This window comes from Chiloscyllium plagiosum, unplaced genomic scaffold (genome assembly GCF_037043375.1).
Source record: "Chiloscyllium plagiosum isolate Xiang-an unplaced genomic scaffold, Cpla_swu_hap1 HiC_scaffold_49, whole genome shotgun sequence".
Classification (NCBI taxonomy): Eukaryota; Metazoa; Chordata; class Chondrichthyes; order Orectolobiformes; family Hemiscylliidae; genus Chiloscyllium; species Chiloscyllium plagiosum.
Window position 1 is genome coordinate 1,010,570 of NW_028270187.1, and position 141,955 is coordinate 1,152,524.

At 44.1% G+C, this 141,955-nt stretch overlaps 17 protein-coding genes across 24 annotated transcripts in view; 7 read left to right on the forward strand and 10 right to left on the reverse strand.

Annotated features, from left to right (window-relative positions):
* Positions 1-3,287: 3,287 nt before the first annotated feature.
* LOC148135345 (histone H2B 7-like) lies at positions 3,288-5,116 on the forward strand. Its single transcript, XM_087984891.1, has one exon. The coding sequence runs from the start codon at positions 3,489-3,491 to the stop codon at positions 3,867-3,869; it is 381 nt and encodes a 126-aa protein (XP_087841017.1). The 5' UTR covers positions 3,288-3,488; the 3' UTR covers positions 3,870-5,116.
* Positions 5,117-10,681: 5,565 nt separating this feature from the next.
* Positions 10,682-12,075, forward strand: LOC148135346 (histone H2A-like). The gene has a single exon (XM_087984773.1). The coding sequence runs from the start codon at positions 11,458-11,460 to the stop codon at positions 11,941-11,943; it is 486 nt and encodes a 161-aa protein (XP_087840899.1). The 5' UTR covers positions 10,682-11,457; the 3' UTR covers positions 11,944-12,075.
* A 23-nt stretch (positions 12,076-12,098) lies between these two features.
* Positions 12,099-37,658, reverse strand: LOC148135347 (histone H4). Of its 4 annotated transcripts, XM_087984777.1 has the most exons (3): positions 37,544-37,658; positions 27,462-27,543; positions 14,212-14,787 (listed from the first exon to the last, which is right to left on the reverse strand). In XM_087984777.1, the coding sequence occupies exon 3, from the start codon at positions 14,704-14,706 to the stop codon at positions 14,395-14,397; it is 312 nt and encodes a 103-aa protein (XP_087840903.1). In that variant the 5' UTR covers positions 14,707-14,787; positions 27,462-27,543; positions 37,544-37,658; the 3' UTR covers positions 14,212-14,394. The 4 variants fall into 4 exon arrangements, 1 of the variants encoding a protein (XP_087840903.1); XR_015755182.1 differs by lacking the exons at positions 27,462-27,543; positions 37,544-37,658 and adding an exon at positions 12,099-12,513 and having other exon boundaries at positions 14,267-14,727; XR_015755180.1 differs by lacking the exons at positions 27,462-27,543; positions 37,544-37,658 and adding an exon at positions 12,099-12,557 and having other exon boundaries at positions 14,267-14,727.
* On the reverse strand, positions 12,564-14,039 carry LOC148135348 (histone H3). The gene has a single exon (XM_087984774.1). It carries the CDS (start codon positions 13,483-13,485, stop codon positions 13,075-13,077), a length of 411 nt encoding a protein of 136 aa, XP_087840900.1. The 5' UTR covers positions 13,486-14,039; the 3' UTR covers positions 12,564-13,074.
* Positions 21,378-36,160, reverse strand: LOC148135349 (uncharacterized). Of its 2 annotated transcripts, XR_015755179.1 has the most exons (3): positions 35,251-36,160; positions 27,462-27,543; positions 21,378-21,403 (listed from the first exon to the last, which is right to left on the reverse strand). XR_015755179.1 is itself a non-coding variant. In XM_087984772.1 (1 exon), exon 1 carries the CDS (start codon positions 36,110-36,112, stop codon positions 35,450-35,452), a length of 663 nt encoding a protein of 220 aa, XP_087840898.1. In that variant the 5' UTR covers positions 36,113-36,160; the 3' UTR covers positions 33,083-35,449. The 2 variants fall into 2 exon arrangements, 1 of the variants encoding a protein (XP_087840898.1); XM_087984772.1 differs by lacking the exons at positions 21,378-21,403; positions 27,462-27,543 and having other exon boundaries at positions 33,083-36,160.
* Positions 37,659-40,038: 2,380 nt separating the features above from the next.
* On the forward strand, positions 40,039-48,754 carry LOC148135350 (histone H2B 7-like). Of its 2 annotated transcripts, none has more exons than XM_087984775.1 (3): positions 40,039-40,380; positions 40,507-40,614; positions 47,273-48,754. In XM_087984775.1, exon 3 carries the CDS (start codon positions 47,484-47,486, stop codon positions 47,862-47,864), a length of 381 nt encoding a protein of 126 aa, XP_087840901.1. In that variant the 5' UTR covers positions 40,039-40,380; positions 40,507-40,614; positions 47,273-47,483; the 3' UTR covers positions 47,865-48,754. The 2 variants fall into 2 exon arrangements, with proteins under 2 accessions (XP_087840901.1, XP_087840902.1); XM_087984776.1 differs by having other exon boundaries at positions 47,308-48,754.
* Positions 48,755-53,796: 5,042 nt separating this feature from the next.
* On the forward strand, positions 53,797-54,360 carry LOC148135351 (histone H2A-like). The gene has a single exon (XM_087984939.1). It carries the CDS (start codon positions 53,875-53,877, stop codon positions 54,358-54,360), a length of 486 nt encoding a protein of 161 aa, XP_087841065.1. The 5' UTR covers positions 53,797-53,874.
* A 295-nt stretch (positions 54,361-54,655) lies between these two features.
* Positions 54,656-55,889, reverse strand: LOC148135352 (histone H3). Its single transcript, XM_087984940.1, has one exon. It carries the CDS (start codon positions 55,887-55,889, stop codon positions 55,479-55,481), a length of 411 nt encoding a protein of 136 aa, XP_087841066.1. The 3' UTR covers positions 54,656-55,478.
* Positions 55,890-56,790: 901 nt separating this feature from the next.
* LOC148135353 (histone H4) lies at positions 56,791-72,331 on the reverse strand. The gene is made up of 3 exons (XM_087984941.1): positions 71,796-72,331; positions 65,657-65,738; positions 56,791-57,190 (listed from the first exon to the last, which is right to left on the reverse strand). Exon 3 carries the CDS (start codon positions 57,107-57,109, stop codon positions 56,798-56,800), a length of 312 nt encoding a protein of 103 aa, XP_087841067.1. The 5' UTR covers positions 57,110-57,190; positions 65,657-65,738; positions 71,796-72,331; the 3' UTR covers positions 56,791-56,797.
* A 6,790-nt stretch (positions 72,332-79,121) lies between these two features.
* Positions 79,122-81,365, reverse strand: LOC148135354 (uncharacterized). The gene has a single exon (XM_087984938.1). The coding sequence runs from the start codon at positions 81,314-81,316 to the stop codon at positions 80,654-80,656; it is 663 nt and encodes a 220-aa protein (XP_087841064.1). The 5' UTR covers positions 81,317-81,365; the 3' UTR covers positions 79,122-80,653.
* Positions 81,366-93,052: 11,687 nt separating this feature from the next.
* Positions 93,053-94,802, forward strand: LOC148135355 (histone H2B 7-like). Its single transcript, XM_087984898.1, has one exon. It carries the CDS (start codon positions 93,053-93,055, stop codon positions 93,431-93,433), a length of 381 nt encoding a protein of 126 aa, XP_087841024.1. The 3' UTR covers positions 93,434-94,802.
* Positions 94,803-99,853: 5,051 nt separating this feature from the next.
* LOC148135356 (histone H2A-like) lies at positions 99,854-100,505 on the forward strand. The gene has a single exon (XM_087984782.1). It carries the CDS (start codon positions 99,978-99,980, stop codon positions 100,461-100,463), a length of 486 nt encoding a protein of 161 aa, XP_087840908.1. The 5' UTR covers positions 99,854-99,977; the 3' UTR covers positions 100,464-100,505.
* Positions 100,506-100,755: 250 nt separating this feature from the next.
* Positions 100,756-117,548, reverse strand: LOC148135357 (histone H4). Of its 3 annotated transcripts, none has more exons than XM_087984788.1 (4): positions 117,385-117,548; positions 111,245-111,326; positions 102,787-103,307; positions 100,756-101,033 (listed from the first exon to the last, which is right to left on the reverse strand). In XM_087984788.1, exon 3 carries the CDS (start codon positions 103,224-103,226, stop codon positions 102,915-102,917), a length of 312 nt encoding a protein of 103 aa, XP_087840914.1. In that variant the 5' UTR covers positions 103,227-103,307; positions 111,245-111,326; positions 117,385-117,548; the 3' UTR covers positions 100,756-101,033; positions 102,787-102,914. The 3 variants fall into 3 exon arrangements, with proteins under 3 accessions (XP_087840914.1, XP_087840913.1, XP_087840911.1); XM_087984787.1 differs by having other exon boundaries at positions 100,756-101,077; positions 117,385-117,547; XM_087984785.1 differs by having other exon boundaries at positions 100,756-101,077; positions 102,753-103,307; positions 117,385-117,545.
* LOC148135358 (histone H3) lies at positions 101,074-102,018 on the reverse strand. The gene has a single exon (XM_087984784.1). The coding sequence runs from the start codon at positions 102,003-102,005 to the stop codon at positions 101,595-101,597; it is 411 nt and encodes a 136-aa protein (XP_087840910.1). The 5' UTR covers positions 102,006-102,018; the 3' UTR covers positions 101,074-101,594.
* Positions 117,549-122,183: 4,635 nt separating the features above from the next.
* LOC148135359 (histone H2A-like) lies at positions 122,184-123,532 on the reverse strand. The gene has a single exon (XM_087984783.1). The coding sequence runs from the start codon at positions 122,998-123,000 to the stop codon at positions 122,515-122,517; it is 486 nt and encodes a 161-aa protein (XP_087840909.1). The 5' UTR covers positions 123,001-123,532; the 3' UTR covers positions 122,184-122,514.
* Positions 123,533-128,489: 4,957 nt separating this feature from the next.
* Positions 128,490-129,842, reverse strand: LOC148135360 (histone H2B 7-like). The gene has a single exon (XM_087984912.1). It carries the CDS (start codon positions 129,809-129,811, stop codon positions 129,431-129,433), a length of 381 nt encoding a protein of 126 aa, XP_087841038.1. The 5' UTR covers positions 129,812-129,842; the 3' UTR covers positions 128,490-129,430.
* Positions 129,843-141,553: 11,711 nt separating this feature from the next.
* LOC148135361 (uncharacterized) overlaps positions 141,554-141,955 on the forward strand; it is a 2,060-nt gene continuing 1,658 nt past the window's right edge. The window contains exon 1 of the mRNA XM_087984909.1: positions 141,554-141,955. This exon is cut by the window's right edge and continues 1,658 nt beyond it. Within this exon, the coding sequence (XP_087841035.1) occupies positions 141,595-141,955 (361 nt within the window). The 5' untranslated portion in view covers positions 141,554-141,594.

Consider the following 141,955-nt stretch of genomic DNA (forward strand, 5'->3'; position numbering starts at 1 on the left):
CAGCTCTGATCTCCAGCATCTGCAGACCTCACTTTCTCCCTATTCATATTGCAGTAACTGACAGGGATCCTCCCTATGAAATATTACAAAAAAGGAAGAAAACTGAATGTCATTTTTTGAAATTATCAACATAAGGTTTCCACTACATCCTGAGATATACTTGATGATGTTCCAGAGATTTAGTCACCTTTATGTTTTTTTTAAACACCTCGAGGACCTTCTTTTCTGTCATGCATACTGTTTTCAAGACATCAATATTTTTTCCCACGAGTTCCCTACCCTCCACCATTACAGAATGATAACTAAGTTCATATATACAAATAGGAGAAATACACACATTCACAAACCCAAAACTGACAAGTTCAGATTAATAACTACACTCTCAGATTTACAGAGCAGAAACTGACGGGCACAGCACGATGCCTGCTTTGATGTATTCACAGAGTAGAGTCTGATAGGTACATATGCATGACACAACTCACGCATTCACCTTGCGGAAACTGACAGGTATAGATTAATCACAACACAAAGCAGAAACTACACAGGTAAAATTTGATAACTACGTTCGCATAGGAGAAACCGACCGGTACAGATCCACTCTCACATATTGATATAGCAAACAGAGATTAATTGGCACAGATTAATAACTGCAGTCATGCATTAGTTGGGAAAACACACACATATTTGCATTGTGAAAACTGACATGTCCATGTTGATAACTATATTTGGATGCTCACAGCAAAGACAGATTGATAACTGCACTATATTCACAAAGCAGAGTCTGACAGGAAGAAATTAATAATTTTATTTTGATTTGGACATGGCTGAAACTGACAGCTTTATAAATTGATAACCTCATTCACATATTCACAAGAGAGATACTGACAAGGAATGATTGATAAATACACTCATATATTCACCAAGCAGAAACTGACTGGTAAGTGACTGATAGCAATACTCAATCTCATAGCTGAAACTGCCAGATAGTGCACACATCAACCAATATCATTCACATAGCAAACACTCACATGGACAGATGTATTACTTTCTCAGATATACAGAAGAGACAATGACAGGGACAGATTGGTAATTACACTCCTCTTGTCAATAACAGAAAATCACAGGAACAAATCAATAATAACACTCCCACTTTCACGTAACATAATCTCACAGATACAGTTTGTTAGCTACACTCAATTTCACAGCAGAATCTGAGAGGTGCAGGTTGGTAACTGCCTCACATATTGACTTGGTAGAAACTGGTAGAGGTGGATTCAAACATGCTCACAAATTCACATTGAAGAAACTGACTGGTATATGCAGAGAAGATCTTCTGGCAAGTACAATTTGATAAAGACACTCAACTTTTAATAGAATCTCACATGTATCTGACAGGTACAGAGTGATAAATGTATTTACACATTCTCAAAGCCAAACACTGACAGTTACGGATTGATAACAACACCCTCTCTCATGTAGCAAAAACTGGCAGGGAAATTTGATAACCATACACTCACTTATTCACTTTGCAGAGACTGACAGGAATATTTGTTTTTGATATTCTCATATTTACTCAGCAGAATTGGTCGAGAATAGACTGACAATTACACACATACATATTCAGCAAGAAAAACTGACAGGTATCGATTGGTAACTCCATTTATAGATTCACACAAAGTCTGACGGGGCAGATCAAATGGAAAGAAGGGCTTTCTTGAAGAAGGGCTTATGCCCGAAACGCCGATTCTCCTGTTTCCTGGATGCTGCGCTTTTCCAGCAACACATTTTCAGCTCTGATCTCCAGCATCTGCAGACCTCACTTTCTCCTCAAAGATAAAACCTAAACTCAGATAAACTCATAGATACATAAACTTTGACAAGTACAGATTCATAAGTTCGCTTTTACATTGGAAAGACTGTCAGGAATAGATTGATAAATGCACCTACATGCACAGGGCACAAACTGATCGGTACAGATTGATATCTACATACCTGTATGCACACAGCAGAAAGTGACATGGACAGAGTGATAACTACATTCACATATTTGTTTTGCAACAACTGACAGAGACACATTAATTGACCATCACTTGTTCACATGACCAACCTGACAGGCATAGACTGAAAATGACAGTCTCGTTCACACAGCAGAATCTGATGGGGAGAGATTGATAACAGCACTCTCACATTCACATTGGCTGCAACTGACAGGTACAAATTGATGATAAATGCATTATCAAACCAGAAACAGATTGGTACAGACTATGACTGACACTCTTAGATTAACTGATCAGAAACTGACTGGGACAGGCTGGTAAATAAACTCACACATTTATATTATAGAGACTGACAGGTACATATTACCAGCTGTATCTGAACACATTTCACCATTTATAGCCCATTGACACTTGCACTATTTTGAAGATGGATAGACTGAATTCCCATCCAAAATATACACTCAGGAACTGAAACAAATCTGGAGAAAGGGAGGATTGCAGGTGCTGGAGATCAGAGTTGAGAGTGTACTGATGGAAAAGCACAGCAGGCCAGGCAGCATCCGAGCAGCAGGAGAATTGACATTTTGGGCATAATCCCTTCATCAGGGCTTCCGGATGAAGGGCTTCTGCCTGAAACATCGATTCTCCTGTTCCTCGGAGGCTACCTGGCCTGCTGCGCTTTTCCAGCACTATGTTCTTGACACTGAAAGTAATCATTTGTTTTATTGATTTTCTCTTTTTGTAAAGCGTGTTTATTGGACATTACTCTATTAAAATTCATGTGGTCAGCAGAAAATAAAAGGCACAGGTCACAATAAAAGTTCCCTTTTATTTATGGAGGTAATCAAAGTAAAACTGACAGTGTTACACACACTGGCAGCTATTCTGAGGCATGTATGAATAGTTTGGGCCTATTCTCATTGGAGAATTGAAGACGGATGGGGAACCTTAAGGGGAAAAGAAAACTGAAGGGGGTTGACCGATTAGATGCTGGTAGAATGTCCTTAATCTACAGAGAGTGTAGAGCAAGAAACACAAACAAGATGCAATTGTCAAGTAGTTCCATCATTTCCAGGAGAGAAACACACTCCCTGTCAGATTGCACTGCATTTTGTCACTTGACGACAGAAGTGATGCCAATTTTAAAATGGATGAGAAAGAAAAGAGAGCCATCATTAAAAGATGCAGGATAAATCGGTATTAGGGTCTCACAATTTAGAGTGAGCTCGGAGGTTGATCCCTGCTCAAGATTTCGGTTTGTGTTCCCCATGTCATTGCAGATCCTGATGGATCCACAGTTTCGGATTCTCTGCAGGTCAGCATCGTGTCCCACATGAACCAATGAGAGCAAGGTGAATATTTCCTGTAAGACAGCCAATCAGGAAGCAGGCCTTCCCCATCCCTCATTAGCATGATTGAGGTGGTCAGTGTATAAAAGGCGAGCTCGGAGCCCCCTTTCCCCTTACACTGTGTGTGAAAGTGAGCGGCAGTATGGGGGATGAGAAGAAAGCACAGCCAGTCCCCAAAAAGGGCGCTAAGAAAATGGTCAAGAAGTCGGCAGCGAAGGGCCTCAAGAAGAGGAGGCGGTCGAGGAAGGAAACTTACTCCATCTACATCTACAAAGTGATGAAGCAGGTTCACCCCGACACCGGCATCTCCTCCAAGGCCATGAGCATCATGAACTCGTTCGTCAAAGATATTTTCGAGCGCATCGCGGGGGAAGCTTCCCGCCTGGCCCAGTACAACAAGCGCAGCACCATCAGCTCCCGGGAGATCCAGACCGCCGTGCGGCTGCTGCTGCCCGGGGAGCTGGCTAAGCACGCCGTGTCGGAGGGTACAAAGGCGGTGACCAAGTACACCAGCTCCAAGTGAAGGACACCATTGTACTGACAACAAAAACCCAACGGCTCTTTTAAGGGCCACCTTACACCTTCCGTGAAACAGCTGGACTAGTATAGTTCTGGGTATGTCCGGTTAATGTCTCCACGGTATTTGGGGTTTATGGATATTGTGTCAATGAATGAGTGCCCGCCGACCCTATGCGCGCCTTATTCTCGGATATATTCCTGTATATCCTGTAATCCCTGCCCGGGAGGGAGATCATGTTAAATGCCACAGTCATTTCTCAGCTGCTTCCGCGTTACTCGGATCAGTTCAGGAGCAAAAGCTCCCTGTGGGATATGAACCCCGAGTTTCACTCCCGGCAAACAAAACCACCCGCCGGCAAGCAAGGAAAATGTTTCCCCCTCCGTCCCATTTTACTTGGGTTTTATTTCCAAATCTCCATGCGAGTATTGTCCGGATGCAGAATGCTCGAACTGCTGCCGGTGAGAGCCTTTCAAAATGATCTGCAATAACCCCAGAACAGCAGCAAGACTGGCATCGGAAATGTGGAGCTTTTACTGATCTCTGATCGAGTCCAATAGGGAGGGCAACTTTCACATATTCTCGAAAGGCGGTGTTCGCTGTTAACGCGCCCACGCCGGAGAACGTTATCTGATGTTTGAGCAATATAACCGGGTGCTCTTGAAATGTGAAAGAAATGATTAGTTGCACATTGCAGTGTTTGGCGCCTTTTTTGTTTCCGCTGAGCTTCAAGTTCAGAAAATCCCATTCAAGATCAGAAATGGGCAGATTGAAGTGGGCTAGGGAATGAGGTAAAGGGAGACTATGTAAAGTATACATTTTTAAAGTAGGATTAACTCGAGTATTCGTGCATTCTTCTGTGTTAAAGTCTCACCTTTTCATGACATATTGGCGGGCTTTTCAAATTGGAAAGAAAGCGGTTGATGATGTGGGGCCGGTAGCTTCCGCCTTCCTCACCCTGCCCTCTCCGGATTGGGGAATGGAGCAGCTACCTGTTTGGGAATTGAAACAACGTTGAGGGGATGTTGAAGAGGTTTGAAGAAGAATGTGTGACCTTTAGGGGAAAAGAGAACTTTCTGAAGGGAGTTGGGCAGTAGATGCTGGGAAAATGTCACTGATTAACATTTTATTTTCAAATCTCCATGCGAGTATTGCCCGGATGCAAAATGCTGTAAATGTTACTGTCTGCTGTCAGTGACAAACTTTCAAAATGTAAGGGACACCGTTTAGAATATGAGGCGAAGAAAGAAATGTGGAACTTGCTGATCTTGTTATTATTTCACAGTGAGCCGTTGGTGATGGTTTATGAGCTGAGGTGAAGACATGATAACCATATGTCTTTGTTTTATTAGATAAGGGAGTCTCTGGGTATGGGCAGCAAGCAGGAACATGTGATCATTTCTTCTGACAGAATACACAGAGGCAGATGAAAATACCACAAATGTCTGACTTTTGTGATGGTTTTCCGCTGTGAGATCTCCAACATGACAGAAACCTGAATAAAATAATAACTGTCTGTTAAAAAAGACATATGGTTATCGAGCCTTTACCTAAGCTGATCAACCAGCACTAACGGCTGGCTGTGAAATATAACAAGATCAACAAGTTTCACATTGTTTTCTTCGACAGAAAGCTTCATATTCTAAACTCTGTCCCTTACTCTGGATACATTGTTAATGATTTGGAGATGCTGCTGTTGGGTTGGGGTGTACAAAGTTAAAAATCACACAACACCAGGTAATAGTCCAACAGGTTTAATTGGAAGCACGGGCTTTCGGAGCGATGCTCCTTCATCAGGTGGTTGTGGAATAAACAATTGTAAGACACAGAATTTATAGCAAAAGTTTACAGTGTGATGTAACTGAAATTATACATTGAAAAATACCTTGATTGTTTGTTAAGTCTCTCATCAGTTAGAATGACCATGACAGTTTCACTTCTTTCCGATGTAAATCACAAAACTTTATTTAAAAGTTACATTCTCAGGGTAACTGGTGTCAGGCCAGATAAGATGTTGAAGGTGTTCACCCCCTGTGTTCTGTTGTTGGTGTTGGAATATTTGGACTGATTCTAATCTAAAAAATGAGTTAACAAAGTCTTACATGAATTCATGCAGTTTTTGAGCAAAGTTCAAATTCGCCTCATAATCACAATGCACATATGGGTTTGTGTGTGTGTGTGGCGGGGGGGAAGGTGGTGGGGTGTGTTGTGAGTGTCTGTGAGACAGAGTGTGAGTGGAAAGGTGTCCAAGTCTGTGTGAGGGTGCATGTGTGAGTTTGGGAGTGTGTGTCTGTGTGTGTAAAGGAGTGTGTGTGTTGGAGTGTCCCTGTGTGTATCGTGCAATGGTGGTCACCTGTAGTGTGACATGAACCCAAGGTCCCAGTTGAGGTCCTTCCTGTGGGTACCGAACTTTTACAAAAGGTTTTGGGATTTACATATTAAAGAAGTGAAACTGTCATGGTTATTCTAACAGAAGAGAGACTTAACAAACAATCAAGCTATTTTTCAATGTATAATTTCAGTAACATCACACGAAACTTTTGCTATAAATTCTGTGTCTTGGAATTGTGTTCTCTACAACCACCTGATGAAGAAGCAGTGCTCCAAAAGCTAGTGCTTCCAATTAAACCTGTTGGCCTCTAACCTGGTGTTATGTCATTTTGAACTTTATACTGTTAATCAGTGACATTATTCTTTTCGCCTCAAGGTCATACATTCTTCTTAAAACCTCTTCAACATCTCGTAAATACTCTACAATGCATGACAGAACTAGGAGGCATCATTCTCCATACACTTTAACTGTAACTTCCTGATATCTGTGTACTCACAGATCACATACTGACATATTTAATAACAAGTCTTCATGACTTTAAAAAAATTAACCATGTCTTTCATCAGAAACTTAGATGTTGAGACATTTCCTTGCTCACATGTCAGTGATTTGACAGAAACTCAGTAAAAACAAGACTGAAAACAACAAACTGGCAGTTACAGAATGAAATTCAAAGCAATAAATTGTAAGAATATAATACGACTGTCTATTGACGAGAAACTGACATAAACAGTGTAACAACAGCAGTGACATTGCAGAAGTTGGCATTTGGGAGAGATCGGACAAGCTCGGGCTTTTTTCTTTTAGATGGTAGGAAACTGTGGGAAACCTTGTTGAGGAGTATAAGATCAGGTGAGGCACGGATAGGGTGAATGCACTCAGCCATTTTCCCAGGGTTGGGGAATCGAGGACTAGAGGGCATCATTTTATGGTAAGTGGGGAGAGAATAAAAGGAAACCTGAGAGGCAACATTTTACACAGACAGTAGTACACATATGGAATGAGCTGCCAGCGGAAGTGATTGTATTGGGTACATTAATAACAGTGAAAAGGCATTTGGACACATATGTGGATAGGAAATGTTGGGAAGGTTATGGGCCAAGTGCAGGGAAATGGGGTTAGTGTGGATGGACATTTTGGTCAGTGTGGACCAGTTTGGTCCAAAGGGCCTGTCTCCATACTGCAGGACTCCATGTCTGTATAACGGCTGCACTCTATAATATTGATAGTGACTGCTCTTCCCTAGAAAGCAGAAAAGAAACCTTATTTTCTTTTTATTTCTACAGATAACAAAAGACCTCAGTCAACTGACTGTGTGTGTTCCTGCCAATTGTTGCAGTTTTCTCTCTCAGTCCAAAGACGTACAAATTTGGTAAATTGGCAATTGTCCATTGTGTTCAGGCATTAATAGGTGAGGTGCGTAAGTCATGGGAAAATGCAGGGTTACAGGGATAGAGCAATGGGATCAGTCTGGGTGAGATGGTCTTCAGAGGGTCGGTGTGGATTTGTTGGTTAAAATGGCTGTTCCACAATGTAAGGATTTTATGATATAGGAAGAGTTTGGAGGAATATTGAACAAAGAAAATTTCCAGCCCAGGAACAGGCCCATCGGCCCTCCAAGCCTGAGCTGATCCAAATGTACTGTCTAAACCTGTTGGTCAATTCCTAAGTGTCTATATCCCTCTGCTCCCCACCTAGTCCTGCATCTGTCCAGACACATCTTAAGTGAATCTACCGTGGCTGCCTCTACCACCTCTGCTGGCAACACGTTCCAAACGACTGTCTATTGACGAGAAACTGACATAAACAGTGTAACAACAGCAGTGACATTGCAGAAGTTGGCATTTGGGAGAGATTGGACAAGCTGGGGCTTTTTTCTTTTAGATGGTAGGAAACTGTGGGAAACCTTGTCGAGGAGTATAAGATCAGTTGAGGCACGGATAGGGTGAATGAAATCAGTCATTTTCCCAGGGTTGGGGAATCGAGGACGAGAGGGCATCATTTTATGGTAAGTGGGGAGAGAATAAAAGGAAACCTGAGGGGCAACATTTTACACAGACAGTAGTACACATATGGAATGAGCTGCCTGCGGAAGTGATTGTATTGGGTACATGAATAACAGTGAAAAGGCATTTGGACACATATGTGGATAGGAAATGTATGGGAAGGATATGGGCCAAGTGCAGGGAAATGGGGTTAGTGTGGATGGACATTTTGGTCAGTGTGGACCAGTTTGGTCCAAAGGGCCTGTCTCCATACTGCAGGACTCCATGTCTGTATAACGGCTGCACTCTATAATATTGATAGTGACTGCTCTTCCCTAGAAAGCAGAAAAGAAACATTATTTTCTTTTTATTTCTACAGAAAAACAAAAGACCTCCGTCAACTGACTGTGTGTGTTCCTGCCAATTGTTGCAGTTTTCTCTCTCAGTCCAAAGACGTACAAATTTGGTAAATTGGCAATTGTCCATTGTATTCAGGCATTAATAGGTGAGGTGCGTAAGTCATGGGAAAATGCAGGGTTACAGGGATAGAGCAATGGGATCAGTCTGGGTGAAATGGTCTTCAGAGGGTCGGTGTGGATTTGTTCATTAAAATGGCTGTTCCACAATGTGAGGATTTTATGAGATAGGAAGAGTTTGGAGGGATATTGAACAAAGAACAAAGAAAATTTCCAGCCCAGGAACAGGCCCATCGGCCCTCCAAGCCTGAGCTGATCCAAATGTACTGTCTAAACCTGTTAGGTCAATTCCTAAGTGTCTGTATCCCTCTGCTCCCCACCTACTCATGCATCTGTCCAGACACATCTTAAATGAATCTACCGTGCCTGCCTCTACCAGCTCTGCTGGCAACACGTTCCAAATGACCACCACCCTCTGTGTGAAGTACTTGCTACGTGTATTCCCCATAAACATTCCACCTCTCGCTTTGAAAGCATGACCTGTCGTTATTGAATTCTTCACCCGAGGAAAAAGCTTGTCTCTATCCACCCTGTCTCCACCCTTCATGGTTTTGTAAACCTTAATCAGGTCCCCCCTCAATCTCCTTTTTTCTAGCGAAAATAAAGCAAACTACTCCACCTCTCTTCATAGCTCGCACCTTCCATACCAGGCAACATCCTCGTATACCTTCTCTGCACCCTCTCCAAAGCGTCCACATCCTTTTGGTAATGTGGAGTGCAGAACTGTACACAGTATTTTAAATGCGGCCAAACCAATGTCTTGTACAATTTTAACATTACTTGCCAGCTCTTACACTCAATACCCCATCCGATAAAGGCAAGCATAGTAAATGCCTTCTTGACCACTCTATCCACCTGTGCAGAAACCTTTGGGGTACAATGGACCTGCACTCCCAGATCTCTCTGCCCATCAACATTTCCCAAGACTCTTCCATTCATTGTGTCATTCGCTCCAGAATTAGACTTGCCTAAATGCATCACCTCACATTTGTCTGGATTGAAAGCCATCTGCTACTCTTCCACCAACATCTCCAATCTATGTATATCCTCCTGTATTCTCTGACAGTCCCTTATGCTTTCTCCCATTCCACCAATCTTTGTGTCAACTGCAAACTTGCTGATCATACCAACAGTGCCCTCTTCGAGATCATTTATGTATATTACAAACAACAGTGGCCCCAATACTGACCCCTGTGGAACACCAAGTGTTGGCAGGTGGGACGAGATTGGGTTGGGATATCTGGTCGGCATGGATAGGTTGGACCGAAGGGTCTGTTTCCATGCTGTACATGTCTGTGACTCCATGTCAATGTATAAGGTATGCCTCTTACAATGTGCTGCAGTTATAAATACAAACACAATGTCAACTCGCAGAAGTTGATATTCACAGTTTACGGGTTTGAAAGGTAGGAGGTCTGAGACTGTCGAATATAATATCCGATTAAGTGCACAATTGTAGATATGACCTGAAACAAATCCTCTACAGTAAAACAAGAAGTTACACTACAGAAGGTTTGAGTTACTGTCCAGTAACATACTGACAGACAAGTGAAAACTGAAATAAAGTGAACATAAATGCTGGACATCCCAGGAACAGATGGGCACAAAATGCAGGAATATTTCCAAATCGTGTAAAGTTTGACCACTTCCATCAGTGTTTGATGGAGACAGAATAAACCCCGTCTTGAAGTAACAGTAATTGACTATTACACAGAGGACCAGAGCCTCAATGGACAGATGTTGAGTTAATGCCAAATAAGGCCTCGACAGTTACAAAGTGACATGTCTATAACATGCCAACAGATGTTGGTTAACAGACGTTCACATAAAACCGAGAAATGCTATAAATCCCTACATGGAACTGCAATACTCGTAAATGAAATTGCAAATTATTGAGGCGGGGTGTTGGGTGGATGGGGAGAGGCCTTCATAGACAACCTCTTCCCTGTCGGTAGAAAGACAGCAGATTAAACTCCAGAGACATTTCTCATTTATTTGTTCAAGTTACTAAAACGCCGAGGTGGATTGTTCACATTTAATTTCACTCCTTGCAAACAAAACATAAGCGTCCATATTTTTCAGTCCCACGGACAGATGCCTTTTAACATCTGCATTTTATTTTCATTTCCAATGCGCGGGTTGAATGGAATTTTTCAGAATTGCAATAAAAAGCATTCTTTCAGCTGTCAGTGAGAGGCTTTCAAAGTGAACCGAGATAACACCAAAACAGGTGCCGGACTGAAATGGGAATTGTGGTGCTTGGGCTGAATCTAATCTCCAGCAAGAAGGGAGGAAGACTTTCAAACATAATCTAAAAACGGTGTTTACAGTTGGTACGCTGAGCCGGAAGAACGTTGTGTGCTGTTTTATCAGCATGTCGTGGGTGCTATTGAAATGTGAAGTGAAAAGACAAGTTGCAGACTGCAGTGTTTCACCGGTTTAAGTTTCAGCTTCAAAAACCCATTGTCAAGATCAGAAAAGGATAGATGTGGGTGGGCAAATGAGGGAGACAGAGACCGTGTAAAGTCTACATTGGTATTCTTAAAGGAAATTAACATATAGGATTAGGAATTATTCTTTGTGAAACTTCCTCAATGTTTTGTCCCTGATTTTTCAATCTAAAACATTTTCCTATCTTTAAATTGGCGGGTTTTTCAAATTGGAAAGAAAGCGGTTGATGATGTGGTACCGGCAGGTTCCGCCCTCCACCCCGAGCCCTCTCCGGTTTGGCGAATGAAGCAGAAATCTGATTGGGAATTGAAACCACATTAGGAGATGGTGAACAATGTGACCAATCAGCAATGGCCGCCCCACAATCCCCACCGAAGGTAGAAGAGGCCGCAATGTGGGCGGATTGCAGCATTCTCTGTGTCAGTGCTTGTGAGATTGTGGCAATGTCTGGAAGAGGAAAGGGCAGTGGGGGCAAAGCTCGCAACAAGGCGAGGTCTCGGTCATCCCGGGCTGGCCTGCAGTTCCCGGTGGGCCGTGTTCACAGACACCTGAGAAAGGGCAACTATGCTGAGCGGGTGGGTGCCGGAGCGCCAGTCTATCTGGCTGCGGTGCTGGAGTATCTGGCGGCTGAAGTCCTCGAGTTGGCCGGTAACGCGGCCCGGGACAACAAGAAGACCCGCATCATCCCCAGGCACCTGCAGCTGGCCGTGCGCAACGACGAGGAGCTCAACAAGCTGCTGGGAGGGGTGACCATCGCTCAGGGCGGGGTGCTGCCTAATATCCAGGCCGTGCTGCTGCCCAAGAAATCCGCCGCTGCTGGGCCCGCTAAAAAGTGAAGGCACCATTCTTCAATCTGACAACCCAAAGGCTCTTTTAAGAGCCACCCACAGTATCTGGGAGAGAGAGTAGACCCTGACAGCGAGCCGATTAATTTTGCATTTTAATGCGAAGAGCCCGGCATTTGGTCATTGATCATGAATCACGCTTATAATCGCGAAAAGAATTTATTTTTATTTCAATACGGAGAGGCCCGTACAGTGAACCTGGTATCGGTTAATTTCTGTCTCGTTGTTGTTGGAGACTGTATTGTCACTGTGGGAGCAGGGAGACTTTATCATCAAATGCAGTTGTGACAGTTTCTGCAAATACATTATTTCTCAGCGCACGGTCATTGCCTGAGTGGTCTCAATCTTTACTTCTATGTCCAATGTGTTTAGAATGGCGCCATGAATATTCCCGAGCGGGTTTGACATTCCCACTGGTGTCACATTCCCTTGAACAGCGTGAGGAAGAGCTGAGTTGCCCCAGTGGAATATGTAGTCAGTCGATGCAGCATACAGGAAGGAGCGGGGCTGACCCTCCGCGCTTTCTCCGCTGCCAGGTCCATATACAGGCTTTTCCCCTGCCTCCAGAGAGAGAGCAGATTAAACACCAGCGAGTGAGTTCTCAGCTGTCAAGGAGGGAAGGCGGTAAAGTGAGATTGTGTGAACTATATCAACTATAACAAATCAACGCGTCCGTATCCATGCATCCCCCGATGGAAAACTCCTGCTCTCCTCGCCATGTTGGCGGGCTTTACAAGTTTGAAAATAAGCGGTTGGTCTCTTGGCGCCAAATGTTTCCCTCCCCTCGCCAGCCACCAACCTTGTTAACACCAAAGGAGACAATGAGGAGAGGGGGACTTTCCGGGAACTTCTAAAATGACACTCCATAATATAATACCATAATAAATCCTGCCCCACTGAAGATCTGATGAGTTGTAAATTCACGGCCGCTGCCAGTGAGTTTTGCCTCTTACCAACGCCCCCCACACGCACTAATCTGCCCCTATATTCTACCTGTCGGTCCAATAACGATAACAATGACCCCCGTGAATCCCCGCTCTCTCTGGATGGTTTGGTGGCTCTGAAAAGAGCCGTTGTGTCTCTCTGTTTGGGGGTGAATGGACAGGGCCGGCCAGGCTCCGTTTAGGCGCGCTCCCCGCGGATCCGGCGGGCCAGCTGGATGTCTTTGGGCATGATGGTGACCCGCTTGGCGTGGATGGCGCACAGGTTGGTGTCCTCAAACAGTCCCACCAGGTAAGCCTCGCTGGCCTCCTGCAGGGCCATCACCGCCGAGCTCTGGAAGCGCAGGTCGGTCTTGAAGTCCTGAGCGATCTCTCGCACCAGGCGCTGGAAGGGCAGTTTGCGGATCAGCAGCTCGGTGGATTTCTGGTAGCGGCGGATTTCCCGCAGAGCCACCGTGCCGGGCCTGTAGCGATGAGGTTTCTTCACTCCGCCCGTGGCCGGAGCGCTCTTGCGGGCCGCTTTGGTCGCCAGCTGCTTGCGGGGAGCTTTCCCTCCGGTGGATTTGCGCGCTGTCTGCTTGGTTCTGGCCATTCTCTCCAACTCTCTGGAATACACACACACAGGCTGCTGCTGGCAATGCTGAGGCTGCTGCAGTGCTGCCTTTTGAAGGGAATGGAGAGCCCGCCCTAGAGCTGCGATTGGATATAGACCCGTCCCTCAGCTCACTGACAAACCGCTCCGGAAGGGGCAGGAAAAGAAGCATTGGAGGCTGATTGATTCACTTGGACAATTTCAAAAAGCCCGCCGGCCGATTTCACCCTCACAAAGCCGGAGATGAAATTCAACATGAAGAAACAAAACACCATGGGGCTCCAATTAAGATAAACGTTGATACTTTATAGCAGTATTTTACACTCCAGTTAGCAGTGAGGGCGGACAGGGGGCGGGATCACTGCCTGATCTGTCTGGAACAGGCAGGAGGAAAACGCGGGCTGTATAACAGCCCGGACAAACTGAATGGGAAACGGTTGTTAATGAAGCTGTGCAACCCCGCCGCTTTAAACAAAGAGACTGAAACATGGCCCACTGTCCTTCGGCAAAGTTACCCAATCTCAGCCTTCATAAGTACATCTTTTTAAAATCAATTGCAGTGAACCTGAATATAATTGACATTGTAGCCTTCCAAATAAACCTGTCCGTATAACGTGGTGTTGTGTCAATGTTAAGAACTTACATTGAAACAGGCCGATGGAAAGATCAAAGCTCAAAAGTACTATCCCAACAAAGCATGAAATACAAATATTGCAATATATAACATTAGTGTTTGGGCAGGATTACCAATCGCGATGTGGTGTATTAAACGTGCAATAACCTGGTACAGAACAGCATCCCCTCCCTCTGTGCCCTCTCCGTCCTCAGGTCTCCGCTCTCAATGGGAAGATTTGGGGGGGCGGCTCTGAAAAGAGCCTTTGGGTTCGCTGGAAAAGGGGGGCTTTCTGCTCAGCCGCCGAATCCATAGAGAGTGCGGCCCTGGCGTTTCAGAGCGTACACCACATCCATGGCAGTGACCGTCTTGCGCTTGGCGTGCTCAGTGTAGGTGACCGCATCCCTGATCACATTCTCCAGGAAAACCTTCAGCACCCCGCGGGTCTCCTCGTAGATCAAGCCCGAGATGCGCTTGACCCCGCCACGGCGAGCCAGGCGCCGGATGGCTGGTTTGGTGATGCCCTGGATGTTATCACGGAGCACTTTCCGGTGCCGCTTCGCTCCGCCTTTTCCCAGGCCTTTGCCTCCTTTGCCTCTTCCAGACATCACGCTTCTTCACTCCAATCGCTGCTGAATGAGAGCCGAGCTGCCTCCCCTTCCTTTTTTATACAGCCCGGCCCGACCTGACTGAGAAAGAGTTGACAGAGAGTGAGAGGCGGGTCCGGAGAGGAAACGGAGTGACAGACAGAGATCAGGCAGCTCCGCCTCCAGCTAACTGCAGCCCCAACTGTATCTGGAACTAAAGCTTTTCTCCACAATGGCAGGGAACACAATGCTGGGCAGAAAACATACAGACTACAGCTTCATGTTCAAAGATAATAAAAACCAGAGCTTTTCGGAGGAGTTGGGTTACAATTAAACGCCCATGTCGCGGCCTTTCTTTAACAAAGTTAAAAATCACACACCAGCTTCTCGTCTAATACGTTTCTTTGGAAGAAAATGCTTTCAGAGAGCCGTTCCTGCCGCAGGTATCCAGGGGGGCAGGATCATAGGACATAGAATTTATCGTAAAAGATCAAAGTGTCATACAACTGATGCGATATATTGAACAAACCCAGATTACTGTTAAATCTTTAATCACTTCGAGTGGGGATATAGGTGCGATTCATTAATATGGAAATCCCAGAACTTCTTTCAAGTCACATTCCCGACATAATCTAAGGATTAATTAAGAAAATCTCAGACAATGCATTTAAAGGTGTGAGGTTAGAGTCTGGCTGGATGCTAACCTTGAGTCAGAATGGTTGTATTTCCAAAGTAGGTGTTGATAAAACGTCACGTGAACTGGCTGTCGACAAATTGTGCAGTTTGAACAAAATAGGATATATCTCCAAATTCACCCCACAGCCTTATGTGTGTCTGCATGTGTGGGAGAGACAGAGTGAGAGAGACCCTTAATATATGTGTGTGTGTGTGAGAGAGAGAGAGTGACAGTGAGAGAGAGAGAGAGACAGAGAGTGTGTGTTCTTGATCGAGTGCATGACTGTGATGGAGGATATACCTGTGAGTGCAAGGATGGGTGTGAGTGTGTGTCTGAGACAGAGCGTGTGCATGAGATAAGGTCTCTGCGAGCGTGTGTGTGTGTGTGTATGTGTGTGTGCTTGCGCTTGTATGTGAGTGAGAGAGTGTATAGTGTGCTGGGGCCACCTTAACAACAATCCAGGTATGTTCAATACTTCGCAGCAGTGTATGACACAATGATCGTTTGCCCTAAATTCTGTGTCCTAATATCCTGCCCCACGAGCTACCTGGCGAAAGAGCAGTGCTGCAAATGCTTGTATTTCCATATAAACCTGTTGGACAAGACCTGACATTGTGTGATTTTTAATTTTAATTTATTGTAGAGTGTGTGACAGGGACTGGGTGTAAATCACAGCAAGAAAGTGTCTATCGAGTTTTGCTAATCAATTAATATCTAAAATATGTCTGCACTCAGCATAGGCTGGGACAGGGACCATTTGATTTGGGCTCAGCTCTTTCCTGAGAGATGTGGGTGGCTCTGAGAAGAGCCTTTGGGTTCACACGTTTACGTGTTACACCAACTTTGCTTTTTCTGCTTTCTTTGTGACTTTCAATTTGGGCAAAGTCTTGGGTTTATTGAGAATGGCCAGTGACTTCAATTTGAGATTGCCTCCCGAGGCTGCTTTCACACCTGGGTCACTGGCACTGTGAGGCAACAGGGCAACCCAAAGAGCCACCATGCCACTGACTGGAAGAATGGTGTGAAACATGAAAGGGTTCATAAAAGATTTACAAGGATGTTGTCAGGATGGGAGGATTGGTGGTATAGGGAGAGACTGAATAGGTAGGGGCTATATTCCCTAAAACTTTGGAGACTGAGGGGTGGCCTCTTAGAGGGTTATAAAATAATGAAGGTTACTGATGAGGTAAATAGTAGGTGTCACTCCGCTAGGATGGGGCAGTTTCAAGCCTATTGGGCATATTTTAAGGGGACAGTTGAGAGTGTGGTGCTGGAAAAGCACAGCAGGTCTGGCAGCATCTGAGGAGCAGGCAAATCGACATTTCGGGCAAAAACCCTTCATCAGGAATTCGGGCTTTTGTCTCTTCGAGTTTCCTGCTCCTCAGATGCTGCCTGACCTGCTGTGCTTTTCCAGCACCGCACTCTCGACTCGAAACTCCAGCATCTGCAGTCCTCACTTTCACCATATTTTAAGGTGAGGAGAGAGAGATTCATAAAAAGACATGAGGGGCAATTTTCTTTGCACAAATGGTGGTTCGTATGTGCAATTAACTTCCTGTGGTAGTGGTGGATACAGGCACAGTTACAACATTTATAAGACAGTCAGATAAGTACATGAATAGGAAAGGTTTGGAGGGATATGCACCAGCAGTAGGCAGGTGGGACTAGTTTAGTTTGTGATTCTGGTCAGCATGGACTGGTGGACTGAAGGGTCTATTCCTGTGCTCGATGTCTTTATGGCTCCATTATGAATTGAAGTCATTTTGAACGTATCATTTTTCATTACCTGCCATGTCATTCCATGGCTGTTCACATTGTAACAGATTTCTCAGTACAGTGTGTGCATTTGGGACTCGTTTTACATCAGTCAGTTCGTGTGCACACGGTCACCATGCTTGTTTTGTCAGACTTTGGCACAGAATGTGTGTTTGGATTTCACATTATTTAACTGTTGTGTGTATGAATCGGAAAACTATTCATCAAAGGAGAATAATTCTGTCCTGATTAGTTATAAGTAACTTAATGTGTTTAATCTTCTACTTTTGGCAACTTGTCGTGTCTGTGAATGCAGTTTCCTTCTATCTCTGTATTTTTAACACTGACCTTATGTATGGTTGTTGAGATGATGTAAAAGTAAAATCTATTTGTTTACCTTGATTAGAACTACAAAAATGCCCTTTTCAAATGCAGATTTGATGGTGTCCACGAGTGTCTATTTCCAATCAGTTTCAGTCTCTCCCTCTTCAAAAATGGTGTAAATGTCAATAGGCTGTGAAGGATAAAACCTATTGGACCTGAGCTGGTGTGATTGAGAACAGAGAGAGAAAAATGTAATTCCTTGGTGGCATTTGACTCTTGATTTGAACATCTCTCTGGGAATTGACTCCAATGTGGGTCTAAAACTGAGAGAACTGCAGATGCTTTAAATCAGAAACAAAACCAGAAAGTGCTGGAAAAGCTCAGCAGGTCTGCCAGTATCTGCGGAGAGAAATCAGAGTTAACATTGTGAGCCAAGGTCTCAGAACCAAAACATTAACACTGATTTCTTTCCACAGATCCTTCCAGACCTGCTGAACTTTCCCAACAATTTCTGTTTTGGTAACATTCCTGCTGTTTGGCAGAAGCAGCTGCTCACACTTGGTTTTGTACTGAGGAAATATTACATTGCCTTGATCCTTTAATTATTTTCCTGTAAGAAGACAGAAGAGATATCTCCTCAGCGTTAGGCACGATTGCCAGTATCAAATTGAACTATGTAACATTCAGTTAGTAATCATTAGGATGTTATTCTTTAAAACTAATGATTCAAACTGAAACATGTATGTGTTTCCATTCTTGGATTGAGCTACTATGTTTTAAGGGTTCTATACCAATTCACTGAGATCCAGAAACTAACCAATACCTGTACAGCTCCATGAACAGGACCACCTGATGAAACTGTGGATATGTGCATCTAGTTACCAATCTGCTTATGTTAGTTTCTGTTATGAATACTGCATTTGAGAGAAGTTATCAATTTTACCTGTTAGTTTCTGTGAGGAATGTTAAAGTCTAGCCTATTTCCATGATATACTGTAATTTGAGGGGATAGGGTCTGGTGCATAACAGTGCATTTAGATATTGATCCGTACCTGTCAGATTCTGCTTTTGAATATGAGCGTACTTATGAAACTGTACAATTTAAACTATCTGAATATGTGAGTGTAGTTATGAATCTGTCCCTGGAAGACTTGTAAATATACTTTCATGTGCACAAAGCAGAGTGTGACAGGGACAGATTAATAACAATATTCAAATGTTCATATAACATAAACTGACAGGGACAGATTGATAAACAACATCACATATCCACATAATAGAAACTGACAGGGACTGGCTGATAAATACATTTACGTACTTAGACAGCAATCAGGCTCTGATTGTTTCATTGATGGGAATATGTGCATTTCGTTATCAATCTGTATCTGTCCCTTTCTGCCATGGGAATGTGTGAGTACAGTTATCATTCTCTCCCTGTCTGTTTCTGCTCTGTTGCCGATGTCAATGTGAGTGTAGTTATCAATCTATACCTGGTAGACTCTGCTGTGTGAATATGTAAATATAGTTATCAACATGTACCTGTCAGTTTCTGCTGGCAAAATGTGTGAATGTGGTTATCAATCTTTCCCTGTCACGCTCTCTAATGTAAATATGAGTGTATTTAACAGTCTTTTCCTGTTAATTTCTGTGTTGTGAATATGTGAATGTCGTTATCAATTGTAGCTGTCAGTTTCTGCTGCGTGAAGATGCAAATGTAGTTGTTAATCTCAAACTGTCACTTTGTACTTTGTTAATATGAGAGTCTAATTATCCATCTTCCTCTGAAATATTACTTCTTTGTGTGCATGTGGGAGTGTATTTACCAATCGGTCAAACCTTTTGACAAGGTCCCACAGAAGAGACTGATTGAGAGAGTTAAATCACATGGAATTCTGGGAAACTGGAATGCACTCCCTGGGAAGGTTGTGGAGGCCAGAAACCTTAGAACTTTAAAAAGATACTTGGATGAGCACATCAAGGATATGGGATACGTGCAGCAAATTGGGATTAGCGTACCCTCGATGGTAGTTATCATCAATGCAGACTGATATGCCGAATGGCCTTTTCTGTACTCCCTCCCTTTTCTTGACCTCTCCATTTCCATCTCCAGATGGACAATTACTATAAACCCACAGACTCTCACAATGACTGGATGACACGCCCTCCCACTCAGTATTCTGCAAAAACCCCATCCCATTCTCCCAATTCTTCCACCACCACCACATCTGCTCGGATAAGGAGTCATTCCACTCCCAAGAAGCCCAGATGTTCACCTATTTCAAACAACGTGCTTCTAAAATCACCCCTCAGCCGCTGATGCTCCAGGGAAAAAAGCCCCAGCCTATTCACTATCTCCTTATATCTCAAGCCCTCTCACCCTGGCAACATCTCTGTCAATCATTTTTGCACCCTCTCAAGATTAACAATATTCTTCTGAAAGCAGGGTGACCAGAATTTTACACAGTATTCTACAAGTGCCCTAACCTATGTCCTGTGCAGCCCAAACATGACGTCCCAACTCCAATACTCAGACCAAAGAAGGCAAACATGGCAAGCCCCTTTTTCACACACTTGTTCACCTGTGACTCCACTTCCAAGGAACAACACACATGCAATCCTCGGTCTCTTTGTTTGGCAACTCTCCTCAGGACCCTACCATTAACTGTACAAGTCCTGCCCTGTTTTGAGTAATAAGAATGTTTGTGTAATTATTGTTTTCTCTTTGTCAGTGTCTGCAATGTTAATATATAAGAGCAACTATCAATCTCCATCCGACAGTTGCTATCATGATGATATGGGAGTTCAGTAATTGATGTATAAAACGTCAGCTTCTGATGTGTGACTATGGGAGTCAAGTTCTTCATCTGTACTAGTCACTTTCTACTTTTGGGTATCAAAGTGGTTTAATTCTCTGGCAGCCAGTAATATTCCCTGTGACTCTGTTTCATTCTGTGATAGCAGTTATCAGCGTATCGAGAGTGGAGTCTTAATCTCTGCTGCATTTTGTGATTTATGAGTTTTCTCTCAAGCTTTGGGGAAGGGGTCAGCAGATGGTATCTAGTTCACAATCCCAACAATTACTGGAAACTGTTTTGCAGAACAGTTAAAGAATACAATGTACGAGCACAGATTGAATGGGAGGAATGGCCTTCATCTGTGTTGTACCAATTCGGAGTTTCTGATTCTGGTGTGAAAAGGAAAACACATCCCTCTGTATAGAATATCAGTACAAAACTACCATGTAGAAATGGACAGACCGGCTAATTAAAATACCAGGGCTTGTTGCTCAGTGTGGGATGTTTCCCTTTTCAGGGGTTCGGTACTATCACTGAGACACTTTGTTTCATTTTGTAATCAGGCATTGATAGTGTTTTTTGTGTGAGAGAGTTTTATTCTGCAACTGCCTGTCCATGCTACACGATAGTTTTTATTGTTGAACATGATTTAATGGTTGTGTCTTTGAATGGGACAACTATTTCTCAAAGATTATTTTTGTCTTGCTCAGTTACTGTTAATATCAAAACTTTCCTTTTGGATCTACTCAATAGCTACTGCATATATAGTTACTCCAGCTATGTAACAGCATGATCTATTTGTTCATCGTGATTGTTACTTTGAAAATTCCCTAACTGTGGATTTAATGCAGTTCCTGACTGCCTGTTTCCAGTGAGGATTCAGTATATCCCTTTTCAAATCTGAATGACAATGCGCTTTGAATGATGACATTTATTGCATCTGCGCTGGTCCATAGTGAGAATAGATTGTGTTTTACTCATGGATTGAATGTATATCTCTGGAAAGTGAGCTTTTTGTGAGTCTGACTCAATCCGTTCTGTAATTGCGGAAAGGACATTCCCCCAGCTCAGACAGTGGTAACATACCTGCTGCTTGGAAGGAGCAGCTGCTCACACTTGGCTTTATACCAAGGTAATATTACATTGTCTTGGGCCATTGAATATTTGCCTGGAGGAAGACACAAGATTTATCTCCTTTATATCAACATTAGCTAAGTTTGGTAATATCAAACTGATCAATGCAATATTTTGTTAATAGTTATTATGATCTTTATAAAGCCAGCAATTGGAACAGAGCAGGCTTTGGTTCCACTTTTGCCCTCAGCTGCTCCTGCTCTCTTTTTGTGAAATTATAGAACAATTTATTCAGATACAAAAATTAACCAAGACCTGTACAGCTCTATGATTGGGATGCTTACACAGTTCAAAACCAAGATCCCAATACACTAACTATTGAAGAACAACAGGCACTATTTCAAATAGTATACTTGAGACTTTTGATCCAATGACAGTCATATTTATTCTTTACAGAATTGTGACATTCATATATATTATTTTTATTTCCACAGTTGAAAGTTCATTGCCAACAAACAATGCGAAACAGAAACCAAACAATTTATTCCAATCAGTATTCAGAGGATTGCAAACTACAACAATGATATATAGTTCACAGTCCCAACAATTAGTGGAAACTAGTAATAGAAGAGATAAAGAATAGAATGTCCAACTGTAGACACAATGACCTAATTGGACTGCTTCTGTGCTCTACACAATCTGTGCTCCTGATTCTAATGATAAAGGAAATTACATCCTGTTATATAGACTATCCATATAAAAATATCATGGAGAAATGGACAGACCAACTTATTTACAAGGCTGGTCCGATACATAGTGTGGCATAGTTCCCTTCCTAAGGTTCTATGTTATCACTGAGACATTTACTTTCATTTTGGACTCGGATAATGTTGTTTTCTTTTGCATTACTCAGTCTCTCAATCAGAATATGAGTATGGATAAAGTCAGCTTTTGTCAGCTAACATTGAACATGGGATTCATTCAGTCTCTCATTATGAGTTATCAATGTGCTTCTTATTCATGGTTATTGTATTTTATATTGATGCAGTGTCATTCCAAAGTGGAATTGTCATCTTTCAGAACTGCAGAAGCTCTTTATTGTTCACACTTTTGCTATTCAGAATGTATCAGATATTATCCAATGTCATTTGTGTCAGCTCCTGACAGTGAAAGTGGATGTGTTTATATCACTGTTAATCTCTGGCACTGTACGTCTCAGTTGAATAAGTTCCACAACATTGGAGTCTTAGGGGACAATGTAGTTTATAACTGTCAGTTTATTTTGGGCATGCCGATCTCTAGACTGAATGTATGTTTTAAATTTATTATTCCTATGTTAGTCCCAGAAAAACTATATGAGAGTCTTCACGCTGTATTCAAAAATCTCTCATTATCTGTCTGAATACGGGATACTTTGTGTCTTTTCCTTTTGGTCAATTTGACATCAAATTTTATATTCTGTAGTTTTGTATGAGATCTGCACTGCTTTTCAGTTTGGGGTTCAATGCAAAAATATATATTTTAAAATACAAATTTGGGCTGAAGTGTAATTCCTCCAATCTGTAAAATGGAATTGATGCATGAGTTACATCTCCATATCTAAAACAGGATGAGATATTTGGAGGGGTAATTATACATAGCTCAAGTTACTTCTTAGGCAACTTCACTGGAACTTACTGCGTATCATGTGATAGGTTCAGTCTTTTCTAATACAGCACACAATTGGGTTAAACTTTATGGCCAAAGTGAAACACTCTATTTAAGTCATATAGGGAGTGAATGTTGATAGTCATAGTGTTAAGGGATTAGATAGAGAAGAATTTGTTAAGTGTGTACACAAGAACTTTCAGTTCAGTATGTAGATATATCTACTAGAGAAGGTGCAAAACTTGATCTACTCTTGGGAAATGAGACAGGGCAGGTGACCGAGTTGTCAGTTGGGGAGCACTTTGGAGCTAGCGACCATAATTCTATTAGTTTTAAAATAGTGTTGGAAAAGAATAGACCGGATCTAAAAGTTGAAGTTCTAAATTGGAGGAAGGCCAATTTTGATGGTATCGGGGAAGAACTTTCAAAAGCTGATTGGGGTCAGATGTTCGCCGGTAAAGGGATTGCTGGAAAGTGGGAGGTCTTCAGAAATCAGATAACGAGAATGTAGAGACAGTATATTCCTGTTATGGGGAAAGGAAAGGCTGGTGGGTGGAAGGAATGCTGGATGACTAGAGAATTTGAGGGTTTGGTTAAGAAAAAGAAGGAAACATATGTCAGGTATAGACAGAAGAGATCGAGAGAATCCTTAGAAGAGTATAAATGCAGTAGGAGTATACTCCAGAGGGAAATCAGGAGGGTAAAAAGGGGACATGAGGTACCTTTGGTAAATAGGGTTGAGGAGAATCCAAAAGGTTTTTATAAATACATTAAGGACAAAAGGGTAACTAGGGAGAGAATAGGGTACCTCAAAGATCAGCAAGGCCACCTACGTATGGTGCCGCAGGAGATGGGGGAGATACTAAACTTGTACTTTGCATCAGTGTTTACTGTGGAGAAGGAGATGGAAGATATAGAATGTGGGGAAATAGATATTACACAGGAGGAGGTGCTGGATGTCTTGAAATGCATAAAAGTGGATAAAATAGCAAGACCTGTACAGGTGTACCCTAGAACTATGTGAGAAGCTCGGCAAGTGATTGCTGGGCCTATTGCTGAGATATTTGTATCATTGATAGTCACAGGTGAGGTGTCAGAAGACTGGAGGTTGGCTCATGTGACACCATTATTTAAGAAAGGTGGTAAAGAAAAGCCAGGGAACTGTAGACCGGTGAGCCTGACATTGGTGGTTGGCATGTTGTTGGAAGGAATCCTGAGGGACAGAATTTATTTGGAAAGGCAAGGGCTGATTAGGGATAGTCAGCATGGCTTTGTGCATGGGAAATCATGTCTCATGAACTCGATTGAGTTTCTTGAAGAAATAACACAGAGGACTGATGAGGGCAGAGAGGTGGATGTGATCCATGTGGCGTTCAACAAGGTTACCCATGGGAGACTGGTTAGCAAGATTAGAGCTCATGGGATATGGGGAGCACTAGCTATTTGGATACAGAACTGGCTCAACGGTAGAAGACAGATGGTGGTGGTGGTGGTGGGTTGCTTTTCAGACTGGAGGCCTCTGACTACTGGTGTGCCACCAGGATCAGTGCTGGGTCCACTACGTTTCATCATGTATATAAATGATTTGGGTGTAAACATAGGAGATATAGTTAATAAGTTTGCAGATGACACCAAAACTGGACGTACAGTGGAGAGCGAAGAAGGTTACCTCAGATTACAATGGGATCTTGACCAGATGGGCCAATGGGCTCAGGAGTGGCAGATAGCGTTTAATTTAGATAAATGTGAAGTGCTGTGTTTTGGAAAAGCAAATCAGAGAGGACTAATACTCCTCGTGGAAAGGTGCTAGGGAGTGTTCCTGAACAAGGAAACCTTGGAGTGCAGGTTCATTGTTCCTTGAAAGTAGAGCGGCAGATAGATAGCAGAGTGAAGAAGGCATTTGATATGCTTTCGATTATTGGTCAGAGTATTGAGTATAGGAGTTGGGAGGTCATGTTGCAGCTGTGCAGGACATTGATGAGGTCACTTTCGGAATATTGCATGCAATTCTGGTCTCCTTCCTATCAGAAGGATGTTGTGAAACTTGAAAGTGTTCAGAAAAGATTTACAAAGATGTTGCCAGGGTTGGAGGTTTTGAACAAGAGGGAGAAACTGAATAAGCTGGGGCTGTTTTCCCTGGAGCATTGGAGACTGAGAGTTGACCGTATAGAGGCTTATAACACCATGAGGGGCATGGATAGGATAAATAGACAAACTCTTTTACCTGGGGTGGGCGAGTCCAGAAGTAGAGGGCATAAGTTTCGGGTGACAGGGGAAAGATATTAAAGGAACAACTTTTTCAAGCAGAGTCTGGTGCATATATGGAATGAGCTGTCAGAGGAAGCTTGTACAATTGCAGTATTTAAAAGGCATCTGGATGTGTATATGAACAGGAAGGGTTTAGAGGGATGTGGGCCAAGTGCTGGGAAATGGGACTAGATTAGGTTAGGATATGAGGTCAGCATGGAGGAAAAGGTCTGTTTGCGTGCTGTACATCTTTATGACTCTATATGTGACAGACGTTCAACAGAACAAAAAAGCTACATGGTTTGGTGAAGAAACTGGAACCTAAAATTGAGAGTTGGAGTCTAGGGCTGCTGTCTCCAGTATAAAAGCCCTGGTTATACAGGCAGAGATTGTTTTGAAAGGAACAGTTATTGTGAGATAAGAAGGACATAGATTCAAGTTTAATGCAATTTCAATCTTCCTGCATTGTGTTACTGAGCAGTTTAAACGATTCTTGAAAAGTGGGGAACCAGTTCCCAAAGTGGGAGAGAAGAGAGTTCTCAGTGCACGTATTCTTTAGTGAATGGGAAACAGCCTATGTTCTTTAGTTGTAGTGCCTACAGGATTCATGGATATGTGAACATGCAACACATCACAACAGACAAGAGTCTGTGTTGTTCATTGTAATCAAGGAGAGAAAAGCAATGGGCCTTTGTGTCTCCTATTGTGCAAAGTCTAACTGGGAATAGTAACAACAAGGGCTGGTCTTCACGATGCTATCAATTATTGCATAGTGACCTATTTTTCTGAATACTGCTGAATTGATGATCAGTATTCACTGAATTCATTTGCAATGAAGTGAACAATTCCACTGCTTGCATCTGACTGACCACAATATTCCTTATACAGGAATGAAAATTCATCAATTCCATTTTATTTGCTGATGCAGACAGGATAGTACCCTGCCTCTGTGGTGTGATAGTGTAAACCATTAGCAATATTGTTGTGCTGTTATATGGTCGGGAGGAGGAAAGCAAAAGGACTTTTATTTTTTGTCATGCAATGCAGAATATTTAAATGGTCAAGTTCAATTTATTCATCAATCAACACTGTCCAAACCTTCACAGAAAAGCTTGCCACACCTACCCATTATGGATATTTGGTTTCTTACTGCTCTGCTATGAATGGTGATTATCTGATTCCATTGATTCATCGAGAAATCTGTACCCAGATTCCTTGTTTTTTGGTAATGTATCCTAGGGAGGGTCAACAGGAATGTCAGGCTTGTAGATCTCTGTGTAGAAAAATAAAACAGACTTTAAAAGATGTACAAAAGTATAAAGAAAAAGATTTTGCTGGAATGGAAAAAGAAAAGAAAAATAACACCTGCAAGGTGAAGCAATACAGAATGACACTGTGATAAAGATGGGGCTGGCAGATTCTCTGCTGCCATGATATATTTATGGAAATGGAATGCTGATTGAAAGGGTTGCCAGCTTGGCCAATTGTTATGCTGTTATGGATTGGTTTTGCTGTTCAGTGCAGACTTAATCATTTGAAGGGCTTTCTTCTGTGTTGGAGATCTCTTGCCTCGAGATCTGAGAGTAGAAATCAGTTTGAATGGAACATTTTCTGACACTTGCAATGTTTATGGATCTTTATCACCGTTCGATATCATCGTGTGTGTGTTAGGATGTATTTGCGACTCATTGTAAATCATTCAGGATTTTATGCTTGCGGCGGGAGTGGTGAGGTGTTAGTAGTGTGTGTGTACATGCAGTAAGCCTTCTGTCCATGTCAGGAAAGAACATTTGGAATGTACATTATACAATTGTAATGTCTTTGTATGGGACAACTATTGATCAAAAGATTAATTTGGCCTCATCAGTGACTAATAATGTCAAAGTTTCCCCATATGTTTGCACTCAATCTCTACTTCATACATAGTTATTGTAACTGTGTAACAATGATCTAATCTACACTAATAAACCTTTATACCACATTTGGATTTAACGTGGTTCCTGAGTGCAGATTTTGGATTAACAGACAGTCTATCCATATTCAGATTAAAACCCATCCAATAAAGATGGGTTTTAAATGGTAAAAATTATTGGAACTGGCTATAGTGTGCATTGAGAGAGAAGAAAATGTATTTCAACAGATGTGTTTGACTCTTGGATTGAATGTATACATCTGAAAATTGAGCTCAATGTGTGTCTGATTCAATCCACTCTGTGTCTGTGGAAAGGATGTTCTCTACTCTGACAGCAGTAATATACCTGGTGTCTGGTAGAAGCAGTTGGTCACACTTGGCTTTGTACTGAGTATATATTAGATTGTCTTGGTCCAGCGAGTATGTTTCTGGAGGGAAACAGAAGATATGTTACATCTAATTCAAACTGATCAATGCTAAATTCAAGTAATATTAATTATGATTGTTTTTAAAGAAAGACCACATTGTGAACAAAGCATGGCTTGGTTCTGTTATTGCTCTGAGTTACTGCTAGTCTCTTTTTTTGTCAAAATTATTAAACAATTTCCTGAGACACCAAAACGAACTAATAGCTGTGCAGCTCCATGAATGGAATGCTTAGACAGTTCAATATGCAGCTCCCACTACACTAACTTGAAGGGAAGGATAACAGGCGTGATTTCAAATGCTGTACTTGAGACTTTTGATCTGGTGACTGCTACATTTATCCCTTAGAGGGTTGTCACAGTCAAAGTCGATTTGCTTTCTACTATTCACTGCCCAATATCAACAAACAGCGTGAAAGAGAAATCAAACAATGAATTGCCATCAGTGTTCAGAGGATTGCAAACCACAGGAATGTCCCACAGCAGCTCCTTCCCGCTCTGTCTCCCCCAGCAGCCCCCCCCCCCACACACACACACACAGCCCGAGAAAGGCCTCCCCCTTCCCCCCCAGCCCGCTCACTCCAAGTTCCGGGCCCAGTTCCTGCTCCGCTCGGCATCTCCCAACCAGCTCCCGGTTCTCCCCTCCCTCCCTTCCCCCCCGAATCAATCCGGGGGTGGGAGCCCCCTGTGTGTCCCAGGCTCCCATCCCGATGTGCTGCTGGAAGGAGCCCCTGCTGTTCCCTCCCTTCCCTGGGCTCGGAGCTCTCCATTGCGGTCTGTTTCAAACAAACCGCTTCCACTCACTGAGTAAATGCTCCTCAATGGCCGCGCGGGGGCAGGGCCTCACGCATGCGCACATCTGGACAGGAACCAAATTCAAAACCACACACCACCAGGTTCCAGTCCAACCGGTATTTGTGGGTGGACTAGCTTTCGGTGCACTGCTCCTTCGTCAGGAGACTAGTGGGGCAGGATACTGAATTTATAGCAAAAGACCAATGTATCATGCAACTGATACGACATATTGAACAAATCCATTCACTTTGGAAGGAGAAACAGGAATACAGAACAATGGGATAATGGTAAGATTCTTGGCAGCGTGGAAGAGCAGAGAGATCTCAGTGTCCTTTTGCACAGAGCCCTGAAAGTTGCCACCCAGTACTTCCCAGGAGCTGAAAAACTACGCCATGTTCTTCGTGACCTGCAACACATTGTCAATGAGGATGAGCACCTCGCCAAGACAGTCCCCACACCTCCATTGCTTGCTTTTATACAACCGCCAAACCTCAAACAGATCATTGTTGGTAGCAAGCTGCCCGGCTTTCAGGACATCTCCATACAACCCTTTCACAGTAGGCGCTGCAAGATGTGTCAGAGTATGGACATGGATACCACCTTTACACTTGGGGACACCTCCCACCATGTACATGGCAGGTACTCATGTGACTCAGCCAACATTGTCTCTCTTAGATGTTGCAGGCAAGGTTGCTCTGAGGCATGGTACATTGGGGAAACTGTGCAAAGGCTACAGCAATGGATGAATGGGCAGCTCACAAAAATCAACAGACAGGAGTGTTCCCTCCTTAAGGGGGAGGGGGAGCAACCCGAAATCGTGGTTCACATTGGCACCAATGACATAGGTAGGAGGAGGGCTGAGGATGTTAGACAGGCTTTCAGGGAGCTAGGTTGGAAGCTCAGAGTTAGAACGAACAGAGTTGTTGTCTTTGGTTTGTTACCCGTGCCACGTGATAGAGAGTCGAAGAATAGGGAGAGAGAACAGTTAAATGCGTGGCTACAGGGATGGTGCAGAGGGAGTGATTCCGGTATTTGGATAACTGGGGTTCTTTCTGGGGAAGGTGGCACCTCTATAAACAGGATGGTCTGCATCTGAACCTGAGGAGCACCAGTATCCTTGGTGGGAGGTTTGCTAGTGCTCTTGGGGGGGGGGGGGGGTTAAACTAACTTTGCAGGGGCATGGGAACCCAGACTGTAGCTTTAGGGTGCAGGACCTGGAATGTAGGGAGGTTAGGAACATGGCATCAATTTCAAAGGAGGGTGCCTGTAAACAGGAAAGTGGCTTGAAGTGTGTATACTTCAATGCAAGAAGTATATGAAATAAGGTAGGTGAACTTGCAGCGTGGGTTGGAACCTGGGACTTCGATGTTGTGGCTATTACGGAGACATGGGTAGAACAGGGACAGGATTGGCTGTTTCAGGTCCCAGGGTTTAAATGTTTTAGTAGGGTCAGAGGTGGGGGTAAAAGAGGGGGAGGTGTGGCATTGCTTGTCAAAGATAGTATTACAGGAAAGGACGATGGATGAAGACTCGCCATCTGAGGTAGTTTGGGCTGAGGTTAGGAATAGGAAAGGTGAGCTCACCCTGTTAGGAGTCTTTTACAGGCCTCCTAATAGTCCTAGAATTGTAGAAGAAAGGATTGCGAGGATGATTCAAGAGAAGAGTGAAAGTAATGGGGTGGTTGTTATGGGGGACTTTAACTTTCCTGATATTGATTGGGAAAGCTATAGCTCAAGTTCGTTAGATGGGTCAGTGTTTGCCCAATGTGTGTAGGAGGGTTTCCTGACACAACATGTAGATAGGCCAACAAGAGGTGAGGCCATACTGGATTTGGTTCTGGGTAACGAACCAGGCCAGGTGTTAGAATTAGTGGTAGGTGAGTACTTTGGGGACAGTGACCACAATTCGGTGACTTTTACTGTAGTGATGGAGAGGGATAAGTGTACACTGCAGGGCAAGAGTTATAGCTGGGGGCAGGGAAATTATGATGCGGTAAGCATGACTTAGGATGTGTGGCTTGGAAAAGTAAGCTTCAAGGCATGGGCACAATTGATATGTGGAGCTTGTTCAAGGAGCAACTGTTCACTGTCCTTGATAAGTATGTACCTGTCAGGCAGGGAGGAAAGGGTCGTGTGAGGGAGTCGTGGTTTAATAAGGAATTGGAATCCCTTGTTAAATGGAAGAGGGCGGCCTATGTAAAGATGAGGCATGAAGGTTCAATTGGGGCGATTGAGAGTTCTAAGGTAGCCAGGAAAGACCTGAAGAGAGAGCAACGAGCAGCAAGGAGGGGACATGAAAGGTCCTTAGTTGGTAGGATTAGGGAAAACCCTAAGGCTTTCTATAGGTATGTCAGGAATAAAAGAATGACTAGGGTAGGAATAGGTCCAGTCAAGGATAGTAGTGAGAAGTTGTGTGTGGATGCTGAAGAGATTGGGGAGACACTGAATGAATACTTTTTGTCAGTAGTCACTCAGGAACAGGACATTGTTGTCAATGTGAATACTGAGTCACAATTAAATAGAATGGATGGCTTTGAGGTATGTAGAGAAGAGGTGTTGGAAATTCTGGAAAGGGTGAAAATAGATAAGTCCCCTGGGCCTGATGGCATTTATCCTAGGATTCTCTGGGAAGCAAGGGAAGAGATTGCAGAGCCATTGGCCTTGATTTTTATGTCCTCGTTGTCTACAGGAGTAGTGCCAGAAGATTGGAGGCTAGCAAATGTGGTTCCCTTGTTCAAGAAGGGGAGTAGGGATAACCCTAGTTACTATAGGCCGGTGAGTCTCACTTCTGTTGTGGGCAAAGTCTTAGAGAGAATTGTCAGGGATAGAATTTATGAACATCTGGATAGGAATAATGTGATCAAGGATAGTCAGCATGGTTTTGTGAAGGGCAGGTCGTGCCTCACAAACCTTATTGAATTCTTTGAGAAGGTGACTAAGAAGGTGGACGAGGGGAAAGCGGTAGATGTGGTGTATATGGATTTTGGTAAGGTGTTTGATAAGGTTCCCCATGGTAGACTACTGCAAAAAATACGGAGGTATGGCATTGAGGGTGAGTTGGAGGTTTGGATTAGGGGTTGGCTGGCTGGAAGAAAACAGAGGGTAGTAGTTGATGGCAAAGGTGCATCTTGGAGTGCCGTCACTCGCGGTGTTCCGCAAGGATCTGTTTTGGGACCATTGCTGTTTGTCATTTTTATAAATGACCTGGAGGAGGGGTTAGAAGGTTAGGTGAGCAAGTTTGCGGATGATATGAAAGTCGGAGGAGTTGTAGACAGTGAGGAAGGATGTGGCAGGTTACAGCGGGATATAGATAAGCTGCAGAGCTGGGCAGAAAGGTGGCAAATGGAGTTCAATGTAGCTAAGTGTGAGGTGATTCACTTTGGTAAGAGTAACAAAAAGATGGGGTACTGGGCTAATGGTCGGATACTTGGTAGTGTGGATGGGCAGAGGGATCTTGGTGTCCATGTACACAGATCTTTGAAAGTTGCCACCCAGGTAAATAGTGCGGTGAAGAAGGCATATGGCGTACTGGCTTTTATTGATAGAGGAATTGAGTTCCGGAGCCCTGAGGAAATGTTGCAGTTGTATAAGACTCTGTTGCGGCCGCATCTGGAGTATTGTGTGCAGTTTTGGTCACCATACTATAGGAAGGATGTGGAGGCACTGGAACGGGTGCAGAGGAGCTTTACCAGGATGTTGCCTGGTATGGTAGGAAGATCGTATGAGGATAGGCTGAGGCACTTGGGGTTGTTTTCATTGGAAAAAGAAGGTTTAGGGGTGACTGATAGAGGTGTACAAGATGATTAGGGGTTTAGATAGGGTTGACAGTGAGAATCTTTTTCCAGGTATGGAGTCAGCTATTACGAGGAGGCATAGCTTTAAATTAAGGCGGGGTAGGTATAGGACAGATGTTAGGGGTAGGTTCTTTACTCAGCGAGTCGTGAGTTCATGGAATGCCCTGCCAGTAGCAGTGGTGGACTCTCCCTCATTATGGGTATTTAAGCGGGCATTGGATAGGCATATGGAGGATAGTAGGCTAGTGTAGGTTAGGTGGGCTTGGATCGGCGCAACATCGAGGGCCGAAGGGCCTGTACTGTGCTGTATTCTTCTATGTTCTATGTTCTAAGTTGGGGAATACTTCAGTGGTCCAGGACATTCGACCTCGGACCTTTGGGTGACCATACTCCAAGGTGCACTTTGGGACAGGCAGCAGCAAAAAGTGGCCAAGCAGAGGCTGATAGCTATGTTCCATACCCATAGGGAGGGCCCAACGGGGACTTTGGGTTCATGTCACTCTACAGGTGATCACCATTGCAATACACACACACACACACACACACAGGCACTCCGAAACACACACGGACACACGTATACACAAACAATCCCACACACCCTTACAGACACACGCACTCACACATGCATCCTCTCACAGACTTAGACCAACTCTACACTCATGCACACACATATACATTCTCTCACACAGACGCTCACAACCCCCAACCCCAGACACACACACTCCCACATACACACACACTCCCACACTCACACATGCACCCCTTCACAGACTTAGATACTCGACATTCACATATATACTCTCTCTCACACTCACAACCCCCATCCCAGACAGACAGAAAGACACACACACACAAAGACCCACATGCACACATATACATATATGGTTGTCGGTGAAATTCTACTTGCAGAGTTACATTGTACTTTGCTCAAAAACTGCATGAATTCATGTAAAACTCTGTTATCTCACTTTTTAATTAGAATCAGTCTAAACATGATGGCACAGACAGAGAATACTAGGGGCTAACACCTTCAACCTATTGTCTGGCTAACACCAATTGTTACAGTTAATCTGAGAATGTAACTTTTAAAAAACAGTTTTGTGATTTACACATGAAAGAAGTGAAACTATCATGGTATTTGAACAGATGAAAGACTCAACAAACAATCAAGGTATTTTTCAATGTATAATTTCAGTTACAACACACTGTAAACATTTGCTATAAATTCTGTGTCTTATAATTGTGTCCTCCACAGCCACCTGATGAAGGAGTGATGCTCCGAAAGCTAGTGTTTCCAATTAAGCCTGTTGGACTATTACCTGGTGTTGTGTGATTTTTAACTTTGGCCACCCAGGTCAGTACAAGTAAGAATGGTACGGTGTGTTAGCTTTTATTGGTCAAGGGATTCAATTTTGAAGCCATGAGGTCATGTTGCAGCTATCCAAAACTCTGGTGCGGCCGCATATGGTGTATTATAGGAGGACGTGGAAACATTGCAAAGTTGCAGAGGAGATTTACCATGAGGTTGCCTGGTATGGAGGAAAGATGGGAGTGGTGCTGGATAAGCACAGCAGGTTAGGCAGCATCTGAGGAGCAGGAAAATTGACATTTCAGGCAAAAGCCCTTCATCAGGAATGAGGCATGAGATAAATGGGTGGGACTAGGAAGAAGGTCGCTGAGAGGACAAGAGGTGGATGGAGGTGGGGATGAAGGTGGGAGGTCAGAGAGGAGGGCGGAGTGGATAGTTGGTTAGGAGGATTGGCAGGTAGGACAGGTCATGAGGAGAGTGCTGAGCTGGTAGGTTGGAACTGAGGTAAGATGGGGGGAGGGAAAATGAGGAAACCGGTGAAGTCCACATTGATGCCCTGGGTTTGGAGTGTTCTGAGGTGGAAGATGAGGTGTACTTGCTCCAGGTGTTGGGTGGTGAGGGAATGGCGGTGGGGGAGGCCGAGGACCTGGATGTACTCAGCAGAATGTGAGGGGGAGTGGAAATGTTCAGTCACGGGGCGGTGGGGTAGATTGGTGCGGGTGTCCTGGAGATGTTCCCTAAAGCTCTCTGTGAGAAGGCATCCAATCTCCCCAGAGATGACTTCATAGAATCAGAGAAGATTATCAGCGGATTAGATAAGGTGGACAGAGGGAGCCTTTTTCCCTTGGATGGTGATGTCGAGCAGGATGGACACATAGCTTAAAATTGAGGGGTGACAGATATAGGACAGATGTCAGAGGTAGGTTCGAGAGCAGTGTGGGTGTGGAACGTTCTGCCTGCAACAGTAGTAGACTCGCCAACCTTAAATGGCATTTAAATAGTCATTGGATAAACATATGGATGATAATGGGACATCACAGAACACACACAAACACACAGGCTGCTGTTATCAAAACTGAGGCTGCTGTGGTGAGGCCTGTTTCAGGGAATGGAGAGCCCCGCCCCCCGGGAGCTGGGATTGGATACAGCCCCATCCGTCATCCCACAGAGGAACACCTCCGGAAGGTACAGAAAAGGCAGGAAAAGATTATTGGCGGCTGATTGGTTCACTTGGAATGACGGTCTGTCAATTTCAAAAAGCCCGCCGATTTCACCCTCACAAATCCTGAAATGAAATTAAACATTAAGAAGCAAAACACTATCCGTCTGCAACTAAGATAAAAGCTTATTCTTTACAGCAGTATTTAAGACCCTGCGGAAAGCAGCGGGATCACTGCCTGACCTGTGTGGAACAGGCAGGAGGAAAGCGAGGGGTTTCTCACAGCCCAGCCAAACAACCGCCGTGAGTCAATCTAAACAACCCCGCCGGTTTAAACAGCTTCCAAACTAATACAGTGTACACCGAGAAAGTTACAGAATCGCCCTGTATCGGTCCATCTTTGTTTCACCCAGATTGGAATGGGCCCGAACACAATGTGGAATTACTGCCTGCTCTGTCTGTAAGAGACAGACCGAAAGAACACGCCATGATAATATCCGCCCCGCCCCAGAATCAAAACTGAACAAAGCATAATTCCTGGAAGGCTCAATGAAATACAAATCCTGCAATATGTCACATTGGTGTCCGGGCAGAAATACAAGTCGCGATGTGAAATAACCAGATGGAGATCAATAAACCCTCCCCATGTGATACCTTCCCCATTCTCAGGTCTGTGCTCTCACAAACCGTGGCGAGAGTGTGTGTTTGAGTAATTCAGTCGGATTAACATCTTGGGTATGTCTGCACTCGGCACAGGGACCATTTGATCCGGGCTCAGCTCTTTCCCTGAGAGATATGGGTGGCTCTGAGAAGAGCCTTTGGGTTCAGATGGTTACATGTTCCACCGACTGGTTCACTTCTTTGCTGCTTTCTTGGGCACTTTGCCCTTGGTCTTGGCTTTAACCGATTTGCTGAGGGGTTTGGGAGGCTTGGGGCTCTTGGCCTTTATCACCTTCTTCACGGGAGGCTTTTTCTTCGGCGCTGCTTTGCTCACTCGCTTTTTCTTTGGCGGGGCTGCCTTCCCGATACCTGCTTTCTTAGCTGTTGCTTTCTTAGCTGTTGGTCCCTTGCCTGTTGCTTTCTTGGCTGGGGATTTTTTCGCTGTTGCCTTCTTGCCTGGTGTTTTCTTCACGGCCGCTTTCTTGCCGCTTGCTGCTGTTCTCACCTTCTTTGCCGCTTCTGCCTTGCCTGAAGTCTGAGTGAGTTTGAAGGAGCCGGAGGCGCCCTTGCCCTTGACCTGAGTCAGGGAGCCTTTCACCAGGAACCTCCTGATACACATCTTGATCTGGGAGTTGCGCTTGTTCACATCGACCCCGCTTCTCTCCAACGCTTTCTTTATACTGAAAAGAGACATTCCGTTACGATCCTTGCACTCCCGGACAATCCCCAGAATCTGCTCGCCCAACTTGGGACCGGCTGCTTTTTTCCTGGGAGACGCCGCCTTTTTCTTTGGAGCCTTGGCTTTGGTGGGAGCGGAGGCTGGAGGAGCCGTTTCGGCGGCTGCACTGTCGCTCATGTCGAGAACTCTGTGCTGAATCTCTCTCTCTCTCTCTGGGTCAGTCTGAACTGGGTCAGCAATGAAGCTGCTGGGGGGGGGCGGCACTGAGCAACTTCAAGGCAGCGAGCGGACGGTGCAGAGACAACCTGCCGTCAGCTCCTTGCGCCTGCTGCCTCTCTGTGTTTCTCTAACTGTCTAAACTCTCCGATTCCTCTGAAATTCCGTATCTCCAGAGAGCCAGGCTCGATCGCTCCTCACCCTCAAACTGAAAGGTTTGCGACTGAAAAGGTTTCACTCGAATAGACGGCTCCGCTGTCGAGTTAAACGCATTTTGCTGCTGAACAGATCGAGCTCTCTGAGCTGAGCGCTGACATTGTCGGTACTTTTAGACTGAAATCTTGAAATCAACAAATATATTCCCTTGAATTCCACCTTTGGAGTCTAGTGGGGCAGTCGGGGGATAACTGGAATTGAAAATGTTTTTGATTTGCACAAGAGAGACTCAGAAATATCATAATATTCGCGGACACACAAACACAGTTACGTTCGACGAACAGACACGCCCTTTTCCTCCAGTCTCTCTGAGACAATATTCACATCCATACAGTCACAGGCCAGTAATATCACCAAGTGGAAGTGTGGAAGGATAGAATTTCTCCTCTCAGCCTTTCTCCGGTGTCCCGGGAGTTAGTTGTAGTTTTGTTTTGTCCCCAGTGATTGTTAAACTCTCATCAGCTCTCCTGGTTACACCCTGAGATATTTCCAGGCGGTTTGTCAAGCTGAGAACATGGAAGAGTAATCACAGGAACAGGCCCTTCAAATCCATGCTGACTCCATCAGAACCTGACTATTGTTTTCTCAAATTCTCAGCCTTCAGTCCTATCCATTGCCTCAACCCAATTTCCCAAATAATGCTGATTTGGTTCATTATCTCAATCTCACTAAACTCTGTGTTCCCCAAAATTCCCGCTGTGTTAATTATATCCCCTTTTGTGAACACAGAACAAGAGAAGATATTCAGTTGGAAAACCATTTTTGGTCCCCATTGTGGACTCCCCCCATTTTAATTCTAAGTGAACTACGTTTGTCTTCACCAACCCGTGTATTTTCCTTTCTCTCTTTACATCCCTATCATAACTTTCACTTTTTAATGGTTTCTACAACCTTACTCTTTTACTCCTTTGCTCTTCAGTAATCAATGCCTTTTTATCATTCTTTGTTGAATGTTAAGCTGTTCCCAGGCCTCACGTCTGTCGGGGTTATTTCCTTCACAATTTGGAGGCCTTTTCTTTGAATCAAAACTACCTCAAATGGCCCTTGTAATCTATAGGTTTGTAATTTGTAAACACCTTCAAACTCATGACGACTTCTGTCTAAAAAAGGATAAGGGAGGCTGATGGAGGGGAACACCACCTTCATATCAGACAAGTTCACCTCCAAGGCACTCACCATCCTGACTTGGAAATGTATTCCTTCTCCTTTACTGTCACTGGATCAAGAGCCTGGCACTCCCGGCTAGGTGGGGGTCTATCGTTACGGGACTCCCTTCCCCACCAAGTTTCTGCCTGTGGCATGCTACACGCCTCCTCCACCACCAAACCCTCACCAGCCAATGCCTGGAGGAAGAAGGCCTCATCTTCACCTTGATAGCCTCCAAACACGCGGGATTAAAGTGGATTTCAAAATTTTCCTCATTTCCCCTCACCCCCATCTCATTCCAGGTCCAACCTTCCAACTAGGCACCGCCCTTTTGATCTGTCCTACCTGTCCATCCTCTTTCCCACCTACCCATTCCACCCTCCTCACCTTCACCCCAACTTCATCTACCTATCACATTCTCGGGTACCTTCCCCCCCCAACCCCACCTGCCTCCCAATTATCTCTCCCCCTCCTCGGACCACCCCCTCATTCCTGATGAAGAGCTTCTGCTCAAAACATTGATTCTCTTGCTCCTTAGATGCTGCCTGAATGGCTGTGTTTGACAGTTCCACACTCTCTGACACTAAAGTCAGTCAGCTGCTATAAACTGGCATTTGCATCCAGTCGCAGACTTGATATTACACACCTCTAGTCCAGGTAGGGCTTTAGCCCGGCCTCCTGACCCGAGATTCAGAAACTACAACTGCGACACCAGACACCCTGCAACATTGGTGCTGGGTCCACTGCTTTTCATTATTTCTATAAATCATTTGGATGTGAACACAGAAGATATAGATAGTTAGTTTGCAGATGACATCAAAATTGGAGTTGTCGTGGACAACGAAGAAGGTTAACTCAGAGTACAACGGGATCTTGTCCAGATGGGCCAATGGGCTGAGGACTGGCAGATGGAGTTGAATTTAGATAAATGTGAAATGCTACATTTGGAATGGCGTATCAGGACAGGACCTATACACGTAATGGCATGGTCCTTGGGAGCGTTGCTGAGCAAAGAGACCTTGGAGTGCAGGTTCATAGTTTCTTGAAAGTCGAGTTGCAGGTAGATAGAACAGTAAATGAGGCATTTCGTACGCTTTGCTTTGTTGGTAAAGGCTTTGATTTGGAGAAGTTGGGAATTCATGCAGTGGCTGTAAGGGACATTGGTTAGGTCACTTTGGGAATAGTGTGTGCATTTCCGGTCTCCCTCCTGTCACAGGATGTTGTGAAACTTGAAAGGGTTCAGAAAAGACTTGCAAGGATGTTGCCATGGTTAGAGGAGTGGAGCTACAGGGAGAGGCTGGGATTGTTTTCCCTGGAATGTTGGAGGACCGTATCGAGCTTTTATAAAATTATGAGGGCATGGATATAATAAACAGACAATGTCTTTTTCCCTGGGGTGGGGGAGTCCAGAACCAGAGTACAAAGATTTATGGTGAGAGGGGTAAAGTTTAAAAGGGACCTAAGCGGTAGTCTTTTTTACGCAGAGGGTGGTTGCATGTAAGGAATGAGCTGCCAGAGGATGTGGTGGAGGCTGGTACGTTTACAACAGTGAAAAGGTATCAGGATGGCTGTATGAATAGGAAGGGTTTATAGGGTAATGGGGAAAGTGCTGGCAAATGGGACTGCATGAGGTGATGATAACTGCTCGGCACGGCCGAGTTGGACCGAAGGGTCTGTTTCCGTGCTGTACATCTCTCTGACTCTTTTAGCTGCATTTGTGAATATCTCCCATTTATTCTAACTCTCTGCATGACACTTTCGACAAAGCGTTAATACTCATGGGAAGAAGTTCGGCAGGAATTTAATACGCAGACATGATGTTATCGAATGGTAGCCCACATTAGATGGGTCGAATGGCCGTCAGCTTGTCCACTCCCTGATCGGATTGCAATGAAGCCGCGAGGAGGTGGGAGGGGGGAGGAGTTATGAACGTGACCGGGGAAGGAGCTCCATTGGAGCCTCATAAAGGGACAATGTCCCACCTTGAAACGTTCTCTGCCCTTTCCCCCACAGCCACAGGAACTGGGAGAAAAGGGAATTGGGGAAATGACCAATTGATGTTTGTTTCTGGGATCCAGGGGCGGGGGAGAGCGGCGCATGCGTGAGGCTGTCACTGGTCCCAAAGCCGATTGTTCCTGCGGAGAGGAGCGCATGCGTGAGGCCCTGCCCCCGCGCGGCCATTGAGGAGCATTTACTCAGTGAGTGGAAGCGGTTTGTTTGAAACAGACCGCAATGGAGAGCTCCGAGCCCAGGGAAGGGAGGGAACAGCAGGGGCTCCTTCCAGCAGCACATCGGGATGGGAGCCTGGGACACACAGGGGGCTCCCACCCCCGGATTGATTCGGGGGGAGGGAGGGGAGAACCGGGAGCTGGTTGGGAGATGCCGAGCGGAGCAGGAACTGGGCCCGGAACTTGGAGTGAGCGGGCTGGGGGGGAAGGGGGAGGCCTTTCTCGGGCTGTGTGTGGGTGGGGGGCTGCTGGGGGAGACAGAGCGGGAAGGAGCTGCTGTGGGACATTCCTGTGGTTTGCAATCCTCTGAACACTGATGGCAATTCATTGTTTGGCTCCTGTTTCAGGCTGTCTGTTGATATTGGGCAGTGAATAATGGATGCACAGACTATAATTGTGTGACAATCCCAGAAAGGACACGTACTAGACTCAACAGATTCAAAGTTTCGAGTGAAACATTAGAAATAGCGCCTCTACTTCCCTTCAAGTAGTGTATTGGCAACTTGATATTGATGTATGTCACCATTGCAGCTGCATCAGGAATTCCCAGTCATGGAGGTGTACTGATGTTAGTTTCTGGATCTCACCCAATCGTTAACAAATGGAAATAAAAGAAAAGGAGATGAGGGGCAGCTCAAGGTGAAAGTGGAATCAAAATCTGGTTCTGTTCGAATTGCTGAGTTTCAAAAATCCCTAATGATTATTAACTGAATGCCACACTGATCAGTTTGATCTTGCCTAACATGTCTTAATGTTGGTTTACAGCTGAAAAATCTTCTGTCTCTCTCCAAGCAAATATTCCAAGGACCAAGGCAACCTAATATTTCCTCAGTACAAAGCTAAGTGTGATCAGCTGCTTCCAACAAACACCAGGTATGTTACTGCTGTCAGAGTGGAGAATTTCCTTTCCACAGTCTCAGGTCAGATTGAAACAGACTTAGATTGAGTTCAGTTTCCAGAGACTTATCCAAACAAATAGTCAGACACAACCGTGGAAAGACAAGTTTCTTTTTTCTCTCCATTCTCCATAGATGTCTTCCCACTTCCAATTAATATCATTCATAATGCATTAACATTCACACCATGTTTGAAGTGTTAGACTCCTTGTCTAAAGTACATAATTGGGGAGTAAATGAAGATTGTATTTAATAAGGGCATTTTAAATTTCACAAACCAGAAAGATAATGACATCACACTGTTACATCATTTCAACAACCAAATATGACAATTAGTGAATCATTACTGAGCACACACACATACACAAAGGAACTGACTGATTCAGATTGAGTCCCAGAGACACTCAACATATCAAAACACAGGGTACAAAGACTAATAACAATGTACATCCATGTACATTGCAGGAAACAGACGTGAATGCATACAAAATGTTTTACAAAAACAAGCACCTAATCCCATTCAGCCAGCATTCCATTTCAATGTGTGTCATGGCAGCAGAGGAGCTGCCAACCCCTCCTTTATCTCAACAGAATTCTAACCTTGTTCAGCTTGCAGGCAGAGAAACCATGTTTTCCCTCTACCCAGCAATAAGTTCATTTTTAAAAAAAACTTTGTGTAACTTTGTTCCCAAATTCACTTCAACCTTGTACAAAGAGTCCCACTTGTCCCACCCAATGAAATATTACAAAAAAGGAAGAAAATAGAATGTCATTTCCTCAAATTAACCATAGAATCAAATAATCACCTTTTATTCTGATGAAGAAAGATCAATTAGCCAAATCTTGTAATTTGTAAATTCTCTTTACACAGAACATTGAATATTACAGCCCATTACAGGCCATTCACCCTTGATGTTGCACTGACCTGTGAAACCCCTTAGCGTTCATTAGCAGAGGGATTGAATTCAAGAGTCGTGAAGTGATGTTGCAACTGTACAGGACTTTGGTTAGGCCACATTTGGAGTACTGTGTGCAGTTCTGGTCGCCTCACTTTAGGAACGATGTGGACGCTTTGGAGAAGGGGCAGAGAAGATTTACCAGAATGTTGCCTGGAATGGAGAATAGGTCATACGAGGATAGGTTGAGAGTGCTAGGGCTTTTCTCGTTGGAATGGCGAAGGATGAGGGGTGACTTGATAGAGGTTTATAAGATGATCAGACGAATAGATGGAGTAGACACTCAGAAACTTTTTCCCCGGGTGCAACAGAGTGTTACAAGGGGACATAAATTTAAGGTGAAGGGTGGAAGGTTTCGGGGAGATGTCAGGGGTGGGTTCTTTACCCAGAGTGGTGGGGGCATGGAATGTGCTGCCTGTGGGAGTGGTAGAGTCAGAATCTTTGGTGACCTTTAAGCGGCAATTGGATTGGTACATGGATGGGTGCTTAAGCTAGGACAAATGTTCGGCACAACATCGTGGGCCGAAGGGCCTGTTCTGTGCTGTATTGTTCTATGTTCTATAACCCAACCTGACGCCCATCTAACCTACACTATTCCATTATCATCCATATATTTATCCAATGACCATTTAAATGCCTTCACAGTTGGCAAGTCGACTACTGTTGCAGGGAGGTCATTCCAGTCATTCCATGCTCTTACTACTCTCTGAGTAAAGAACCTACCTCTGACATCTGTCCTACATCTATCACCCCTCAATTTAAAGCTAATTTAATTCACATTCACACATATCCCCTCGTGTGAGCCATCACCATCCGAGGAAAATGGTTCTCACTGTCCACCCTAACAAATCCTCTGATCATGTTGTCTATCTCTCTTAAGTCACCTCTTAACGTTCTTCTCTCTAATGAGAAGAGCTTCATGTCCCTCAGCCTTTCCTCATAGGGCTTTGCCTTCATATGAAGGCAACGTCCTGGTGAATCTTCTCGGTGCACTTTGCAATGTTTCCACATCCTTCGTACAATGTGGTTACCACAAATGTAGGCGATACTCCAAGTGTGGCCACACCAGAGTTTTGTACAGCTGCTAAATTTACCTGGATGGTTTAAATATTCCCCACTGTATGACAGAAAGCACAAGTCATTTTGCTATTGACATTCCCACCAAAAGAGCATCATAAGAGTACTGCTAATGACTTGCACCGTCACACTACTGAACAGAATTTCCTTTCCACAGTTTCAGACCTGATTGAATCAGACTTAGATTGAGCTTAGTTTCCAGAGACTTATCCAAACAAACAGTCAGACACAACCGTGGAAAGACTAGTTTCTTTTTTCTCTCCATTCCCCATAGATTCAGAATAGAACAATGAAATGAACTAGCCAGTTCTTTTTCCTGTAGAAGGAAAGCTTTGGTCAGTCAGCTGCAATACAGTTTATTTGTTTGTTGCCCTTTCCCTCACACATTAACAACAGAATGTAACACCTATCCATTTCTCAGCATTATTCACAAAAGTATGTAACTATTCTCTGAGAAAAGCTGATGGCATCCTGAAGAACAGCCCCTGATATCATTCCTCCCAGTTAGACTGTGCACTGAAAGAGTGAGAAATCTCTTCACTTTTCCATGACACAATCCATTACACAAAACAAATGAACTGAGCAGAACTGACAGGCATAGATTGATAACTAAATTCACAGATTCACAAAGCAGAAGCTGGCATGTGCAGATTGATGACTATACTTATAAATTTACAGGGCAGAAGCGTACAAAAGAAGATCGATAACTGTAGTTCCTTGCTCACATTGCAGAAACATGTATATATAGATTGTTGAGTACAGTTTCTAACACATAGTACAAACTGAAAAGGAGAAAGTGGTAACTATATTTACATACTTACATAACAGAACTGGCAGGGATAAATTACTAAGCACATTCACATACTTACAACACAGAAGCGAATAGAGAAAGATTGATAAATGCATTCACACATTCACATAGTGGATACTGACAGTTACAGATTAATAACTGTAACTGTACATTCAGATACACAGAGCTGAAACTGACAGGAACAGATTGGTAAATATACTCAGACTTTCACATGGTAGTTACTGACAGAGAAAGTTTGATAACAAATCTATCATGTCGACACAGCAGAACCTGACAGGAACAGATTAATAACCATAATACTCCTAGTGTCACATTGCATCAATAACTCATCTCACACTTTCACCGAGCATCGATAACTATACTCAGATTGACAAGCAAAAACTGACAGGTATAGAATGACAACTATCCTCTCACATTTGCTGTTAGAAACTGAAGATAACTATGCTCATATTCACATGGCAGAAACAGTTACAGCTTGAGAACTACAGTCACCCATTCACATTGCAGTAACTGACAGGGACAGATTGATGATGACACCCACACATTGATATGACAGAAACCGACACAGGTACAGATCGATAACTAAAATCACATATGGATGTAGCACAAACTGACAGGTAGAGACTGATAATGGCAGTGTAATTCATATTGCAGACACTATGATTGATAACTACACCCACATATTCACATAGAAACTGACAAGTACAGATTTGATATCCACAGTCACACATTCATATTGCAGTAACTGACAGGGATCCTCCCTATGAAATATTACAAAAAAGAAAGAAAACTGAATGTCATTTTTTGATTTTATCAATATAAGTTTTCCACTACATCCCGAGATATACTTGATGATGTTCCAGAGATTTAGTCACCTTTATGTTTTTTTAAATACCTCAAGGACCTTCTTTTCTGTCATGTATACTGTTTTCAAAACATCAATAATTATTTCCCCAAGTTCCCTACCCTCCACCATTACAGAATGATAACTAAGTTCATATATACAAATAGGAGAAATACACACATGCACAAACCCAAAACTGACAAGTTCAGATTAATAACTACACTCTCAGATTTACAGAGCAGAAACTGACGGGCACAGCACGATACCTGCTTTGATGTATTCACAGAGTAGAGTCTGATAGGTACATATGCATGACACAGCTCATGCATTCACCTTGCGGAAACTGACAGGTATAGATTAATCACTACACAAAGCAGAAACTAAACAGGAAAAATTTGATAACTACGTTCGCATAGGAGAAACCGACCGGTACAGATCCACTCTCACATATTGATATAGCAAACAGAGATTAATTGGCACAGATTAATAACTGCAGTCATGCATTAGTTGGGAAAACACACACATATTTGCATTGTGAAAGCTGACATGTCCATGTTGATAACTATATTTGGATGCTCACAGCAAAGACAGATTGATAATTGCACTATATTCACAAAGCAGAGTCTGACAGGAAGAAATTAATAAGTTTATTTCGATTTGGACATAGCTGAAACTGAAAGCTTTATAAATTGATAACCTCATTCACATATTCACAAGAGAGATACTGACAAGGAATGATTGATAAATACACTCATATATTCACCAAGCAGAAACTGACTGGTAAGTGACTGATAGCAATACTCATTCTCATAGCTGAAACTGCCAGATAGTGCACATATCAACCAATATCATTCACATAGCAAACACTCACATGGACGGATGTATTACTTTCTCAGATATACAGAAGAGACACTGACAGGGACAGATTGGTAATGACACTCCTCTTGTCAATAACAGAAAATCACAGGAACAAATCAATAATAACACTCCCACTTTCACGTAACATAATCTCACAGATACAGTTTGTTAGCTACACTCAATTTCACAGCAGAATCTGAGAGGTGCAGGTTGGTAACTGCCTCACATATTGACTTGGTAGAAACTGGTAGAGGTGGATTCAAACATGCTCACAAATTCACATTGAAGAAACTGACTGGTATGGACATGGACATCCAGTCCCTGTACACCTCCATCCCGATTCCTGAAGAAGGGCCTGTGCCCGAAACGTCGAATCAATTTGATAAAGACACTCAACGTTTAGGAGAGTCTCACATGTACCTGACAGGTACAGAGTGATAAATGTATTTACACATTCTCAAAGCCAAACACTGACAGTTCCAGATTGATAACAACACCCTCTCTCACGTAGCAGAAACTGGCATGGAAATTTGAAAACCATACACTATCGATAACAATATCGATTGGAAACTCCATTTATAGATTCACACAAAGTCTGACGGGGCAGATCAGACCTCAATTCAGGTAAACTCATAGGTACGTAAACTTTGACAGGTACAGATTCAGAGAGCAAAAATTAATAGTGAAAGATTGATAAGTTCACTTTTACATTGGAATGACTGTCAGGAATAGATTGATAAATGCACCTACATGCACAGAGCACCAACTGATAGGTACAGATTGATAACTACATACCTGTGTGCACACAGCAGAAAGTGACATGGACAATAACTACATTCACATATTTGTATTGCAACAACTGACAGGGACACATTAATTGACCATCACTTGTTCATATGACCAACCTGACAGGCATAGACTGAAAATGACAGTCTCGTTCACACAGCAGAATCTGATGGGCAGAGATTGATAACGGCACTCTCACATTCACATTGGCTGCAACTGACAGGTACAAATTGATAAATGCATTGACGCATTAACATACCAGAAACTGATCAGTACAGACTATTACTGACACTCTTAGATTGACAGATCAGAAACTGACTGGGACAGGCTGGTAAATAAACTCACACATTTACATTGCAGAGACTGACGGGTACATATTACCAGCTGTATCTGAACACATTTCACCATTTGTAGCCCATTGACATGCGCACTATTTTGAAGATGGATAGACTGAATTCCCATCCAAAATATACACTCAGGAACTGAAACAAATCTGGAGAAAGTGAGGATTGCAGGTGCTGGAGATCAGAGTTGAGAGTGTACTGCTGGAAAAGCACAGCAGGCCAGGCAGCGTCCGAGGAGCAGGAGAATTGACATTTTGGGCATAATCCCTTCATCAGGAAGGGACGGGCTTCCGGATGAAGGGCTTCTGCCCGAAACATCGATTCTCCTGTTCCTCGGAGGCTGCCTGGCCTGCTGCGTTTTTCCAGCACTACGTTCTTGACACTGAAAGAAATCATTTGTTTTATTGAATTTCTCTTTTTGTGAAGCATGTTTATTGGACATTACTATATTATAATTCATGTGGTCATCAGAAAATAAAAGGCACAGGTCACAATAAAAGTTCCCTTTTATTTATGGAGGTAATCAAAGTAAAACTGACAGTGTTACACACACTGGCAGCTATTCTGAGGCATGTATGAATAGTTTGGGCCTATTCTCATTGGAGAATTGAAGAAGGATGGGGAACCTTAAGGGGAAAAGAAAACTGAAGGGGGTTGACCGATTAGATGCTCGTAGAATGTCCAGAGAGTGTCTACAAAGAGTGTAGAGCAAGAAACACAAACAAGCTGCAATTGTCAAGTAGTTCCATCATTTCCAGGAGAGAAACACACTCCCTGTCAGATTGCACTGCATTTTGTCACTTGACATCAGAAGTGATGCCAATTTTCAAATGGATGAGAAAAGAGAGCCATCATTAAAAGCTGCAGGATAAATCGGTATTAGGGCCTCACAATTTAGAGTGAGCTCGGAGGTTGAGCCCTGCTCAAGATTTCGGTTTGTGTTCCCCATGTCATTGCAGATCCTGATGGATCCACATTTTCGGATTCTCTGCAGGTCAGCATCGTGTCCCACATGAACCAATGAGAGCGAGGTGAATATTTCCTGTAAGGCAGCCAATCAGGAAGCAGGCCTTCCCCATCCCTCATTAGCATGATTGAGGTGGTCAGTGTATAAAAGGCGAGCTCGGAGCCCCCTTTCCCCTTACACTGTGTGTGAAAGTGAGCGGCAGTATGGGGGATGAGAAGAAAGCACAGCCAGTCCCCAAAAAGGGCGCTAAGAAAATGGTCAAGAAGTCGGCAGCGAAGGGCCTCAAGAAGAGGAGGCGGTCGAGGAAGGAAACTTACTCCATCTACATCTACAAAGTGATGAAGCAGGTTCACCCCGACACCGGCATCTCCTCCAAGGCCATGAGCATCATGAACTCGTTCGTCAAAGATATTTTCGAGCGCATCGCGGGGGAAGCTTCCCGCCTGGCCCAGTACAACAAGCGCAGCACCATCAGCTCCCGGGAGATCCAGACCGCCGTGCGGCTGCTGCTGCCCGGGGAGCTGGCCAAGCACGCCGTGTCGGAGGGTACAAAGGCGGTGACCAAGTACACCAGCTCCAAGTGAAGGACACCATTGTACTGACAACAAAAACCCAACGGCTCTTTTAAGGGCCACCTTACACCTTCCGTGAAACAGCTGGACTAGTATAGTTCTGGGTATGTCCGGTTAATGTCTCCACGGTATTTGGGGTTTATGGATATTGTGTCAATGAATGAGTGCCCGCCGACCCTATGCGCGCCTTATTCTCGGATATATTCCTGTATATCCTGTAATCCCTGCCCGGGAGGGAGATCATGTTAAATGCCACAGTCATTTCTCAGCTGCTTCCGCGTTACTCGGATCAGTTCAGGAGCAAAAGCTCCCTGTGGGGTATGAACCCCGAGTTTCACTCCCGGCAAACAAAACCACCCGCCGGCAAGCAAGGAAAATGTTTCCCCCTCCGTCCCATTTTACTTGGGTTTTATTTCCAAATCTCCATGCGAGTATTGTCCGGATGCAGAATGCTCGAACTGCTGCCGGTGAGAGCCTTTCAAAATGATCTGCAATAACCCCAGAACAGCAGCAAGACTGGCATCGGAAATGTGGAGCTTTTACTGATCTCTGATCGAGTCCAATAGGGAGGGCAACTTTCACATATTCTCGAAAGGCGGTGTTCGCTGTTAACGCGCCCACGCCGGAGAACGTTATCTGATGTTTGAGCAATATAACCGGGTGCTCTTGAAATGTGAAAGAAATGATTAGTTGCACATTGCAGTGTTTGGCGCCTTTTTTGTTTCCGCTGAGCTTCAAGTTCAGAAAATCCCATTCAAGATCAGAAATGGGCAGATGGAAGTGGGCTAGGGAATGAGGTAAAGGGAGACTATGTAAAGTATACATTTTTAAAGTAGGATTAACTCGAGTATTCGTGCATTCTTCTGTGTTAAAGTCTCACCTTTTCATGACATATTGGCGGGCTTTTCAAATTGGAAAGAAAGCGGTTGATGATGAGGGGCCGGTAGCTTCCGCCTTCCTCACCCTGCCCTCTCCGGATTGGGGAATGGAGCAGCTACCTGTTTGGGAATTGAAACAACGTTTAGGGGATGTTGAAGAGGTTTGAAGAAGAATGTGTGACCTTTAGGGGAAAAGAGAACTTTCTGAAGGGAGTTGGGCAGTAGATGCTGGGAAAATGTCACTGATTAACATTTTATTTTCAAATCTCCATGCGAGTATTGCCCGGATGCAAAATGCTGTAAATGTTACTGTCTGCTGTCAGTGACAAACTTTCAAAATGTAAGGGACACCGTTTAGAATATGAGGCGAAGAAAGAAATGTGGAACTTGCTGATCTTGTTATTATTTCACAGTGAGCCGTTGGTGATGGTTTATGAGCTGAGATGAAGACTTGATAACCATATGTCTTTGTTTTATTAGATAAGGGAGTCTCTGGGTATGGGCAGCAAGCAGGAACATGTGATTCCAACCATACCTGGAGCAATTTGTGATCATTTCTTATGACAGAATACACAGAGGCAGATGAAAATACCACAAATGTCTGACTTTTGTGATGGTTTTCTGCTCGGAGATCTTCAACATGACAGAAACCTGAATAAAATAATAACTGTCTGTTAAAAAAGACATATGGTTATCGAGCCTTTACCTAAGCTGATCAACCAGCACTAACGGCTGGCTGTGAAATATAACAAGATCAACAAGTTTCACATTGTTTTCTTCGACAGAAAGCTTCATATTCTAAACTCTGTCCCTTACTCTGGATACATTGTTAATGATTTGGATATGCTGCTGTTGGGTTGGGGTGTACACAGTTAAAAAATCACACAACACCAGGTAATAGTCCAACAGGTTTAATTGGAAGCACGAGCTTTCGGAGCGATGCTCCTTCATCAGGTGGTTGTGGAATAAACAATTGTAAGACACAGAATTTATAGCAAAAGTTTACAGTGTGATGTAACTGAAATTATACATTGAAAAATACCTTGATTGTTTGTTAAGTCTCTCATCTGTTAGAATGACCATGACAGTTTAACTTCTTTCAGATGTAAATCACAAAACTTTATTTAAAAGTTACATTCTCAGGGTAACTGGTGTCAGGCCAGATCAGATGTTGAAGGTGTTCACCCCCTGTGTTCTGTTGTTGGTGTTGGAATGTTTGGACTGATTCTAATCTAAAAAATGAGTTAACAAAGTCTTACATGAATTCATGCAGTTTTTGAGCAAAGTTCAAATTCGCCTCACAATCACAATGCACATATGGGTTTGTGTGTGGGTGTGGGGGGGGGGGGGGGGCGTGGGGAGGTGGTGGTGTGTGTTGTGAGTGTCTGTGAGACAGAGAGCGAGTGGAAAGGTGTCCAAGTCTGTGTGAGGGTGCATGTGTGAGTTTGGGAGTGTGTGTCTGTGTGTGTAAAGGAGTGTGTGTGTTGGAGTGTCCCTGTGTGTATAGTGCAATGGTGGTCACCTGTAGTGTGACATGGACCCAAGGTCCCAGTTGAGGTCCTTCCTGTGGGTACTGAACTTTTACAAAAGGTTTTGGGATTTACATCGGAAAGAAGTGAAACTGTCATGGTCATTGTAACAGAAGAGAGACTTAACAAACAATCAAGGTATTTTTCAATGTATAATTTCAGTTACATCACACGAAACTTTTGCTATAAATTCTGTGTCTTGGAATTGTGTTCTCCACAACCACCTGATGAAGAAGCAGTGCTCCAAAAGCTAGTGCTTCCAATTAAACCTGTTGGACTCTAACCTGGTGTTGTGTGATTTTGAAATTTATACTGTTAATCAGTGACATTATTCTTTTCGCCTCAAGGTCATACATTCTTCTTAAAACCTCTTCAACATCTCGTAAATACTCTACAATGCATGACAGAACTAGGAGGCATCATTCTCCATACACTTTAACTGTAACTTCCTGATATCTGTGTACTCACAGATCACATACTGACATATTTAATAACAAGTCTTCATGACTTTAAAAAAATTAACCATGTCTTTCATCAGAAACTTAGATGTTGAGACATTTCCTTGCTCACATGTCAGTGATTTGACAGAAACTCAGTAAAAACAAGACTGAAAACAACAAACTGGCAGTTCCAGAATGAAATTCAAAGCAATAAATTGTTAGAATATAATACGACTGTCTATTGACGAGAAACTGACATAAACAGTGTAACAACAGCCGTGACATTGCAGAAGTTGGCATTTGGGAGAGATCGGACAAGCTCGGGCTATTTTCTTTTAGATGGTAGGAAACTGTGGGAAACCTTGTCAAGGAGTATAAGATCAGGTGAGGCACGGATAGGGTGAATGCACTCAGCCATTTTCCCAGGGTTGGGGAATCGAGGACTAGAGGGCATCATTTTATGGTAAGTGGGGAGAGAATAAAAGGAAACTTGAGGGGCAACATTTTACACAGACAGTAGTACACATATGAATGAGCTGCCAGCAGAAGTGATTGTATTGGGTACATGAATAACAGTGAAAAGGCATTTGGACACATATGTGGATAGGAAATGTTGAGAAGGATATGGGCAAGTGCAGGGAAATGGGGTTAGTGTGGATGGACATTTTGGTCAGTGTGGACTAATTTGGTCCAAAGGGCCTGTCTCCGTACTGCAGGACTCCATGTCTGTATAACGGCTGCACTCTATAATATTGATAGTGACTGATCTTCCCTAGAAAGCAGAAAAGAAACATTATTTTATTTTTATTTCCTCAGATAAACAAAAGACCTCAGTCAACTGACTGTGTGTGTTCCTGCCAATTGTTGCAGTTTTCTCTCTCAGTCCAAAGATGTACAAGTTCAGTGCATTGGCAATTGTCCATTGTGTTCAGGCATTAATAGGTGAGGTGCGTAAGTCATGGGAAAATGCAGGGTTACAAGGATAGAGCAATGGGATCAGTCTGGGTGAGATGGTCTTCAGAGGGTCGGTGTGGATTTGTTCGTTAAAATGGCTGTTCCACAATGTGAGGATTTTATGATATTGGAAGAGTTTGGAGGGATATTGAACAAAGAAAATTTCCAGCCCAGGAACAGGCCCATCGGCCCTCCAAGCCTGAGCTGATCCAAATGTACTGTCTAAACCTGTTAGGTCAATTCCTAAGTGTCTGTATCCCTCTGCTCCCCACCTACTCATGCATCTGTCCAGACACATCTTAAATGAATCTACCGTGCCTGCCTCTACCAGCTCTGCTGGCAACACGTTCCAAATGACCACCACCCTCTGTGTGAAGTACTTGCCACATGTATTCCCCATAAACCATCTGCCACTTTTCCGCCAAACTCTCCAATCTATGTATATCCTCCTGTATTCTCTGACAGTCCCTTATGCTTTCTCCCACTCCACCAATCTTTGTGTCATCTGCAAACTTGCTGATCATACCAACAGTGCCCTCTTCTAGATCATTTATGTATATTACAAACAACAGTGGCCCCAATACTGACCCCTGTGGAACACCAGGTGCTGGCAGATGGGACTAGATTGGGTTGGGATATCTGGTCGGCACGGACAGGTTGGACCGAAGGGTCTGTTTCCATGCTGTACATGTCTGTGACTCTATGTCAATGTATAAGGTATGCCTCTTACAATGTGCTGCAGTTATAAATACAAACACAATGTCAACTCGCAGAAGTTGATATTCACAGTTTAGGGGTTTGGAGGGTAGGAGGTCTGAGACTGTCGAATATAATATCTGATCAAGTGCACAATTGTAGATATGACCTGAAACATATCCTTACATCAATGACTGACCCCTGTACAGTAAAACAAGAAGTTACACTACAGAAGGTTTGAGTTACTGTCCAGTAACATACTGACAGACATGTGAAAACTGAAATAGAGTGAACAAAAATGCTGGACATCCCAGGAACAGATGGGCACAAAATGCAGGAATATTTCCAAATCGTGTAAAAGTTTGACCACTTCCATCAGTGTTTGATGGAGACAGAATAAACCCCATCTTGAAGTAACAGTAATTGACTATTACACAGAGGACCAGAGCCTCAATGGACAGATGTTGAGTTAATGCCAAATAAGGCCTCGACAGTTACAAAGTGACATGTATATAACATGCCAACAGATGTTGGTTAACAGACGTTCACATAAAACTGAGAAGTGCTATAAATCCCTACATGGAACTGCAATACTCGTAAATGAAATTGCAAATTCTTGAGGCGGGGTGTTGGGTGGATGGGGAGAGGCCTTCATAGACAACCTCTCCCTTGTCTGTAGAAAGACAGCAGATTAAACCCCAGAGTCATTTCTCATTTATTTGTTCAAGTTACTAAAACGCCGAGGTGGATTGTTCACATTTAATTTCACTCCTTGCAAACAAAACATAAGCGTCCATATTTTTCAGTCCCACGGACAGATGCCTTTTAACATCTGCATTTTATTTTCATTTCCAATGCGCGGGTTGAATGGAATTTTTCAGAATTGCAATAAAAAGCATTCTTTCAGCTGTCAGTGAGAGGCTTTCAAAGTGAACCGAGATAACACCAAAACAGGTGCCGGACTGAAATGGGAATTGTGGTGCTTGGGCTGAATCTAATCTCCAGCAAGAAGGGAGGAAGACTTTCAAACATAATCTAAAAACGGTGTTTACAGTTGGTACGCTGAGCCGGAAGAACGTTGTGTGCTGTTTTATCAGCATGTCGTGGGTGCTATTGAAATGTGAAGTGAAAAGACAAGTTGCAGACTGCAGTGTTTCACCGGTTTAAGTTTCAGCTTCAAAAACCCATTGTCAAGATCAGAAAAGGATAGATGTGGGTGGGCAAATGAGGGAGACAGAGACCGTGTAAAGTCTACATTGGTATTCTTAAAGGAAATTAACATATAGGATTAGGAATTATTCTTTGTGAAACTTCCTCAATGTTTTGTCCCTGATTTCTCAATCTAAAACATTTTCCTATCTTTAAATTGGCGGGATTTTCAAATTGGAAAGAAAGCGGTTGATGATGTGATACCGGCAGGTTCCGCCCTCCACCCCGAGCCCTCTCCGGTTTGGCGAATGAAGCAGAAATCTGATTGGGAATTGAAACCACATTAGGAGATGGTGAACAATGTGACCAATCAGCAATGGCCGCCCCACAATCCCCACCGAAGGTAGAAGAGGCCGCAATGTGGGCGGATTGCAGCATTCTCTGTGTCAGTGCTTGTGAGATTGTGGCAATGTCTGGAAGAGGAAAGGGCAGTGGGGGCAAAGCTCGCAACAAGGCGAGGTCTCGGTCATCCCGGGCTGGCCTGCAGTTCCCGGTGGGCCGTGTTCACAGACACCTGAGAAAGGGCAACTATGCTGAGCGGGTGGGTGCCGGAGCGCCGGTCTATCTGGCTGCGGTGCTGGAGTATCTGGCGGCTGAAGTCCTCGAGTTGGCCGGTAACGCGGCCCGGGACAACAAGAAGACCCGCATCATCCCCAGGCACCTGCAGCTGGCCGTGCGCAACGACGAGGAGCTCAACAAGCTGCTGGGAGGGGTGACCATCGCTCAGGGCGGGGTGCTGCCTAATATCCAGGCCGTGCTGCTGCCCAAGAAATCCGCCGCTGCTGGGCCCGCTAAAAAGTGAAGGCACCATTCTTCAATCTGACAACCCAAAGGCTCTTTTAAGAGCCACCCACAGTATCTGGGAGAGAGAGTAGACCCTGACAGCGAGCCGATTAATTTTGCCTTTTAATGTGAAGAGCCCGGGATTTGGTCATTGATCATGAATCACGCTTATAATCGCGAAAAGAATTTATTTTTATTTCAATACGGAGAGGCCCGTACATTGAACCTGGTATCGGTTAATTTCTGTCTCGTTGTTGTTGGAGACTGTATTGTCACTGTGGGAGCAGAGAGACTTTATCATCAAATGCAGTTGTGACAGTTTCTGCAAATACATTATTTCTCAGCGCACAATGCCTGAGTGGTCTCAATCTTTACTTCTCTGTCCAATGTGTTTAGAATGGCGCCATGAATATTCCCGAGCGGGTTTGACATTCCCACTGGTGTCACATTCCCATGAACAGCGTGAGGAAGAGCTGAGTTGCCCCAGTGGAATATGTAGTCAGTCGATGCAGCATACAGGAAGGAGCGGGGCTGACCCTCCGCGCTTTCTCCGCTGCCAGGTCCATATACAGGCTTTTCCCCTGCCTCCAGAGAGAGAGCAGATTAAACACCAGCGAGTGAGTTCTCAGCTGTCAAGGAGGGAAGGCGGTAAAGTGAGATTGTGTGAACTATATCAACTAGTAACAAATCAACTCGTCCGTATCCATGCATCCCCCGATGGAAAACTCCTGCTCTCCTCGCCATGTTGGCGGGCTTTACAAGTTTGAAAATAAGCGGTTGGTCTCTTAGCGCCAAATGTTTCCCTCCCCTCGCCAGCCACCAACCTTGTTAACACCAAAGGAGACAATGAGGAGAGGGGGATTTTCTAAAATGACATTCCATAATAGAATACCATAATAAACCCTGCCCCACTGAAGATCTGATGAGTTGTAAATTCACGGCCGCTGCCAGTGAGTTTTGCCTCTTACCAACGCCCCCCACACGCACTAATCTGCCCCTATATTCTACCTGTCGGTCCAATAACGATAACAATGACCCCCGTGAATCCCCGCTCTCTCTGGATGGTTTGGTGGCTCTGAAAAGAGCCGTTGTGTCTCTCTGTTTGGGGGTGAATGGACAGGGCCGGCCAGGCTCCGTTTAGGCGCGCTCCCCGCGGATCCGGCGGGCCAGCTGGATGTCTTTGGGCATGATGGTGACCCGCTTGGCGTGGATGGCGCACAGGTTGGTGTCCTCAAACAGTCCCACCAGGTAAGCCTCGCTGGCCTCCTGCAGGGCCATCACCGCCGAGCTCTGGAAGCGCAGGTCGGTCTTGAAGTCCTGAGCGATCTCTCGCACCAGGCGCTGGAAGGGCAGTTTGCGGATCAGCAGCTCGGTGGATTTCTGGTAGCGGCGGATTTCCCGCAGAGCCACCGTGCCGGGCCTGTAGCGATGAGGTTTCTTCACTCCGCCCGTGGCCGGAGCGCTCTTGCGGGCCGCTTTGGTCGCCAGCTGCTTGCGGGGAGCTTTCCCTCCGGTGGATTTGCGCGCTGTCTGCTTGGTTCTGGCCATTCTCTCCAACTCTCTGGAATACACACACACAGGCTGCTGCTGGCAATGCTGAGGCTGCTGCAGTGCTGCCTTTTGAAGGGAATGGAGAGCCCGCCCTAGAGCTGCGATTGGATATAGACCCGTCCCTCAGCTCACTGACAAACCGCTCCGGAAGGGGCAGGAAAAGAAGCATTGGAGGCTGATTGATTCACTTGGACAATTTCAAAAAGCCCGCCGGCCGATTTCACCCTCACAAAGCCGGAGATGAAATTCAACATGAAGAAGCAAAACACCATGGGGCTCCAATTAAGATAAACGTTGATACTTTATAGCAGTATTTTACACTCCAGTTAGCAGTGAGGGCGGACAGGGGGCGGGATCACTGCCTGATCTGTCTGGAACAGGCAGGAGGAAAACGCGGGCTGTATAACAGCCCGGACAAACTGAATGGGAAACGGTTGTTAATGAAGCTGTGTAACCCCGCCGCTTTAAACAAAGAGACTGAAACATGGCCCACTGTCCTTCGGCAAAGTTACCCAATCTCAGCCTTCATAAGTACATCTTTTTAAAATCAATTGCAGTGAACCTGAATACAATTGACATTGTAGCCTTCCAAATAAACCTGTCCGTATAACGTGGTGTTGTGTCAATGTTAACAACTTACATTGAAACAGGCCGATGGAAAGATCAAAGCTCAAAAGTACTATCCCCACAAAGCATGAAATACAAATACTGCAATATATAACATTAGTGTTTGGGCAGGATTACCAATCGCGATGTGGTGTATTAAACGTGCAATAACCTGGTACAGAACAGCATCCCCTCCCTCTGTGCCCTCTCCGTCCTCAGGTCTCCGCTCTCAATGGGAAGATTTTTGGGGCGGCTCTGAAAAGAGCCTTTGGGTTCGCTGGAAAAGGGGGGCTTTCTGCTCAGCCGCCGAATCCATAGAGAGTGCGGCCCTGGCGTTTCAGAGCGTACACCACATCCATGGCAGTGACCGTCTTGCGCTTGGCGTGCTCAGTGTAGGTGACCGCATCCCTGATCACATTCTCCAGGAAAACCTTCAGCACCCCGCGGGTCTCCTCGTAGATCAAGCCCGAGATGCGCTTGACCCCGCCACGGCGAGCCAGGCGCCGGATGGCTGGTTTGGTGATGCCCTGGATGTTATCACGGAGCACTTTCCGGTGCCGCTTCGCTCCGCCTTTTCCCAGGCCTTTGCCTCCTTTGCCTCTTCCAGACATCACGCTTCTTCACTCCAATCGCTGCTGAATGAGAGCCGAGCTGCCTCCCCTACCTTTTTTATACAGCCCGGCCCGACCTGACTGAGAAAGAGTTGACAGAGAGTGAGAGGCGGGTCCGGAGAGGAAACGGAGTGACAGACAGAGATCAGGCAGCTCCGCCTCCAGCTAACTGCAGCCCCAACTGTATCTGGAACTAAAGCTTTTCTCCACAATGGCAGGGAACACAATGCTCGGCAGAAAACATACAGACTACAGCTTCATGTTCAAAGATAATAAAAACCAGAGCTTTTCGGAGGAGCTGGGTTACAATTAAACGCCCATGTCGCGGCCTTTCTTGAACAAAGTTAAAAATCACACACCAGCTTCTCGTCTAATACGTTTCTTTGGAAGAAAATGCTTTCAGAGAGCCGTTCCTGCCGCAGGTATCCAGGGGGGCAGGATCATAGGACATAGAATTTATCGTAAAATATCAAAGTGTCATACAACTGATGCGATATATTGAACAAACCCAGATTACTGTTAAATCTTTAATCACTTCGAGTGGGGATATAGGTGCGATTCATTAATATGGAAATCCCAGAACTTCTTTCAAGTCACATTCCCGACATAATCTAAGGATTTATTAAGAAAATCTCAGACAATGCATTTAAAGGTGTGAGGTTAGAGTCTGGCTGGATGCTAACCTTGAGTCAGAATGGTTGTATTTCCAAAGTAGGTGTTGATAAAACGTCACGTGAACTGGCTGTCGACAAATTGTGCAGTTTGAACAAAATAGGATATATCTCCAAATTCACCCCACAGCCTTATGTGTGTCTGCATGTGTGGGAGAGACAGAGTGAGAGAGACCCTTAATATATGTGTGTGTGTGTGAGAGAGAGAGTGAGAGTGACAGTGTGAGAGAGAGAGTGAGAGAGAGACAGAGAGAGTGTGTGTGTGTGTTCTTGATAGAGTGTATGACTGTGATGGAGGATATACCTGTGGGTGCAAGTATGGGTGTGAGTGTGTGTCTGAGACAGAGCGTGTGCATGAGATAAGGTCTCTGCGAGCGTGTGTGTGTGTGCGTGCGTGTAATTTTTAATTTTGATTTCAGCTACCACGATAGATGGTAGCTGACCACACTTCAGGGTGAGCAGGTGCCTGGTCAGACTTGCTGAGTGAACGAACAGAGACTGCCTCAGCTATCATCCTGGAGGATTGGTTACAGGGTCAGTGCTTCATGTCCAATCCTGTTCACCATATCACTCACAATAACCAATACAATACCAGAGTGATTTGGGAGTGCTTTTATGGGTGGATGTCAAATCTGATCAGTGTCAGGCACCATTTGCTCATCTGCTGGTGTATGAGTATGACAGCAGAATACACACACAACACACAGCAACATCCCTTTGTAGTGAAACACAGTCATTAGCGATGTTCATTACCTGGGTTAGACTGAGTTTGAGTCTCAGAACATCATACAACAGGAACAAGAGACAGTCAACCAGCCCAATGAGTCATTGAGTACAATCATGGCTGATCAGGAAGTTCAAAATCTCTTATCCACAATATCCCAGAACTTCTCCAGTCATTGACAATCAAACGGTAATTGATCTCTACTTTAGCAATACTCAAAGACTGGCCTTCTACAAACTCCAGGAAACAGATTTCCAAAGATTCACCATTTTCTGTGTAAAGAAAACTTCTGTTTCATTCCTGAACTGACTCTCTGTTTCTTTTCAATTACAGCCTCCAGGTTCTAGACGCTCACTGCAGACATCTTGCAGGGCAGATGACTTGCCTGGACTGAATACATATTATGTACATAAGTGATTTGGAGGAAGGAATAGGTGGTGTGATTAGCAAGTTTTGCAGATGACACTAAGATTGGTGGAGTAGCAGATAGTGAAGAGGACTGTCAGAGAATACAGCAGAATAGAGATAGATTGGAGGGGAAAATGACAAATGGAGTTCAATCCAATCAAATGTGAGGTGATGTAATGTGGAAGAGCAAAACAACACTGTATGGTAAGTGGAAAAGCCCTGGGGGAAATCGATGTACGGACGTCTGGGTATTCAGGTCCATTGTATCCTGAAAGTGGCAATGCAGTTTGATAGAGTGGTCAAGAAGGCATACAGCATGCTTTCCTTCATCAGATGGGATATTGAGTACAATAGTTGACAGGTCATGGTACAGTTGATTAGATTCCCTACAGTGTGAAAACAGGCCCTTCGGCACAACATGTCCACACTGACCCTCCGAAGAGTAACCCACCCATTTCCCTCTGACTAATGCACCTAACATTTTGGGGCAATTTAGCATGGCCAATCCACCCTAACCTGCACATCTTTGGACTGTGGGACAAAACTCACACAGACATGGGGAGAATGTGCAAACTCCACACAGACAGTCGCCCGAGGCTGGACACTGGTGCTGTGAGGCAGCAGTGTTAACCACTGAGTCACCGTGCCACCCAAAAGTTGTACCTGACTTTAGTTTAGTCACATTTGGAATATGCGAACAGTTCTAGTCACCACATTACCAAAGGGATGTGGATGCTTTGGAGATAGTGCAGGGGAGGTTCACCAGGATGCTGCCTGTTATGCAGGGCATGAGCTTGAAGAGGGGTTGAGGAGAATGGGATTATTTTCATTAGAAAGACACAGGTTGGGGGGACCTGATTGAGGGCTACAAAATCATGAGAGGTTTTGAAAGGGGGGATAGCAAGTAGCTTCTTCCCCACAGTGGGGGATTCAATTACTAGGGGTCATGAGAAACAATGCAATACAAATCATCCCTTAATGGTCAAATCAGTTGCAAACCATTGTTTTGTACCTATAGGGGAGGAGTGAAATTCCAACTGAAATGTTCTAATTGATTTCTGGATGAAAATGTAAGTCATCCTTGAGTGGCAAAGAAATGGCCACCTAAACCTCCCACATTCCACCGATAAGACAAAGACACACAACCCTCACGCAGGGGGCGTTCAGTATCTTGCAGGTCAGCAGAGCAAATTCACTCTATAATATCTCAGAGTTATGGTAAGGTCTTGGGGTGTGTTGCTGACCAAACAGACCTTGGAGTGTAGTTTCATAGGTCCTTGAAAGTGTGGTCCCAGGGAGACAGAATAGTGAATACGACATTTGATATGCTTGCCTTTCTTGGTCAGTACATCGAGTATAGGAGTTGGGAGGTCATGTTGCAGCTGTACAGGACATTGGTCATGCCACTTTTGGAACATTGTGTGCAATTCTGATCTCCCTCCTATTCAAATAATCATAGAATCCCTACAGTGTACAAACAGGCCATTTGACCCAACTAGTCCACACTGACCCTCTGAAGAGTATCCTCACCAGACCTATTCCCCGAGTTATGACTCTACACTTCCTATGATTGAGGCCACAAACCTACACATCCTTGAACACGAGGGGCAATTTAGCTTGGCCCATTCACCTAACCTGCATATCTGGAGCGCCTGGAGGAAACCCACGCACACACAGGGAGCATGTGCAAGCTCCACACAGACGGTCCCCCCGAGGCTGCTTTCAAACCTGGGTCACTGGCGCTGTGAGGCAACAGTGCAACCCAAAGAGCCACCATGCCACTGACTGGAAGAATGGTGTGAAACATGAGAGGGTTCATAAAAGATTTACAAGGATGTTGTCAGGATGGGAGGATTGGAGGTATAGGGAGAGGCTGAATAGGCAGGGGCTATATTCCCTAGAACTTTGGAGACGGAGGGGTGACCTCTTAGAGGTTTATAAAATAATGAAGGTTACTGATGAGGTAAATAGTAGGTGTCACTCCGCTAGGATGGGGCATTTTCAAGCCTATTGGGCATATTTTAAGGGGACAGTTGAGAGTGTGGTGCTGGAAAAGCACAGCAGGTCTGGCATTATCTGAGGAGCAGGCAAATCGACATTTCGGGCAAAAGCCCTTCATCGGGAATTCAGGCTTTTGTCTCTTCGAGTTTCCTGCTCCTCAGATGCTGCCTGACCTGCTGTGCTTTTCCAGCACCGCACTCTCGACTCGAAACTCCAGCATCTGCAGTCCTCACTTTCACCATATTTTAAGGTGAGGAGAGAGAGATTTATAAAAAGACATGAGGGGCAATTTTCTTTGCACAGATGGTGGTTCGTATGTGCAATTAACTTCCTGTGGTAGTGGTGGATACAGGCACAGTTACAACATTTATAAGACAGTCAGATAAGTACATGAATAGGAAAGGTTTGGAGGGATATGCACCAGCAGTAGGCAGGTGGGACTAGTTTAGTTTGTGATTCTGGTCAGCATGGACTGGTGGACTGAAGGGTCTATTCCTGTGCTCGATGTCTTTATGGCTCCATTATGAATTGAAGTCATTTTGAACGTATCATTTTTCATTACCTGCCATGTCATTCCATGGCTGTTCACATTGTAACAGATGTCTCAGTACAGTGTGTGTATTTGGGACTCGTTTTACATCAGTCAGTTCGTGTGCACACGGTCAGCATGCTTGTTTTGGCAGACTTTGGCACAGAATGTGTGGTTGGATTTCACATTATTTAACTGTTGTGTGTATGAATCGGAAAACTATTCATCAAAGGAGAATAATTCTGTCCTGATTAGTTATAAGTAACTTAATGTGTTTAATCTTCTACTTTTGGCAACTTGTCGTGTCTGTGAATGCAGTTTCCTTCTATCTCTGTATTTTTAACACTGACCTTATGTATGGTTGTTGAGATGATGTAAAAGTAAAATCTATTTGTTTACCTTGATTAGAACTACAAAAATGCCCTTTTCAAATGCAGATTTGATGGTGTCCACGAGTGTCTATTTCCAATCAGTTTCAGTCTCTCCCTCTTCAAAAATGGTGTAAATGTCAATAGGCTGTGAAGGATAAAACCTATTGGACCTGGGCTGGTGTGATTGAGAACAGAGAGAGAAAAATGTAATTCCTTGGTGGCATTTGACTCTTGATTTGAACATCTCTCTGGGAATTGACTCCAATGTGGGTCTAAAACTGAGAGAACTGCAGATGCTTTAAATCAGAAACAAAACCAGAAAGTGCTGGAAAAGCTCAGCAGGTCTGTCAGTATCTGCGGAGAGAAATCAGAGTTAACATTGTGAGCCATGGTCGCAGAACCAAAACATTAACACTGATTTCTTTCCACAGATCCTTCCAGACCTGCTGAACTTTCCCAACAATTTCTGTTTTGGTAACATTCCTGCTGTTTGGCAGAAGCAGCTGCTCACACTTGGTTTTGTACTGAGGAAATATTACATTGCCTTGATCCTTTAATTATTTTCCTGTAAGAAGACAGAAGAGATATCTCCTCAGCGTTAGGCACGATTGCCAGTATCAAATTGAACTATGTAACATTCAGTTAGTAATCATTAGGATGTTATTCTTTAAAACTAATGATTCAAACTGAAACATGTATGTGTTTCCATTCTTGGACTGAGCTACTATGTTTTAAGGGTTCTATACCAATTCACTGAGATCCAGAAACTAACCAATACCTGTACAGCTCCATGAACAGGACCACCTGATGAAACTGTGGATATGTGCATCTAGTTCCCAATCTGCTTATGTTAGTTTCTGTTATGAATACTGCATTTGAGAGAAGTTATCAATTTTACCTGTTAGTTTCTGTGAGGAATGTTAAAGTCTAGCCTATTTCCATGATATACTGTAATTTGAGGGGATAGGGTCTGGTGCATAACAGTGCATTTAGATATTGATCCGTACCTGTCAGATTCTGCTTTTAAATATGAGCGTACTTATGAAACTGTACAATTTAAACTATCTGAATATGTGAGTGTAGTTATGAATCTGTCCCTGGAAGACTTGTAAATATACTTTCATGTGCACAAAGCAGAGTGTGACAGGGACAGATTAATAACTATATTCAAATGTTCATATAACATAAACTGACAGGGACAGATTGATAAACAACATCACATATCCACATAATAGAAACTGCCAGGGACTGGCTGATAAATACATTTACGTACTTAGACAGCAATCAGGCTCTGATTGTTTCATTGATGGGAATATGTGCATTTTGTTATCAATCTGTATCTGTCCCTTTCTGCCATGGGAATGTGTGAGTACAGTTATCATTCTCTCCCTGTCTGTTTCTGCTCTGTTGCCGATGTCAATGTGAGTGTAGTTATCAATCTATACCTGGCAGACTCTGCTGTGTGAATATGTAAATATAGTTATCAACATGTACCTGTCAGTTTCTGCTGGCAAAATGTGTGAATGTGGTTATCAATCTTTCCCTGTCACGCTCTCTAATGTAAATATGAGTGTATTTAACAGTCTTTTCCTGTTAATTTCTGTGTTGTGAATATGTGAATGTCGTTATCAATTGTAGCTGTCAGTTTCTGCTGCGTGAAGATGCAAATGTAGTTGTTAATCTCAAACTGTCACTTTGTACTTTGTTAATATGAGAGTCTAATTATCCATCTTCCTCTGAAATATTACTTCTTTGTGTGCATGTGGGAGTGTATTTACCAATCGGTCAAACCTTTTGACAAGGTCCCACAGAAGAGACTGATTGAGAGAGTTAAATCACATGGAATTCTGGGAAACTGGAATGCACTCCCTGGGAAGGTTGTGGAGGCCAGAAACCTTAGAACTTTAAAAAGATACTTGGATGAGCACATCAAGGATATGGGATACGTGCAGCAAATTGGGATTAGCGTGCCCTCGATGGTAGTTATCATCAATGCAGACTGATATGCCGAATGGCCTTTTCTGTACTCCCTCCCTTTTCTTGACCTCTCTATTTCCATCTCCAGATGGACATTTACTATAAACCCACAGACTCTCACAATGACTGGATGACACGCCCTCCCACTCAGTATTCTGCAAAAACCCTATCCCATTCTCCCAATTCTTCCACCACCACCACATCTGCTCGGATAAGGAGTCATTCCACTCCCAAGAAGCCCAGATGTTCACCTATTTCAAACAACGTGCTTCTAAAATCACCCCTCAGCCGCTGATGCTCCAGGGAAAAAGGCCCCAGTCTATTCACTATCTCCTTATATCTCAAGCCCTCTCACCCTGGCAACATCTCTGTCAATCATTTTTGCACCCTCTCAAGATTAACAATATTCTTCTGAAAGCAGGGTGACCAGAATTTTACACAGTATTCTACAAGTGCCCTAACCTATGTCCTGTGCAGCCCAAACATGACGTTCCAACTCCAATACTCAATGTGCAGACCAAAGAAGGCAAACATGGCAAGCCCCTTTTTCACATACTTGTTCACCTGTGACTCCACTTCCAAGGAACAACACACATGCAATCCTCGGTCTCTTTGTTTGGCAACTCTCCTCAGGACCCTACCATTAACTGTACAAGTCCTGCCCTGTTTTGAGTAATAAGAATGTTTGTGTAATTATTGTTTTCTCTTTGTCAGTGTCTGCAATGTTAATATATAAGAGCAACTATCAATCTCCATCTGACAGTTGCTATCATGATGATATGGGAGTTCAGTAATTGATGTATAAAACGTCAGCTTCTGATGTGTGACTATGGGAGTCAAGTTCTCCATCTATACTAGTCACTTTCTACTTTTGGGTATCAAAGTGGTTTAATTCTCTGGCAGCCAGTAATATTCCCTGTGACTCTGTTTCATTCTGTGATTGCAGTTATCAGCGTATCGAGAGTGGAGTCTTAATCTCTGCTGCATTTTGTGATTTATGAGTTTTCTCTCAAGCTTTGGGGAAGGGGTCAGCAGATGGTATCTAGTTCACAATCCCAACAATTACTGGAAACTGTTTTGCAGAACAGTTAAAGAATACAATGTACGAGCACAGATTGAATGGGAGGAATGGCCTTCATCTATGTTGTACCAATTCGGAGATTCTGAATCTGGTGTGAAAAGGAAAACACATCCCTCTGTATAGAATATCAGTACAAAACTACCATGTAGAAATGGACAGACCGGCTAATTAAAATACCAGGGCTTGTTGCTCAGTGTGGGATGTTTCCCTTTTCAGGGGTTCGGTACTATCACTGAGACACTTTGTTTCATTTTGTAATCAGGCATTGATAGTGTTTTTTTGTGTGAGAGAGTTTTATTCTGCAACTGCCTGTCCATGCTACACGATAGTTTTTATTGTTGAACATGATTTAATGGTTGTGTCTTTGAATGGGACAACTATTTCTCAAAGATTATTTTTGTCTTGCTCAGTTACTGTTAATATCAAAACTTTCCTTTTGGATCTACTCAATAACTACTGCATATATAGTTACTCCAGCTATGTAACAGCATGATCTATTTGTTCATCGTGATTGTTACTTTGAAAATTCCCTAACTGTGGATTTAATGCAGTTCCTGACTGCCTGTTTCCAGTGAGGATTCAGTATATCCCTTTTCAAATCTGAATGACAATGCGCTTTGAATGATGACATTTATTGCATCTGCGCTGGTCCATAGTGAGAATAGATTGTGTTTTACTCATGGATTGAATGTATATCTCTGGAAAGTGAGCTTTTTGTGAGTCTGACTCAATCCGTTCTGTAATTGCGGAAAGGACATTCCCCAGCTCAGACAGTGGTAACATACCTGCTGTTTGGAAGGAGCAGCTGCTCACACTTGGCTTTATACCAAGGTAATATTACATTGGCTTGGGCCATAGAATATTTGCCTGGAGGAAGACACAAGATTTATCTCCTTTATATCAACATTAGCTAAGTTTGATAATATCAAACTGATCAATGCAATATTTAGTTAATAGTTATTATGAACTTTATAAAGCCAGCAATTGGAACAGAGCAGGCTTTGGTTCCACTTTTGCCCTCAGCTGCTCCTGCTCTCTTTTTGTGAAATTATAGAACAATTTATTCAGATACAAAACTTAACCAAGACCTGTACAGCTCTATGATTGGGATGCTTACACAGTTCAAAACCAAGATCCCAATACACTAACTATTGAAGAACAACAGGCACTATTTCAAATAGTATACTTGAGACTTTTGATCCAATGACAGTCATATTTATTCTTTACAGAATTGTGACATTCATATATATTATTTTTATTTCCACAGTTGAAAGTTCATTGCCAACAAACAATGCGAAACAGAAACCAAACAATTTATTCCAATCAGTATTCAGAGGATTGCAAACTACAACAATGATAGATAGTTCACAGTCCCAACAATTAGTGGAAACTAGTAATAGAAGAGATAAAGAATAGAATGTCCAACTGTAGACACAATGACCTAATTGGACTGCTTCTGTGCTCTACACAATCTGTGCTCCTGATTCTAATGATAAAGGAAATTACATCCTGTTATATAGACTATCCATATAAAAATATCATGGAGAAATGGACAGACCAACTTATTTACAAGGCTGGTCCGATACATAGTGTGGCATAGTTCCCTTCCTAAGGTTCTATGTTATCACTGAGACATTTACTTTCATTTTGGACTCGGATATTGTTGTTTTCTTTTGCATTACTCAGTCTCTCAATCAGAATATGAGTATGGATAAAGTCAGCTTTTGTCAGCTAACATTGAACATGGGATTCATTCAGTCTCTCATTATGAGTTATCAATGTGCTTCTTATTCATGGTTATTGTATTTTATATTGATGTAGTGTCATTTCAAAGTGGAATTGTCATTTTTCAGAACTGCAGAAGCTCTTTATTGTTCAAACCTTTGCTATTCAGAATGTATCAGATATTATCCAATGTCATTTGTGTCAGCTCCTGACAGTGAAAGTGGATGTGTTTATATCACTGTTAATCTCTGGCACTGTACGTCTCAGTTGAATAAGTTCCACAACATTGGAGTCTTAGGGGACAATGTAGTTTATAACTGTCAGTTTATTTTGGGCATGCCGATCTCTAGACTGAATGTATGTTTTAAATTTATTATTCCTATGTTAGTCCCAGAAAAACTATATGAGAGTCTTCACGCTGTATTCAAAAATCTCTCATTATCTGTCTGAATACGGGATACTTTGTGTCTTTTCCTTTTGGTCAATTTCACATCAATTTTATATTCTGTAGTTTTGTATGAGATCTGCACTGCTTTTCAGCTTGGGGTTCAATGCAAAACTATATATTTTAAAATACAAATTTGGGCTGAAGTGTAATTCCTCCAATCTGTAAAATGGAATTGATGCATGAGTTACATCTCCATATCTAAAACAGGATGAGATATTTGATGGGGTAATTATACATAGCTCAAGTTACTTCTTAGGCAACTTCACTGGAATTTACTGCGTATCATGTGATAGGTTCAGTCTTTTCTAATACAGCACACAATTGGGTTAAACTTTATGGCCAAAGTGAAACACTCTATTTAAGTCATATAGGGAGTGAATGTTGATAGTCATAGTGTTAAGGGATTAGATGGAGAAGAATTTGTTAAGTGTGTACACAAGAACTTTCAGTTCAGTATGTAGATATATCTACTAGAGAAGGTGCAAAACTTGATCTACTCTTGGGAAATGAGACAGGGCAGGTGACCGAGTTGTCAGTTGGGGAGCACTTTGGAGCTAGCGACCATAATTCTATTAGTTTTAAAATAGTGTTGGAAAAGAATAGACCGGATCTAAAAGTTGAAGTTCTAAATTGGAGGAAGGCCAATTTTGATGGTATCGGGGAAGAACTTTCAAAAGCTGATTGGGGTCAGATGTTCGCCGGTAAAGGGATTGCTGGAAAGTGGGAGGTCTTCAGAAATCAGATAACGAGAATGTAGAGACAGTATATTCCTGTTATGGGGAAAGGAAAGGCTGGTGGGTGGAAGGAATGCTGGATGACTAGAGAATTTGAGGGTTTGGTTAAGAAAAAGAAGGAAACATATGTCAGGTATAGACAGAAGAGATCGAGAGAATCCTTAGAAGAGTATAAATGCAGGAGAAGTATACTCAAGAGGGAAATCAGGAGGGCAAAAAGGGGACATGAGGTACCTTTGGTAAATAGGGTTGAGGAGAATCCAAAAGGTTTTTATAAATACATTAAGGACAAAAGGGTAACTAGGGAGAGAATAGGGTACCTCAAAGATCAGCAAGGCCACCTACGTATGGTGCCGCAGGAGATGGGGGAGATACTAAACTTGTACTTTGCATCAGTGTTTACTGTGGAGAAGGAGATGGAAGATATAGAATGTGGGGAAATAGATATTACACAGGAGGAGGTGCTGGATGTCTTGAAATGCATAAAAGTGGATAAAATAGCAAGACCTGTACAGGTGTACCCTAGAACTATGTGAGAAGCTCGGCAAGTGATTGCTGGGCCCATTGCTGAGATATTTGTATCATCGATAGTCACAGGTGAGGTGTCAGAAGACTGGAGGTTGGCTCATGTGACACCATTATTTAAGAAAGGTGGTAAAGAAAAGCCAGGGAACTGTAGACCGGTGAGCCTGACATTGGTGGTTGGCATGTTGTTGGAAGGAATCCTGAGGGACAGAATTTATTTGGAAAGGCAAGGGCTGATTAGGGATAGTCAGCATGGCTTTGTGCATGGGAAATCATGTCTCATGAACTCGATTGAGTTTCTTGAAGAAATAACACAGAGGACTGATGAGGGCAGAGAGGTGGATGTGATCCATGTGGCGTTCAACAAGGTTACCCATGGGAGACTGGTTAGCAAGATTAGAGCTCATGGGATATGGGGAGCACTAGCTATTTGGATACAGAACTGGCTCAACGGTAGAAGACAGATGGTGGTGGTGGTGGTGGGTTGCTTTTCAGACTGGAGGCCTCTGACTACAGGTGTGCCACAAGGATCAATGCTGGGTCCACTACGTTTCATCATGTATATAAATGATTTGGGTGTAAACATAGGAGATATAGTTAGTAAGTTTGCAGATGACACCAAAACTGGACGTACAGTGGAGAGCGAAGAAGGTTACCTCAGATTACAATGGGATCTTGACCAGATGGGCCAATGGGCTCAGGAGTGGCAGATAGCGTTTAATTTAGATAAATGTGAAGTGCTGTGTTTTGGAAAAGCAAATCAGAGAGGACTAATACTCCTCGTGGAAAGGTGCTAGGGAGTGTTCCTGAACAAGGAAACCTTGGAGTGCAGGTTCATTGTTCCTTGAAAGTAGAGCGGCAGATAGATAGCAGAGTGAAGAAGGCATTTGATATGCTTTCGATTATTGGTCAGAGTATTGAGTATAGGAGTTGGGAGGTCATGTTGCAGCTGTGCAGGACATTGGTTAGGTCACTTTCGGAATATTGCATGCAATTCTGGTCTCCTTCCTATCAGAAGGATGTTGTGAAACTTGACAGTGTTCAGAAAAGATTTACAAAGATGTTGCCAGGGTTGGAGGTTTTGAACAAGAGGGAGAAACTGAATAAGCTGGGGCTGTTTTCCCTGGAGCATTGGAGACTGAGAGTTGACCGTATAGAGGCTTATAACACCATGAGGGGCATGGATAGGATAAATAGACAAACTCTTTTACCTGGGGTGGGCGAGTCCAGAAGTAGAGGGCAGAGGTTTCGGGTGACAGGGGAAAGATATTAAAGGAACAACTTTTTCAAGCAGAGTCTGGTGCATATATGGAATGAGCTGTCAGAGGAAGCTTGTACAATTGCAGTGTTTAAAAGGCATCTGGATGTGTATATGAACAGGAAGGGTTTAGAGGGATGTGGGCCAAGTGCTGGGAAATGGGACTAGATTAGGTTAGGATATGAGGTCAGCATGGAGGAAAAGGTCTGTTTGCGTGCTGTACATCTTTATGACTCAATATGTGACAGACGTTCAACAGAACAAAAAAGCTACATGGTTTAGTGAAGAAACTGGAACCTAAAATTGAGAGTTGGAGTCTAGGGCTGCTGTCTCCAGTATAAAAGCCCTGGTTATACAGGCAGAGATTGTTTTGAAAGGAACAGTTATTGTGAGATAAGAAGGACATAGATTCAAGTTTGATGCAATTTCAATCTTCCTGCATTGTGTTACTGAGCAGTTTAAACGATTCTTGAAAAGTGGGGAACCAGTTACCAAAGTGGGAGAGAAGAGAGTTCTCAGTGCACGTATTCTTTAGTGAATGGGAAACAGCCTATGTTCTTTAGTTGTAGTGCCTACAGGATTCATGGATATGTGAACATGCAACACATCACAACAGACAAGAGTCTGTGTTGTTTATCGTAATCAAGGAGAGAAAAGCAATGGGCCTTTGTGTCTCCTATTGTGCAAAGTCTAACTGGGAATAATAACAACAAGGGCTGGTCTTCACGATGCTATCAGTTATTGCATAGTGACCTATTTTTCTGAATACTGCTGAATTGATGATCAGTATTCACTGAATTCATTTGCAATGAAGTGAACAATTCCACTGCTTGCATCTGACTGACCACAATATTCCTTATACAGGAATGAAAATTCATCAATTCCATTTTATTTGCTGATGCAGACAGGATAGTACCCTGCCTCTGTGGTGTGATAGTGTAAACCATTAGCAATATTGTTGTGTTGTTATATGGTCGGGAGGAGGAAAGCAAAAGGACTTTTATTTTTTGTCATGCAATGCAGAATATTTAAATGGTCAAGTTCAATTTATTCATCAAACAACACTGTCCAAACCTTCACAGAAAAGCTTGCCACACCTACCCATTATGGATATTTGGTTTCTTACTGCTCTGCTATGAATGGTGATTATCTGATCCCATTGATTCATCGAGAAATCTGTACCCAGATTCCTTGTTGTTTGGTAATGTATCCTAGGGAGGGTCAACAGGAATGTCAGGCTTGTAGATCTCCGTGTAGAAAAATAAAACAAACTTTAAAAGATGTACAAAAGTATAAAGAAAAAGATTTTGCTGGAATCGAAAAAGAAAAGAAAAATAACACCTGCAAGGTGAAGCAATACAGAATGACACTGTGATAAAGATGGGGCTGGCAGATTCTCTGCTGCCATGATATATTTATGGAAATGGAATGCTGATTGAAAGGGTTGCCAGCTTGGCCAATTGTTATGCTGTTATGGATTGGTTTTGCTGTTCAGTGCAGACTTAATCATTTGAAGGGCTTTCTTCTGTGTTGGAGATCTCTTGCCTCGAGATCTGAGAGTAGAAATCAGTTTGAATGTAACATTTTCTGACACTTGCAATGTTTATGGATCTTCATCACCGTTCGATATCATCGTGTGTGTGTTAGGATGTATTTGAGACTCATTGTAAATCATTCAGGATTTTATGCTTGCGGCGGGAGTGGTGAGGTGTTAGTAGTGTGTGTGTACATGCAGTAAGCCTTCTGTCCATGTCAGGAAATAACATTTGGAATGTACATTATACAATTGTAATGTCTTTGTATGGGACACCGATTGATCAAAAGATTAATTTGGCCTCATCAGTGACTAATAATGTCAAAGTTTCCCCATATGTTTGCACTCAATCTCTACTTCATACATAGTTATTGTAACTGTGTAACAATGATCTAATCTACACTAATAAACCTTTATACCACATTTGGATTTAACGTGGTTCCTGAGTACAGATTTTGGATTTACAGACAGTCTATCCATATTCAGATTAAAACCCATCCAATAAAGATCGGTTTTAAATGGTAAAAATTATTGTAACTGGCTATAGTGTGCATTGAGAGAGAAGAAAATGTATTTCAACAGATGTGTTTGACTCTTGGATTGAATGTATACATCTGAAAATTGAGCTCAATGTGTGTCTGATTCAATCCACTCTGTGTCTGTGGAAAGGATGTTCTCTACTCTGACAGCAGTAGTATACCTGGTGTCTGGTAGAAGCAGTTGGTCACACTTGGCTTTGTACTGAGTATATATTACATTGTCTTGGTCCAGCGAATATGTTTCTGGAGGGAAACAGAAGATATGTTACATCTAATTCAAACTGATCAATGCGAAATTCAAGTAAGATTAATTATGATTTTTTTTAAAGAAAGACCACATTGTGAACAAAGCATGGCTTGGTTCTGTTATTGCTCTGAGTTACTCCTAGTCTCTTTTTTTGTCAAAATTATTAAACAATTTCCTGAGACACCAAAACGAACTAATAGCTGTGCAGCTCCATGAATGGAATGCTTAGACAGTTCAATATGCAGCTCCCACTACACTAACTTGAAGGGAAGGATAAAAGGCGTGATTTCAAATGCTGTACTTGAGACTTTTGATCTGGTGACTGCTACATTTATCCCTTAGAGGGTTGTCACAGTCAAAGTCGATTTGCTTTCTACTATTCACTGCCCAATATCAACAAACAGCGTGAAAGAGAAATCAAACAATGAATTGCCATCAGTGTTCAGAGGATTGCAAACCACAGGAATGTCCCACAGCAGCTCCTTCCCGCTCTGTCTCCCCCAGCAGCCCCCCCCCCCCCCCCACACACACAGCCCGAGAAAGGCCTCCCCCTTCCCCCCCAGCCCGCTCACTCCAAGTTCCGGGCCCAGTTCCTGCTCCGCTCGGCATCTCCCAACCAGCTCCCGGTTCTCCCCTCCCTCCCTCCCCCCGAATCAATCCGGGGGTGGGAGCCCCCTGTGTGTCCCAGGCTCCCATCCCGATGTGCTGCTGGAAGGAGCCCCTGCTGTTCCCTCCCTTCCCTGGGCTCGGAGCTCTCCATTGCGGTCTGTTTCAAACAAACCGCTTCCACTCACTGAGTAAATGCTCCTCAATGGCCGCGCGGGGGCAGGGCCTCACGCATGCGCACATCTGGACAGGAACCAAATTCAAAACCACACACCACCAGGTTCCAGTCCAACCGGTATTTGTGGGTGGACTAGCTTTCGGTGCACTGCTCCTTCGTCAGGAGACTAGTGGGGCAGGATACTGAATTTATAGCAAAAGACCAATGTATCATGCAACTGATACGACATATTGAACAAATCCATTCACTTTGGAAGGAGAAACAGGAATACAGAATAATGGGATAATGGTAAGATTCTTGGCAGCGTGGAAGAGCAGAGAGATCTCAGTGTCCTTTTGCACAGAGCCCTGAAAGTTGCCACCCAGTACTTCCCAGGAGCTGAAAGACTACGCCATGTTCTTCGTGACCTGCAATACATTGTCAATGGGGATGAGCACCTCGCCAAGACAGTCCCCACACCTCCATTGCTTGCTTTTAAACAACCGCCAAACCTCAAACAGATCATTGTTGGTAGCAAGCTGCCCGGCTTTCAGGACATCTCCATACAACCCTGTCACAGTAGGCGCTGCAAGATGTGTCAGAGTATGGACATGGATACAACCATTACTCTTGGGGACACATCCCACCATGTACATGGCAGGTACTCATGTGACTCAGCCAACATTGTCTCTCTTAGATGTTGCAGGCAAGGTTGCTCTGAGGCATGGTACATTGGAGAAACTGTGCAAAGGCTACGGCAATGGGTGAATGGGCAGCTCACAAAAATCAACAGACAGGAGTGTTCCCTCCTTAAGGGGGAGGGGGAGTCGTGGTTCACATTGGCACCAATGACATAAGTAGGAGGAGGGCTCAGGATGTTAGGTAGGCTTTCAGGGAGCTAGGTTGGAAGCTCAGAGTTAGAACGAACAGAGTTGTTGTCTTTGGTTTGTTACCCGTGCCACGTGATAGAGAGTCGAGGAATAGGGAGAGAGAACAGTTAAATGCGTGGCTACAGGGATGGTGGAGGAGGGAGTGATTCCAGTATTTGGATAACTGGGGTTCTTTCTGGGGAAGGTGGGACCTCTATAAACAGGATGGTCTGCACCTGAACCTGAGGGGCACCAGTATCCTTGGTGGGAGGTTTGCTAGTGCTCTTGGGGGGCGGGGGTTTAAACTAACTCTGCAGGGGCATGGGAACCCAGACTGTAGCTTTAGGGTGCAGGACCTGGAGTGTAGGGAGGTTAGGAACATGGCATCAATTTCAAAGGAGGGTGCCTGTAAACAGGAAAGTGGCTTGAAGTGTGTATACTTCAATGCAAGAAGTATATGAAATAAGGTAGGTGAACTTGCAGCGTGGGTTGGTACCTGGGACTTCGATATTGTGGCTATTACGGAGACATGGGTAGAACAGGGACAGGATTGGCTGTTTCAGGTCCCAGGGTTTAAATGTTTTAGTAGGGTCAGAGGTGGGGGTAAAAGAGGGGGAGGTGTGACATTGCTTGTCAAAGATAGTATTACAGGAAAGGACATTGGATGAAGACTCGCCATCTGAGGTAGTTTGGGCTGAGGTTAGGAATAGGAAAGGTGAGCTCACCCTGTTAGGTGTCTTTTACAGGCCTCCTAATAGTCCTAGAATCGTAGAAGAAAGGATTGCGAGGATGATTCAAGAGAAGAGTGAAAGTAATAGGGTGGTTGTTATGGGGGACTTTAACTTTCCTGATATTGATTGGGAAAGCTATAGCTCAAGTTCGTTAGATGGGTCAGTGTTTGCCCAATGTGTGTAGGAGGGTTTCCTGACACAACATGTAGATAGGCCAACAAGAGGTGAGGCCATACTGGATTTGGTTCTGGGTAACGAACCAGGCCAGGTGTTAGAATTAGAGGTAGGTGAGCACTTTGGGGACAGTGACCACAATTTGGTGACTTTTACTCCAGTGATGGAGAGGGGTAAGTGTGCACTACAGAGCAAGAGTTATTGCTGGGGGCAGGGAAATTATGATGCGGTAAGCATGACTTAGGATGTGTGGCTTGGAAAAGTAAGCTTCAAGGCATGGGCACAATTGATATGTGGAGCTTGTTCAAAGAGCAACTGTTCACTGTCCTTGATAAGTATGTACCTGTCAGGCAGGGAGGAAAGGGTCGTTGTGAGGGAGCCGTGGTTTAATAAGGAATTGGAATCCCTTGTTAAATGGAAGAGGGCGGCCTATGTAAAGATGAGGCGTGAAGGTTCAATTGGGGCGATTGAGAGTTATAAGGTAGCCAGGAAAGACCTGAAGAGAGAGCTAAGAGCAGCAAGGAGGGGACATGAAAGGTCTTTAGTTGGTAGGATTAGGGAAAACCCTAAGGCTTTCTATAGGTATGTCAGGAATAAAAGAATGACTAGGGTAGGAATAGGTCCAGTCAAGGATAGTAGTGGGAAGTTGCATGTGGAGGCTGAAGAGATTGGGGAGACACTGAATGAATACTTTTTGTCAGTATTCACTCAGGAACAGGACATTGTTGTCGATGTGAATACTGAGTCACAATTAAATAGAATGGATGGCTTTGAGGTATGTAGAGAAGAGGTGTTGGAAATTCTGGAAAGGGTGAAAATAGATAAGTCCCCTGGGCCTGATGGCATTTATCCTAGGATTCTCTGGGAAGCAAGGGAGGAGATTGCAGAGCCATTGGCCTTGATTTTTATGTCCTCGTTGTCTACAGGAGTAGTGCCAGAAGATTGGAGGCGAGCAAATGTGGTTCCCTTGTTCAAGAAGGGGAGTAGCGATAACCCGAGTTACTATAGGCCGGTGAGTCTCACTTCTGTTGTGGGCAAAGTCTTAGAGAGAATTGTCAGGGATAGGATTTATGAACATCTGAAAAGGAATAATGTGATCAAGGATAGTCAGCATGGTTTTGTGAAGGGCAGGTCATGCCTCACAAACCTTATTGAATTCTTTGAGAAGGTGACTAAGAAGGTGGACGAGGGGAAAGCGGTAGATGTGGTGTATATGGATTTTAGTAAGGCATTTGATAAGGTTCCCCATGGTAGACTACTGCAAAAAATACGGAGGTATGGCATTGAGGGTGAGTTGGAAGTTTGGATTAGGGGTTGGCTGGCTGGAAGAAGACAGAGGGTAGCAGTTGATGGCAAAGGTTCATCTTGGAGTGCCGTCACTAGCGGTGTTCCGCAAGGATCTGTTTTGGGACCATTGCTGTTTGTCATTTTTATAAATGACCTGGAAGAGGGGTTAGAAGGTTGGGTGAGCAAGTTTGCGGATGATATGAAAGTCGGAGGAGTTGTAGACAGTGAGGAAGGATGTGGCAGGTTACCGCGGGATATAGATAAGCTGCAGAGCTGGGCAGAAAGGTGGCAAATGGAGTTCAATGTAGCTAAGTGTGAGGTGATTCACTTTGGTAAGAGTAACAAAAAGATGGAGTACTGGGCTAATGGTCGGATACTTGGTAGTGTGGATGAGCAGAGGGATCTTGGTGTCCATGTACACAGATCTTTGAAAGTTGCCACCCAGGTAAATAGTGTGGTGAAGAAGTCATATGGCGTACTGGCTTTTATTGGAAGAGGAATTGAGTTCCGGAGCCCTGAGGAAATGTTGCAGTTGTATAAGACTCTGGTGCGGCCGCATCTGGAGTATTGTGTGCAGTTTTGGTCGCCATACTATCGGAAGGATGTGGAGGCACTGGAAGGGGTGCAGAGGAGCTTTACCAGGATGTTGCCTGGTATGGTAGGAAGATCGTATGAGGATAGGCTGAGGCACTTGGGGTTGTTTTCATTGGAGAAAAGAAGGTTTAGGGGTGACTTGATAGAGGTGTACAAGATGATTAGGGGTTTAGATAGGGTTGACAGTGAGAATCTTTTTCCAGGTATGGAGTCAGCTATTACGAGGGGGCAGAGCTTTAAATTAAGGGGGTGTAGGTATAGGACAGATGTTAGGGGTAGGTTCTTTACTCAGCGAGTCGTGAGTTCATGGAATGCCCTGCCAGTAGCAGTGGTGGACTCTCCCTCTTTATGGGCATTTAAGCGGGCATTGGATAGGCATATGGAGGATAGTGGGCTAGTGTAGGTTAGGTGGGCTTGGATCGGCGCAACATCGAGGGCCGAAAGGCCTGTACTGTGCTGTATTCTTCTATGTTCTATGTTCTAAGTTGGGGAATACTTCAGTGGTCCAGGACATTCGACCTCGGACCTTCGGGTGACCATACTCCAAGGCACACTTTGGGACAGGCAGCAGCAAAAAGTGGCCAAGCAGAGGCTGATAGCTATGTTCCATACCCATAGGGAGGGCCCAACGGGGACTTTGGGTTCATGTCACACTACAGGTGACCACCATTGCACTACACACACACACACACACACACACACAGGCACTCCTAAACACACACGGACACCCTTACAGACACACGCACTCACACATGCATCCTCTCACAGACTTAGACCAACTCTACACTCATGCACACACATATACATTCTCTCACACAGACACTCACAACCCCCAACCCCAGACACACAAACACACTCCTACATACACACACACTCCCACACTCACACATGCACCCCCTCACAGACTTAGACACTCTACATTCACATATACACTCTCTCTCACACTCACAACCCCCATCCCAGACAGACAGAAAGACACACACACACACAAAGACCCACATATACGGTTGTGGGTGAAATTCTACTTGCAGAGTTACATTGTACTTTGCTCAAAAACTGCATGAATTCATGTAAAACTCTGTTATCTCGCTTTTTAGATTAGAATCAGTCTAAACATTATGGCACAGACAGAGAACACTAGGGGCTAACACCTTCAACCTATTGTCTGGCTAACACCAATTGTTACAGTTAATCTGAGAATGTAACTTTTAAAAAACAGTTTTGTGATTTACACATGAAAGAAGTGAAACTATCATGGTATTTGAACAGATGAAAGACTCAACAAACAATCAAGGTATTTTTCAATGTATAATTTCAGTTACATCACACTGTAAACATTTGCTATGATGAAGGAGTGATGCTCCGAAAGCTAGTGTTTCCAATTAAGCCTGTTGGACTATTACCTGGTGTTGTGTGATTTTTAACTTTGGCCACCCAGGTCACTACAAGTAAGAATGGTACGGTGTGTTAGCTTTTATTGGTCAAGGGATTCAATTTTGAAGCCATGAGGTCATGTTGCAGCTATTCAAAACTCTGGTGCGGCCGCATATGGTGTATTGTAGGAGGACGTGGAAACACATTGCAAAGGTGCAGAGGAGATTTACCAAGAGGTTGCCTGGTATGGAGGAAAGATGGGAGTGGTGCTGGATAAGCATAGCAGGTTAGGCAGCATCTGAGGAGCAGGAAAATTGACATTTCAGGCAAAAGCCCTTCATCAGGAATGAGGCAGGAGTTAAATGGGTGAGACTAGGAAGAAGGTTGCTGAGAGTGCAATAGGTGGATGGAGGTGGGGATGAAGGTGGAAGGTCAGAGAGTAGGGTGGAGTGGATAGGTGGTTAGGAGGATTGGCAGGTAGGACAGGTCATGAGGAGAGTGCTGAGCTGGTAGGTTGGAACTGGGGTAAGATGGGGGGAGGGGAAATGAGGAAACTGGTGAAGTCCACATTGATGCCCTGGGTTTGGAGTGTTCTGAGGCGGAAGATGAGGTGTACTTGCTCCAGGTGTCGGGTGGTGAGGGAATGGCGGTGGGGGAGGCCAAGGACCTGCATGTATTCAGCAGAATGTGAGGGGGAGTGGAAATGTTCAGTCACGGGGCGGTGGGGTAGATTGGTGCGGGTGTCCTGGAGATGGTAACTAAAGCTCTCTGTGAGAAGGCATCCAGTCTCCCCAATGTAAAGGAGACCACATCAGGAGCAAGAAATACAACAAATCACATTGGTGGATGTGCAGGTGAAACTTTGATGGACGTGGAAGACTCCTTTGGGGCCTTGGATGAAGGTGAGTGGGGAAGGTGTGGGCACAGGTTTTGCAATTCCTGCGGTGCCAGGAGGGGACGGTGGGTTGTTGGGAGTGCGTGGACCTGACCAGATAGTCATGGATGGAACAGTCTTTGTCAAAGTGGATCGGGGTGGGGAGGGAAATGTATCCCTGGTGGTGGGGTCCGTTTGTAGGTGGATGCACTCCCGATGTGGTCTCCTTTACACTGGGGAGATTGGACGCCTTGTCGCAGAGCGCATTAGGGAACATCTCCGGGACACCCACACCCCCACTGCCCCATGGCCAAACATTTCAACTCTCTCCCACACTCTGCCAAGGACATGCAGGTCCTTGGCCCCCTCCACCACCACCTGATGCCTGGAGGAAGAACGCCTCATCTTCCGCCTTGGAACACTTCAACCACAGGGCATCAATGTGGACTTCTCCAATTTCCTCACTTTCCCTCCCCCCACCTCACCCCAGTTCCAACCTGCCAGCTCAGCACCATCCTCATGACCTGTCCTTCCTGCCAAACTTCTTTCCCATGTATCCGCTCTACCCTCCACTCCGACTAGTCACCTTCGTCCCCACCTCCATCCACCTTTCAGCTATCTTCTCCCCAGCCTCACCCCCTCCCATTTATCTCTCCACCCCGGAAGCTTCCAGCCTCATTCCTGATGAAGGGCTTTTGCCCAAAACGTCGATTTTCCTGCTCCTCGGATGCTGCCTGACCTGCTGTGCTTTTCCAGCGCCACCCTAATCTTGACTCTGATCTCCAGCATCTGCAGTCCTCACTTTCGCCTTATGAGGAAAGGCTGAGGGACCTGAGGCTGTATTCGTTAGAGAGAAGCTTAAGAAATGACTTAATAGAATCATACGAGATGATCAGTGGATTAGAGAAGGTGGACAGTGAGAGCGTTTTTTCCTTGAATGGTGATGTCCAGCAGGATGGAACATAGCTTAAAATTGAGGGGTGATAGATTTAGGACAGATGTCAGAGGTAGGTTCGAGAGCAGTATGGGTGAGGAACGTTCTGCCTGCAACAGTAGTTGACTCGCCAACCTTAAATGGCATTTAAATAGTCATTGGATAAACATATGGATGATAATGGGACATCACAGAACACACACAAACACACAGGCTGCTGTTATCAAAGCTGAGGCTGCTGTGGTGAGGCCTGTTTCAGGGAATGGAGAGCCCCGCCCCCCGGGAGCTGGGATTGGATACAGCCCCATCCGTCATCCCACAGAGGAACACCTCCGGAAGGTACAGAAAAGGCAGGAAAAGATTATTGGCGGCTGATTGGTTCACTTGGAATGACGGTCTGTCAATTTCAAAAAGCCCGCCGATTTCACCCTCACAAATCCTGAAATGAAATTAAACATTAAGAAGCAAAACACTATCCGTCTGCAACTAAGATAAAAGCTTATTCTTTACAGCAGTATTTAAGACCCTGCGGAAAGCAGCGGCATCACTGCCTGACCTGTGTGGAACAGGCAGGAGGAAAGCGAGGGGTTTCTCACAGCCCAGCCAAACAACCGCCGTGAGTCAATCGAAACAACCCCGCCGGTTTAAACAGCTTCCAAACTAATACAGTGTACACCGAGAAAGTTACAGAATCGCCCTGTATCGGTCCATCTTTGTTTCACCCAGATTGGAATGGGCCCGAACACAATGTGGAATTACTGCCTGCTCTGTCTGTAAGAGACAGACCGAAAGAACACGCCATGATAACATCCGCCCCACCCCAGAATCAAAACTGAACAAAGCATCATTCCTGGAAGGGACAATGAAATACAAATCCTGCAATATGTCACATTGGTGTCCGGGCAGAAATACAAGTCGCGATGTGAAATAACCAGATGGAGATCAATAAACCCTCCCCGTGTGATACCTTCCCCATTCTCAGGTCTGTGCTCTCACAAACCGTGGCGAGAGTGTGTGTTTGAGGAATTCAGTCGGATTAACATCTTGGGTATGTCTGCACTCGGCACCGGGACAGGGACCATTTGATCCGGGCTCAGCTCTTTCCCTGAGAGATGTGGGTGGCTCTGAGAAGAGCCTTTGGGTTCAGATGGTTACATGTTCCACCGACTGGTTCACTTCTTTGCTGCTTTCTTGGGCACTTTGGCCTTGGTCTTGGCTTTAACCGATTTGCTGAGGGGTTTGGGGGGCTTGGGGCTCTTGGCCTTTATCACCTTCTTCACGGGAGGCTTTTTCTTCGGCGCTGCTTTGCTCACTCGCTTTTTCTTTGGCGGGGCTGCCTTCCCGATACCTGCTTTCTTAGCTGTTGCTTTCTTAGCTGTTGGTCCCTTGCCTGTTGTTTTCTTGGCTGGGGATTTTTTCGCTGTTGCCTTCTTGCCTGGTGTTTTCTTCACGGCCGCTTTCTTGCCGCTTGCTGCTGTTCTCACCTTCTTTGCCGCTTCTGCCTTGCCTGAAGTCTGAGTGAGTTTGAAGGAGCCGGAGGCGCCCTTGCCCTTGACCTGAGTCAGGGAGCCTTTCACCAGTAACCTCCTGATACACATCTTGATCTGGGAGTTGCGCTTGTTCACATCGACCCCGCTTCTCTCCAACGCTTTCTTTATACTGAAAAGAGACATTCCGTTACGATCCTTGCACTCCCGGACAATCCCCAGAATCTGCTCGCCCAACTTGGGACCGGCTGCTTTTTTCCTGGGAGACGCCGCCTTTTTCTTGGGAGCCTTGGCTTTGGTGGGAGCGGAGGCTGGAGGAGCCGTTTCGGCGGCTGCACTGTCGCTCATGTCGAGAACTCTGTGCTGATTCTCTCTCTCTCTCTCTCTCTCTGGGTCAGTCTGAACTGGGTCAGCAATGAAGCTTCTGGGGGTGGGGGCGGCACTGAGCAACTTCAAGGCAGCGAGCGGACGGTGCAGAGACAACCTGCCGTCAGCTCCTTGCGCCTGCTGCCTCTCTGTGTTTCTCTAACTGTCTAAACTCTCCGATTCCTCTGAAATTCCGTATCTCCAGAGAGCCAGGCTCGATCGCTCCTCACCCTGACACTGAAAGGTTTGCGACTGAAAAGGTTTCACTCGAATAGACGGCTCCGCTGTCGAGTTAAACGCATTTTGCTGCTGAACAGATCGAGCTCTCTGAGCTGAGCGCTGACATTGTCGGTACTTTTAGACTGAAATCTTGAAATCAACAAATATATTCCCTTGAATTCCACCTTTGGAGTCTAGTGGGGCAGTCGGGGGATAACTGGAATTGAAAATGTTTTTGATTTGCACAAGAGACACTCAGAAATATCATAATATTCGCAGACACACAAACACAGTTACGTTCGACGAACAGACCCGCCCTTTTCCTCCAGTCTCTCTGAGACAATATTCACATCCATACAGTCACAGCCAGTAATATCACCAAGTGGAAGTGTGGAAGGATAGAATTTCTCCTCTCAGCCTTTCTCCGGTGTCCCGGGAGTTAGTTGTAGTTTTGTTTTGTCCCCAGTGATTGTTAAACTCCCATCAGCTCTCCTGGTTACACCCTGAGATATTTCCAGGCGGTTTGTCAAGCTGAGAACATGGAAGAGTAATCACAGGAGCAGGCCCTTCAAATCCATGCTGACTCCATCAGAACCTGACTATTGTTTTCTCAAATTCTCAGCCTTCAGTCCTATCCATTGCCTCAACTCAATTTCCCAAATAATGCTGATTTGGTTCATTATCTCAATCTCACTAAACTCTGTGTTCCCCAAAATTCCCGCTGTGTTAATTATATCCCCTTTTGTGAACACAGAACAAGAGAAGATATTCAGTTGGAAAACCATTTTTGGTCCCCATTGTGGACTCCCCCCATTTTAATTCTAAGTGAACTACGTTTGTCTTCACCAACCCGTGTATTTTCCTTTCTCTCTTTACATCCCTATCATAACTTTCACTTTTTAATGGTTTCTACAACCTTACTCTTTTACTCCTTTGCTCTTCAGTAATCAATGCCTTTTTATCATTCTTTGTTGAATGTTAAGCTGTTCCCAGGCCTCACGTCTGTCGGGGTTATTTCCTTCACAATTTGGAGGCCTTTTCTTTGAATCAAAACTACCTCAAATGGCCCTTGTAAACTATAGGTTTGTAATTTGTAAACACCTTCAAACTCATGACGAATTCTGTCTAAAAAAGGATAAGGGAGGCTGATGTAGGGGAACACCACCTTCATATCAGACAAGTTCACCTCCAAGGCACTCACCATCCTGACTTGGAAATGTATTCCTTCTCCTTTACTGTCACTGGATCAAGAGCCTGGCACTCCCGGCTAGGTGGGGGTCTATCATTACGGGACTCCCTTCCCCACCAAGTTTCTGCCTGTGGCATGCCACACGCCTCCTCCACCACCAAACCCTCACCAGCCGATGCCTGGAGGAAGAAGGCCTCATCTTCACCTTGATAGCCTCCAACCACGCGGGATTAAAGTGGATTTCACCATTTTCCTCATTTCCCCTCACCCCCAACTCATTCCAGGTCCAACCTTCCAACTAGGCACCGCCCTTTTGATCTGTCCTACCTGTCCATCCTCTTTCCCACCTACCCATTCCACCCTCCTCACCTACCGACCACCTTCACCCCAACTTCATCTACCTATCACATTCTCGGGTATCTTACCCCCCCAACCCCACCTGCCTCCCAATTATCTCTCCCCCTCCTCGGACCACCCCCTCATTCCTGATGAAGAGCTTCTGCTCAAAACATTGATTCTCCTGCTCCTTAGATGCTGCCTGAATGGCTGTGTTTGACAGTTCCACACTCTCTGACACTAAAGTCAGTCAGCTGCTATAAACTGGTATTTGCAGACTTTATATTACACACCTCTAGTCCAGGTAGGGCTTTAGCCCGGCCTCCTGACCAGAGATTCAGAAACTACAACTGCGACACCAGACACCCTGCAACATTGGTGCTGGATCCACTGCTTTTCATTATTTCTATAAATCATTTGGATGTGAACACAGAAGATATAGATAGTTAGTTTGCAGATGACATCAAAATTGGAGTTGTCATGGACAACGAAGGTTACCTCAGAGTACAACGGGATCTTGTCCATATGGGCCAATGGGCTGAGGACTGGCAGATGGAGTTGAATTTAGATAAATGTGAAATGCTACATTTGGAATGGCGTATCAGGACAGGACCTATACACGTAATGGCATGGTCCTTGGGAGTGTTGCTGAGCAAAGAGACCTTGGAGTGCAGGTTCATCGTTTCTTGAAAGTCGAGTTGCAGGTAGATAGAACAGTGAATGAGGCATTTCGTACGCTTTGCTTTGTTGGTAAGGGCTTTGATTTGCAGAAGTTGGGGATTCATGCAGTGGCTGTCAGGGACATTGGTTTGGTCACTTTGGGAATAGTGTGTGCAATTCCGGTCTCCCTCCTGTCACAGGATGTTGTGAAACTTGAAAGGGTTCAGAAAAGACTTGCAAGGATGTTGCCATGGTTGGAGGAGTGGAGCTACAGGGAGAGGCTGGGATTGTTTTCCCTGGAGTGTTGGAGGACCATATCGAGCTTTTATAAAATTATGAGGGCATGGATATAATAAACAGACAATGTCTTTTTTCCCTGGGGTGGGGGAGTCCAGAACCAGAGTACAAAGATTTATGATGAGAGGGGTAAAGTTTAAAAGGGACCTCAGCGGTAGTCTTTTTTACGCAGAGGGTGGTTGCATGTAAGGAATGAGCTGCCAGAGGATGTGGTGGAGGCTAGTACATTTACCACAGTGAAAAGGTATCAGGATGGCTGTATGAATAGGAAGGGTTTATAGGGTAATGGGGAAAGTGCTGGCAAATGGGACTGCATTAGGTGATGATATCTGCTCGGCACGGCCGAGTTGGACCGAAGGGTCTGTTTCCGTGCTGTACATCTCTCTGACTCTTTTAGCTGCATTTGTGAATATCTCCCATTTATTCTAACTCTCTGCATGACACTTTCGACAAAGCGTTAATACTCATGGGAAGAAGTTCGGCAGGAATTTAATACGCAGACATGATGTTATCGAATGGTAGCCCACATTAGATGGGTCGAATGGCCGTCAGCTTGTCCGCTCCCTGATCGGATTGCAATGAAGCCGCGAGGAGGTGGGAGGGGGGAGGAGTTATGAACGTGACCGGGGAAGGAGCTCCATTGGAGCCTCATAAAGGGACAATGTCCCACCTTGAAACGTTCTCTGCCCTTTCCCCCACAGCCACAGGAACTGGGAGAAAAGGGAATTGGGGAAATGACCAATTGATGTTTGTTTCTTGGATCGGGGGGGGGAGAGCGGCGCATGCGCGGGGCTGTCACTGCTCCCAAAGCCGATTGTTCCTGCGGAGAGGAGCGCATGCGTGAGGCCCTGCCCCCGCGCGGCCATTGAGGAGCATTTACTCAGTGAGTGGAAGCGGTTTGTTTGAAACAGACCGCAATGGAGAGCTCCGAGCCCAGGGAAGGGAGGGAACAGCAGGGGCTCCTTCCAGCAGCACATCGGGATGGGAGCCTGGGACACACAGGGGGCTCCCACCCCCGGATTGATTCGGGGGGGGGGGAGGGGAGAACCGGGAGCTGGTTGGGAGATGCCGAGCGGAGCAGGAACTGGGCCCGGAACTTGGAGTGAGCGGGCTGGGGGGGAAGGGGGAGGCCTTTCTCGGGCTGTGTGTGTGTGTGTGTGGGGGGGGGCTGCTGGGGGAGACAGAGCGGGAAGGAACTGCTGTGGGACATTCCTGTGGTTTGCAATCCTCTGAACACTGATGGCAATTCATTGTTTGGCTTCTGTTTCAGGCTGTCTGTTGATATTGGGCAGTGACTAATGGATGCACAGACTATAATTGTGTGACAATCCCAGAAAGGACACGTACTAGACTCAACAGATTCAAAGTTTTGAGTGAAACATTAGAAATAGCGCCTCTATTTCCCTTCCAGTAGTGTATTGGCAACTTGATATTGATGTATGTCACCATTGCAGCTGCATCAGGAATTCCCAGTCATGGAGGTGTACTGATGTTAGTTTCTGGATCTCACCCAATCGTTAACAAATCGAAATAAAAGAAAAGGAGATGAAGGGCAGCTCAAGGTGAAAGTGGAATCAAAATCTGGTTCTGTTCGAATTGCTGAGTTTCAAAAATCCCTAATGATTATTAACTGAATGCCACACTGATCAGTCTGATCTTGCCTAACATGTCTTAATGTTGGTTTACAGCTGAAACATCTTCTGTCTCTCTCCAAGAAAATATTCCAAGGACCAAGGCAACCTAATATTTCCTCAGTACAAAGCTAAGTGTGATCAGCTGCTTCCAACAAACACCAGGTATGTTACTGCTGTCAGAGTGGAGAATTTCCTTTCCACAGTCTCAGGTCAGATTGAAACCAACTTAGATTGAGTTCAGTTTCCAGAGACTTATCCAAACAAATAGTCAGACACAACCGTGGAAAGACAAGTTTCTTTTTTCTCTCCATTCTCCATAGATGTCTTCCCACTTCCAATTAATATCATTCATAATGCATTAACATTCACACCATGTTTGAAGTGTTAGACTCCTTGTCTAAAGTACATAATTGGGGAGTAAATGAAGATTGTATTTAATAAGGGCATTTTAAATTTCACAAACCAGAAAGATAATGACATCACACTGTTACATCATTTCAACAGCCAAATATGACAATTAGTGAATCATTACTGAGCACATACACATACACAAAGGAACTGACTGATTCAGATTTCGTCCCAGAGACACTCAACATATCAAAACACAGGGTACAAAGACTAATAACAATGTACATACATGTACATTGCAGGAAACAGACGTGAATGCAGACAAAATGTTTTACAAAAACAAGCACCTAATCCCATTCAGCCAGCATTCCATTTCAATGTGTGTCATGGCAGCAGAGGAGCTGCCAACCCCTCCTTTATCTCAACAGAATTCTAACCTTGTTCAGCTTGCAGGCAGAGAAACCATGTTTTCCCTCTACCCAGCAATAAGTTCATTTTTAAAAAAAACTTTGTGTAACTTTGTTCCCAAATTCACTTCAACCTTGTACAAAGAGTCCCACTTGTCCCACCCAATGAAATATTACAAAAAAGTAAGAAAATAGAATGTCATTTCCTCAAATTAACCATAGAATCAAATAATCACCTTTTATTCTGATGAAGAAAGATCAATTAGCCAAATCTTGTAATTTGTAAATTCTCTTTACACAGAACATTGAATATTACAGCCCATTACAGGCCCTTCACCCTTGATGTTGCACTGACCTTAGCGTTCATTAGCGGAGGGATTGAATTCAAGAGTCGTGAAGTGATGTTGCAACTGTACAGGACTTTGGTTAGGCCACATTTGGAGTACTGTGTGCAGTTCTGGTCACCTCACTTTAGGAGAGATGTGGAAGCTTTGGAGAGGGTGCAGAGAAGATTTACCAGGATGTTGCCTGGAATGGAGAATAGGTCGTACGAGGATAGGTTGAGAGTGCTAGGCCTTTTCTCGTTGGAACGGCGAAGGATGAGGGGTGACTTGATAGAGGTTTATAAGATGATCAGAGGAATAGATAGAGTAGACAGTCAGAAACTTTTTTCCCGGGTGCAACAGAGTGTTACAAGGGGACATAAATTTAAGGTGAAGGGTGGAAGGTATAGGGGAGATGTCAGGGGTGGGTTCTTTACCCAGAGTGGTGGGACATGGAATGCGCTGCCTGTGGGAGTGGTAGAGTCAGAATCTTTGGTGACCTTTAAGCGGCAATTGGATAGGTACATGGAAGGGTGCTTAAGCTAGGACAAATGTTCGGCACAACATCGTGGGCCGAAGGGCCTGTACTGTGCTGTATTGTTCTATGTTCTATGTTCTATAAACCAACCTGACGCCCATATAACCTACACTATTCCATTATCATCCATATATTTATCCAATGACCATTTAAATGCCTTCACAGTTGGCAAGTCGACTACTGTTGCAGGGAGGTCATTCCGTGCTCTTACTACTCTCTGAGTAAAGAACCTACCTCTGACATCTGTCCTATATCTATCACCCCTCAATTTAAAGCTAATTTAATTCACATTCACACACATCCCCTCGTGTGAGCCATCACCATCCGAGGAAAATGGTTCTCACTGTCCACCCTAACAAATCCTCTGATCATCTTGTATGTCTCTCTTAAGTCACCTCTTAACGTTCTTCTCTCAAATGAAAACAGCTTCATGTCCCTCAGCCTTTCCTCATAGGGCTTTGCCTTCATATGAAGGCAACGTCCTGGTGAATCTCCCCGGTGCACTTTGCAATGTTTCCACATCCTTCGTACAATGTGGTTACCACAAATGTAGGCGATACTCCAAGTGTGGCCACACCAGAGTTTTGTACAGCTGCTAAATTTACCTGGATGGTTTAAATATTCCCCACTGTATGACAGAAAGCACAAGTCATTTTGCTATTGACATTCCCACCAAAAGAGCATCATAAGAGTACTGCTAATGGCTTGCACCGTCACACTACTGAACAGAATTTCCTTTCCACAGTCTCAGACCTGATTGAATCAGACTTAGATTGAGCTTAGTTTCCAGAGACTTATCCAAACAAACAGTCAGACACAACCGTGGAAAGACAAGTTTCTTTTTTCTCTCCATTTCCCATAGATTCAGAATAGAACAATGACATGAACTAGCCAGTGATTTTTCCTGTAAAAGGAAAGCTTTGGTCAGTCAGCTGCAATACAGTTTATTTGTTTGTTGCCCTTTCCCTCACACATTAACAACAGAATGTAACACCTATCCATTTCTCAGCATTATTCACAAAAGTATGTAACTATTCTCTGAGAAAAGCTGATGGCATCCTGAAGAACAGCCCCTGATATCATTCCTCCCAGTTAGACTGTGCACTGAAAGAGTGAGAAAACTCTTCACTTTTCCATGACACAATCCATTACACAAAACAAATGAACTGAGCAGAACTGACAGGCATAGATTGGTAACTAAATTCACAGATTCACAAAGCAGAAGCTGGCATGTGCAGATTGATGACTATACTTAAATTCACAGGGCAGAAGCGTACAAACGAAGATCGATAACTGTAGTTTCATGCTCACATTGCAGAAACATGTATATGTAGATAGCTAACTACAGTTTCTAACACATAGTACAAACTGAAAAGGAGAAAGTGGTAACTATATTTACATACTTACATAACAGAAATGGCAGGGACAAATTACTAAACACATTCACATACTTACAACACAGAAGCGAATAGAGAAAGATTGATAAATGCATTCACACATTCACATAGTGGATACTGACAGTTACAGATTAATAACTGTAACTGCACATTCACATACACAGAGCTGAAACTGACAGGAACAGATTGGTAAATATACTCAGACATTCACATGGTAATTACTGACAGAGAAAGTTTGATAACAAGTGTATCATGTCGACACAGCAGAACCTGACAGGAACAGATTAATAACCATAATACTCCTAGTGTCACATTGCATCAATAACTCATCTCACATTTTCACCGAGCATCGATAACTATACTCAGATTGACAAGCAAAAACTGACAGGTATAGAATGACAACTATCCTCTCACATTTGCTGTTAGAAACTGAAGATAACTATGCTCATATTCACATGGCAGAAACAGTTACAACTTGAGAACTACAGTCACCCATTCACATTGCAGTAACTGACAGGGACAGATTGATGATGACACCCACACATTGATATGACAGAAACCGACACAGGTACAGATCAATAACTAAAATCACATATGGATGTAGCACAAACTGACAGGTAGAGACTGATAATGGCAGTGTAATTCATATTGCAGACACCATGATTGATAACTACACCCACATATTCACATAGAAACTGACAAGTACAGGTTTGATATCCACAGTCACACATTCATATTGCAGTAACTGACAGGGATCCTCCCTATGAAATATTACAAAAAAGAAAGAAAACAGAATGTCATTTTTTGATTTTATCAACATAAGTTTTCCACTACATCCCGAGATATACTTGATGATGTTCCAGAGATTTAGTCACCTTTATGTTTTTTTAAACACCTCTAGGACCTTCTTTTCTGTCATGCATACTGTTTTCAAGACATCAATATTTTTTCCCACGAGTTCCCTACCCTCCACCATTACAGAATGATAACTAAGTTCATATATACAAATAGGAGAAATACACACATGCACAAACCCAAAACTGACAAGTTCAGATTAATAACTACACTCTCAGATTTACAGAGCAGAAACTGACGGGCACAGCACGATACCTGCTTTGATGTATTCACAGACTAGAGTCTAATAGGTACATATGCATGACACAGCTCATGCATTCACCTTGCGGAAACTGACAGGTATAGATTAATCACTACACAAAGCAGAAACTAAACAGGAAAAATTTGATAACTACACTCACATAGGAGAAACCGACCGGTACAGATCCACTCTCACATATTGATATAGCAAACAGAGATTAATTGGCACAGATTAATAACTGCAGTCATGCATTAGTTGGGAAAACACACACATATTTGCATTGTGAAAGCTGACATGTCCATGTTGATAACTATATTTGGATGCTCACATAGCAAAGACAGATTGATAATTGCACTATATTCACAAAGCAAGTCTGACAGGAAGAAATTAATAAGTTTATTTCGATTTGGACATAGCTGAAACTGAAAGCTTTATAAATTGATAACCTCATTCACATATTCACAAGAGAGATACTGACAAGGAATGATTGATAAATACACTCATATATTCACCAGGCAGAAACTGACTGGTAAGTGACTGATAGCAATACTCATTCTCATAGCTGAAACTGCCAGATAGTGCACATATCAACCAATATCATTCACATTGCAAACACTCACATGGACAGATGTATTACTTTCTCAGATATACAGAAGAGACACTGACAGGGACAGATTGGTAATGACACTCCTCTTGTCAATAACAGAAAATCACAGGAACAAATCAATAATAACGCTCCCACTTTCACGTAACATAATCTCACAGATACAGTTTGTTAGCTACACTCAATTTCACAGCAGAATCTGAGAGGTGCAGGTTGGTAACTGCCTCACATATTGACTTGGTAGAAACTGGTAGAGGTGGATTCAAACGTGCTCACAAATTCACATTGAAGAAACTGACTGGTATATGCAGAGAAGATCTTCTGGCAAGTACAATTTGATAAAGGAGAAAGTGAGGTCTGCAGATGCTGGAGATCAAAGTTGAAACTTTATTGCTGGAACAGCACAGCAGGTCAGGCAGCATCCAGGGAACAGGAGATTCGACGTTTCGGGCACAGGCCCTTCTTCAGGAAGGGCACAGGCCCTTCGTGACACCACCCACGCCCTCCACCTCCTCCAGGATTTCCGCTTCCCCGGTCCCCAACGCCTCATCTTCACCATGGACATCCAGTCCCTGTACACCTCCATCCCGATTCCTGAAGAAGGGCCTGTGCCCGAAACGTCGAATCAATTTGATAAAGACACTCAACGTTTAGGAGAGTCTCACATGTACCTGACAGGTACAGAGTGATAAATGTATTTACACATTCTCAAAGCCAAAAACTGACAGTTACAGATTGATAACAACATTCTCTCTCACGTAGCAGAAACTGGCAGGGAAATTTGATAACCATACACTCACTTATTCACTTTGCAGAGACTGAGAGGAATGTTTGCTTCCGATATTCTCATATTCACTCAGCGGAATTGGTCGAGAATAGACTGACAATTACACACACGCACACATTCAGCAAGAAAAACTGACAGGTATCGATTGGAAACTCCATTTATAGATTCACACAAAGTCTGACGGGGCAGATCAGACCTAAACTCAGGTAAACTCATAGGTACGTAAACTTTGACAGGTACAGATTCAGAGAGCAAAAATTAATAGTGAAAGATTGATAAGTTCACTTTTACATTGGAATGACTGTCAGGAATAGATTGATAAATACACCTACATGCACAGAGCACCAACTGATAGGTACAGATTGATAACTACATACCTGTATGCACACAGCAGAAAGTGACATGGACAGAGTGATAACTACATTCACATATTTGTATTGCAACAACTGACAGGGACACATTAATTGACCATCACTTGTTCACATGACCAACCTGACAGGCATAGACTCAAAATGACAGTCTCGTTCACACAGCAGAATCTGATGGGCAGAGATTGATAACGGCACTCTCACATTCACATTGGCTGCAACTGACAGGTACAAATTGATAAATGCATTGACGCATTAACATACCAGAAACTGATCAGTACAGACTATTACTGACACACTTAGATTAACAGATTAGAAACTGACTGGGACAGGCTGGTAAATAAACTCACACATTTACATTGTAGAGACTGACGGGTACAGATTACCAGCTGTATCTGAACACATTTAACCATTTATAGCCCATTGACATGCGCACTATTTTGAAGATGGATAGACTGAATTCCCATCCAAAATATACACTCAGGAACTGAAACAAATCTGGAGAAAGTGAGGATTGCAGGTGCTGGAGATCAGAGTTGAGAGTGTACTGCTGGAAAAGCACAGCAGGCCAGGCAGCGTCCGAGGAGCAGGAGAATTGACATTTTGGGCATAATCCCTTCATCAGGAAGGGACGGGCTTCCGGATGAAGGGCTTCTGCCCGAAACATCGATTCTCCTGTTCCTCGGAGGCTGCCTGGCCTGCTGCGTTTTTCCAGCACTACGTTCTTGACACTGAAAGAAATCATTTGTTTTATTGAATTTCTCTTTTTGTGAAGCATGTTTATTGGACATTACTATATTATAATTCATGTGGTCAGCAGAAAATAAAAGGCACAGGTCACAATAAAAGTTCCCTTTTATTTATGGAGGTAATCAAAGTAAAACTGACAGTGTTACACACACTGGCAGCTATTCTGAGGCATGTATGAATAGTTTGGGCCTATTCTCATTGGAGAATTGAAGAAGGATGGGGAACCTTAAGGGGAATAGAAAACTGAAGGGGGTTGACCGATTAGATGCTGGTAGAATGTCCTTAATCTACAGAGAGTGTAGAGCAAGAAACACAAACAAGCTGCAATTATCAAGTAGTTCCATCATTTCCAGGAGAGAAACACACTCCCTGTCAGATTGCACTGCATTTTGTCACTTGACATCAGAAGTGATGCCAATTTTCAAATGGATGAGAAAAGAGAGCCATCATTAAAAGCTGCAGGATAAATCGGTATTAGGGTCTCACAATTTAGAGTGAGCTCGGAGGTTGAGCCCTGCTCAAGATTTCGGTTTGTGTTCCCCATGTCATTGCAGATCCTGATGGATCCACATTTTCGGATTCTCTGCAGGTCAGCATCGTGTCCCACATGAACCAATGAGAGCAAGGTGAATATTTCCTGTAAGGCAGCCAATCAGGAAGCAGGCCTTCCCCATCCCTCATTAGCATGATTGAGGTGGTCAGTGTATAAAAGGCGAGCTCGGAGCCCCCTTTCCCCTTACACTGTGTGTGAAAGTGAGCGGTAGTATGGGGGATGAGAAGAAAGCACAGCCAGTCCCCAAAAAGGGCGCTAAGAAAATGGTCAAGAAGTCGGCAGCGAAGGGCCTCAAGAAGAGGAGGCGGTCGAGGAAGGAAACTTACTCCATCTACATCTACAAAGTGATGAAGCAGGTTCACCCCGACACCGGCATCTCCTCCAAGGCCATGAGCATCATGAACTCGTTCGTCAAAGATATTTTCGAGCGCATCGCGGGGGAAGCTTCCCGCCTGGCCCAGTACAACAAGCGCAGCACCATCAGCTCCCGGGAGATCCAGACCGCCGTGCGGCTGCTGCTGCCCGGGGAGCTGGCCAAGCACGCCGTGTCGGAGGGTACAAAGGCGGTGACCAAGTACACCAGCTCCAAGTGAAGGACACCATTGTACTGACAACAAAAACCCAACGGCTCTTTTAAGGGCCACCTTACACCTTCCGTGAAACAGCTGGACTAGTATAGTTCTGGGTATGTCCGGTTAATGTCTCCACGGTATTTGGGGTTTATGGATATTGTGTCAATGAATGAGTGCCCGCCGACCCTCTGCGCGCCTTATTCTCGGATATATTCCTGTATATCCTGTAATCCCTGCCCGGGAGGGAGATCATGTTAAATGCCACAGTCATTTCTCAGCTGCTTCCGCGTTACTCGGATCAGTTCAGGAGCAAAAGCTCCCTGTGGGGTATGAACCCCGAGTTTCACTCCCGGCAAACAAAACCACCCGCCGGCAAGCAAGGAAAATGTTTCCCCCTCCGTCCCATTTTACTTGGGTTTTATTTCCAAATCTCCATGCGAGTATTGTCCGGATGCAGAATGCTCGAACTGCTGCCGGTGAGAGCCTTTCAAAATGATCTGCAATAACCCCAGAACAGCAGCAAGACTGGCATCGGAAATGTGGAGCTTTTACTGATCTCTGATCGAGTCCAATAGGGAGGGCAACTTTCACATATTCTCGAAAGGCGGTGTTCGCTGTTAACGCGCCCACGCCGGAGAACGTTATCTGATGTTTGAGCAATATAACCGGGTGCTCTTGAAATGTGAAAGAAATGATTAGTTGCACATTGCAGTGTTTGGCGCCTTTTTTGTTTCCGCTGAGCTTCAAGTTCAGAAAATCCCATTCAAGATCAGAAATGGGCAGATTGAAGTGGGCTAGGGAATGAGGTAAAGGGAGACTATGTAAAGTATACATTTTTAAAGTAGAATTAACTCGAGTATTCGTGCATTCTTCTGTGTTAAAGTCTCACCTTTTCATGACATATTGGCGGGCTTTTCAAATTGGAAAGAAAGCGGTTGATGATGTGGGGCCGGTAGCTTCCGCCTTCCTCACCCTGCCCTCTCCGGATTGGGGAATGGAGCAGCTACCTGTTTAGGAATTGAAACAACGTTTAGGGGATGTTGAAGAGGTTTGAAGAAGAATGTGTGACCTTTAGGGGGAAAGAAAACTTTCTGAAGGGAGTTGGGCAGTAGATGCTGGGAAAATGTCACTGATTAACATTTTATTTTCAAATCTCCATGCGAGTATTGCCCGGATGCAAAATGCTGTAAATGTTACTGTCTGCTGTCAGTGACAAACTTTCAAAATGTCAGGGACACCGTTTAGAATATGAGGCGAAGAAAGAAATGTGGAACTTGCTGATCTTGTTATTATTTCACAGCGAGCGGTTGGCGATGGTTTATGAGCTGAGGTGAAGACTTGACAACCATATGTCTTTGTTTTATTAGATAAGGGAGTCTCTGGGTATGGGCAGCAAGCAGGAACATGTGATCATTTCTTATGACAGAATACACAGAGGCAGATGAAAATACCACATATGTCTGACTTTTGTGATGGTTTTCTGCTCGGAGATCTTCAACATGACAGAAACCTGAACAAAATAATAACTGTCTGTTAAAAAAGACATATGGTTATCGAGCCTTTACCTAAGCTGATCAACCAGCACTAACGGCTGGCTGTGAAATATAACAAGATCAACAAGTTTCACATTGTTTTCTTCGACAGAAAGCTTCATATTCTAAACTCTGTCCCTTACTCTGGATACATTGTTAATGATTTGGAGATGCTGCTGTTGGGTTGGGGTGTACACAGTTAAAAAATCACACAACACCAGGTAATAGTCCAACAGGTTTAATTGGAAGCACGAGCTTTCGGAGCGCTGCTCCTTCATCAGGTGGTTGTGGAATAAACAATTGTAAGACACAGAATTTATAGCAAAAGTTTACAGTGTGATGTAACTGAAATTATACATTGAAAAATACCTTGATTGTTTGGTAAGTCTCTCATCAGTTAGAATGACCATGACAGTTTAACTTCTTTTTGATGTAAATCACAAAACTTTATTTAAAAGTTACATTCTCAGGGTAACTGGTGTCAGGCCAGATCAGATGTTGAAGGTGTTCGCCCCTGTGTTCTGTTGTCTGTGTTGGAATGTTTGGACTGATTCTAATCTAAAAAATGAGTTAACAAAGTCTTACATGAATTCATGCAGTTTTTGAGCAAAGTTCAAATTCGCCTCACAATCACAATGCACATATGGGTTTGTGTGTGTGGCGGCGGGGGGGGGGGGGGGGGGAGGTGGGGGGAGTTGGTGGGGTGTGTTGTGAGTGTCTGTGAGACAGAGTGTGAGTGGAAAGGTGTCCAAGTCTGTGTGAGGGTGCATGTGTGAGTTTGGGAGTGTGTGTCTGTGTGTGTAAAGGAGTGTGTGTGTTGGAGTGTCCCTGTGTGTATAGTGCAATGGTGGTCACCTGTAGTGTGACATGAACCCAAGGTCCCAGTTGAGGTCCTTCCTGTGGGTACCGAACTTTTACAAAAGGTTTTGGGATTTACATCGGAAAGAAGTGAAACTGTCATGGTTATTCTAACAGAAGAGAGACTTAACAAACAATCAAGCTATTTTTCAATGTATAATTTCAGTTACATCACACGAAACTTTTGCAATAAATTCTGTGTCTTGGAATTGTGTCCTCTACAACCACCTGATGAAGAAGCAGTGCTCCAAAAGCTAGTGCTTCCAATTAAACCTGTTGGCCTCTAACCTGGTGTTATGTCATTTTTAACTTTATACTGTTAATCAGTGACATTATTCTTTTCGCCTCAAGGTCATACATTCTTCTTAAAACCTCTTCAACATCTCGTAAATACTCTACAATGCATGACAGAACTAGGAGGCATCATTCTCCATACACTTTAACTGTAACTTCCTGATATCTGTGTACTCACAGATCACATACTGACATATTTAATAACAAGTCTTCATGACTTTAAAAAAATTAACCATGTCTTTCATCAGAAACTTAGATGTTGAGACATTTCCTTGCTCACATGTCAGTGATTTGACAGAAACTCAGTAAAAACAAGACTGAAAACAACAAACTGGCAGTTACAGAATGAAATTCAAAGCAATAAATTGTAAGAATATAATACGACTGTCTATTGACGAGAAACTGACATAAACAGTGTAATAACAGCAGTGACATTGCAGAAGTTGGCATTTGGGAGAGATCGGACAAGCTCGGGCTTTTTTCTTTTAGATGGTAGGAAACTGTGGGAAACCTTGTTGAGGAGTATAAGATCAGGAGAGGCACGGATAGGGTGAATGAAATCAGTCATTTTCCCAGGGTTGGGGAATCAAGGACGAGAGGGCATCATTTTATGGTAAGTGGGGAGAGAATAAAAGGAAACCTGAGGGGCAACATTTTACACAGACAGTAGTACACATATGGAATGAGCTGCCTGCGGAAGTGATTGTATTGGGTACATTAATAACTGTGAAAAGGCATTTGGACACATATGTGGATAGGAAATGTTGGGAAGGATATGGGCCAAGTGCAGGGAAATGGGGTTAGTGTGGATGGACATTTTGGTCAGTGTGGACCAGTTTGGTCCAAAGGGCCTGTCTCCATACTGCAGGACTCCATGTCTGTATAACGGCTGCACTCTATAATATTGATAGTGACTGCTCTTCCCTAGAAAGCAGAAAAGAAACATTAATTTCTTTTTATTTCCTCAGATAAACAGAAGACTTCTGTCAACTGACTGTGTGTGTTCCTGCCAATTGTTGCAGTTTTTTCTCAGTCCAAAGACGTACAATTTCGGTGAAATGGCAATTGTCCATTGTGTTCAGGCATTAATAGGTGAGGTGCGTAAGTCATGGGAAAATTCAAGGTTACAGGGATAGAGCAATGGGATCAGTCTGGGTGAGATGGTCTTCAGAGGGTCGGTGTGGATTTGTTGGTTAAAATGGGTGTTCCACAATGTAAGGATTTTATGATATAGAAAGAGTTTGCAGTGATATTGAACAAAGAACAAAGAAGGTTTCCAGCCCAGGAACAGGCCCATCGGCCCTCCAAGCCTGAGCTGATCCAAATGTACTGTCTAAACCTGTTGGTCAATTCCTAAGTGTCTGTATTCCTCTGCTCCCCACCTACTCATGCATCTGTCCAGACACATCTTAAATGAATCTACCGTGCCTGCCTCTACCACCTCTGCTGGCAACATGTTCCAAATGACCACCACCCTCTGAGTGAAGTACTTGCCACGTGTATCCCCCTTAAACATTCCACCTCTCACCTTGAAAGCATGACCTGTCATTATTGAATCCTTCACGCTGGGAAAAAGCTTGTCTCTATCCACCCTGTCTACACCCTTCATGATTTTGGAAACCTCAATCAGGTCCCCCCTCAATCTCCTTTTTTCTAGTGAAAATAAACCTCACCTACTCAATCTGTCTTCATAGCTCGCACCTTCCATACCAGGCAACATCCTCGTATACCTTCTCTGCACCCTCTCCAAAGCATCCACATCCTTTTGGTAATGTGGTTCCCAACACTGTACACAGTATTTTAAATGTGGCCAAACCAATATCTTGTACAATTTTAACATGACTTGCCAGCTCTTATACTCAATCACCCGTCCGGTAAAGGCAAGCATAGTGTACGCCTTCTTCACCACTCTATCCACCTGTGCAGCAACCTACAGGGTACAATGGATCTGAACTCCCAGATCTCTCTGCCCATCAACATTTCCAAAGGCACTTCCATTCATTGTGTAATTCGCTCCAGAATTAGACTTGCCTAAATGCATCACCTCACATTTGTCTGGATTGAAAGCCATCTGCCACTTTTCCGCCCAACTCTCCAGTCTATGTATATCCTCCTGTATTCTCTGACAGTCCCTTATGCTTTCTCCCACTCCACCAATCTTTGTGTCATCTGCAAACTTGATCATACCAACAGTGCCCTCTTCTCGATCATTTATGTATATTACAAACAACAGTGGCCCCAATACTGACCCCTGTGGAACACCAGGTGTTGGCAGATGGGACTAGATTGGGTTGGGATATCTGGTCAGCATGGACAGGTTGGACCGAAGGGTCTGTTTCCATGCTGTACATGTCTGTGACTCCATGTCAATGTACAAGGTATGCCTCTTACAATGTACTGCAGTTATAAATACAAACACAATGTCAACTCGCAGAAGTTGATATTCATAGTTTACAGGTATGGAGGGTAGGAGGTCTAAGACTGTCCAATATCATATCCGGTCATGTGCACAATTGTAGATATGACCTGAAACAGATCCTTACATCAATGACTGACCCCTGTACAGTAAAACAAGAAGTTACACTTCAGAAGGTTTGAGTTACTGTCCAGTAACATACTGACAGACATGTGAAAACTGAAATAGAGTGAACAAAAATGCTGGACATCCCAGGAACAGATGGGCACAAAATGCAGGAATATTTCCAAATCGTGTAAAGTTTGACCACTTCCATCAGTTTTTGATGGAGACAGAATAAACCCCGTCTTGAAGTAACAGTAATTGACTATTACACAGAGGACCAGTGCCTCAATGGACAGATGTTGAGTTAATGCCAAATAAGGCCTCGACAGTTACAAAGTGACATGTATATAACATGTCAACAGATGTTGGTTAACAGACGTTCACATAAAACTGAGAAATGCTATAAATCCCTACATGGAACTGCAATACTCGTAAATGAAATTGCAAATTCTTGAGGCGGGGTGTTGGGTGGATGGGGAGAGGCCTTCATAGACAACCTCTCTCTTGTCTGGAGAAGGACAGCAGATTAAACCCCAGAGTCATTTCTCATTTATTTGTTCAAGTTACTAAAACGCCGAGGTGGATTGTTCACATTTAATTTCACTCCTTGCAAACAAAACATAAGCGTCCATATTTTTCAGTCCCACGGACAGATGCCTTTTAACATCTGCATTTTATTTTCATTTCCAATGCGCGGGTTGAATGGAATTTTTCAGAATTGCAATAAAAAGCATTCTTTCAGCTGTCAGTGAGAGGCTTTCAAAGTGAACCGAGATAACACCAAAACAGGTGCCGGACTGAAATGGGAATTGTGGTGCTTGGGCTGAATCTAATCTCCAGCAAGAAGGGAGGAAGACTTTCAAACATAATCTAAAAACGGTGTTTACAGTTGGTACGCTGAGCCGGAAGAACGTTGTGTGCTGTTTTATCAGCATGTCGTGGGTGCTATTGAAATGTGAAGTGAAAAGACAAGTTGCAGACTGCAGTGTTTCACCGGTTTAAGTTTCAGCTTCAAAAACCCATTGTCAAGATCAGAAAAGGATAGATGTGGGTGGGCAAATGAGGAAGACAGAGACCGTGTAAAGTCTACATTGGTATTCTTAAAGGAAATTAACATATAGGATTAGGAATTATTCTTTGTGAAACTTCCTCAATGTTTTGTCCCTGATTTTTCAATCTAAAACATTTTCCTATCTTTAAATTGGCGGGTTTTTCAAATTGGAAAGAAAGCGGTTGATGATGTGGTACCGGCAGGTTCCGCCCTCCACCCCGAGCCCTCTCCGGTTTGGCGAATGAAGCAGAAATCTGATTGGGAATTGAAACCACATTAGGAGATGGTGAACAATGTGACCAATCAGCAATGGCCGCCCCACAATCCCCACCGAAGGTAGAAGAGGCCGCAATGTGGGCGGATTGCAGCATTCTCTGTGTCAGTGCTTGTGAGATTGTGGCAATGTCTGGAAGAGGAAAGGGCAGTGGGGGCAAAGCTCGCAACAAGGCGAGGTCTCGGTCATCCCGGGCTGGCCTGCAGTTCCCGGTGGGCCGTGTTCACAGACACCTGAGAAAGGGCAACTATGCTGAGCGGGTGGGTGCCGGAGCGCCGGTCTATCTGGCTGCGGTGCTCGAGTATCTGGCGGCTGAAGTCCTCGAGTTGGCCGGGAACGCGGCCCGGGACAACAAGAAGACCCGCATCATCCCCAGGCACCTGCAGCTGGCCGTGCGCAACGACGAGGAGCTCAACAAGCTGCTGGGAGGGGTGACCATCGCTCAGGGCGGGGTGCTGCCTAATATCCAGGCCGTGCTGCTGCCCAAGAAATCCGCCGCTGCTGGGCCCGCTAAAAAGTGAAGGCACCATTCTTCAATCTGACAACCCAAAGGCTCTTTTAAGAGCCACCCACAGTATCTGGGAGAGAGAGTAGACCCTGACAGCGAGCCGATTAATTTTGCCTTTTAATGTGAAGAGCCCGGCATTTGGTCATTGATCATGAATCACGCTTATAATCGCGAAAAGAATTTATTTTTATTTCAATACGGAGAGGCCCGTACAGTGAACCTGCTTTCGGTTAATTTCTGTCTCGTTGTTGTTGGAGACTGTATTGTCACTGTGGGAGCAGAGAGACTTTATCATCAAATGCAGTTGTGACAGATTCTGGAAATACATTATTTCTCAGTGCACGGTCATTGCCTGAGTGGTCTCAATCTTTACTTCTATGTCCAATGTGTTTAGAATGGCGCCATGAATATTCCCGAGCGGGTTTGACATTCCCACTGGTGTCACATTCCCTTGAACAGCGTGAGGAAGAGCTGAGTTGCCCCAGTGGAATATGTAGTCAGTCGATGCAGCATACAGGAAGGAGCGGGGCTGACCCTCCGCGCTTTCTCCGCTGCCAGGTCCATACACAGGCTTTTCCCCTGCCTCCAGAGAGAGAGCAGATTAAACACCAGTGAGTGAGTTCTCAGCTGTCAAGGAGGGAAGGCGGTAAAGTGAGATTGTGTGAACTATATCAACTATAACAAATCAACTCGTCCGTATCCATGCATCCCCCGATGGAAAACTCCTGCTCTCCTCGCCATGTTGGCGGGCTTTACAAGTTTGAAAATAAGCGGTTGGTCTCTTGGCGCCAAATGTTTCCCTCCCCTCGCCAGCCACCAACCTTGTTAACACCAAAGGAGACAATGAGGAGAGGGGGACTTTCCGGGAACTTCTAAAATGACACTCCATAATATAATACCATAATAAATCCTGCCCCACTGAAGATCTGATGAGTTGTAAATTCACGGCCGCTGCCAGTGAGTTTTGCCTCTTACCAACGCCCCCCACACGCACTAATCTGCCCCTATATTCTACCTGTCGGTCCAATAACGATAACAATGACCCCCGTGAATCCCCGCTCTCTCTGGATGGTTTGGTGGCTCTGAAAAGAGCCGTTGTGTCTCTCTGTTTGGGGGTGAATGGACAGGGCCGGCCAGGCTCCGTTTAGGCGCGCTCCCCGCGGATCCGGCGGGCCAGCTGGATGTCTTTGGGCATGATGGTGACCCGCTTGGCGTGGATGGCGCACAGGTTGGTGTCCTCAAACAGTCCCACCAGGTAAGCCTCGCTGGCCTCCTGCAGGGCCATCACCGCCGAGCTCTGGAAGCGCAGGTCGGTCTTGAAGTCCTGAGCGATCTCTCGCACCAGGCGCTGGAAGGGCAGTTTGCGGATCAGCAGCTCGGTGGATTTCTGGTAGCGGCGGATTTCCCGCAGAGCCACCGTGCCGGGCCTGTAGCGATGAGGTTTCTTCACTCCGCCCGTGGCCGGAGCGCTCTTGCGGGCCGCTTTGGTCGCCAGCTGCTTGCGGGGAGCTTTCCCTCCGGTGGATTTGCGCGCTGTCTGCTTGGTTCTGGCCATTCTCTCCAACTCTCTGGAATACACACACACAGGCTGCTGCTGGCAATGCTGAGGCTGCTGCGGTGCTGCCTTTTGAAGGGAATGGAGAGCCCGCCCTAGAGCTGCGATTGGATATAGACCCGTCCCTCAGCTCACTGACAAACCGCTCCGGAAGGGGCAGGAAATGAAGCATTGGAGGCTGATTGATTCACTTGGACAATTTCAAAAAGCCCGCCGGCCGATTTCACCCTCACAAAGCCGGAGATGAAATTCAACATGAAGAACCAAAACACCATGGGGCTCCGATTAAGATAAACGTTGATACTTTATAGCAGTATTTTACACTCCAGTTAGCAGTGAGGGCGGACAGGGGGCGGGATCACTGCCTGATCTGTCTGGAACAGGCAGGAGGAAAACGCGGGCTGTATAACAGCCCGGACAAACTGAATGGGAAACGGTTGTTAATGAAGCTGTGCAACCGCGCCGCTTTAAACAAAGAGACTGAAACATGGCCCACTGTCCTTCGGCAAAGTTACCCAATCTCAGCCTTCATAAGTACATCTTTTTAAAATCAATTGCAGTGAACCTGAATACAATTGACATTGCAGCCTTCCAAATAAACCTGTCCGTATAACGTGGTGTTGTGTCAATGTTAATAACTTACATTGAAACAGGCCGATGGAAAGATCAAAGCTCAAAAGTACTATCCCCACAAAGCATGAAATACAAATACTGCAATATATAACATTAGTGTTTGGGCAGGATTACCAATCGCGATGTGGTGTATTAAACGTGCAATAACCTGGTACAGAACAGCATCCCCTCCCTCTGTGCCCTCTCCGTCCTCAGGTCTCCGCTCTCAATGGGAAGATTTGGGGGGGCGGCTCTGAAAAGAGCCTTTGGGTTCGCTGGAAAAGGGGGGCTTTCTGCTCAGCCGCCGAATCCATAGAGAGTGCGGCCCTGGCGTTTCAGAGCGTACACCACATCCATGGCAGTGACCGTCTTGCGCTTGGCGTGCTCAGTGTAGGTGACCGCATCCCTGATCACATTCTCCAGGAAAACCTTCAGCACCCCGCGGGTCTCCTCGTAGATCAAGCCCGAGATGCGCTTGACCCCGCCACGGCGAGCCAGGCGCCGGATGGCTGGTTTGGTGATGCCCTGGATGTTATCACGGAGCACTTTCCGGTGCCGCTTCGCTCCGCCTTTTCCCAGGCCTTTGCCTCCTTTGCCTCTTCCAGACATCACGCTTCTTCACTCCAATCGCTGCTGAATGAGAGCCGAGCTGCCTCCCCTTCCTTTTTTATACAGCCCGGCCCGACCTGACTGAGAAAGAGTTGACAGAGAGTGAGAGGCGGGTCCGGAGAGGAAACGGAGTGACAGACAGAGATCAGGCAGCTCCGCCTCCAGCTAACTGCAGCCCCAACTGTATCTGGAACTAAAGCTTTTCTCCACAATGGCAGGGAACACAATGCTCGGCAGAAAACATACAGACTACAGCTTCATGTTCAAAGATAATAAAAACCAGAGCTTTTCGGAGGAGTTGGGTTACAATTAAACGCCCATGTCGCGGCCTTTCTTGAACAAAGTTAAAAATCACACACCAGCTTCTCGTCTAATACGTTTCTTTGGAAGAAAATGCTTTCAGAGAGCCGTTCCTGCCGCAGGTATCCAGGGGGGCAGGATCATAGGACATAAAATTTATCGTAAAAGATCAAAGTGTCATACAACTGATGCGATATATTGAACAAACCCAGATTACTGTTAAATCTTTAATCACTTCGAGTGGGGATATAGGTGCGATTCATTAATATGGAAATCCCAGAACTTCTTTCAAGTCACATTCCCGACATAATCTAAGGATTTATTAAGAAAATCTCAGACAATGCATTTAAAGGTGTGAGGTTAGAGTCTGGCTGGATGCTAACCTTGAGTCAGAATGGTTGTATTTCCAAAGTAGGTGTTGATAAAACGTCACGTGAACTGGCTGTCGACAAATTGTGCTGTTTGAACAAAATAGGATATATCTCCAAATTCACCCCACAGCCTTATGTGTGTCTGCATGTGTGGGAGAGACAGAGTGAGAGAGACCTTTAATATATGTGTGTGTGTGTGTGTGAGAGAGAGAGAGACTGAGAGTGACAGTGAGAGAGAGAGAGACAGAGAGTGTGTGTGTGTGTGTTCTTGATAGAGTGCATGACTGTGATGGAGGATACACCTGTGAGTGCAAGGATGGGTGTGAGTGTGTGTCTGAGACAGAGCGTGTGCATGAGATAAGGTCTCTGCGAGCGTGTGTGTGTGTGTGTGAGAGAGAGAGACTGAGAGTGACAGTGAGAGTGAGAGAGAGACAGAGAGAGTGTGTGTGTGTGTGTTCTTGATAGAGTGCATGACTGTGATGGAGGATACACCTGTGAGTGCAAGGATGGGTGTGAGTGTGTGTCTGAGACAGAGCGTGTGCATGAGATAAGGTCTCTGCGAGCGTGTGTGTGTGTGTGTATGTGTGTGTGCTTGCGCTTGTATGTGAGTGAGAGAGTGTATAGTGTGCTGGGGCCACCTTAACAACAATCCAGGTATGTTCAATACTTCGCAGCAGTGTATGACACAATGATCGTTTGCGCTAAATTCTGTGTCCTAATATACTGCCCCACGAGCTACCTGGAGAAAGAGCAGTGCTGCAAATGCTTGTATTTCCATATAAATCTGTTGGACAAGACCTGACATTGTGTGATTTTTAATTTTAATTTATTGTAGAGTGTGTGACAGGGACTGGGTGTAAATCACAGCAAGAAAGTGTCTATCGAGTTTTGCTAATCAATTAATATCTAAGGTATGTCTGCACTCAGCATAGGCTGGGACAGGGACCATTTGATCTGGGCTCAGCTCTTTCCTGAGAGATGTGGGTGGCTCTGAGAAGAGCCTTTGGGTTCACACGTTTATGTGTTACACCAACTTTGCTTTTTCTGCTTTCTTTGTGACTTTCAATTTGGGCAAAGTCTTGGGTTTATTGAGAATGGCCAGTGACTTCAATTTGCTCCTCCTGCCCTGACAGCTCACAGTAATTCTCAATCTCAACCAGACCTCAGCACGATAGGTGGTAGCTGACCACCCTTCACGGTGAGCAGGTGCCTGGTCAGACTTGCTGAGTGAACGAACAGAGACTGCCTCAGCTATCATCCTGGAGGATTGGTTACAGGGTCAGTGCTACATGTCCAATCCTGTTCACCATATCACTCACAATAACCAATACAATACCAGAGTGATTTGGGATTGACGGTTCAGTGGTGGTGGTTGCTTTTATGGGTGGATGTCAAATCTGATCAGTGTCAGGCACCATTTGCTCATCTGCTGGTGTATGAGTATGACAGCAGAATACACACACAACACACAGCAACATCCCTTTGTAGTGAAACACAGTCATTAGCGATGTTGATTACCTGGGTTAGACTGAGTTTGAGTCTCAGAACATCATACAACAGGAACAAGAGACAGTCAACCAACCCAATGAGTCATTGAGTACAATCATGGCTGATCAGGAAGTTCAAAATCTCTTATCCACAATATCCCATAACTTCTCCAGTCATTGACAATCAAACGGTAATTGATCTCTACTTTAGCAATACTCAAAGACTGGCCTTCTACAAACTCCAGGAAACAGATTTCCAAAGATTCACCGTTTTCTGAGCAGAGCAAATTCACTCTTTAATATCTCAGAGTTATGGTAAGGTCTTGGGGTGTGTTGGTGACCAAAGAGACCTTGGAGTGTAGTTTCATAGGTCCTTAAAAGTGGGGTCCCAGGGAGACAGAGTAGTGAATAAGACATTTGATATGCTTGCCTTTCTTGGTCAGTACATCGAGTATAGGAGTTGGGAGGTCATGTTGCAGCTGTACAGGACATTGGTCATGCCACTTTTGGAACATTGTGTGCAATTCTTGTCCCCCTCCTTTTCAAATAATCATAGAATCCCTACAGTGTACAAACAGGCCATTTGACCCAACTAGTCCACACTGACCCTCTGAAGAGTATCCTCACCAGACCTATTCCCCGAGTAATGACTCTACACTTCCTATGATTGACGCCACAAACCTACACATCCTTGAACACGAGGGGCAATTTAGCTTGGCCCATTCACCTAACCTGCATATCTGGAGCACCTGGAGGAAACCCACGCACACACTGGGAGCATGTGCAAGCTCCACACAGACTGTCCCCCGAGGCTGCTTTCAAACCTGGGTCACTGGCGCTGTGAGGCAACAGTGCAACCCAAAGAGCCACCATGCCACTGACTGGAAGAATGGTGTGAAACATGAGAGGGTTCATAAAAGATTTACAAGGATGTTGTCAGGATGGGAGGATTGGAGGTATAGGGAGAGGCTGAATAGGCAGGGGCTATATTCCCTAGAACTTTGGAGACTGAGGGGTGACCTCTAAGAGGGTTATAAAATAATGAAGGTTACTGATGAGGTAAATAGTAGGTGTCACTCCGCTAGGATGGGGCATTTTCAAGCCTATTGGGCATATTTTAAGGGGGCAGTTGAGAGTGTGGTGCTGAAAAAGCACAGCAGGTCAGGCAGCATCTGAGGAGCAGGAAAATCAACATTTCGGGCAAAAACCCTTCAGCAGAAATTCGGGCTTTTGTCCGAAATGTCGAGTTTCCTGCTCCTCGGATGCTGCCTGACCTGCTGTGCTTTTCCAGCACCGCACTCTCGACTCGAAACTCCAGCATCTGCAGTCCTCACTTTCACCATATTTTAAGGTGAGGAGAGAGAGATTTATAAAAAGACATGAGGGGCAATTTTCTTTGCACAGATGGTGGTTCGTATGTGCAATTAACTTCCTGTGGTAGTGGTGGATACAGGCACAGTTACAACATTTATAAGACAGTCAGATAACTACATGAATAGGAAAGGTTTGGAGGGATATGCACCAGCAGGAGGCAGGTGGGACTAGTTTAGTTTGTGATTCTGGTCAGCATGGACTGGTGGACTGAAGGGTCTATTCCTGTGCTCTATGTCTTTATGGCTCCATTATGAATTGAAGTCATTTTGAACGTATCATTTTTCATTACCTGCCATGTCATTCCATGGCTGTTCACATTGTAACAGATTTCTCAGTACAGTGTGTGCATTTGGGACTCGTTTTACATCAGTCAGTTCGTGTGCACACGGTCACCATGCTTGTTTTGTCAGACTTTGGCACAGAATGTGTATTTGGATTTCACATTATTTAACTGTTGTGTGTATGAATCGGAAAACTATTCATCAGAGGAGAATAATTCTGTCCTGATTAGTTATAAGTAACTTAATGTGTTTAATCTTCTACTTTTGGCAACTTGTCGTGTCTGTGAATGCAGTTTCCTTCTATCTCTGTATTGTTAACACTGACCTTATGTATGGTTGTTGAGATGATGTAAAAGTAAAATCTATTTGTTTACCTTGATTAGAACTACAAAAATGCCCTTTTCAAATGCAGATTTGATGGTGTCCACGAGTGTCTATTTCCAATCAGTTTCAGTCTCTCCCTCTTCAAAAATGGTGTAAATGTCAATAGGCTGTGAAGGATAAAACCTATTGGACCTGGGCTGGTGTGATTGAGAACAGAGAGAGAAAAATGTAATTCCTTGGTGGCATTTGACTCTTGATTTGAACATCTCTCTGGGAATTGACTCCAATGTGGGTCTAAAACTGAGAGAACTGCAGATGCTTTAAATCAGAAACAAAACCAGAAAGTGCTGGAAAAGCTCAGCAGGTCTGTCAGTATCTGCGGAGAGAAATCAGAGTTAACATTTCGAGCCAAGGTCTCAGAACCAGTTCTGAGGAAGGGTTACGCGACCCAAAACATTAACACTGATTTCTTTCCACAGATGCTTCCAGACCTGCTGAACTTTCCCAACAATTTCTGTTTTGGTAACATTCCTGCTGTTTGGCAGAAGCAGCTGCTCACACTTGGTTTTGTACTGAGGAAATATTACATTGCCTTGATCCTTTAATTATTTTCCTGTAAGAAGACAGAAGAGATATCTCCTCAGCGTTAGGCACGATTGCCAGTATCAAATTGAACTATGTAACATTCAGTTAGTAATCGTTAGGATGTTATTCTTTAAAACTAATGATTCAAACATGTATGTGTTTCCATTCTTGGACTGAGCTACTATGTTTTAAGGGTTCTATACCAATTCACTGAGATCCAGGAACTAACCAATACCTGTACAGCTCCATGAACAGGACCACCTGATGAAACTGTGGATATGTGCATCTAGTTACCAATCTGCTTATGTTAGTTTCTGTTATGAATCCTGCATTTGAGAGAAGTTATCAATTTTACCTGTTAGTTTCTGTGAGGAAAGTTAAAGTCTAGCCTATTTCCATGATATACTGTATTTTGAGGGGATATGGTCTGGTGCATAACAGTGAATTTAGTTATTGATCCGTACCTGTCAGATTCTGCTTTTGAATATGAGCGTACTTATGAAACTGTACAATTTAAACTATCTGAATATGTGAGTGTAGTTATCAATCTGTCCCTGGAAGACTTGTAAATATACTTTCATGTGCACAAAGCAGAGTGTGACAGGGTCAGATTAATAACTACATTCAAATGTTCATATAACATAAACTGACAGGGACAGATTGATAAACAACATCACATATCCACATAATAGAAACTGCCAGGGACTGGCTGATAAATACATTTACATACTTAGACAGCAATCAGGCTCTGATTGTTTCATTGATGGGAATATGTGCATTTACTTATCAATCTGTATCTGTCCCTTTCTGCCATGGGAATGTGTGAGTACAGTTATCATTCTCTCCCTGTCTGTTTCTGCTCTGTTGCCTATGTCAATGTGAGTGTAGTTATCAATCTGTACCTGGCAGACTCTGCTGTGTGAATATGTAAATATAGTTATCAACCTATACCTGTCAGTTTCTGCTTGCAAAATGTGTGAGTGTGGTTATCAATCTTTCCCTGTCAGGCTCTCTAATGTAAATATGAGTGTATTTAACAGTCTTTTCCTGTTAATTTCTGTGTTGTGAATATGTGAATGTCGTTATCAATTGTAGCTGTCAGTTTCTGCTGCGTGAAGATGCAAATGTAGTTGTTAATCTCAAACTGTCACTTTGTACTTTGTTAATATGAGAGTCTAATTATCCATCTTCCTCTGAAATATTACTTCTTTGTGTGCATGTGGGAGTGTATTTACCAATCGGTCAAACCTTTTGACAAGGTCCCACATAAGAGACTGATTGGGAGAGTTAAATCACATGGAATTCAGGGAAACTGGAATGCACTGCCTGGGAAGGCTGTGGAGGCCAGAAACCTTAGAATTTTAAAAAGATACTTGGATGAGCACATCAAGGATATGGGATACGTGCAGAAAATTGGGATTAGCGTGCCCTCGATGGTAGTTATCATCAATGCAGACTGATATGCCGAATGGCCTTTTCTGTGCTCCCTCCCTTTTCTTGACCTCTCTATTTCCATCTCCAGATGGACATTTACTATAAACCCACAGACTCTCACAGCTACCTGGATGACACGCCCTCCCACTCAGTATTCTGCAAAAACCACATCCCATTCTCCCAATTCCTCCACCTCCACCACATCTGCTCGGACAAGGAGTCATTCCACTCCCAAGCAGCCCAGATATTCACCTATTTCAAACAACGTGCTTCTAAAATCACCGCTCAGCCTCTGATGCTCCAGGGAAAAAAGCCCCAGCCTATTCACAATCTCCTTATATTTCAAACCCTCTACTCCTGGCAACATCTCTGTCAATCATTTTTGCACCCTCACAAGATTAACAACATCCTTCTGAAAGCAGGGTGACCAGAATTTTACACAGTATTCGACAAGTGCCCTAACTTATGTCCTGTGCAGCCCAAACATGACGTCCCAACTCCAATACTCAGACCAAAGAAGGCAAACATGGCAAGCCCCTTTTTCACATACTTGTTCAGCTGTGACTCCACTTCCAAGGAACAACACACATGCAATCCTAGGTCTCTTTGTTTGGCAACTCTCCTCAGGACCCTACCATTAACTGTACAAGTCCTGCCCTGTTTTGAGTAATAAGAATGTTTGTGTAATTATTGTTTTCTCTTTGTCAGTGTCTGCAATGTTAATATGTAAGAACAACTATCCATCTAAATCTGACAGTTGCTATCATGATGATACGGGAGTTCAGTAATTGATGTCTAAAACGTCAGCTTCTGATGTGTGACTATGGGAGTCAAGTTCTCCATCTGTACTAGTCACTTTCTACTTTTGGGTATCAAAGTGGTTTAATTCTCTGGCAGCCAGTAATATTCCCTGTGACTCTGTTTCATTCTGTGATAGCAGTTATCAGCGTATCGAGAGTGGGGTCTTAATCTCTGCTGCATTTTGTGATTTATGAGTTTTCTCTCAATCTTTGGGGAAGGGGTCAGCAGATGGTATCTAGTTCACAATCCCAACAATTACTGGAAACTGTTTTGCAGAACAGTTAAAGAATAGAATGTACGAGCACAGATTGAATGGGAGGAATGGCCTTCATCTGTGTTGTACCAATTCGGAGATTCTGATTCTGGTGTGAAAAGGAAAACACATCCCGCTGTGTAGAATATCAGCACAAAACTACCATGTAGAAATGGACAGACCGGCTAATTAAAATACCAGGGCTTGTTGCTCAGTGTGGGATGTTTCCCTTTTCAAGGGTTCGGTACTATCACTGAGACACTTTGTTTCATTTTGTAATCAGGCATTGATAGTGTTTTTTGTGTGAGAGAGTTTTATTCTGCATCTGCCTGTCCATGCTACACGATAGTTTTTATTGTTGAACATGATTTAATGGTTGTGTCTTTGAATGGGACGACTATTTCTCAAAGATTATTTTTGTCCTGCTTAGTTACTGTTAATATCAAAAGTTTCCTTTTGGATCTGTACTCAGTAACTACTGCATATATGGTTACTCCAGCTAGGTAACAGCATGATCTATTTGTTCATCGTGATTGTTACTTTGAAAATTCCCTAACTGTGGATTTAATGCAGTTCCTGACTGCCTGTTTCCAGTGAGGATTCAATATATCCCTTTTCAAATCTGAATGACAATGCACTTTGAATGATGACATTTATTGCATCTGCGCTGGTCCATAGTGAAAACTGGCTGTGTTTTACTCATGGATTGAATGTATATCTCTGGAAAGTGAGCTTTTTGTGAGTCTGACTCAATCCGTTCTGTAATTGCGGAAAGGACATTCCCCCAGCTCGGACAGTGGTAACATACCTGCTGTTTGGAAGGAGCAGCTGCTCACACTTGGCATTATACCAAGGTAATATTACATTGTCTTGGGCCATTGAATATTTGCCTGGAGGAAGACAGAAGATTTATCTCCTTTATATCAACATTAGCTAAGTTTGGTAATATCAAACTGATCAATGCAATATTTTGTTAATAGTTATTATGATCTTTATAAAGCCAGCAATTGGAACAGAGCAGGCTTTGGTTCCACTTTTGCCCTCAGCTGCTCCTGCTCTCTTTTTGTGAAATTATAGAACAATTTATTCAGATACAAAAATTAACCAAGACCTGTACAGCTCTATGATTGGGATGCTTGCACAGTTCAAAACCAAGATCCCAATACACTAACTATTGAAGAACAACAGGCACTATTTCAAATAGTATACTTGAGACTTTTGATCCAATGACAGTCATATTTATTCTTTACAGAATTGTGAAATTCATATATATTATTTTTATTTCCACAGTTGAAAGTTCATTGCCAACAAACAATGCGAAACAGAAACCAAACAATTTATTCCAATCAGTATTCAGAGGATTGCAAACTACAACAATGATATATAGTTCACAGTCCCAACAATTAGTGGAAACTAGTAATAGAAGAGATAAAGAATAGAATGTCCAACTGTAGACACAATGACCTAATTGGACTGCTTCTGTGCTCTACACAATCTGTGCTCCTGATTCTAATGATAAAGGAAATTACATCCTGTTGTATAGACTATCCATATAAAAATATCATGGAGAAATGGACAGACCAACTTATTTACAAGGCTGGTCCGGTACATAGTGTGGCATAGTTCCCTTCCTAAGGTTCTATGTTATCACTGAGACATTTACTTTCATTTTGGACTCGGATATTGTTGTTTTCTTTTGCATTACTCAGTCTCTCAATCAGAATATGAGTATGGATAAAGTCAGCTTTTGTCAGCTAACATTGAACATGGGATTCATTCAGTCTCTCATTATGAGTTATCAATGTGCTTCTTATTCATGGTTATTGTATTTTATATTGACGCAGTGTCATTCCAAAGTGGAATTGTCATCTTTCAGAACTGCAGAAGCTCTTTATTGTTCAAACTTTTGCTATTCAGAATGTATCAGATATTATCCAATGTCATTTGTGTCAGCTCCTGACAGTGAAAGTGGATGTGTTTATATCACTGTTAATCTCTGGCACTGTACGTCTCAGTTGAATAACTTCCACAACATTGGAGTCTTCGGGGACAATGCAGTTTATAACTGTCAGTTTATTTTGGGCATGCCGATCTCTAGACTGAATGTATGTTTTAAATTTATTATTCCTATGTTAGTCCCAGAAAAACTATATGAGAGTCTTCACGCTGTATTCAAAAATCTCTCATTATCTGTCTGAATACGGGATACTTTGTGTCTTTTCCTTTGGGTCAATTTCACATCAAATTTTATATTCTGTAGTTTTGTATGAGATCTGCACTGCTTTTCAGTTTGGGGTTCAATGCAAAAATATATATTTTAAAATACAAATTTGGGATGAAGTGTAATTCCTCCAATCTGTAAAATGGAATTGATGCATGAGTTACATCTCCATATCTAAAATAGGATGAGATATTTGGAGGGGTAATTATACATAGCTCAAGTTACTTCTTAGGCAACTTCACTGGAATTTACTGCGTACCATGTGATAGGTTCAGTCTTTTCTAATACAGCACACAATTGGGTTAAACTTTATGGCCAAAGTGAAACACTCTATTTAAGTCATATAGGGAGTGAATGTTGATAGTCATAGTGTTAAGGGATTGGATGGAGAGGAATTTGTTAAGGGTGTACACAAGAACTTTCAGATTCAGTATGTAGATGTATCTACTAGAGAAGGTGCAAAACTTGATCTACTCTTGGGAAATAAGGCAGGGCAGGTGACCGAGTTGTCAGTCGGGAACACTTTGGAGCTAGCGACCATAATTCTATTAGTTTTAAAATAGTGTTGGAAAAGAATAGACCGGATCTAAAAGTTGAAGTTCTAAATTGGAGGAAGGCAAATTTTGATGGTATCGGGGAAGAACTTTCAAAAGCTGATTGGGGTCAGATGTTTGCCGGTAAAGGGATTGCTGGAAAGTGGGAGGTCTTCAGAAATGAGATAACGAGAATGTAGAGACAGTATATTCCTGTTAGGGGGAAAGGAAAGGCTGGTAGGTGTAAGGAATGCTGGATGACTAGAGAATTTGAGGGTTTGGTTAAGAAAAAGAAGGAAACATATGTCAGGTATAGACAGAAGAGATCGAGAGAATCCTTAGAAGAGTATAAATGCAGTAGGAGTATACTCAAGAGGGAAATCAGGAGGGCAAAAAGGGGACATGAGGTACCTTTGGTAAATAGGGTTGAGGAGAATCCAAAGGGTTTTTATAAATACATTAAGGACAAAAGGGTAACTAGGGAGAGAATAGGGTCCCTCAAAGATCAGCAAGGCCAACTACGTATGGTGCCGCAGGAGATGGGGGAGATACTAAACTTGTACTTTGCATCAGTGTTTACTGTGGAGAAGGAGATGGAAGATATAGAATGTGGGGAAATAGATATTACACAGGAGGAGGTGCTGGATGTCTTGAAATGCATAAAAGTGGATAAAATAGCAAGACCTGTACAGGTGTACCCTAGAACTCTGTGAGAAGCTCGGCAAGTGATTGCTGGGCCCATTGCTGAGATATTTGTATCATCGATAGTCACAGGTGAGGTGTCAGAAGACTGGAGGTTGGCTCATGTGACACCATTATTTAAGAAAGGTGGTAAAGAAAAGCCAGGGAACTGTAGACCGGTGAGCCTGACATTGGTGGTTGGCATGTTGTTGGAAGGAATCCTGAGGGACAGAATTTATTTGGAAAGGCAAGGGCTGATTAGGGATTGTCAGCATGGCTTTGTGCATGGGAAATCATGTCTCATGAACTCGATTGAGTTTCTTGAAGAAATAACACAGAGGACTGATGAGGGCAGAGAGGTGGATGTGATCCATGTGGCGTTCAACAAGGTTACCCATGGGAGACTGGTTAGCAAGATTAGAGCTCATGGGATATGGGGAGCACTAGCTATTTGGATACAGAACTGGCTCAACGGTAGAAGACAGATGGTGGTGGTGGTGGTGGGTTGCTTTTCAGACTGGAGGCCTCTGACTACTGGTGTGCCACAAGGATCAATGCTGGGTCCACTACGTTTCATCATGTATATAAATGATTTGGGTGTAAACATAGGAGATATAGTTAGTAAGTTTGCAGATGACACCAAAACTGGACGTACAGTGGAGAGCGAAGAAGGTTACCTCAGATTACAATGGGATCTTGACCAGATGGGCCAATGGGCTCAGGAGTGGCAGATAGCGTTTAATTTAGATAAATGTGAAGTGCTGTGTTTTGGAAAAGCAAATCAGAGAGGACTAATACTCCTCGTGGAAAGGTGCTAGGGAGTGTTCCTGAACAAGGAAACCTTGGAGTGCAGGTTCATTGTTCCTTGAAAGTAGAGCGGCAGATAGATAGCAGAGTGAAGAAGGCATTTGATATGCTTTCGATTATTGGTCAGAGTATTGAGTATAGGAGTTGGGAGGTCATGTTGCAGCTGTGCAGGACATTGATGAGGTCACTTTCGGAATATTGCATGCAATTCTGGTCTCCTTCCTATCAGAAGGATGTTGTGAAACTTGAAAGTGTTCAGAAAAGATTTACAAAGATGTTGCCAGGGTTGGAGGTTTTGAACAAGAGGGAGAAACTGAATAAGCTGGGGCTGTTTTCCCTGGAGCATTGGAGACTGAGAGTTGACCGTATAGAGGCTTATAACACCATGAGGGGCATGGATAGGATAAATAGACAAACTCTTTTACCTGGGGTGGGCGAGTCCAGAAGTAGAGGGCATAAGTTTCGGGTGACAGGGGAAAGATATTAAAGGAACAACTTTTTCAAGCAGAGTCTGGTGCATATATGGAATGAGCTGTCAGAGGAAGCTTGTACAATTGCAGTATTTAAAAGGCATCTGGATGTGTATATGAACAGGAAGGGTTTCGAGGGATGTGGGCCAAGTGCTGGGAAATGGGACTAGATTAGGTTAGGATATGAGGTCAGCATGGAGGAAAAGGTCTGTTTGCGTGCTGTACATCTTTATGACTCTATATGTGACAGATGTTCAACAGAACAAAAAAGCTACATGGTTTGGTGAAGAAACTGGAACCTAAAATTGAGAGTTGGAGTCTAGGGCTGCTGTCTCCAGTATAAAAGCCCTGGTTATACAGGCAGAGATTGTTTTGAAAGGAACAGTTATTGTGAGATAAGAAGGACATAGATTCAAGTTTGATGCAATTTCAATCTTCCTGCATTGTGTTACTGAGCAGTTTAAACGATTCTTGAAAAGTGGGGAACCAGTTACCAAAGTGAGAGAGAAGAGAGTTCTCAGTGCACGTATTCTTTAGTGAATGGGAAACAGCCTATGTTCTTTAGTTGTAGTGCCTACAGGATTCATGGATATGTGAACATGCAACACATCACAACAGACAGGAGTATGTGTTGTTTATCGTAATCAAGGAGAGAAAAGCAATGGGCCTTTGTGTCTCCTATTGTGCAAAGTCTAACTGGGAATAGTAACAACAAGGGCTGGTCTTCACGATGCTATCAATTATTGCATAGTGACCTATTTTTCTGAATACTGCTGAATTGATGATCAGTATTCACTGAATTCATTTGCAATGAAGTGAACAATTCCACTGCTTGCATCTGACTGACCACAATATTCCTTATACAGGAATGAAAATTCATCAATTCCATTTTATTTGCTGATGCAGACAGGATAGTACCCTGCCTCTGTGGTGTGATAGTGTAAACCATTAGCAATATTGTTGTGCTGTTATATGGTCGGGAGGAGGAAAGCAAAAGGACTTTTATTTTTTGTCATGCAATGCAGAATATTTAAATGGTCAAGTTCAATTTATTCATCAAACAACACTGTCCAAACCTTCACAGAAAAGCTTGCCACACCTACCCATTATGGATATTTGGTTTCTTACTGCTCTGCTATGAATGGTGATTATCTGATTCCATTGATTCATCGAGAAATCTGTACCCAGATTCCTTGTTTTTTGGTAATGTATCCTAGGGAGGGTCAACAGGAATGTCAGGCTTGTAGATCTCCGTGTAGAAAAATAAAACAAACTTTAAAAGATGTACAAAAGTATAAAGAAAAAGATCTTGCTGGAATGGAAAAAGAAAAGAAAAATAACACCTGCAAGGTGAAGCAATACAGAATGACACTGTGATAAAGATGGGGCTGGCAGATTCTCTGCTGCCATGATATATTTATGGAAATGGAATGCTGATTGAAAGGGTTGCCAGCTTGGCCAATTGTTATGCTGTTATGGATTGGTTTTGCTGTTCAGTGCAGACTTAATCATTTGAAGGGCTTTCTTCTGTGTTGGAGATCTCTTGCCTCGAGATCTGAGAGTAGAAATCAGTTTGAATGTAACATTTTCTGACACTTGCAATGTTTATGGATCTTCATCACCGTTCGATATCATCGTGTGTGTGTTAGGATGTATTTGAGACTCATTGTAAATCATTCAGGATTTTATGCTTGCGGCGGGAGTGGTGAGGTGTTAGTAGTGTGTGTGTACATGCAGTAAGCCTTCTGTCCATGTCAGGAAATAACATTTGGAATGTACATTATACAATTGTAATGTCTTTGTATGGGACACCGATTGATCAAAAGATTAATTTGGCCTCATCAGTGACTAATAATGTCAAAGTTTCCCCATATGTTTGCACTCAATCTCTACTTCATACATAGTTATTGTAACTGTGTAACAATGATCTAATCTACACTAATAAACCTTTATACCACATTTGGATTTAACGTGGTTCCTGAGTACAGATTTTGGATTTACAGACAGTCTATCCATATTCAGATTAAAACCCATCCAATAAAGATGGGTTTTAAATGGTAAAAATTATTGTAACTGGCTATAGTGTGCATTGAGAGAGAAGAAAATGTATTTCAACAGATGTGTTTGACTCTTGGATTGAATGTATACATCTGAAAATTGAGCTCAATGTGTGTCTGATTCAATCCACTCTGTGTCTGTGGAAAGGATGTTCTCTACTCTGACAGCAGTAATATACCTGGTGTCTGGTAGAAGCAGTTGGTCACACTTGGCTTTGTACTGAGTATATATTACATTGTCTTGGTCCAGCGAGTATGTTTCTGGAGGGAAACAGAAGATATGTTACATCTAATTCAAACTGATCAATGCTAAATTCAAGTAATATTAATTATGATTGTTTTTAAAGAAAGACCACATTGTGAACAAAGCATGGCTTGGTTCTGTTATTGCTCTGAGTTACTCCTCGTCTCTTTTTTTGTCAAAATTATTAAACAATTTCCTGAGACACCAAAACGAACTAATAGCTGTGCAGCTCCATGAATGGAATGCTTAGACAGTTCAATATGCAGCTCCCACTACACTAACTTGAAGGGAAGGATAAAAGGCGTGATTTCAAATGCTGTACTTGAGACTTTTGATCTGGTGACTGCTACATTTATCCCTTAGAGGGTTGTCACAGTCAAAGTCGATTTGCTTTCTACTATTCACTGCCCAATATCAACAAACAGCGTGAAAGAGAAATCAAACAATGAATTGCCATCAGTGTTCAGAGGATTGCAAACCACAGGAATGTCCCACAGCAGCTCCTTCCCGCTCTGTCTCCCCCAGCAGCCCCCACCCCCCCCCCCTCCCCACACACACACAGCCCGAGAAAGGCCTCCCCCTTCCCCCCCAGCCCGCTCACTCCAAGTTCCGGGCCCAGTTCCTGCTCCGCTCGGCATCTCCCAACCAGCTCCCGGTTCTCCCCTCCCTCTCCCCCCCCCGAATCAATCCGGGGGTGGGAGCCCCCTGTGTGTCCCAGGCTCCCATCCCGATGTGCTGCTGGAAGGAGCCCCTGCTGTTCCCTCCCTTCCCTGGGCTCGGAGCTCTCCATTGCGGTCTGTTTCAAACAAACCGCTTCCACTCACTGAGTAAATGCTCCTCAATGGCCGCGCGGGGGCAGGGCCTCACGCATGCGCACATCTGGACAGGAACCAAATTCAAAACCACACACCACCAGGTTCCAGTCCAACCGGTATTTGTGGGTGGACTAGCTTTCGGTGCACTGCTCCTTCGTCAGGAGACTAGTGGGGCAGGATACTGAATTTATCGCAAAAGACTAATGTATCGTGCAACTGATACGACATATTGAACAAATCCATTCACTTTGGAAGGAGTAACAGGAATACAGAATAATGGGATAATGGTAAGATTCTTGGCAGCGTGGAAGAGCAGAGAGATCTCAGTGTCCTTTTGCACAGAGCCCTGAAAGTTGCCACCCAGTACTTCCCAGGAGCTGAAAAACTACGCCATGTTCTTCGTGACCTGCAACACATTGTCAATGAGGATGAGCACCTCGCCAAGACAGTCCCCACACCTCCATTGCTTGCTTTTAAACAACCGCCAAACCTCAAACAGATCATTGTTGGTAGCAAGCTGCCCGGCTTTCAGGACATCTCCATACAACCCTGTCACAGTAGGCGCTGCAAGATGTGTCAGAGTATGGACATGGATACAACCATTACTCTTGGGGACACATCCCACCATGTACATGGCAGGTACTCATGTGACTCAGCCAACATTGTCTATCTTATATGTTGCAGGCAAGGATGCTCTGAGGCATGGTACATTGGGGAAACCGTGCAAAGGCTACGGCAATGGATGAATGGGCACCTCACAAAAATCAACAGACAGGAGTGTTCCCTCCAAGTTGGGGAATACTTCAGTGGTCCAGGACATTCGACCTCGGACCTTCGGGTGACCATACTCCAAGGCACACTTTGGGACAGGCAGCAGCAAAAAGAGGCCAAGCAGACGCTGATAGCTATGTTCCATAACCATAGGGAGGGCCTCAACCGGGACCATGGGTTCATGTCACACTACAGGTGACCACCATTGCACTATACACACACACACACACAGGCACTCCTAAACACACACGGACACACGTATTCACAGACACTCCAACACACCCTTACAGACACACGCACTCATATGTGCAGTCTCTCACAGACTTAGACCAACTCGACACTCATGCACACACATATACACTCTCTCACACAGATGCTCACAACCCCAGACACACAAACACACTCCTACATACACACACACTCCCACACTCGCACGTGCACCCCCTCACAGACTTAGACATTCTATATTCACATATACACTCTCTCTCACACTCACAACCCCCATCCCAGACAGACAGAAAACACACACACACACAAAGACCCACATATACGGTTGTGGGTGAAATTCTACTTGCAGAGTTACATTGTACTTTGCTCAAAAACTGCATGAATTCATGTAAAACTCTGTTATCTCGCTTTTTAGATTAGAATCAGTCTAAACATTATGGCACAGACAGAGAACACTAGGGGCTAACACCTTCAACCTATTGTCTGGCTAACACCAATTGTTACAGTTAATCTGAGAATGTAACTTTTGAAAAACTGTTTTGTGATTTACACATGAAAGAAGTGAAACTATCATGGTATTTGAACAGATGAAAGACTCAACAAACAATCAAGGTATTTTTCAATGTATAATTTCAGTTACATCACACTGTAAACATTTGCTATAAATTCTGTGTCTTATAATTGTGTCCTCCACAGCCACCTGATGAAGGAGTGATGCTCCGAAAGCTAGTGTTTCCAATTAAGCCTGTTGGACTATTACCTGGTGTTGTGTGATTTTTAACTTTGGCCACCCAGGTCAGTACAAGTAAGAATGGTACGGTGTGTTAGCTTTTATTGGTCAAGGGATTCAATTTTGGAGCCATGAGGTCATGTTGCAGCTATCCAAAACTCTGGTGCGGCCGCATATGGTGTATTATAGGAGGACGTGGAAACATTGCAAAGTTGCAGAGGAGATTTACCAAGAGGTTGCCTGGTATGGAGGAAAGATTGGAGTGGTGCTGGAGAAGCACAGCAGGTGAGGCAGCATCTGAGGAGCAGGAAAATTGACATTTCAGGCAAAAGCCCTTCATCAGGAATGAGGCAGGAGTTAAATGGGTGAGACTAGGAAGAAGGTTGCTGAGAGTGCAATAGGTGGATGGAGGTGGGGATGAAGGTGGTAGGTCAGAGAGGAGGGTGGAGTGGATAGGTGGTTAGGAGGATTGGCAGGTAGGACAGGTCATGAGGAGAGTGCTGAGCTGGTAGGTTGGAACTGGGGTAAGATGGGGGGAGGGGAAGTGAGGAAACTGGTGAAGTCCACATTGATGCCCTGGGTTTGGAGTGTTCTGAGGTGGAAGATGAGGTGTACTTGCTCCAGGCGTTGGGTGGTGAGGGAATGGCGGTGGGTGCGGCCTAGGACCTGCATGTACTCAGCAGAATGTGAGGGGGAGTGGAAATGTTCAGTCACGGGGCGGTGGGGTAGATTGATGCGGGTGTCCTGGAGACGTTCCCTAATGCGCTCTGCGACAAGGCATCCAATCTCCCCAGTGTTAAGGAGACTGCATCGGGAGTGCGTCCACCTACAAATGGACCCCACCACCAGGGATACATTTCCCAGTTCCAACCTGCCAGCTCAGCTCCATCTTCATGACCTGTCCTTCCTGCCAATCTTCTTTCCCATGTATCCGCTCTACCCTCCTCTCCGACTAGCCACCTTCATCCCCACCTCCATCCACCTTTCAGCTATCTTCTCCCCAGCCTCACCCCCTCCCATTTATCTCTCCACCCCGGAAGCTTCCAGCCTCATTCCTGATGAAGGGCTTTTGCCCAAAACGTCGATTTTCCTGCTCCTCGGATGCTGCCTGACCTGCTGTGCTTTTCCAGCACCATTCTAGTCTTGACTCTGATCTCCAGCATCAGCAGTCCTCACTTTCGCCTTATAAGGAAAGGCTGAGGGACCTGAGGCTGTATTCGTTAGAGAGAAGAAGCTTAAGAGATGACTTAATAGAATCATACGAGATGATCAGTGGATTAGAGAAGGTGGACAGTGAGAGCCTTTTTTCCTTGGAATGTGATGTCCAGCAGGATGGAACATAGCTTAAAATTGAGGCGTGATAGATTTAGGACAGATGTCAGAGGTAGGTTCCTGGCCTGGCCGGCCCTGTCCATTCACCCCCAAACAGAGAGACACAACGGCTCTTTTCAGAGCCACCAAACCATCCAGAGAGAGCGGGGATTCACGGGGGTCATTGTTATCGTTATTGGACCGACAGGTAGAATATAGGGGCAGATTAGTGCGTGTGGGGGGCGTTGGTAAGAGGCAAAACTCACTGGCAGCGGCCGTGAATTTACAACTCATCAGATCTTCAGTGGGGCAGGGTTTATTATGGTATTATATTATGGAGTGTCATTTTAGAAGTTCCCGGAAAATCCCCCTCTCCTCATTGTCTCCTTTGGTGTTAACAAGGTTGGTGGCTGGCGAGGGGAGGGAAACATTTGGCGCCAAGAGACCAACCGCTTATTTTCAAACTTGTAAAGCCTGCCAACATGGCGAGGAGAGCAGGAGTTTTCCATCGGGGGATGCATGGATACGGACGAGTTGATTTGTTATAGTTGATATAGTTCACACAATCTCACTTTACCGCCTTCCCTCCTTGACAGCTGAGAACTCACTCACTGGTGTTTAATCTGCTCTCTCTCTGGAGGCAGGGGAAAAGCCTGTATATGGACCTGGCAGCGGAGAAAGCGCGGAGGGTCAGCCCCGCTCCTTCCTGTATGCTGCATCGACTGACTACATATTCCACTGGGGCAACTCAGCTCTTCCTCACGCTGTTCAAGGGAATGTGACACCAGTGGGAATGTCAAACCCGCTCGGGAATGTTCATGGCGCCATTCTAAACACATTGGACACAGAAGTAAAGATTGAGACCACTCAGGAAATGACCGTGCACTGAGAAATAATGTATTTGCAGAAACTGTCACAAGTGCATTTGATGATAAAGTCTCTCTGCTCCCACAGTGACAATACAGTCTCCAACAACAACGGGACAGAAATTAACCGATACCTGGTTCACTGTACGGGCCTCTCCGTATTGAAATAAAAATAAATTATTTCCGCGATTATAAGCGTGATTCATGATCAATGACCAAATGCCGGGCTCTTCGCATTAAAAGGCAAAATTAATCGGCTCGCTGTCAGGGTCTACTCTCTCTCCCAGATACTGTGGGTGGCTCTTAAAAGAGCCTTTGGGTTGTCAGATTGAAGAATGGTGCCTTCACTTTTTAGCGGGCCCAGCAGCGGCGGATTTCTTGGGCAGCAGCACGGCCTGGATATTAGGCAGCACCCCGCCCTGAGCGATGGTCACCCCTCCCAGCAGCTTGTTGAGCTCCTCGTCGTTGCGCACGGCCAGCTGCAGGTGCCTGGGGATGATGCGGGTCTTCTTGTTGTCCCGGGCCGCGTTACCGGCCAACTCGAGGACTTCAGCCGCCAGATACTCGAGCACCGCAGCCAGATAGACCGGCGCTCCGGCACCCACCCGCTCAGCATAGTTGCCCTTTCTCAGGTGTCTGTGAATACGGCCCACCGGGAACTGCAGGCCAGCCCGGGATGACCGAGACCTCGCCTTGTTGCGAGCTTTGCCCCCACTGCCCTTTCCTCTTCCAGACATTGCCACAATCTCACAAGCACTGACACAGAGAATGCTGCAATCCGCCCACATTGCGGCCTCTTCTACCTTCGGTGGGGATTGTGGGGCGGCCATTGCTGATTGGTCACATTGTTCACCATCTCCTAATGTGGTTTCAATTCCCAATCAGATTTCTGCTTCATTCGCCAAACCGGAGAGGGCTCGGGGTGGAGGGCGGAACCTGCCGGTACCACATCATCAACCGCTTTCTTTCCAATTTGAAAAACCCGCCAATTTAAAGATAGGAAAATGTTTTAGATTGAAAAATCAGGGACAAAACATTGAGGAAGTTTCACAAAGAATAATTCCTAATCCTATATGTTAATTTCCTTTAAGAATACCAATGTAGACTTTACACGGTCTCTGTCTCCCTCATTTGCCCACCCACATCTATCCTTTTCTGATCTTGACAATGGGTTTTTGAAGCTGAAACTTAAACCGGTGAAACACTGCAGTCTGCAACTTGTCTTTTCACTTCACATTTCAATAGCACCCACGACATGCTGATAAAACAGCACACAACGTTCTTCCGGCTCAGCGTACCAACTGTAAACACCGTTTTTAGATTATGTTTGAAAGTCTTCCTCCCTTCTTGCTGGAGATTAGATTCAGCCCAAGCACCACAATTCCCATTTCAGTCCGGCACCTGTTTTGGTGGTATCTCGGTTCACTTTGAAAGCCTCTCACTAACAGCTGAAAGAATGCTTTTTATTGCAATTCTGAAAAATTCCATTCAACCCGCGCATTGGAAATGAAAATAAAATGCAGATGTTAAAAGGCATCTGTCCGTGGGACTGAAAAATATGGGCGCTTATGTTTTGTTTGCAAGGAGTGAAATTAAATGTGAACAATCCACCTCGGCGTTTTAGTAACTTGAACAAATAAATGAGAAATGACTCTGGGGTTTAATCTGCTGTCTTTCTACAGACAGGGAAGAGGTTGTCTATGAAGGCCTCTCCCCATCCACCCAACACCCCGCCTCAAGAATTTGCAATTTCATTTACGAGTATTGCAGTTCCATGTAGGGATTTATAGCATTTCTCAGTTTTATGTGAACGTCTGTTAACCAACATCTGTTGCCATGTTATATACATGTCACTTTGTAATTGTCGAGGCCTTATTTGGCATTAACTCAACATCTGTCCATTGAGGCTCTGGTCCTCTGTGTAATAGTCAATTACTGTTACTTCAAGACGGGGTTTATTCTGTCTCCATCAAACACTGATGGAAGTTGTCAAACTTTACACGATTTGGAAATATTCCTGCATTTTGTACCCATCTGTTCCTGGGATGTCCAGCATTTTTGTTCACTCTATTTCAGTTTTCACATGTCTGTCAGTATGTTACTGGACAGTAACTCAAACCTTCTGAAGTGTAACTTCTTGTTTTACTGTACAGGGGTCAGTCATTGATGTTAGGATCTGTTTCAGGTCATATCTACAATTGTGCACTTGATCAGATATTATATTCGACAGTCTCAGACCTCCTACCCTCCAAACCCGTAAACTGTGAATATCAACTTCTGCGAGTTGACATTGTGTTTGTATTTATAACTGCAGCACATTGTAAGAGGCATAACTTATACATTGACATAGAGTCACAGACATGTACAGCATGGAAACAGACCCTTCGGTCCAACGTGTCCGTGCCGACCAGATATCCCAACCCAATCTCGTCCCATCTGCCAACACTTGGTGTTCCACAGGGGTCAGTATTGGGGCCACTGTTGTTTGTAATATACATAAATGATCTAGAAAAGGGCACTGTTGGTATGATCAGCAAGTTTGCAGTTGACACAAAGATTGGTGGAATGGGAGAAAGCATAAGGGACTGTCAGAGAATACAGGAGGATATACATAGATTGGAGATGTTGGTGGAAGAGTGGCAGATGGCTTTCAATCCAGACAAATGTGAGGTGATGCATTTAGGCAAGTCTAATTCTGGAGCGAATTACACAATGAATGGAAGAGCCTTGGGAAATGTTGATGGGCAGAGAGATCTGGGAGTGCAGGTCCATTGTACCCTGAAGGTTGCTGCACAGGTGGATAGAGTGGTCAAGAAGGCATTTACTATGCTTGCCTTTATCGGATGGGGTATTGAGTGTAAGAGCTGGCAAGTAACATTAAAATTGTACAAGACATTGGTTTGGCCGCATTTAAAATACTGTGTACAGTTCTGCACTCCACATTACCAAGTGGATGTGGACGCTTTGGAGAGGGTGCAGAGAAGGTACACGAGGATGTTGCCTGGTATGGAAGGTGCGAGCTATGAAGAGAGGTGGAGTAGTTTGCTTTATTTTCACTAGAAAAAAGGAGATTGAGGGGGGACCTGATTGAGGTTTACAAAACCATGAAGGGTGTAGACAGGGTGGATAGAGACAAGCTTTTTCCTCGGATGAAGAATTCAATAACGACAGGTCATGCTTTCAAAGCGAGAGGTGGAATGTTTATGGGGAATACACGTAGCAAGTACTTCACACAGAGGGTGGTGGTCATTTGGAACGTGTTGCCAGCAGAGCTGGTAGAGGCAGGCACGGTAGATTCATTTAAGATGTGTCTGGACAGATGCACGAGTAGGTGGGGAGCAGAGGGATACAGACACTTAGGAATTGACCTAACAGGTTTAGACAGTACATTTGGATCAGCTCAGGCTTGGAGGGCTGATGGGCCTGTTCCTGGGCTGGAAATTTTCTTTGGTCAATATCCCTCCAAACTCTTCCTATCTCAAAATCCTCACATTGTGGAACAGCCATTTTAACCAACAAATCCACACTGACCCTCTGAAGACCATCTCACCCAGACTGATCCCATTGCTCTATCCTTGTAACCCTGCATTTTCCCGTGACTTACGCACCTCACCTATTAATGCCTGAACACAATGGACAATTGCCAATTTACCAAATTTGTACGTCTTTGGACTGAGAGAGAAAACTGCAACAATTGGCAGGAACACACACAGTCAGTTGACTGAGGTCTTTTGTTTATCTGAAGAAATAAAAAGAAAATAATGTTTCTTTTCTGCTTTCTAGGGAAGAGCAGTTACTATCAATATTATAGAGTGCAGCCGTTATACAGACATGGAGTCCTGCAGTACGGAGACAGGCCCTTTGGACCAAACTGGTCCACACTGACCAAAATGCCATCCACGCTAACCCCATTTCCCTGCACTTGGTCCCTATCCTTCCCAACATTTGCTATCCACATATGTGTCCAAATGCCTTTTCACTGTTATTAATGTACCCAATACACTTACTTCCGCAGGCAGCTCATTCCATATGTGTACTACTGTCTGTGTAAAATGTTGCCCCTCAGGTTTCCTTTTATTCTCTCCCCACTTACCATAAAATGATGCCCTCTAGTCCTTGATTCCCCAACCCTGGGAAAATTACTGATTTCATTCACCCTATCCGCGCCTCTCCTGATCTTATACTCCTCGACAAGGTTTCCCACAGTTTCCTACCATCTAAAAGAAAAAAGCCCCAGCTTGTCCGATCTCTCCCAAATGCCAACTTCTGCAATGTCACTGCTGTTGTTACACTGTTCATGTCAGTTTCTCGAAAATAGACAGTCTTTTTGAACGTGTTGCCAGCAGAGCTGGTAGAGGCAGCCACGGTAGATTCACTTAAGATGTGTCTGGACAGATGCATGAGTAGGTGGGGAGCAGAGGGATACAGACACTTAGGAATTGACCAACAGGTTTAGACAGTACATTTGGATCAGCTCAGGCTTGGAGGGCCGATGGGCCTGTTCCTGGGCTGGAAATTTTCTTTGTTCAATATTCCTCCAAACTCTTCCTATATCATAAAATCCTCACATTGTGGAACAGCCATTTTAACCAACAAATCCACACCGACCCTCTGAAGACCATTTCACCCAGACTGATCCCATTGCTCTATCCCTGTAACCCTGCATTTTCCCATGACTTACGCACCTCACCTATTAATGCCTGACCACAATGGACAATTGCCAATTTACCAAATTTGTACGTCTTTGGACTGAGAGAGAAAACTGCAACAATTGGCAGGAACACACACAGTCAGTTGACTGAGGTCTTTTGTTATCTGAAGAAATAAAAAGAAAATAATGTTTCTTTTCTGCTTTCTAGGGAAGAGCAGTCACTATCAATATTATAGAGTGCAGCCGTTATACAGACATGGAGTCCTGCGGTATGGAGACAGGCCCTTTGGACCAAACTGGTCCACACTGCCCAAAATGTCCATCCACGCTAACCCCATTTCCCTGCACTTTGCCCATATCCTTCCCAACATTTCCTATCCACGTATGTGTCCAAATGCCTTTTCACTGTTATTAATGTACCCAATACAATCACTTCCGCAGGCAGCTCATTCCATATGTGTACTACTGTCTGTGTAAAATGTTGCCCCTCAGGTTTCCTTTTATTCTCTCCCCACTTACCATAAAATGATGCCCTCTCGTCCTCGATTCCCCAACCCTGGGAAAATGGCTGAGTGCATTCACCCTATCCGTGCCTCTCCTGATCTTATACTCCTCGACAAGGTTTCCCACAGTTTCCTACCATCTAAAAGAAAAAAGCCCGAGCTTGTCCGATCTCTCCCAAATGCCAACTTCTGCAATGTCACTGCTGTTGTTACACTGTTTATGTCAGTTTCTCGTCAATACACAGTCGTATTATATTCTTACAATTTATTGCTTTGAATTTCATTCTGTAACTGCCAGTTTGTTGTTTTCAGTCTTGTTTTTACTGAGTTTCTGTCAAATCACTGACATGTGAGCAAGGAAATGTCTCAACATCTAAGTTTCTGATGAAATGCATGGTTAATGTTTTTTAATGTCATGAAGACTTGTTATTAAATATGTCAGGATGTGATCTGTGAGTACACAGATATCAGGAAGTTACAGTTAAAGTGTATGGAGAATGATGCCTCCTAGTTCTGTCATGCATTGTAGAGTATTTACGAGATGTTGAAGAGGTTTTAAGAAGAATGTATGACCTTGAGGCGAAAAGAATAATGTCACTGATTAACAGTATAAAGTTAAAAATGACATAACACCAGGTTAGAGGCCAACAGGTTTAATTGGAAGCACTAGCTTTTGGAGCACTGCTTCTTCATCAGGTGGTTGTGGAGGACAATTCCAAGACACAGAATTTATAGCAAAGGTTTAATGTGATGTAACTGAAATTATACATTGAAAAATACCTTGATTGTTTGTTAAGTCTCTCTTCTGTTTCACTTCTTTAATATGTAAATCCCAAAACCTTTTGTAAAAGTTCGGTACCCACAGGAAGGACCTCAACTGGGACCTTGGGTCCATGTCACACTACAGGTGACCACCATTGCACTATACACACAGGGACACTCCAACACACACACTCCTTTACACACACAGATACGCACTCCCAAACTCACACATGCACCCTCACACAGACTTGGACACCTTTACACTCACACTCTGTCTCACAGACACTCACAACACACCCCACCACCTCCCCACCCCCCCCCCCCCACCCCCCCCCCCCCCTACACACACACACACAAACCCACATGTGCATTGTGATTGTGAGGCGAATTTGGGTGAGGAAGGCGGAAGCTACTGGCCCCACATCATCAACCGCTTTCTTTCCAATTTGAAAAGCCCGCCAATATGTCATGAAAAGGTGAGACTTTAACACAGAAGAATGCACGAATACTCGAGTTAATTCTACTTTAAAAATGTATACTTTACATAGTCTCCCTTTACCTCATTCCCTAGCCCACTTCAATCTGCCCATTTCTGATCTTGAATGGGATTTTCTGAACTTGAAGCTCAGCGGAAACAAAAAAGGCGCCAAACACTGCAATGTGCAACTAATCATTTCTTTCACATTTCAAGAGCACCCGGTTATATTGCTCAAACATCAGATAACGTTCTCCGGCGTGGGCGCGTTAACAGCGAACACCGCCTTTCGAGAATATGTGAAAGTTGCCCTCCCTATTGGACTCGATCAGAGATCAGTAAAAGCTCCACATTTCCGATGCCAGTCTTGCTGCTGTTCTGGGGTTATTGCAGATCATTTTGAAAGGCTCTCACCGGCAGCAGTTCGAGCATTCTGCATCCGGACAATACTCGCATGGAGATTTGGAAATAAAACCCAAGTAAAATGGGACGGAGGGGGAAACATTTTCCTTGCTTGCCGGCGGGTGGTTTTGTTTGCCGGGAGTGAAACTCGGGGTTCATACCCCACAGGGAGCTTTTGCTCCTGAACTGATCCGAGTAACGCGGAAGCAGCTGAGAAATGACTGTGGCATTTAACATGATCTCCCTCCCGGGCAGGGATTACAGGATATACAGGAATATATCCGAGAATAAGGCGCGCATAGGGTCGGCGGGCACTCATTCATTGACACAATATCCATAAACCCCAAATACCGTGGAGACATTAACCGGACATACCCAGAACTATACTAGTCCAGCTGTTTCACGGAAGGTGTAAGGTGGCCCTTAAAAGAGCCGTTGGGTTTTTGTTGTCAGTACAATGGTGTCCTTCACTTGGAGCTGGTGTACTTGGTCACCGCCTTTGTACCCTCCGACACGGCGTGCTTGGCCAGCTCCCCGGGCAGCAGCAGCCGCACGGCGGTCTGGATCTCCCGGGAGCTGATGGTGCTGCGCTTGTTGTACTGGGCCAGGCGGGAAGCTTCCCCCGCGATGCGCTCGAAAATATCTTTGACGAACGAGTTCATGATGCTCATGGCCTTGGAGGAGATGCCGGTGTCGGGGTGAACCTGCTTCATCACTTTGTAGATGTAGATGGAGTAAGTTTCCTTCCTCGACCGCCTCCTCTTCTTGAGGCCCTTCGCTGCCGACTTCTTGACCATTTTCTTAGCGCCCTTTTTGGGGACTGGCTGTGCTTTCTTCTCATCCCCCATACTGCCGCTCACTTTCACACACAGTGTAAGGGGAAAGGGAGCTCCGAGCTCGCCTTTTATACACTGACCACCTCAATCATGCTAATGAGGGATGGGGAAGGCCTGCTTCCTGATTGGCTGCCTTACAGGAAATATTCACCTCGCTCTCATTGGTTCATGAGGGACACGATGCTGACCTGCAGAGAATCCGAAAATGTGGATCCATCAGGATCTGCAATGACATGGGAAACACAAACCGAAATCTTGAGCAGGGCTCAACCTCCGAGCTCACTCTAAATTGTGAGACCCTAATACCGATTTATCCTGCAGCTTTTAATGATGGCTCTCTTTTCTCATCCATTTGAAAATTGGCATCACTTCTGATGTCAAGTGACAAAATGCAGTGCAATCTGACAGGGAGTGTGTTTCTCTCCTGGAAATGATGGAACTACTTGATAATTGCAGCTTGTTTGTGTTTCTTGCTCTACACTCTCTGTAGATTAAGGACATTCTACCAGCATCTAATCGGTCAACCCCCTTCAGTTTTCTATTCCCCTTAAGGTTCCCCATCCGTCTTCAATTCTCCAATGAGAATAGGCCCAAACTATTCATACATGCCTCAGAATAGCTGCCAGTGTGTGTAACACTGTCAGTTTTACTTTGATTACCTCCATAAATAAAAGGGAACTTTTATTGTGACCTGTGCCTTTTATTTTCTGCTGACCACATGAATTTTAATAGAGTAATGTCCAATAAACACGCTTTACAAAAAGAGAAAATCAATAAAACAAATGATTACTTTCAGTGTCAAGAACATAGTGCTGGAAAAGCGCAGCAGGCCAGGCAGCCTCCGAGGAACAGGAGAATCGATGTTTCGGGCAGAAGCCCTTCATCCGGAAGCCCTGATGAAGGGATTATGCCCAAAATGTCAATTCTCCTGCTGCTCGGATGCTGCCTGGCCTGCTGTGCTTTTCCATCAGTACACTCTCAACTCTGATCTCCAGCACCTGCAATCCTCCCTTTCTCCAGATTTGTTTCAGTTCCTGAGTGTATATTTTGGATGGGAATTCAGTCTATCCATCTTCAAAATAGTGCAAGTGTCAATGGGCTATAAATGGTGAAATGTGTTCAGATACAGCTGGTAATATGTACCTGTCAGTCTCTATAATATAAATGTGTGAGTTTATTTACCAGCCTGTCCCAGTCAGTTTCTGATCAGTTAATCTAAGAGTGTCAGTCATAGTCTGTACCAATCTGTTTCTGGTTTGATAATGCATTTATCATCAATTTGTACCTGTCAGTTGCAGCCAATGTGAATGTGAGAGTGCTGTTATCAATCTCTCCCCATCAGATTCTGCTGTGTGAACGAGACTGTCATTTTCAGTCTATGCCTGTCAGGTTGGTCATGTGAACAAGTGATGGTCAATTAATGTGTCTCTGTCAGTTGTTGCAAAACAAATATGTGAATGTAGTTATCACTCTGTCCATGTCACTTTCTGCTGTGTGCATACAGGTATGTAGATATCAATCTGTACCTATCAGTTTGTGCCCTGTGCATGTAGGTACATTTATCAATCTATTCCTGACAGTCTTTCCAATGTAAAAGCGAACTTATGAATCTGTACCTGTCAAAGTTTATGTACCTATGAGTTTATCTGAGTTTAGGTTTGATCTTTGAGGAGAAAGTGAGGTCTGCAGATGCTGGAGATCAGAGCTGAAAATGTGTTGCTGGAAAAGCGCAGCAGGTCAGGCAGCATCCAGGAAACAGGAGAATCGGCGTTTCGGGCATAAGCCCTTCTTCAAGAAAGCCCTTCTTTCCATTTGATCTGCCCCGTCAGACTTTGTGTGAATCTATAAATGGAGTTACCAATCGATACCTGTCAGTTTTTCTTGCTGAATATGTATGTGTGTAATTGTCAGTCTATTCTCGACCAATTCTGCTGAGTAAATATGAGAATATCAAAAACAAATATTCCTGTCAGTCTCTGCAAAGTGAATAAGTGAGTGTATGGTTATCAAATTTCCCTGCCAGTTTCTGCTACATGAGAGAGGGTGTTGTTATCAATCCGTAACTGTCAGTGTTTGGCTTTGAGAATGTGTAAATACATTTATCACTCTGTACCTGTCAGATACATGTGAGATTCTATTAAAAGTTGAGTGTCTTTATCAAATTGTACTTGCCAGAAGATCTTCTCTGCATATACCAGTCAGTTTCTTCAATGTGAATTTGTGAGCATGTTTGAATCCACCTCTACCAGTTTCTACCAAGTCAATATGTGAGGCAGTTACCAACCTGCACCTCTCAGATTCTGCTGTGAAATTGAGTGTAGCTAACAAACTGTATCTGTGAGATTATGTTACGTGAAAGTGGGAGTGTTATTATTGATTTGTTCCTGTGATTTTCTGTTATTGACAAGAGGAGTGTAATTACCAATCTGTCCCTGTCATTGTCTCTTCTGTATATCTGAGAAAGTAATACATCTGTCCATGTGAGTGTTTGCTATGTGAATGATATTGGTTGATATGTGCACTATCTGGCAGTTTCAGCTATGAGATTGAGTATTGCTATCAGTCACTTACCAGTCAGTTTCTGCTTGGTGAATATATGAGTGTATTTATCAATCATTCCTTGTCAGTATCTCTCTTGTGAATATGTGAATGAGGTTATCAATTTATAAAGCTGTCAGTTTCAGCTATGTCCAAATCAAAATAAAATTATTAATTTCTTCCTGTCAGACTCTGCTTTGTGAATATAGTGCAGTTATCAATCTGTCTTTGCTGTGAGCATCCAAATATAGTTATCAACATGGACACGTCAGTTTTCACAATGCAAATATGTGTGTGTTTTCCCAACTAATGCATGACTGCAGTTATTAATCTGTGCCAATTAATCTCTGTTTGCTATATCAATATGTGAGAGTGGATCTGTACCGGTCGGTTTCTCCTATGCGAACGTAGTTATCAAATTTTACCTGTGTAGTTTCTGCTTTGTGTAGTGATTAATCTATACCTGTCAGTTTCCACAAGGTGAATGCGTGAGTTGTGTCATGCATATGTACCTATCAGACTCTACTCTGTGAATACATCAAAGCAGGTATCGTGCTGTGCCCGTCAGTTTCTGCTCTGTAAATCTGAGAGTGTAGTTATTAATCTGAACTTGTCAGTTTTGGGTTTGTGAATGTGTGTATTTCTCCTATTTGTATATATGAACTTAGTTATCATTCTGTAATGGTGGAGGGTAGGGAACTCGTGGGAAAAAATATTGATGTCTTGAAAACAGTATGCATGACAGAAAAGAAGGTCCTAGAGGTGTTTAAAAAAAACATAAAGGTGACTAAATCTCTGGAACATCATCAAGTATATCTCAGGATGTAGTGGAAACCTTATGTTGATAATTTCAAAAAATGACATTCAGTTTTCTTTCTTTTTTGTAATATTTCATAGGGAGGATCCCTGTCAGTTACTGCAATATGAATGGGGAGAAAGTGAGGTCTGCAGATGCTGGAGATCAGAGCTGAAAATGTGTTGCTGGAAAAGCGCAGCAGGTCAGGCAGCCTCCAGGGAACAGGAGAATTGACGTTTCGGGCATAAGCCTTCCTGAAGAAGGGCTTATGCCCAAAACATCGATTCTCCTGTTCCCTGGATGCTGCCTGACCTGCAGCGCTTTTCCAGCAACACATTTTCAGCACTGCAATATGAATGTGTGACTGTGGATATCAAACCTGTACTTGTCAGTTTCTATGTGAATATGTGGGTGTAGTTATCAATCATAGTGTCTGCAATATGAATTACACTGCCATTATCAGTCTCTACCTGTCAGTTTGTGCTACATCCATATGTGATTTTACTTATTGATCTGTACCTGTGTCGGATTCTGTCATATCAATCTGTGGGTGTCATCATCAATCTGTCCCTGTCAGTTACTGCAATGTGAATGGGTGACTGTAGTTATCAAGTTGTAACTGTTTCTGCCATGTGAATATGAGCATAGTTATCTTCAGTTTCTAACAGCAAATGTGAGAGGATAGTTGTCATTCTATACCTGTCAGTTTTTGCTTGTCAATCTGAGTATAGTTATCGATGCTCGGTGAAAATGTGAGATGAGTTATTGATGCAATGTGACACTAGGAGTATTATGGTTATTAATCTGTTCCTGTCAGGTTCTGCTGTGTCGACATGATACACTTGTTATCAAACTTTCTCTGTCAGTAATTACCATGTGAATGTCTGAGTATATTTACCAATCTGTTCCTGTCAGTTTCAGCTCTGTGTATGTGAATGTGCAGTTACAGTTATTAATCTGTAACTGTCAGTATCCACTATGTGAATGTGTGAATGCATTTATCAATCTTTCTCTATTCGCTTCTGTGTTGTAAGTATGTGAATGTGTTTAGTAATTTGTCCCTGCCATTTCTGTTATGTAAGTATGTAAATATAGTTACCACTTTCTCCTTTTCAGTTTGTACTGTGTTAGAAACTGTAGTTAGCTATCTACATATACATGTTTCTGCAATGTGAGCATGAAACTACAGTTATCGATCTTCGTTTGTACGCTTCTGCCCTGTGAATTTATAAGTATAGTCATCAATCTGCACATGCCAGCTTCTGCTTTGTGAATCTGTGAATTTAGTTACCAATCTATGCCTGTCAGTTCTGCTCAGTTCATTTGTTTTGTGTAATGGATTGTGTCATGGAAAAGTGAAGAGTTTTCTCACTCTTTCAGTGCACAGTCTAACTGGGAGGAATGATATCAGGGGCTGTTCTTCAGGATGCCATCAGCTTTTCTCAGAGAATAGTTACATACTTTTGTGAATAATGCTGAGAAATGGATAGGTGTTACATTCTGTTGTTAATGTGTGAGGGAAAGGGCAACAAACAAATAAACTGTATTGCAGCTGACTGACCAAAGCTTTCCTTCTACAGGAAAAAGAACTGGCTAGTTCATTTCATTGTTCTATTCTGAATCTATGGGAAATGGAGAGAAAAAAGAAACTAGTCTTTCCACGGTTGTGTCTGACTGTTTGTTTGGATAAGTCTCTGGAAACTAAGCTCAATCTAAGTCTGTTTCAATCTGATCTGAGACTGTGGAAAGGAAATTCTGTTCAGTAGTGTGACGGTGCAAGTCATTAGCAGTACTCTTATGATGCTCTTTTGGTGGGAATGTCAATAGCAAAAGGACTTGTGCTTTCTGTCATACAGTGGGGAATATTTAAACCATCCAGGTAAATTTAGCTGCTGTACAAAACTCTGGTATGGCCACACTTGGAGTATCGCCTACATTTGTGGTAACCACATTGTACGAAGGATGTGGAAACATTGCAAAGTGCACCGGGGAGATTCACCAGGACGTTGCCTTCATATGAAGGCAAAGCCCTATGAGGAAAGGCTGAGGGACATGAAGCTCTTCTCATTAGAGAGAAGAACGTTAAGAGGTGACTTAAGAGAGATAGACAAGATGATCAGAGCATTTGTTAGGGTGGACAGTGAGAACCATTTTCCTCGGATGGTGATGGCTCGCACGAGGGGATATGTGTGGATGTGAATTTAATTAGCTTGAAATTGAGGGGTGATAGATATAGGACAGATGTCAGAGGTAGGTTCTTTACTCAGAGAGTAGTAAGAGCATGGAATGACCTCCCTGCAACAGTAGTCAACTTGCCAACTGTGAAGGCATTTAACTGGTCATTGGATAAATATATGGATGATAATGGAATAGTGTCGGTTAGATGGGCGTCAGGTTGGTTTATAGAACATAGAACATAGAACAATACAGCACAGTACAGGCCCTTCGGCCCACGATGTTGTGCCGAACATTTGTCGTAGCTTAAGCACCCATCCATGTACCAATCCAATTGCCGCTTAAAGGTCACCAAAGATTCTGACTCTACCACTCCCACAGGCAGCGCATTCCATGCCCCCACCACTCTCTGGGTAAAGAACCCACCCCTGACATCTCCCCTATACCTTCCACCCTTCACCTTAAATTTATGTCCCCTTGTAACACTCTGTTGCACCCGGGGAAAAAGTTTCTGACTGTCTACTCTACCTATTCGTCTGATCATCTTATAAACCTCTATCAAGTCACCCCTCATCCTTCGCCGTTCCAACGAGAAAAGGCCTAGCACTCTCAACCTATCCTCGTTTGACCTATTCTCCATTCCAGGCAACATTCTGGTAAATCTTCTCTGCCCCTTCTCCAAAGCGTCCACATCGTTCCTAAAGTGAGGCGACCAGAACTGCACACAGTACTCCAAATGTGGCCTAACCAAAGTCCTGTACAGTTGCAACATCACTTCACGACTCTTGAATTCAATCCCTCTGCTAATGAACGCTAAGGGGTTTCACAGGTCAGTGCAACATCAAGGGTGAAGGGCCTGTAATGGGCTGTAATATTCAATGTTCTGTGTAAAGAGAATTTACAAATTACAAGATTTGGCTAATTGATCTTTCTTCATCAGAATAAAAGGTGATTATTTGATTGTATGGTTAGTTTGAGGAAATGACATTCTATTTTCTTCCTTTTTTGTAATATTTCATTGGGTGGGACAAGTGGGACTCTTTGTACAAGGTTGAAGTGAATTTGGGAACAAAGTTACACAAAGTTTTTTTAAAAATGAACTTATTGCTGGGTAGAGGGAAAACATGATTTCTCTGCCTGCAAGCTGAACAAGGTTAGAATTCTGTTGAGATAAAGGAGGGGTTGGCAGCTCCTCTGCTGCCATGACACACTTATTGAAATGGAATGCTGGCTGAATGGGATTAGGTGCTTGTTTTTGTTAAACATTTTGTCTGCATTCACGTCTGTTTCCTGCAATGTACATGTATGTACATTGTTATTAGTCTTTGTACCCTGTGTTTTGATATGTTGAGTGTCTCTGGAACTCAATCTGAATCAGTCAGTTCCTTTGTGTATGTGTATGTGCTCAGTAATGATTCATTAATTGTCATATTTGGCTGTTGAAATGATGTAACAGTGTAATGTCATTATCTTTCTGGTTTGTGAAATTTAAAATGCCCTTATTAAATACAATCTTCATTTACTCCCCAATTATGTACTTTAGACAAGGAGTCAGCCTATAACACTTCAAACATGGTGTGAATGTTAATGCATTATGAATGATATTAATTGGAAGTGGGAAGACATCTATGGAGAATGGAGAGAAAAAAGAAACTTGTCTTTCCACGGTTGTGTCTGACTATTTGTTTGGATAAGTCTCTGGAAACTGAACTCAATCTAAGTCAGTTTCAATCTGACCTGAGACTGTGGAAAGGAAATTCTCCACTCTGACAGCAGTAACATACCTGGTGTTTGTTGGAAGCAGCTGATCACACTTAGCTTTGTACTGAGGAAATATTAGGTGCCTTGGTCCTTGGAATATTTGCTTGGAGAGAGACAGAAGATTTTTCAGCTGTAAACCAACATTAAGACAAGTTAGGCAAGATCAAACTGTTCAGTGTGGCATTCAGTTAATAATCATTAGGGATTTTTGAAACTCAGCAATTCGAACAGAACCAGATTTTGATTCCACTTTCACCTTGAGCTGCCCCTCATCTCCTTTTCTTTTATTTCCATTTGTTAACGATTGGGTGAGATCCAGAAACTAACATCAGTACACCTCCATGACTGGGAATTCCTGATGCAGCTGCAATGGTGATATACATCAATATCAAGTTGCCAATACATTACTTGAAGGGAAGTAAAGGCGCTATTTCTAATGTTTCACTCGAAACTTTGAATCTGTTGAGTCTAGTACGTGTCCTTTCTGGGATTGTCACACAATTATAGTCTGTGCATCCATTATTCACTGCCCAATATCAACAGACAGCCTGAAACAGGAGCCAAACAATGAATTGCCATCAGTGTTCAGAGGATTGCAAACCACAGGAATGTCCCACAGCAGCTCCTTCCCGCTCTGTCTCCCCCAGCAGCCCCCCCACACACACACACACACACAGCCCGAGAAAGGCCTCCCCCTTCCCCCCCAGCCCGCTCACTCCAAGTTCCGGGCCCAGTTCCTGCTCCGCTCGGCATCTCCCAACCAGCTCCCGGTTCTCCCCTCCCTCCCTCCCCCCGAATCAATCCGGGGGTGGGAGCCCCCTGTGTGTCCCAGGCTCCCATCCCGATGTGCTGCTGGAAGGAGCCCCTGCTGTTCCCTCCCTTCCCTGGGCTCGGAGCTCTCCATTGCGGTCTGTTTCAAACAAACCGCTTCCACTCACTGAGTAAATGCTCCTCAATGGCCGCGCGGGGGCAGGGCCTCACGCATGCGCTCCTCTCCGCAGGAACAATCGGCTTTGGGAGCAGTGCAGCCTCGCGCATGCGCCGCTCTCCCCCGCTCCTGGATCCCAGAAACAAACATCAATTGGTCATTTCCCCAATTCCCTTTTCTCCCAGTTCCTGTGGCTGTGGGGGAAAGGGCAGAGAACGTTTCAAGGTGGGACATTGTCCCTTTATGAGGCTCCAATGGAGCTCCTTCCCCGTCATGTTCATAACTCCTCCCCCCCCCCCCGCGGCTTCATTGCAATCCGATCAGGGAGCGGACAAGCTGACGGCCATTCGACCCATCTAATGTGGGCTACCATTGGATAACATCATGTCTGCGTATTAAATTCCTGCCGAACTTCTTCCCATGAGTATTAACGCTTTGTCGAAAGTGTCATGCAGAGAGTTAGAATAAATGGGAGATATTCACAAATGCAGCTAAAAGAGTCAGAGAGATGTACAGCACGGAAACAGACCCTTCGGGCCAACTCGGCCGTGCCGAGCAGATATCATCACCTAATGCAGTCCCATTTGCCAGCACTTTCCCCATTACCCTATAAACCCTTCCTATTCATACAGCCATCCTGATGCCTTTTAACTGTTGTAAACGTACCAGCCTCCACCACATCCTCTGGCAGCTCATTCCTTACATGCAACCACCCTCTGCGTAAAAAAGACTACCCCTTAGGTCCCCTTTAAACTTTACCCCTCTCACCATAAATCTTTGTACTCTGGTTCTGGACTCCCCCACCCCAGGGAAAAAGACATTGTCTGTTTATTATATCCATGCCCTCATAATTTTATAAAAGCTCGATACGGTCCTCCAACACTCCAGGGAAAACAATTCCAGCCTCTCCCTGTAGCTCCACTCCTCTAACCATGGCAACATCCTTGCAAGTCTTTTCTGAACCCTTTCAAGTTTCACAACATCCTGTGACAGGAGGGAGACCGGAAATGCACACACTATTCCCAAAGTGACCTAACCAATGTCCCTTACAGCCACTGCATGAATTCCCAACTTCTGCAAATCAAAGCCTTTACCAACAAAGCAAAGCGTACGAAATGCCTCATTCACTGTTCTATCTACCTGCAACTCGACTTTCAAGAAACTATGAACCTGCACTCCAAGGTCTCTTTGCTCAGCAACGCTCCCAAGGACCATGCCATTACGTGTATAGGTCCTGTCCTGATACGCCATTCCAAATGTAGCATTTCACATTCATCTAAATTCAACTCCATCTGCCAGTCCTCAGCCCATTGGCCCATCTGGACAAGATCCCATTGTACTCTGAGGTAACCTTCTTCGTTGTCCACGACCACTCCAATTTTGATGTCATCTGCAAACTAACTATCTATATCTTCTGTGTTCACATCCAAATGATTTATAGAAATAATGAAAAGCAGTGGACCCAGCACCAATGTTGCAGGGTGTCTGGTGTCGCAGTTGTAGTTTCTGAATCTCTGGTCAGGAGGCCGGGCTAAAGCCCTACCTGGACTAGAGGTGTGTAATATCAAGTCTGCGACTGGATGCAAATACCAGTTTATAGCAGTTGACTGACTTTAGTGTCAGAGAGTGTGGAACTGTCAAACACAGCCATTCAGGCAGCATCTAAGGAGCAGGAGAATCAATGTTTTGAGCAGAAGCTCTTCATCAGGAATGAGGGGGTGGTCCGAGGAGGGGGAGAGATAATTGGGAGGCAGGTGGGGTTGGGGGGGAAGGTACCCGAGAATGTGATAGGTAGATGAAGTTGGGGTGAAGGTGAGGAGGGTGGAATGGGTAGGTGGGAAAGAGGATGGACAGGTAGGACAGATCAAAAGGGCGGTGCCTAGTTGGAAGGTTGGACCTGGAATGAGTTGGGGGTGAGGGGAAATGAGGAAAATGGTGAAATCCACTTTAATCCCGCGTGGTTGGAGGCTATCAAGGTGAAGATGAGGCCTTCTTCCTCCAGGCATCGGCTGGTGAGGGTTTGGTGGTGGAGGAGGCGTGTGGCATGCCACAGGCAGAAACTAAGTGGGGAAGGGAGTCCCGTAACGATAGACCCCCACCTAGCCGGGAGTGCCAGGCTCTTGATCCAGTGACAGTAAAGGAGAAGGAATACATTTCCAAGTCAGGATGGTGAGTGCCTTGGAGGTGAACTTGTCTGATATGAAGGTGGTGTTCCCCGACATCAGCCTCCCTTATCCTTTTTTAGACAGAAGTCGTCATGAGTTTGAAGGTGTTTACAAATTACAAACCTATAGATTACAAGGGCCATTTGAGGTAGTTTTGATTCAAAGAAAAGGCCTCCAAATTGTGAAGGAAATAACCCCGACAGACGTGAGGCCTGGGAACAGCTTAACATTCAACAAAGAATGATAAAAAGGCATTGATTACTGAAGAGCAAAGGAGTAAAAGAGTAAGGTTGTAGAGACCATTAAAAAGTGAAAGTTATGATAGGGATGTAAAGAGAGAAAGGAAAATACACGGGTTGGTGAAGACAAACGTAGTTCACTTAGAATTAAAATGGGGGGAGGCCACAATGGGGACCAAAAATGGTTTTCCAACTGAATATCTTCTCTTGTTCTGTGTTCACAAAAGGGGATATGATTAACACAGCGGGAATTTTGGGGAACACAGAGTTTAGTGAGATTGAGATAATGAACCAAATCAGCATTATTTGGGAAATTGAGTTGAGGCAATGGATAGGACTGAAGGCTGAGAATTTGAGAAAACAATAGTCAGGTTCTGATGGAGTCAGCATGGATTTGAAGGGCCTGTTCCTGTGATTACTCTTCCATGTTCTCAGCTTGACAAACCGCCTGGAAATATTTCAGGGTGTAACCAGGAGAGCTGATGAGAGTTTAACAATCTCTGAGGACAAAACAAAACTACAACTAACTCCCGGGACACCGGAGAAAGGCTGAGAGGAGAAATTCTATCCTTCCACACTTCCACTTGGTGATATTACTGGCCTGTGACTGTATGGATGTGAATATTGTCTCAGAGAGACTGAAGGAAAAGGGCGTGTCTGCTCGTCGAACGCAACTGTGTTTGTGTGTCCGCGAATATTATGATATTTCTGAGTCTCTCTTGTGCAAATCAAAAACATTTTCAATTCCAGTTATCCCCCGGCTGCCCCACTAGACTCCAAAGGTGGAATTCAAGGGAATATATTTGTTGATTTCAAGATTTCAGTCTAAAAGTACCGACAATGTCAGCGCTCAGCTCAGAGAGCTCGATCTGTTCAGCAGCAAAATGCGTTTAACTCGACAACGGAGCCGTCTCTTCGAGTGAAACCTTTTCAGTCGCAAACCTTTCAGTGTCAGGGTGAGGAGCGATCGAGCCTGGCTCTCTGGAGATACGGAATTTCAGTGGAATCGGAGAGTTTAGACAGTTAGAGAAACACAGAGAGGCAGCAGGCGCAGGGAGCTGACGGCAGGTTGTCTCTGCACCGTCCGCTCGCTGCCTTGAAGTTGCTCAGTGCCGCCCCCCCCAGCAGCTTCATTGCTGACCCAGGTCAGACTGACCCAGAGAGAGAGAGAGATTCAGCACAGAGTTCTCGACATGAGCGACAGTGCAGCCGCCGAAACGGCTCCTCCAGCCTCCGCTCCCACCAAAGCCAAGGCTCCCAAGAAAAAGGCGGCGTCTCCCAGGAAAAAAGCAGCCGGTCCCAAGTTGGGCGAGCAGATTCTGGGGATTGTCCGGGAGTGCAAGGATCGCAAGGGAATGTCTCTTTTCAGTATAAAGAAAGCGTTGGAGAGAAGCGGGGTCGATGTGAACAAGCGCAACTCCCAGATCAAGATGTGTATCAGGAGGTTACTGGTGAAAGGCTCCCTGACTCAGGTCAAGGGCAAGGGCGCCTCCGGCTCCTTCAAACTCACTCAGACTTCAGGCAAGGCAGAAGCGGCAAAGAAGGTGAGAACAG

Coding starts and splice junctions, on each gene's coding strand:
- LOC148135345 (XM_087984891.1), top strand. CDS start 3,489: ATGGGGGATGAGAAGAAAGCACAGCCAGTCCCCAAAAAGGGCGCTAAG.
- LOC148135346 (XM_087984773.1), top strand. CDS start 11,458: ATGGCCGCCCCACAATCCCCACCGAAGGTAGAAGAGGCCGCAATGTGG.
- LOC148135348 (XM_087984774.1), bottom strand. CDS start 13,485: ATGGCCAGAACCAAGCAGACAGCGCGCAAATCCACCGGAGGGAAAGCT.
- LOC148135347 (XM_087984777.1), bottom strand. CDS start 14,706: ATGTCTGGAAGAGGCAAAGGAGGCAAAGGCCTGGGAAAAGGCGGAGCG.
- LOC148135349 (XM_087984772.1), bottom strand. CDS start 36,112: ATGAGCGACAGTGCAGCCGCCGAAACGGCTCCTCCAGCCTCCGCTCCC.
- LOC148135350 (XM_087984775.1), top strand. CDS start 47,484: ATGGGGGATGAGAAGAAAGCACAGCCAGTCCCCAAAAAGGGCGCTAAG.
- LOC148135351 (XM_087984939.1), top strand. CDS start 53,875: ATGGCCGCCCCACAATCCCCACCGAAGGTAGAAGAGGCCGCAATGTGG.
- LOC148135352 (XM_087984940.1), bottom strand. CDS start 55,889: ATGGCCAGAACCAAGCAGACAGCGCGCAAATCCACCGGAGGGAAAGCT.
- LOC148135353 (XM_087984941.1), bottom strand. CDS start 57,109: ATGTCTGGAAGAGGCAAAGGAGGCAAAGGCCTGGGAAAAGGCGGAGCG.
- LOC148135354 (XM_087984938.1), bottom strand. CDS start 81,316: ATGAGCGACAGTGCAGCCGCCGAAACGGCTCCTCCAGCCTCCGCTCCC.
- LOC148135355 (XM_087984898.1), top strand. CDS start 93,053: ATGGGGGATGAGAAGAAAGCACAGCCAGTCCCCAAAAAGGGCGCTAAG.
- LOC148135356 (XM_087984782.1), top strand. CDS start 99,978: ATGGCCGCCCCACAATCCCCACCGAAGGTAGAAGAGGCCGCAATGTGG.
- LOC148135358 (XM_087984784.1), bottom strand. CDS start 102,005: ATGGCCAGAACCAAGCAGACAGCGCGCAAATCCACCGGAGGGAAAGCT.
- LOC148135357 (XM_087984788.1), bottom strand. CDS start 103,226: ATGTCTGGAAGAGGCAAAGGAGGCAAAGGCCTGGGAAAAGGCGGAGCG.
- LOC148135359 (XM_087984783.1), bottom strand. CDS start 123,000: ATGGCCGCCCCACAATCCCCACCGAAGGTAGAAGAGGCCGCAATGTGG.
- LOC148135360 (XM_087984912.1), bottom strand. CDS start 129,811: ATGGGGGATGAGAAGAAAGCACAGCCAGTCCCCAAAAAGGGCGCTAAG.